Below are 144,179 nucleotides of genomic sequence, written 5' to 3'. Positions count from 1 at the left end.
AGAGTTTAGGCAACCAAAGCAGGTGAGGGTGGGGAGGTTTCAATTAATGATTGCCTTTGTACAAAGAAGCTGCTTTTATTAATATTATCGCTCTTCACTTTACAACAACTTTGGTGCTTTAAAGGGACACGGACAGTCTTAGAAATCCAGCTATGCAAGCTGGGTGCCAAATGGCTCCTTAAACCAAGGTTACAGTTGCCAAAACAAAATATCTAGTTGCTATTTGGGGGCAAGATGGCTCTAAAGTCTCAAAGTTAAATAACAGGGGCCGTCCTGTTAGGCTGCCATAGATTGTAATGGATTGCTTTGAAGTCACTTCTGCACCAGATTGGGGGGGGGGATTTGACCCCCCACCCCACTTTGTCCTGTATTTTGCCAGAACTAAGGTGGCAATCCTAAGCTGGCCTACCCTTGCTGGGAGGTCCAATCCCCCACCCATCCAGAGGCCTGAACCTGCTGACAGTGGCACTGTTCTATGCTGCAACATTTTGCTGCAGGTAGCCACCAAGGACAGCGCAAGAAAGTGCTTCTCTCATTTGCTGCCCTTTCATGACCCTCAAAGGCAGCTGTCTGACGCAGCTGCCTCACTCTACCTAACAAGAGGGCTGGCCCCGGGGCCAACTTTTCACGATCATACAAAAGGCAAAGCACTGTTTCAGATGAAGAAGGAGAAAGAGAAGAAACAGGAAAAAAAAATTGCACTTCCTTGGACATCTCAGAAACAGCTAGGAGTGAAAGAAAGTAACATTTAAGGGCATTCAGGGTGATATGATGGAGTTATCATTATCCACACTATGCAAAAACTCCATTCAATTTTAATGCACGGTTACTTCTGCTGAAACAGGTTTTGCAGGTTTTTGAAGTACTACAAAATCCTGCCAGACCTATTTGAACAGGAATACAACACAACATGAGCACCGACGGAAACTTTTGTCATGTCACATTCAACGCTAGAGGCAGGTGTGTGTGTGTCGTTTTCTGTTTCCATACATAGTTAATATTAATCGAGCTCTTCAAAGGGATTCCCTTGAAGGAGAAATGAGTGTGCCAGAAATACTGAGCAGCTGTGTTTATGTCAGTGATTAAAGTCTTATTCCTATCTGACCCCCGTGCATTGAGATGCCCAACCAGCTGGCTGTGCTTAGAAGCGACTGCTTCAGCCTTTTGCATTAATGCAGCTCGGACTCCCGTTCAAGTTTGCCAGATGTCCCCTTAAATGGAGACACTCTTGAGAATGCCAGATTGATACAGAACCAAATGAACATCCCTCTAACTCCAGACAAACATGTGGACTCTGTAGCAGGAGCAAGCAGGCAGACTTCAGGCTTGTGGGATCCAGTTTGGGGTGGTTGTTTTTTACTAGTGCAGTACCCCAAGTTCCAGTCAAGAGTCAGGTGTAAAACAATGGCCCTAGGAATGGAAGCAGATACAGCACAGCTTTGGCCCAGGAAATGGTGTTTGCACGACAGCTTTCTCCAAATTATCCTGGGAACTGTCTCCCCCCTCCCAGAGCCACAATTCCCAGGACCCTTTACAAACTACAGTTCCCAGGATTCTTTGGGGGGAAACACATGCTTTGAATATGTAGTGTGTATGCAGCCCCAGCTGACAATCCTTTCACACGCAGATCCATTCTTGGTCCCTGCCAGCTAAAAGATCCCAACATCCTAATTTAGGTCCCTCTTTAAAAGCGTTTTTGAAGCTGCTGTTGATAAATAACTGATTATCGAAAAGCTGCTGACTGATCTTACTAGATCCCAATCTTCTGCCCCTCTGACTCTGCAGCACTTTCTGTTTAATCTGACATCTCAGGTGCTAAATCTGACATTTTCACCTAGTATGTCAATTGATCTTCTTGCAGATCATTTAAATGTACTTACTTCAGTGAGCTAGATAGGTACCTGAGTACCAATGATAAAGTATGTACTAGCAAATTATACAGTGGTACCTCGGGTTACAAACACTTCAGGTTACAGGCTCCGCTAACCCGGAAGTAGTACCTCAGGTTAAGAACTTTACCTCAGGATGAGAACAGAAATCGCGCGGTGGCAGTGGGAGGCCCCATTAGCTAAAGTGGTACCTCAGGTTAAGAACAGTTTCAGGTTAAGAACGGACCTCCGGAACAAATTAAGTTCGTAACCAGAGGTACCAATGTATATATATTCATAATATATATATCTTCATAAGGGAGTCCCAGTGAGTTACTCTCAGGTAAGTAGCTGCAATCCTAAACCCACTTATGGGGAAATTAAGCCCCATTGAACTCAACATGGCCTTCCTCTGAGTAAATATGTATTGGATTGCACTGTCAGTTAACCCGCACTTTAAACTTAACTGGGCATATGTTATTCTAAGACCCTCTTTTCCCAACTGACTATCGCAGTGAAGCATTTTAATATCTGTTGCCAAAGGTCAGAATGAAAATCTGCAACAGACCTGAAATGAAGTACAGATTTGCTAAGATGTCAAGTGCCTGGATGGACCACAAGGGAGCTGAGTGAAAATATTGGGTGCCATCCAGAGCCATCAAAATCAAGGGAAGTTTTGCCATTGATTTCAAAGCATAGTTTCCAGTCATTATGTTTGGTACTTCCTGGATTTCTGAGCTTTTGTTTTCATACTTACATTTAGCATTAATAGGGTGATATCCACACATGATATGTACACATTACTGGCTTAAAACTCAATGAGGTCATTCTGTTCCTCAATTTGGATTGAAGCTCATTTTGAGGAAGGAAACACACCAAAAAACAGTACTTCATATGAAACGATAGGATAGATATAGAATGTGGCTAACACTGTGTGCACATTACAAAGTAAATGGGAGTGTGTGCACAGCCTAATTCATGCTCAGAGCAGACCCATTCAAATAAATGGATTTAATTTACTTAAATTGGGTTCAATGTGTATGACTTAATTGGATATTTCCATCGTATTTCAATATTAAAAAAGGCAAAACTCAGGAAGGGTTGAGGAATAAGTGTTTCAGGATCAGTCCATAAAGAATCCAGCAGTACATTTATATATAATCCATAATGATACAATCCTTGCAAAGTTATGTTAGGAGAATCCAGCAGCACATTTTATAATAAAACCATCCTACTGATACTCTTATAGGGCTGCCACATACTTTATGGATCATATTGTAAGACTGCCATGTTTCCACTGCTTTTCTTTAAACTATTTTACAGTTAGTCCAGACATAGTAGGTTTTTGATGGTACAGACACACAATGTTACATTAAATTGTAAAAATCATGTCACACATTCACAGAGAAGTAAACGGAGTATGGAGGCAAGATGTGTTTCCCAAAATGAGGGGTTAAACAAGATGGATGTTCATAATTCCATATAATATCCCATTATTCAGTGCTAATTTAATCCGCCCTCAAAGCTCAGAGAAGATTAGTAGCTTCATGAAGCTTAATGGGCCAACTTGGGACCAGAATGCATCACTAATATTGCGCACACACACACACACACACAGAGAGAGAGAGAGAGAGAGAGAGAAACGGAGAAAGATATAAATAAAATTGAGCAACAAAGAAAGCAACAAAAACTACTAGTTGCACAATTTGATATGGAAGTGCAAAACTTGATAAACACAATACTGAGGTGACAGGTACTGGTTTATGCTGCTTCTTGACAAGATGTTAAATCATGGGAATCAACAAAGAAGCTGTTAACAACGAGGAAAGTAAATGTATGTTGCTTGCAAGACCCCCCCCCCCATACTTAAATGTTAGGTTTTAATGAAAAGCGGTGAAGTGCATTGAGGGAGAAGGGAATTTGGAGATGTGGACACCCAGAGCATTAAGAGGATGACAAGAAGTGAAAAATAAAGAAGGAAAAGGTAACATCCAAGAAAGATGCTTAGGACAGCAGCCTTAAGGCACAAACTAGTATTTCTGGCTTGGCTGAAGGTTATAACATTTGCTGATAATCTAGAGCCTGAATCTATATATGAGCAACACCCACACGTTTCTCACTAGTACAGTGTGGATCAGGACAGGTCAGGTGGTAAGGCCCTAAACTGACAAAAATTGATCAAGTTACAATGTTGGCAAGAGTGGTTGGCTTGGTTTATTGTTCCCAAATGTTTTTAGGCAAGATAAATGTGAAGCCCGCAATGGTTGTGTTCAGCTCTTGCTGAAGGCATGGGTGGAAGAATGGAAGTAACCTCAGGCCCAGGGATGGAGGAATTCACTTTTTCACTCTCCACAATTCACCCTATTAACAAACAAAAGCCAAGTGTCAGAAGGAGAAGGCAGCTCAGCACTGCCCTTTACAAAACATTTGCATAATGAGCTTTTGTTCAGCCTTAAATGGCCACATACAGTGCTTTGTGCACAAGGTACAAAAGGTGTCTGAGGTAAAAGGTTCATACTTTTTTCTTTTTTAAAAAAAACATGGCTCTTACCTTTACCAGAGGCTTCTTCCGTTGGCATGCGGGGGGGGGGGGGAGAGACTTATCAAGGCTGGCTCAATGAAGATTTGAATTTTCAAAGCCACACAAACGATCCCATCCATTGCATTTATATGCTGACCATCCAGCTATGGGCAAAAATGTATTGCATGAAGGAGAAAAGTGTATGTATGTGGCTATTTCCATTCCATGACCGCTCCATTCTGTTTCTACTGTCAGAAGGAGTCTGCCTTTGAATTGCCAGTTCCTGGACTAGTTAAATCTTCTTCTTCTTCTTTTTAAAAAAAGACTTTTTTAGTCACTGTGCACCACCCCACCCCCTCTTATTTTGACTGCTGTATTATGTTGCTTATGTTGTTCTACTGTTTTTTAAAATATGCCACTCAGATCTCTTTGAGGTGGAATACCAGGGTATAAATGCAGATAGATACATTGATAAATAGACATGCCTTCATGGGGGGGGGGAGAGAAGGAAATAAAGAAAACACTAGAGTTCTTCTTCATTTAAGTGCTCATAGATGCTTATCGGGCTGATGAGCTGCTGCAGGGTTAATGCCTAGCCCTTCCCAAGCTTTGATGCAGGACACCCACTGTGACCCAAGCCTTCCTACCTCTTGAGTCTTCCAACAGACCCCGCTGGGAAAACATTACACAGCAGGGAAAGGGACGGGGATGGCATACCCTCCAACATTTCTCCAATGAAAATAGGGACGTCCTATTCCATAATGATAATTTTACTATTTATACCCCACACATCTTACTGGGTTGCCCCAGCCACTCTGGGCAGCTTCCGACATATATAGAAACATAATTAAACATTAAACATTTTAAGAAAACTTCCCTATACAGGATTGCCTTCAGACAGCTCAGGGGTCGGATAATTCCACACCCTCCAACATTTCTCTAAGGAAAAGTGGGCCGTTCTGGGATCAAATAAGAAACCGAGACAGCTTCTCTAAATCAGCGATGTCCTGGGAAAATAGGGACACTTGAAGGGTCTAGGATGGATGGGGAGACTGTTTTAAGGGATTCTAGCTCGAAGCTACCAGCATGAGTTTGACCAAACTGTGGGAGGCAGTGGAAGACAGGAGTTCCTGGCGTGCTCTGGTCCATGGGGTCATGAAGAGTCGGACACGACTAAACGACTAAACAGCAACAAGCTTTTTTAAAATGCTCAATGTGCAACTGCAAGGAGATACATAAATTTTTAGTACGCCTCTTTGAAGCCACTGCTGTGCTGCCCAAAGAATTCAACGGTTCTGCAGCACCATTTGATCTATTTATCATCCTCTGGTTTCTCCACAGAACATTTTTGTTTTGCCAATGATCTTCCTTGAAGTCTGATGCCCAGAATGTACATCGGTTTGTTTCTGCAGTCCTTTTTGGATTCCCACTCAGCTGATTTTTTTTTAAAAAAAAGACACCCCAGAGCTTTCTTCACACAATTTCACGTTATACACGTTGCAAGTCGCTTTGCAGGGTGTGAATAAGAGGATGGTGGCAATTCTGCTCTGCTCTCTATGGGACAAACGTATTGAATAGGCTTTTTGGTTGGTGACTGAGATCTTCATCTGGCTGGCCCCTCCAGTTTTCTTAGGCATGTAAATGGAATAGCTTATTTATGGCATTCAGATCCCATCTTTTTCTCCAAGGAGTGCATGGTTCACCCCTTCCTCAGTTAATCCCTACAATGACCCTGCAAGGTAGATGAAGAGGCTGTGACTGGCCCAAGGTCACCCAGGGAGCATTATGGCTTTTCCTAGAGTACTTCTGCTATAGGGCAGCTATATAAATTAGATAGGTAAATAAATATGAGGAAAGCACAATGTTACGTAGAGAAGGATCTGATTTTTTCCCCCTTGAAGCTTGAATTTGCTTTATTCTGGGTTGTTTCCTTTGATTTTTTAATGTATTGTAAACTGTTTTGAGATTTTTTTCCTTTAAAATATAGATGTGCTCTATGTGGGGCTACCTTTGAAGGTGACCCAGAAACTGCAACGAATCAAGAATGCAGCAGCTAGACTGGTGACTGGGAGTGGCCGCCGACACCATATAGCACTGGTCCTGAGAGACCTACATTGGCTCCCAGTACATTTCCAAGCACAATTCAAAGTGTTGGTGCTGACCTTTAAAGCCCTAAACGGCCTCGGCCCAGTATACCTGAAGGAGCGTCTACACCCCCATCGTTCAGCCCAGACACTGAGGTCCAGCTCCGAGGGCCTTCTGGTGGTTCCCTCACTGCGAACAGTGAAGCTACAGGGAATCAGGCAGAGGGCCTTCTCAGTAGTAGCAACTGCCCTGTGGAATGCCCTCCCATCAGATGTTAAGGAAATAAACAACTACCTGACCTTTAGAAGATATCTGAAGGCAGCCTTGTCAGGAGAAGTTTTTTTATGTCCGGTGTTTTAGTGTGCTTTTAATTCTGTTGGGAGCCGCCCAGAGTGGGCAGCGTATAAATAATAATAATAATAATAACAATAATAATAATAATAATAATTATTATTATTATTATTATTATTATTATTATTATATAATTAAACACATGAAATTGGGGGGATTCACTGGGGGGAAATGATGACGACATCATATATCTGAGTTTCTAACACTGCTCCTTTGTACACCCAAGAACCCTGAACTGATCAAGGGATTTGTCCTGCGATGCTGGAGGCTGTCGTTCTTACGTGGTTTGGACTTGATGTGAACAAAGCTGCAACAATTTCCATTCTACATATGGTCAAGTGATGCTAGGCAGCCACAGTATATTACCTTAGACCACTCAAAAAGTTGAAGACTACACAAAAATATGAAAATAGGGCCTACCTCTAATCTGTCTAGTACAGTGGTTACCAAACTCTCTCCCTGCCCCAGGAACCACTTGCGAGTTGTTGAGGATCTTGTTAAACCACTTAATGGTTTATCTTACTGCAGCAGCAATTGTGCTGTGCTGTGCTAGATGCTGTCTGATTTTAATTGTGCTATAGGGAATGAAAGAAGCAATAACATACAGTTAAAACCAATACGTATATTTAAAGCAATCAGTGTGCTGCTGCCTTCCGTCTTCAGCCCCAAATCCACAGGCCCACCATGGACCACTTGAAAGAAGCTTGTGGAACATTAGTGATCTGCAGACCACGGTTTGGAACCTCCGATCTAGCAGATGCCACTGTTTTTCATCCCTTACTATGTATGCAAATAAAGGTTCTGCTAACTAACCTCAAGGTTTTCAATGCACAAAGCAAAAGCTTGTGGTAATTGTTTGGGTTACACAAGTCATTTTATTAAGTGCTAGGGAAGTAAAAGACATGAATTACCCTGTTGTTTATGGAACATCTTGATATCAAAAATTAATGGTGTCTCCTCCGTTTCCCACAATGCCACCCTGACCCTATCTCAATCGCATTCCCATATATACATATGCGAACATTTTGCTTGGGAGGACGCTGCAAATAACTAAAACATTTGTAACCAGTATGTACATATATTCAAAGACAAAGAGCATTCGGTAATAGCAGCTCTCTCTTTTTCTTTTGTTTGAACCCCTTAATTATTTTAGCCCTAGGGCAAGATAATATAATAATTTCTATCTATTGGTGGCAGCTTTTTTAAAAATAAAATCAAACCAAGAACTTTCTTCCTCTCACCCGTTTCCCTCCCCTCCCGTTTTCTATTCCTTTATTTTGAACAGAGATATGAAATGTTAGCCTAGTTAATTTTTTTCCGTCTGATTGCCAGACCTCTCAAAGCCTTTGTTTTTCCCCAACATGTGTGCAATTTTCACTATTTTTGTCCAGCAGTGACCTTTGGAATTCCAGAATAATTTTCCCTCCCCTTCCTGGTGCCCTCACGTGACCCAGGAAAACAAACATCTGAGAGACCTCTGGGCATCTCCTCACATCTGCTGGGGGATATGATGAAGGCCATTGTGTGATGTGTTTTGAACAGCAGGTGTTGGGCTGGGGAAAGGGTGGGTTGGTTTTGGAGGGGTTGGGCTGGATCTGTACTTAATTCTTAGTTCCCAGGCTATTTAGAAAACGGCTTAAAACACACTTAATCTGTTTGTACAAATTTAACATGGCAAAACCCACAATCAGGAATGGCTGAGCGAATGCCCACCCATATTCAGTTTCCAAGTGGCTAAATTTTGAATTGTTTGTTGTCTGCAAATAGAGTAAAAATGCAACTCCACATTTAAATTTGAACCTTGTCCCCAAGAAATAGCACTGACTGGTTAGTTTAAGACCCTTGATTTTCATTTAAGCATAGTTTTCAACCAGAACAAAAGAGGAATAGTTTTCTTACTTGCCTAGTGACACAATTGTAAGCATGGTTGCTTGCAAGATGAACATTTATTATATAATTACTGTTTGTAAATTTGCTTATACTTCTAACTTTCCAGGGACAGCTCTGATTTTCTGGTACCCATCCTTGATAAATCTCTATCTCCATTTTATCTCCTGCGGAGATTTCTGACTATTTCTTTCAAACTGTTTATTATATATTGTGAATTCCTAGAGGTGCCATTCTTCAGCTTTCAGCCCCCCCACCCCCTCAAAGCACCACATAGTTTGCCACTTATCTTCATGGGACGGAGGCTTGTTGGAAGGAAGGGCCCTAGCTCATTGTAGAGCACTTGCTTTGCATGAAAAGGCCGTATTTTTTAAAGGATTATCTCCCAAACTTCTAGTTTGGTACTAAAAGACTTAGGCAGGAACACAGACATTTCCTGGGCCATGTTGTTACATCTGGGTTGTGGCTATGAATGTGAAAATGGTACAAGAATGGTTACTTCTGGAGGTGCTTCCGGTCAGCCATTGAATGCGCAGGGAGGCTGGCCCTCCTCTTTACCTGACCTTGTTGCAAGGGAGCTTTTCTCCTAGCACCTCCACTTCAGTTCGGGGAGGCCTCAGGGTAGAGGCTCTGCCAGGGAGGACTCCAAGAGGGAGGCCGATGTCTCAGAGCTGCAGCGCCTGGTGGCTGCCAAGCAGCAACAAGCCCGCCTCACCACCCATGTTCACAACTTCATGGAGGTCTGCTGGGGAAAACGTGTTGACAAGCCAGGTTCCAAGCTGGACTCCAGAACAGAAACTTTGGAACAGAAACTTTGCATCAACTGCTTCATAGACACAACATTGTCCATCATCACCAATTGCTTTGCACAGATAGTACAGAAAGGAGGCCATTGATTACCGCATGGAGGAGGTCCGCTTTGGTCAATGGAGTGAACAATACTCAGGTCTCTCACTGGGCCCCTACTCTGTTGGTTGTTCTACCTCAGTGTAGAAATGCTTGAAGAGCCATTTGTGCAAGATTGTTTGGGCCTAAGAAGCATTAGCCTGGGTCATGCAGAACAGAATCTTGGCTACTTATAAGCTTATAAGACAATCAAGACTTGTCTCAAGAAGTTGACTAAAAAATAGAAAGGATGGTTACTTTTCTCTCTCCCGTGTGTGTGTGTGTGTGTGTGTGTGTGTGAAAAAGCATAATACTTTAGAATGGACCTTTATTTTATTTTGCACTAGTAGTAGGTATAAAGCTGCAGTGTTTTTCCATAAATATCATTGAAATCCTATTTCTATAGAATCTTTCTATTTCCTATCAAATTTTGTCAGGCAAGTACAGAGCGTTGCTTGGTGTTCACGCTTATCTGCCAGACATAAATGCTATAAATGGATGATTACTTTAAATACATCTACTTTAAGAAGAGAGTTATGGGACTGCACAAAAGCATCATGCTGTGTCTACTTGCGGCGAAGCACCTGGAAATAAATAAGTTGATGTAATAGTTGTTAGCAAACCCACAAAATACTCATTACCTCTTTAGCCAGATATGTTACCTCTCCTTGAACTGAGTTCAAATTGCATTTCCTTTGGTTGTCACAAGAGGTGGGTCACACTTATGAGAGGCAGAAGGATGCATGAAACGGTGCATTTGGATTGTTGCCATGCGTATCTTTCCTCCAAAACCTCCTCTTGATACACATTTTCTGGAAAACATGCGGGGGGGGGGCACTGACAGTGAATCCCTCAAAAACTTCAGTGATCTGGCAGGGATATAAGGGATTAGGTGGTCCTTATCCTGGACCCAAACTGTTAAGGGCCTCGTAAATTGACTGGCAGTGACTCTCCAAGGTTTCAGACAGGGGACACTCTTCCAGTCGTACCTGGAGATGCTTAAGATTGAAGCTGGGGCCTTTTGGAGGCAAAGCAGATTCTATGGCCCTTCACTTAACAGTTCCACCCAGTATAGATCTGATGGTTTCACACATGTCTAAATTCTTTTGTTCCATAATGTTATGCCTGCCGGCGTGGTTGCTCGAGAGCGAACAGACAAGATCTCCACTGGTCTTTTCAAAGGCGTTATTATTGGTGCAAAAACATTTACAGTGCAGAAAGTCTGAATTCCATGTCTTGCTCAGTCACTAGCAGCATCTGAGAGTGGGGGGTCCTTAAACTTTCCCCAGCAGAGTAGTCTCTTGACCCCCATCCGACACCTCCTCTCTCTGTGCGTCAACCTACTGCGCAGAGAGGGCTTGGCTAAAGGGGGACCTGCCTCCCCCCCCCGGCTTTGCTCATGCCTGGTGTCTTGGCTCTCTCTTGCATCCTCCGAGCCCTGCATACCTTCCCCACTAGAGGCGGGGGCTTCCCTCCTCCGCTGAGGAAGTGCTGCTTCTCACGATCTTGGGAGGTTCCCTGTAACCCAGCTGCCCTTCCATCTCTCACCTCTGAGCTGATGGCAGTTCCCTGACACATAATGTGCCAGTTCTTCCACCTTAAAAGTAATACACACTTTGGGGAAAATGTTAACGCTTGCCAAAAAACAGCACTGGCTTTTTTGTGGGAGACGGAGAACAAAACAAATTCTTGCAGCAGCCGCTAGATCCCTTCTTCTCATCAGACAAAACTCAAGAATATTATTGTTGCGGTTTTCTCAGTACCCACTTGTGGAAACGTCACAGAAGTGGATGGGCTAAATATTCCTACCCACCCATGGATTGTAAATAGAACAGCAGTTGCAAAGAACCTGTTAATAGGTTTCCTATTGCTGAATATTCCCGCTGTCACCTTGAAATGGAAAATTAGAACCTGAAACTGGAACCGGTGCAATGAAAAGACAAGCCAATCCTCCTATTTGCTTTGAACATCTTTGCCACTCTTTATTAGTATAATGAGATCCATTCGGCATATTAACAATCATATGTCTCCTTAATAAAGACCGAGGAGTGTGGGCTCTCTCTTCTTGAGTATCACATTCATTTAAAATCAAGTAGGAAACTCAAAGGTTAAGAGGCTTAATAGTCCCGAACTCTACAATTGAAGCTCTGTATGGTCCACTTTATTGTTATTAATTATTCAGGAGGCTGATGGGCTCCATTAGAAACTTCCAACATAGTTGGAAGAAAATCCCAAACACCTTTTTTTGCCAGCTTCGCAATGCAACTGTTTAATATTGATGCGTGCCACCCAGTCTCCCAAGGGGGAGAGACTTCAGGGAAGCCTGCACCTTTCAACAGCTCAGTTTCCTTGGAATGGAGAGTGTGGGTGTATGGTGGTTGGTTGGTTTTTAAGACATATATACAACCTGAGCACAGGATGGAGGGGCTCATAGCATTAACCCTCCAGCAGATCTTGCTTCCCCATTAGGTTTCCAGGGAAGCTCCAAGACACAACTTTGGGACAAGCACTGAGCAAAAGAAGTCTCTGCATCTTCAGTTTCTAGCATCAGCCCAAACTCTCTCACACACCCAGCCCCCATTGAAGCATTGTTCTCCATCCTAGCATTACATGGCATCCAGCCAGGTGAGATAGTAAAAGATCCACCCATTTGTTTTTATGACAGCCCCACAGTTATCACTCATTTCTACAGTTTCTGTGCAAACCAATATTTTTAGTGTTGCAGCGCCAGTTCTTTGGAACACTGTTCTTTCTGAAATCAGCCAGTTGCCTACCATTTTGATATTTCATCACCTGCTGATATTGTTTCTGTTTCACCAAGCATATTTAGAGAATTAATTTGACACAGTGTTGGTCATTTGTTCAGTGTGTAATTATTTACTCTTGCATCACCTTTTTATTTATTTTTTAATGAGTTGGCGGTTTAAAAATCTTCTTATAAGTAAATACAATAAATACAGTGGTACCTCTGGTTACAAACTTAATTCATTCCAGAGGTCCATTTGTAACCCAAAACTGCTCGTAACATGAGGCACGCTTTCGCTAATGGGGCCTCCCACTGCTGCCGCGCTGCCGGTGCACGACTTCCACTCGCATCCTAGGGCAAAGTTCACAACAAGGGGCATATACTTCCAGGTTGGAGCCAGTGTGGCGTAGTGGTTAAGAGTGGTAGACTCGTAATCTGATGAACCGGGTTCACTTCCTGCTCCTCCTCCACATGCAGCTGCTGGGTGACCTTGGGCTAGTCACACTTCTCTGAAGTCTCTCAGTCCCACTCACCTCACAGAATGTTTGTTGTGGGGGAGGAAGGGAAAGGAGAATGTTAGCCGCTTTGAGACTCCTTTGGGTAGTGATAAAGTGGGATATCCAAACTCTTCAAACTCCTCTTCATAACCTGCAGCATTCGCAAGGAGGACGGTACATAACAAAAGGTTCCACTGTAAATCAGAAGCAAAGAAAATCAGTAGGTACAGACTTAGTCCCTGGAAGTCCTCCAAAGCAAAAAGAAAAAGTGGGAGGAGCTGTAGAAAGAATGTGGTTGGTCAAGGGAGCCATGGACTCAAAAAGGTTGAAAACCTCTACTCTGACTACTCTGTTTGAGATGGGGTCGACACCCACCAAAGAAGGGATGCCAAAGACAATTTTTAAGGATGTTGCTAATACAGACATTAAATACAAATATGCTGCAACTGAAAGCAGGTGCAGAGAATGGGGTAGTGATAATGATTTGGTGAGAAGGATGCTCACAACCCCTTACTATTGTTTTGAGTTATTAATGTTTTGTGGTATCTGATGTACAGAGGATTTTGCCTCAGTTCATAGGTGGCTCTGAAAGAAGATGTTCAAGTCTCTCCAGTCCTCGACATTCTTATGTTTAGAAAGAAAGCCCCAATTAATTGTAGTTAATAATCTCAACTCTCCTGCTGCCACTATAGGACCTAATTGGCTCTTGTGCGTCTCTCTGTGTGTGCTGAGATTACTACAGTAATTCATTTCAAAATGATTCATTAATTCATTATTACAACAGAATTAGTTGACACTCTGAGAATCTAATTAATTTCCAGTTTGAAAGTGCATTATGTGCTCATCTCTGCCTTATTATCTTCCCTTTCTTTCCTTCTCTCTCTCTCTCTCCCCCATCCCCCCAACTCCCCTTTCTTCCAGAAGTATTTTGTTTTACCTCTTCTGGACAGGATTTGAATGTTGCAAGAGGATGTTGGGGGCCAACATTTCAAAACTAAGGGGCATGGCAGAAATGTGGCCTCTTATCTTGTAGCACTCCATGAAGCTGTAATGTTTCCAAACATTACACCAGCCTTTGCCAACTTGGTGCCCACTAGATGTTTTAGACTGCAAATCTGGTTAGCTGCAGCTCAGAGCTGATGGAAGTGGTACTGCTAAACATCTATAGCAGGGGTCAGCAAGGTTTACCTTGTCTGGGCCAGTTCACTCCAGTGGAGATCCCTCTGTAGGCTGGATTTTGAGCGTGTGAGCGTGCGTGCCCACAATTTCCAGCGTCTGTGTCTGCGCAGATGCGATTTCCAGTGTCTGCATCTGTGCAGACGCGATTATCAGCATCTGCGCTTGTGCAGACATGATTTTCGGCACCACAGAAGCGAGTCCCTGCACTGCGCTGCACAGGTTTAGCGCAGCGCACAGGGACTCGCCGAGCGGACGGCTTGGTTTAGGGGCAGCTCGTGGGCCGGTTAAATGACCCCCGTGGGCCACTTGTGGCCCAGGGGCCTTAGGTTGCCTACCTCTGATCTAGAGGGTTCCAGGTTGTCTTAAGCTGCATTACTGCTTCATGGTACATTGGAGTAAGAATCAGTGTGATGTATTTGCCCTCCTGGCTGCATAACCTTCCCACTTGCTGGTTTCAACTCCTCACTAACACCTCAAGTAGCATGCCAAAGACAGCCCTTTCCCCCTGCTGCACCTTCTTCTTGGGCTGTGGCAGCAGCAGTAGCAGCAAGGATGCTTTCCTTCCTTTCATGCCTTCATCCTCCCGGGATGAATTAGTGATGCTGCTCCTGCCCTGGAAAGGGAGGCAGATGTGTGATGCTGAAGGAGAAAGGGTCAAAGTGGACCCATGGCTCCCTGTTGAGGGCTGGCTGAAGAAAAGGACAAAGGAGCAGAAAAATTGGCCCAGCACTAGTCTCCTCCTATACAGTCTGGCTGCCTAGCCATACAATATACACACTGACCTAGGGTGCTTTGCAGTGACTTCCAGAAGGTCCAAGATGGTTTGCTTAATCCAGTCTTAGGAGAACTTCTCTCCTCCATGAAAAAACAAACAAACCACTTTGTGTTTCTCCAAGGTCTCCCATTCTCATGTGAAAAGTACCACAAAGAGGCTACCCAGAGGACACATAGCAATAACATTTTATGCAAAACAGTTTGAGAGAAGCAAGCGGCTGATTGTAATTCGAAATTGAAAGTCAGAAGGGATGTAGCCTTGTTCACGAACTCATTAGAGAGGCCTGAAAGACCACAGGCCTGAGGTTCCAAACCCCTGGCTTTTCTTATCTTCCTATATACATGAAAAGGTAAGGTTGTCATCACTCAGACCCCATTGGAGGATTTGTAGTGCCACGTCACTGGATTTGCATGATGTCGGTGGGGGAGGGGAGCACAAGAGAAGGAAAAGGAGGCTCCACAATAGGAGTGAGAATCAGACATGGAAATGGAGGGTGGTCTGTTTGCAAGGGAGAGATGAGAAAAGTAAGGAGGTAGAGGGGGAAAGGGAGTGAAGGTGAAAATGGGAGTGCAAAGGGGGTTGAGAAAAAGGAGGGAGTAGGAGGCATGGGATTGGGTTTGAAGATGAAAGCAGAGGAATGAAAGGGTTTGAAGAATTGGAGGGGAAAGTGGCTTTGTTACTGGGCAGAAGATGAAAAGGGTGCTTAGTAGAGCCAATGTTGGGGGAGAGGCAAGATTCAGTAAGTTACCATGGGGTGGTTTGTGTGCTAGGGGGCATTCCACCAAAGGAGTGAGAGAGGCAAGGCCATGGGAGTGAAGGTGAAAACAGGGGTCTAAAGACTCTAGTGCCATAATATTTGCATTAGTCTTTAAGGTGCTACAAGCCTCTTCCTTGCTTCTACAATGTAACAAGAGTTGGCTGGAAATTATCACAGATGGCGAGATCCTAAAGCAGGAATACTGGTTTGCTTAAAGCCACCCTGGTATTCAAAAAGTGCAAATACGTAGTTTGTTCTTCAAAAGCAAAATAAAATTTCTTCTCCATCCCTACCAACAGATTGTGCCTTTTAGCTACTATCTAATGCAGGCTTCACCTCTGTACTGTTTTTCTGTGAAACCAGCAGCCGTTCAGCAAAGGGTTAATTATATGCTCCCACTTTTACTTTCCTCTCCTCCATTTCTTACAGTGCCTGGCAACAACCTTCTGCAAAGACGGTGGCTGTGAAAGCCCCACCCATCATCTTCATAGTCCTTTCCCTTTTCTCAGAAGAACAGCCGCACCAGAGTGTCTCCAGAGAGACTGCTGTGTATAACATTGTGCCCCAAAGGAGTAATTTATATAAAGCTCTTGGATCGTTTAGTCAAGTTCCCACAACGTTTTAAGAGCAATTTGGCCTTCATAGATGGTGGCACAGAAGAGGTTAGACTCCAGTCCAAAACACACCAGCCTAACCACTTGGTGAGGCACTCAAAGCAAATGATCATGAGATTAAAATTCTGCTGTGAAATGGCGGGAAGTCGCCAGGATGGTCAAAAGTATAGCGGCAATAGCTAGAAAATATGTACTAGGTATGCCTGTCGGATGCTGTCACCCCCCCCCCGGTTTAAAGACCAGCCTTGACCCTTGACTCCTGCTGTTACTTCAGGCAACCTATTCACTGAGCATTCATTCTGATCTGCTTGCACAACGCTTATGTGGAGATTATATTATGTCCAGGTTTTACTGAACATTTGTTTTAATTTGTTTTCAGGGTGGTTATACAACAACAAGCATTCAACCTACACTCATCCTGATTTGCTTGAAGGATGTTTATATCTCTTCCTATTAATCATCCATTAAGCCCACATTTTTCAGTGCATTTCCCAGTCACTTTCCGAAGGTGTTTTGTTTTTTTTTAAAAAGCCACCCCCATTTCTTCTTAGAATGGATTTGTTGTGCTAGGGTGGCTTTAATCTACTTTGATTTAAAGTTCTGGTTTGCCCTTGAATCCCTCTTGCAAAATAGTCTGAAGGCATCCCTGGCCGAACTCAGCCTTGGTGATAGTCAACAGGTAATGTTATGCATGTCTATATGTTGATTGCTTCAGAAATGGGCAAGGGCTCTTTTCTGGGGGTGGGGGAGGGAAGGGGGTGCAGCCCTCCTCCCATGAATGTAAACATTTAGGCTCTGTAGCCCAATGAGTTCCCATACATGGTTGCTTGTTATATATAGTATTGGGGCGGGGACGACATTGGGGGAGTGAAATTGCGAATGTAAATAGATGTATGTATTCACTCCTAAGAAGCTACCTTGTGTCAGGCAATTTAGCCAGCTGACTCACCATTGCGTACTCTGGCCACAAGGGCCCTGATCAAAAGTCTTCTCCATCGCTAACTGCTTGGTCCTTTAAACTGGATCCACTAAGGGTTGGCCCTGAGGCCTTCTGTCTGCAGAGTTCTCCATCTCTCCTTTATCATCCCTTCGGGAGGAAGGACGAGATATGCATTTAATTAATAAATAACAGTGATGATTTTTGTGAGCTAGTGACTTTTTGGAGCATTTTTAGAAGGCTGAATTCAACGCTTCACCCTTTAATTCTGCTTCACCAACGAAAAATTGAGTCCTATGTATCTGCGCACGCGCGCACACACATATCCAGTCATCGATCTTGAGCAGCAGATGGGCCCTAAGAGACAGATGGGGACATACCCATGTTTGAATCTGACTCCCATCATGATGAAATAGCAAGTGCAGGAAGCCCTCTCCTGCATAACACAGTTGTCGATTGGGTACATAAAGGGTGAGATGAACAGTCTTTAATGAGCTATATACAAGCTAAATGTGCATTACACACTAAGCATTGGCTGGTGTTTGCTTGTTATTTATGGTAAGTTTCATTGTTTTCAGTATGCCTTATTCCCAGGTAAGTGTTCATAGGGCCTCTGTCATCCTGTTTCAAAAAAGCCATCATGATTCATCTTAGTTTAGTCCCTGGGCAAAATTCAGAAGAGCCTACAATTAAATTTATGTACTGAGTTGTGTTGGATACTGATTACATTTATTTATATGTGGTATGTATAACAGATAATAGCATGCTATTATGTCTTTGCTGTATGTATGTTGTGGATTATGCACATTTCATCATGAAGAGAGACTCCAATTTATGTGTAAACAAATGGAGGAACAGTAAAGATTTATAGTTAATATACTTCATCACGCTTTTAACAAGTTACACATTGCTTAGTGCTGCAGCAGATGTGATATTGTGAGGCTTTCCGTCATATGCAGACTGGAGCCGTTTGGGGTTATTCGGCTTCAGTCACCAAAGTGTCTTGCCAAATGGTGAGGCAAATGTGACCTCATCCTCACTCGCCCCACATTTCCGTTTGGTTGCAAAAGCGTGGTATGAATCGCTTTGCTGTATGACTGGATGCTGCAGATTACCAGCTCTTTGAGTCATTACATCTGTCCCACAGTGAGTTTGTAAGCAGCTCCCTTCTGGTAAATTCCCCTTTTATATGTGAGGCCTGGGGCAGCTGCTCCCCTACTTTAAAAGTACTGAATCTTAGTCCATGCCCTTATTTAACTCCCATCCCTTTCAATATGGCTCAAGTACAGTGAGTGCCTGCAAAACTGGGCCCAATATGTCCACTGGCTTTGCTATCAACATAGACAAAGTTTTCTCCAAAACAAACTAAAGAAAATCCCCACAACACTGACAGGTTCACACAGTCCATGCTTAAAGCATGGAAGGGGAAAGTAGGCAAACTATCCCCATCTCCACCAGTCCCCCAGGCCTATCACCCACTATTTCAACACGCAGCACAAAACTTCCCAATAAAAATCTGGCAAGCCAAAGGCCTACACTGCAAAAACAACAAACCCATACCAACACAACAAATGCAAGACAACCAAGGGACACCCAAATACCTTGGCTAACACACCATCAACTACATGCCTTCTTAAACAACCCAGCACTAAAATCAGCAGCCACTAGGCCCTTGACCACCTTCGAAAACCTTCTCCTGACAGCAGAGCGACACGGCAAAGGGATAATATCCACAATATACAAAATACTGCTCCAAAATCCCACAGAGCCCCTTGACACAATCAAAGAACAATGGGAGCATGACATAGGCTATGAAATTAACCCCACCCAATGGACTAGAATGTGGTTTAAACCTCCCTTTAAGTCCATATCTTCCAAAAGAAGGGAACTGACACTGAAACTCATCTACAGGTGGTACTGGCACTGATATGCCCAGGAACCTCACCAAGATGTTAGAGAGGCTGCACCTTCACAGGCACATACCTCCACATGTGGTGGGAATGCTCTAAAATCCAACCCTCTGGACAGCAGTCCTACAAGAGATAGGCAAAATAATTAAACAAGTATTAGAACTCTCCCCAGAACTGGCCCTACTGAACATCTTCCAAGTTCATAATGACCACTCACATTATACAGAGTTTATAACCCACCTACTCTCAGCAGCCAGAAGCTTCATAGCCAGACACTGGAGAGACCTGTAAGGAGTAGACCTGGACCAATGGTATCCAATTGTATGGGAAACGGCCTTACTAGAAAAGCTAACCAATAAACTGAAACGGGGACAAATAGAAGAGGATGCCTTCACCCCAGCATGGCGCCCCTTTATCACATACACAGCCCAACAGGACAACAACAAGAATCCACCGACAGCATACAAATCAATCTGGTTTACCTCACCCAACAAGCTCTCCCCACAACAAATGCAAACAAACCCCACTGCAGCCAACCAACCACACCCTGCCCTCCAATACCTCTCGCTGCCAAGGCAATGTAATAAATGAATAGAAATGGTTGACCTACCCAGTCGACGCTGACACAAAACCCCACACGTACACTATACAAAAGAATATAAGGCTCACCAGCCCAACCCTTCCTTTCCCCTCTCTTCTTCACCAACCCTGTACTGTACTCAACACTAATGTCTCACAACAAATGCAACTGATTTGTAAGGAAGACTGTACAGCCCGAAAAAAGAGACAAGGCATGTACTTTTGTAAATCCAGAAAATTTTTATTTTTTAAAAAACCCATATACCCAGTTTTGCTGAGCTCTGCATTCTGGCCGTGTTCTACCAAATGAGAATTTCCAGAACAGCTCTACCCATCCTGTTCCAACTCCCTTAGGGAATATTACATGCTTGAAGGATGTTCTTAGAGGAAACACCCTTCGAGATTTATAATTATAACATACATTAACTCTTTTTACAAGGCAGAAATATGCAGCAAAGCGGGGAGGGGGGAATAGAGGTGGAGGTATAGAAGTAATGCTGCAATCCATCCATGGAGATATTGTTCTGGATGTCATAAAGCTTAGTAGGAGAGAATAAAATTTACAAATGGACATGGTTGCTGATCCTTGCCTCAGCTGTCCTTGTTAAGGCCGCAAGCAGGTTGCAGCCTGCGAGAACACGTGGGTGCGAACTTCCAAAAAGCTTTAAACAAAGTACCTCACCAAAGACTTCCAAGTAGGCTTAGCAACCAAGAAATAAGAAGAGAGGTCTTCTTGGGAATCAGGAACTGGTTAAATAACAGGAAGCAGAAAGCTGGAATAAATGGGACATTTTCCCAGTTGACAGATTCATCCATCCCAGGTCTTGTCAAGAAGAATTCACAACAGCTTTCCACAGCAAGCATCCACAACATACATCTGGAGGGTATGGATACCATAGACATAGAAGGTCAAAAGATAGTCAAATCTGATCTGTTGAGAACTTACCGTAAATGAGCATCAGATAATCTTTCCCCATGTGGTGGATGAAAACAACAGGGTCTTTTGTAGGGTTTTATTTTTTATTTTTTACCAATTATGGGATCTCTAAGATATTAAGATTGGAATACTTCATCCTTGCCTCAGTAACAGGGACATGAAGACACATTCGCAGAACATTGTATCTTACAAATGCACATTGACAAGTAATGCTAGACTATCCTCAGCCAGGAATAGCTGTAGCGGGTGACTCATATGCAGTGCAAACAACCAACCTATCATTTATTATATGGACATTGACCTGTTAACGCGATGCAACCCTTTCTCATTCATTCGCCTGAGTCTTACTCAAGGGGACGGTGCCAATAACATAATATACACTATTACACATGCATGCAGATAAGATCTACTTTACTATCATCTTGTGAGTTGTTTTAAACTGTTTTCAATATTGTAATATCTATCTTTTCAATATTAAATATGTTTTAATGTTTCATCCCACCCTGGGACCTTTGTGTGAAGGGCAAGCTATAACTAAATAAATAATACCCGTCTGTCTATGGGTGCAGCATTGCAAGTAGAGCTTCCTCGCCTTTCTTCAGGGTAGTTGGGTACATTGCCCTTTCGACTCTAGATAGGGCTGGGAAGGACTCCTGCCTGAAACCGTGCACAGCCACTGCCAGTCAGTGTAGACAATTCAGACCTAGATGGACCAATAGTCTGGTTCTGTTTAAGGCAGCTTCCTATTTTACTTTGGCTTAGTGGTGAAGAAGCTGAGGTCCAGACAGCACTTATGGCCCTCCAGGCCTCTCCCTTGGGACTCTCCAAAGCCCCCTCTTCTCGCCAGGTTACACAAGTCACTGAGCCTTCCTCACTCAAGTGCTTACGCCTCGTTGGAATGTGCCCTAGAACTGGAATAGTGTCGCTTGTATGCCTGGCATGAGGAGGGGGGCATGGGTGTGTAACCCCCCCTGACTGAATTGTGGCCTCTTTACAAAAGTGAGAGGCACTTCCATTGCTTCTCCCACTTTTTTTGCTTCTGGTCCACCATCAGAATGCGCCACACACACACCGGAAAAGTTGTCAATGTGGGAATGTGGTTGGCAAAGGTTTCCCTGCTCCTGCTATAGCTGGAACAAGAGGGGCGAGTGAACATGTGATTTGTGCATCCACATACAGTCATGCAAAACACTTGATGACGCCCTGACTCTTGCTTAGCATAATCAGTTGCGGTCAAAGAAAAGGCATCCTGACTGGTAGTGACATATGCACAGTGGTGTAGCTAGGTGCTTGGGTGCCTGGTGCAGGGGCGTGTCCTGCAGCCGGGGGCGGGGCGATCTGCCCATGGGGGCGTGGCAAGCCTCTACAATGTTTGGAGTTTCTCCACCCCCTCCCCCTCAGCTGTAGGGTGGCTGAGGGAGAGGCAGTAGACAGATGCAAGTCCTACACTGCGGTTTCAGGCAGTGTGGAACCTGTAGGCACCTAAGCCACCACGTCACTCCTAACAAGTTTTGTGAGCCCTTTTTTAAAAAACAAACAAACATTTTGCCAACCCCCCCCCCCTCAGTAATAATACCCAAGGTGGACCGCACCCCCCCACCACTTCCTCTGCCACCACATATGTAGAAGTTCTCAACCATGCTCTTGGACTGAGGGCAGCAACAAACATTTTGCTGAAAGACCACAAACCAGCCCACATTTTGCATCAGTCCCATTCAGCAGACAAAAGGGAGAGAGGCAAGCAAGGAAGTGTGATACCAGCCACACACAAAATGTTCTAGACTTTTAACTGTGCAGTTGGCGCACAAAACAGGCTTGCAACATTTTCACTGCCTGAGTGACTAGAATAGGATTGGCTTGGCTGGGTATCTTGCCTTTGAAGTGCAGTGAAATCCTACGGCTTTTATTTTCTTGGCGAACACATGTAAGGACTCTCCTATTTTTGACCCCATATGGAGTCCTATAATCTAGTCTCGCCTGGGGCACCAGAACCTTTTAGGCCATCACTGCTGAAATTGGTACTGGAAGGGAAAATAACATCTCTTGGAAGAGTCAGAAGAGACTACGAGGAAATTCTCTGAGGGGAATGTTATAAAAGAAAAGGGGAGGCTAGTTTCCTCTCTTTTTTATTCCCTTTCTAAGTTTAACTCTTTCCCATTTATAGTAATGTAATCAGTTTAGTTTTGACTACAATTTTGCCTAAATTGAATCGCTGTCGGTGCTGCATACAGCTACGCGTTCACCGGAAAATAAATTCTAAGTCACTTTTAGAGTGCCTGGAAGAGAAACGAGCTTTTGTACAAAAGTCTGATAGTACTAGGAGAGGCAACTGGTTGGTTTGGGGTGACCTGGAAATTGATGTTCTTGTTTTGTGATCCTTTAAGCGATTTAGTTTTAATTCATTTCTGAATTTAGAGCCTTTAATGAATTTGGCACTGATGGTGCAAGGAATGGCAAGGAGATAGCACAGCGACTTTCATTTATGTACCTCTACTCAATTATCTCTTTACTCCATTCAGATTCTGCTGATAGGAAGCATTAGGAAAATAGTGGCTTCATCAGGGTTTGGGCAATCTTACCTGAAATGGGGATTAACCTGTGATTTCTAACTTACTTTTGTGTTTGCTTTTAGACAAGAGCATTCATGGGCATACATTCCCTAAAATCAGAAAAGCATGCCCTAACTTTATTTCATGTTTAGCATTATACTCTTGCAACATCTGATCTTGCAATGGTAATGTGGGAGTTGACCTTTCTGGGGAAGAGTAATATTTCTGCAATGGGAAATCCATGCTTCTGCTTGCAATTTTTTCTTTCTTTCTTTTAAACAAAATATAGAAAATGGTGAGCGCTCTTTGTTGATTTTGCAGTGATGGAAGATAAGTTACAGAAACCTAGCATTCTTATAGGGTTTTGTGTACTTATCTCTGAGTTGTTACCAAACCTGTAAAGTAGAACAGCATTGTTATTATTCCCATATTGCAGATGGGGATGTTGAGGCTGAAAGAGAGAGTGACTTGCATAAGGATTTCTGGCAAGTTCATCTCTGAGGAGGTGATGTTTGAACCTCCGGGTTCCTAGCTCACATTCTTAGCCATTTACTGGGAGTTATGGATAGGAGGCTTTCAACAATAGAATGGAATACTGTACCTCATAAAGTGGTTGACTTTCCTTCATTGAAGGTTTTTAAACAGATGTTGGATGACCATCTCTCAGGGATTCTTCAGCTGTGATTCCTACATTGTAGGGGGTTGGACTAGGTGAACTTTGGAGTCCCTTACAACTCTGTGATTCTATGACTCAAAAGGTGTAAATTGTCTTATCTATAGCTGTATCTGGAGATTTGTTTGCCCTGTGAAAGAGAAAAATAATGATTACATCTCAGTTTCTCAGTTCTTGTATTTTTAATAATTATGCAAGTCTGCATGCATGCAACACTACCTAAGATACTGTCCCCCGGGAATTTATTCTGCCCGAGAAAAGTGGCACAGTGTTTTTTCATGCAAATGTACAGCTACCATTTATTTCAGTAGCTGGTATATTACAATGATTATTAGGGAAGATTTCAGTTCTAGCCATTGTTGCTCTGATACCCCAAATCCTGTGTAAAACTATGCATGAATTTTAGCGAGAAGACAGAGAGGCAGAAAAGTGGCTTCCTTCAGCATTTTGCTATTTATTCTGGGCCTTTACTGCTTAAAAAAAGGGGTCAGAGTGACCTTTTACTCATCAAAAAGGCATGTACAGTGCTCTCTGAAAAGTTTTTTTCAAAGCCACTGCCTCATTTGACCCAACAGTGTGGTCTGTGAGGGACATACAGAGGCAATCCTGTAGTCTCTGCTATGGTGATCACATTCCCCAAGCTTAGGAGAAGAGACTGAAATTCCACAATTGGATACTCTTCTTTCAAAGAATCACAGTTATCACACACACACCATGGTGAATACATGTACCCCATGATTTAAATTAAGAGTTATCATCTCAGCTTGTTCACACGTTTCCAATATAGCAAAAAATTAGACTTAAGACTGGGGTTCAGTGATATCATCCAGTCCAGCTTCTGCCAATACGACACTTTCCAAAACTACAGTAGAATCTCTGATAAACCAGACACCACTTTAAGTCTCCCTCCCCACTCTGGAACTAGTACCATTGTCTGGTAGACAAAAGCAATGGCAAAGGGTTCCGTCATCATGATCCAGCAATAATCATGGACGATGGGATGTTGTGTGTGATGATCATCACATGAGGAACAGCTACTTGCAGTGACATTAGTCGAAGTATATAGGCACATTTTCTCACCTGTGGGATAAACTCACTGATATCTGTGTCACTGCATTGTACCTGTTGGTGTACATGAAAATGGCCAGTGCATGGTAATCTGCATGTGTATTTACCCCAGTGTATAGGCACCCACATCAGTGCACAGGTGTCTGTTGTCTTATCCTCATATAGCAGCATTCAGGGCTCTCCTACACACATGGGTCTTTGAATGTGGCTTCACTCTGTCTAACGGTAGGGCTGGCCTTGCTTTCATTGTATTGGCTTGCTTAAGAAAGCTTTCTAAAATAAATCAGTGTTTAATATGTTTAATATTGAGCTAAATGACCGGTATAATATAGAAGTACAAATAATCAGAAGCAAAATATAATTGGACAGCCATCTGTAATGGAAGGTTTAAAATTAAGAGCATTGGAACGTAAGAGCTCTTACGGATCAGACCAAAGGCTTGTCTTGTCCAGCATTCCATTCTCACAGAGGCAAGCAGGAGTGCTTCCAAACGCACTGTTTTGAGGGTGAGATTCAGTCACACGCCAGCAAATTAAGTTATTTTTCATTCGGCTAAAAAAAAAAATATGATAGTTTTTCCAGATAACTGAAGATTGTTGGATCCCTTGTGTTAAGTATATTTTCCACTTTCATCTCTGCTAAGCAAATTTTGCAGACTTTCATGTTGTTTCAAAAACTTACAAAGCCTACTTGACCTAAACAGCAAGGTAAATAAAAATGTTAGACTATACAGTACACCGTTAGGTGTGGCTTCTGTCCAACATATTCACCTCTTAAAAAGCAATTGCCTGTCTCTAACCTTCATCTTTGGCACAAATCCACTATCCTGAGGGACTAGTAGCTTGCTTTCGTGAAAGCTGGGAAAGTGAAAGTTGGAATTGCTAGGGCTCTGCTAAGTGACTACGAGTCGCACAGAAGCGGCTCAATACCTTGCTCACCTCAGGACTTCTAAATCACTGCCTCTCTCATTTAGTTCAGTGAGCATTTTGTCTCTGCGAAGGACCGAGTGTCAGTTCCTATATGAGCCCTTAGTAGTCATTTATGTGCAGATTCCCACCAGGAGTACTCAAACGCCTAAGGGTTTGTGAGAGCGAGCCAGAAAAAAGACTTGCAAGATTTAGCCTTCCTGTCGTTTTTCCAATAAAAATATATGTAGAGAAATCTAGAATTATATGTAAGTCCATTTACTTTTTGATATTACCACATCATTTCCACTTCTGGCAAAGGGGACTTTGCTGAGGTTAGTTTTGGGCACGGCCTGCCTGAGCACATTGGCACCCTTCTGCAGTTTCGATAGAGGCCTCATTCACGGGAATCGCCATGGCGACCTCGCTGCCCTCCCGTTCTTCTCACAGAGTTATTTGTTGAGTCTCTCACGCCGCTGTCTGAGGACATAAACATGTTACACAGGCGGCGCATTAGATGGAGGTGAAATACAGATGATGATATTTAAGGGCTTACAATAGTCATTAAGAGCTCTTTAACCACAGGGCCAGGCTGGGAAGAAGCCAGGGCCCTGACTGCATGTTTTGGCTACTTTCTTCTTCAGATTTATCTGCTTCTTTCTACCACTGAAACCTGGCCAATTATGTCAGCCCGGTGGCAACGAGAGCAGGGAGGTGCAGAGGAGGACCCAACGAAAACATCCAACCCCTGTTAATAGGATTATAAGATTTGAGGACTATAATATTGTTGCAGCTGATTTATTTTGAAAGTTGGTTTTGTTTTAGTGAAAAACAAGCCCTGACTGACACCCATGGGAGTTAGAGCCACGTTGCCAAATACAATCATTTCTGGTTTGAAAGATGTGATTGCTTTTTAATGTGGAAATTTCACAAGGTTACGTTGGGGTGGGGGGAAGGTGAGACTAAACGCCTTTTTTATAACAAAGTCACTTTGAGATATGCACTACAACACCCTGACAGTGTCCAGATACTGCCCGGCAACTTTTTTCCTTTCCTTTTTTTTTTTTTTTGGTATCAAAACAGATGGGAAGCACAAACTTCACTACTTCTGAAATGCAACTTCTGTTATGGCTCTTTTTTAAAAGGGGGGAGGGAGAAAGGAGGTGTGTGAAAGAAGGGGGATTAAGCGCGTGATTTAAAAAGAAAGAAGGAAAGAAAAATAAATAGAGACTTCAACTGCAAGCCACACACACAAATACACCCAAAGGGGCAGCGAAAAGGGGATATAGGAGAGAAGAATGCAGTCAATCCAATCAAGCAATCGGGACAAAATAATCTCGCTCATTCTCCTTGATAGCTCCGGCGGCCAAACTTGACAGCCCACAATTTGGCATATTCAAAAGGAGTTTGGTTTTTGAGGCTACAAGACATCCTTCTTCAAATTGGTCAGGAAAATAAGCGATATTAATAATAACCATAATAAAGAGGCCTGTCATTTTAAAAAGCAATCTTCCTAAGGACATAAAGAGGATGCAAGAAAGGGTGGAAAAGCCCTCTTTCATTCTCCTTTTAACAAATGTCTGCTCCCGGCTCGGGGGGGGGGGACGACGCTCCACAGTAGACCTAACTATTATTGGCAGAGAGGGAAAGTTCAGCGTTTGTCAGATTTCTTCATCTTCTTCTTTAGCACGGACCTATTTTTCATGGATGAAATCCGGTACAGTCACAAAACGCTTGTTGCTTAATATGACCTCAAGAGATTGAGTTTTTAAATTTCATTTCTACAAGGGTAAGAGGGACTCACAACTTCCATGGTAATTTTCTCGCCCCCAATATTGCTTGCTTACAGAGGACACCCCCCTGTGTATTATATATATCTGAACTTTTATCTAAGTCTGTAGGAAGCTGTCTCGTATCAGGTCAAAACCATTCACCCATCTACAGCTCCTCAAAGTCTTAGGTAGACGTCTTTCCCATCCTAACCAGAGACCGAAACTTCTGTGTGCAAAGCTCTGCCGCTGACACACTCTATCCAATAAAGAAGCTTTAGTTGGGGCCTTGGGCAAGGATAGGACAGGTTATCACATAGTCTTGGTAGGGTCAGGGTGCCAGGAAGTCTTTGCAGATAGTTAAGAAGTGCATTCTGGCATGACTGCATCTTTGGTATTTCTTCTTGAAAGGAAAAAAAGGGGTGGACTCAGTGCCGGATTTACGTATAAGCTAAACAAGCTATAGCTTAGGGCCCCACTCTCTTGGGGGCCCCCCAAAAAAATAAAAGGAAAAAAACTGGATATACATTTCCCAAATATAAGATAAAAAACAAATAAAATAAAACCTACATACAGCAACAGTGTTTTGTGTTGTGTAGGCTCCTGTGATGTAAGTAATGGGCCCTGCCTGCTAGCCTGCTCCCTAAAATATCACATATAAAGGGCCCCATTGCCTTCAGTAGCTTAGGGCCTCATCAAACCTAAATCCGGCCCTGGGTGGACTAGTTAGACTACTGGGCTGGAGGTTCCCCACCATTGAAAAAGAAAGCAAGACTGGGGAGAAGTCATAGGGTGGCTCTGCAATTGCTAGCCTAGGTGTGTCAAGATGCTGGGCTTCTGTCAAGTACGGGAGTTCCCCTCTCCCTTCAGGTGACTCACCGATAAGGATTAATGCACATTTGGCAGATTTACAGTCCTTTTATTCCAGCATTATGTTACAAGCACACACACAGGCAACTCTCCACAAGGATAGCAGTTGCCTACTCTGACTCCTCCCCACTTCCATAGCCAAGAAGCACACCAACAGGAAGTTCCTCCCCCCTGCGTCTCCTTTGTTTCCTGACATGCCCCCCCCTCTCGAATTATGCATCGCCCAGCTGCTCCCTCCCTTCTGGTTGCCTAGCTATTATCTCATAGCTGAGTAGCTCCCCTCTCAACTGTGCATCTTCTGTTCTGCCCATCTCTCTGCTTCTGGAAATGCTTGACTGGGGTGTGTGTGTGAATATTTCCCCTCCTCTTCTGTTAGGAGCCAATCTCCCTGCAATTGCATTCCCCAATCGTCCGATCCAGACCAGCCCCTGACAGCTGGAGGCAGCCTGGAAACAAAACTAGGTCAACGTCAGAGGTTGGCCTCACCGGGCATTTGCCAAGGCCCACACCTCAGCAGGGGACCCACAATTGCCCACAAGCTGCTGATTCTGCTCCACATGCTCACCCCCTCTTGCCCTTACCAACTGTTTACCATTACTGACTGCTTGATGCTGACCTCAGGTCCTTTTATGGTGCATTCATGTCGATTTGTGCTCATGATGGTATTGGCGTGTTATACATAATTCCACTTTCATGACTGTTTGCTCCTGCAAAAATTTCGGGGCTGGCATGCTGCTTTGTTTCCAATCAGTGCATGTCCTATCCCTTCTTGCTGTAACTTTTTATACCAGGGCATTCTGGTTTATTTATTGTCCCTCTTTTATTGTGCTACAGTGTATGAGCGCCCATCAAGATGGCAATACAGTGGTACTTCTGGTTAAGAACTTAATTCATTCCTGAGGTCCGTTCTTAACCTGAAACTGTTCTTAACATGAGGTACCACTTTAGCTAATGGGGCCACCTGCTGCCGCCGTGCCGCCGCACGATTTCTGTTCTCATCCTGAAGCAAAGTTCTTAACCCAAGATACTATTTCTGGGTTAGCAGAGTCTGTAACCTGAAGCGTATGTAACCTGAAGCATCTGTAACCTGAGGTACCACTGTAATGTGATAGCACTGGGGACGCATCCCAGAATAAAGCGGAATGATATGCGAACGGCCCAGTATAAACCCACCAGAAATGCACTATTATTGTATCAATGGTTTGTTGTGGAATGCGCGCACACACACACACACCAGTCCGGAGGGGTTGCTTGCTTCTCTTTTATCCCTAGTGGCTATTTTCTGGGGCAGAGCACAAGTAGGTGAGCCTGGGGAGGAATGAGGGGGCCCTGAGTGGTAGGGGACCCACCATGGACATCTGGCTTGAGGCCTCACGGAACTGGCACTGTAGGTAGAGAACAGAAGGTACAGAGTTTGCAGGGCATCAGTTGAAGAAGGAGCAAAAAGGGTTTTCTTGTGTGTGTGTGTGTTTCTTTGTGGCTGATTAGCTGTTTTCCCTGTGTAAAGGTCAGAGGGGGCAGGGTTTCTGTTGAGGCAGGGGATTAGCTGTGGGAGGAGCTTATCAGAGTTTGCAGGGCATCAGTTGAAGAAGGAGCAAAAAGGGTTTTCTTGTGTGTGTGTGTTTCTTTGTGGCTGATTAGCTGTTTTCCCTGTGTAAAGGTCAGAGGGGGCAGGGTTTCTGTTGAGGCAGGGGATTAGCTGTGGGAGGAGCTTATCAGAGTTTGCAGGGCAGCGGCGCGCGCCTAGCGCAGTTAGATCCATCTTTTAGATTTAGGGGAGCTAGTCTCAAACGTTTGTTGGGGAGATCTAGGTGTTTTTTTGTGTGGGGGAAGTTATTTGTCCTGTCTTCAAGCTTTTTATGATGGAGGACCTCTGTAGCCAACCCCAACGACACGATCTCAAGATGGAAGGGGAGGGAACAGCTGCAGTCGCCTGCGATGCCTGCGCAATGTTTGCCATCTTGCCAAAGGTTGCAGGCAGCTTTACCTGCAGCAATTGCATGTTGATTGCCCTCTTAAAAGACAAAGTCCAGCAACTGGAGGAACGTGTAGCTACACTCCAAAGAATTAGAGAGCTGGAGCTCTTCTTGGAAGCAACAGAGCACACCGTCTCCACGAAGGAGGAGACAGGGGACTCCCCTGAGAAGGAGTCTAGTTCACCAACACAGGAGCCAGATATATGGAGAAACGTGACTCAAAGAAGTAGGAGGCCCAGGGTTCACTCTGATTGCTTAGAAATACACAATCGCTTTGAGGTCCTCTCCCCTAGCATGGAAGACGAAGAGCAGACTCCATTTGAGGATCTCTCCCTCATTACAGTCGATCAGGTATATGAAGACGAGCAGCAAAGTCAGTCCTCAGGGAATGTGCAGGTGACCTTGGAACGGACAGCTCACGGAAGAACCCCGACCAAACCCAAGAGGAGGCGTGTAGTGGTGATAGGGGATTCCCTACTGAGGGGAACAGAAGCAGTGATCTGTGGGCCTGACAAGATGTCTCGGGAAGTGTGCTGTCTCCCCGGGGCTAAGATCCAAGATGTAACTGAGCGACTGCAAGGAATCATAAAACCCACTGACAAATACCCCTTCCTCTTGGTTCATGTGGGAACCAATGACACTGCAAGCAATAGCCTCCAGAAGATCAAAAGAGACTACGAGGCTCTCGGCAGGAAATTGAAGCAACTAAATGCACAAATTGTCATCTCATCTGTCCTCCCAGTTGAACGACGTGGCCCAGGGAGAGAGGGGAAAATAGTGGAAGTGAACAGCTGGCTTCGCAAATGGTGTAAACAGGAACGGTTTGGATTCTTAGATCACGGACTGCAGTTTCTTGAAGATGGACTTCTGGCAAGTGATGGGCTGCACCTCACAACGGTTGGGAGAAATGTTTTTGCCAAAAATCTCAGAAACCTCATCAGGAGGGCTTTAAACTGACTAATGTGGGGGAGGGAGACAGTGCTCCTGAAGGTAGGAGTCTATCAATTAATGAAGATGATCATCCAAATGTCATAGACCAAATGGAGCAAACAGCACGCGGACCTAGTGGTGGGAGGAAAAAATCCTTAAATAAGAGACACGGGGGAATGATTAATGGACTTCAATGTCTGTACACTAATGCGCAAAGCATGGGAAATAAACAAGATGAGCTTGAGCTCTTGGTACAGCAAACTAAATATGACATAATAGGCATCACTGAAACCTGGTGGGATAAGTCCCACGATTGGAATGTAATAATGGGGGGATACAATCTATTTCAGAGAAACAGACCAGACAAGAAAGGAGGAGGAGTCGCGTTATATGTCAGGGATGTGTATACCTGTGAAGAGATCCAAGATTTAGATCCTCAAAGCCAAAGTGAGAGCATTTGGGTCAAAATTAAGGGAGAGAAGAATAACAGAGACCTCATTGTGGGAGTTTACTATAGATCCCCAAGCCAAACGGAGGACATAGATGATGCCTTCCTGGAACAGTTGGCCAAGCATGCAAAAGGAAGGGAGATAGTAGTAATGGGGGACTTCAATTACCCGGATATTTGTTGGACGTCAAACTCAGCCAAGAGCATAAGGTCAAACAGATTCCTCACTGGCCTTGCAGACAACTTCATTGTCCAGAAAGTGGGAGAAGCAACAAGAGGAACAGCCATTTTAGATCTGGTCCTAACCAATGTTGATGACCTGGTTAGTGGGGTAGAAGTGGAAGGATCATTAGGCGCGAGTGATCATGCTCTTCTGAAGTTTACTATACAGCGGAAAGGAGCAGCCAAGCATACTAGGACTCAATTTCTTGACTTTAAGAAAGCCGACTTCATAAAACTTAGGGAAGTGCTGGGTGAGATCCCATGGACAACAATACTAAAAGGAAAGGGAGTTCATGATGGCTGGGAGTTTGTTAAGAGGGAGATAGTAAAAGCACAACGTCAGGCAATACCAATGAGACGGAAACATGGAAGGTGCCTAAAGAAGCCAGGGTGGCTATCTAAAGAACTTTTAACTGAATTAAGATTAAAAAAGGATGTGTACAAAAAATGGAAAAGGGGGGAAACCACCAAAGAGGAATTCAAACAAATAGCCAGCACGTGTAGACACAAAGTCAGAAAAGCTAAAGCACAGAATGAACTCAGGCTTGCTAGAGAGGTTAAAAGCAACAAAAAAGGCTTTTATGGGTATGTTCGTAGCAAAAGGAAGAACAAAGAAACAATGGGGTCACTCGGAGGAGAAGATGGTGAAATGCAAACAGGGGACACAGAAAGGGCTGAACTACTCAATGCCTTCTTTGCCTCAGTCTTCTCCGATAAAGAAAACAATGCCCGACCTGAAGAATTTGGAGCAAATGATTCAGCAAAGGAAACACAGCCCAGAATAACTAAGGAGATAGTACAAGAATATTTGGCTAGTTTAGATGTATTCAAGTCTCCAGGGCCAGATGAACTGCATCCAAGAGTATTAAAAGAACTGGCAGATGTGATCTCAGAACCACTGGCAGTCATCTTTGAGAATTCCTGGAGAACAGGCGAAGTCCCGGCAGACTGGAGGAGGGCAAATGTTGTCCCTATTTTCAAAAAGGGGAAAAGAGAGGACGCAAATAATTACCGCCCAGTCAGTCTGACATCAATAGCAGGGAAGATTCTGGAGCAGATCATTAAGCAAACAGTCTGTGAGCACCTAGAAAGGAATGCTGTGATCACCAATAGTCAGCATGGATTTCTGAAAAATAAGTCATGTCAGACTAACCTGATCTCGTTTTTTGACAGAATTACAAGCCTGGTAGATGAAGGGAACGCAGTGGATGTAGCCTACCTTGATTTCAGCAAGGCATTTGACAAGGTGCCCCATGATATTCTTGTAAAGAAGCTGGTAAAATGCGGTCTTGACTATGCTACCACTCAGTGGATTTGTAACTGGCTGACTGACCGAACCCAAAGGGTGCTCATCAATGGTTCCTCTTCATCCTGGAGAAGAGTGACTAGTGGGGTGCCACAGGGTTCTGTCTTGGGCCCGGTCTTATTCAACATCTTTATCAATGACTTGGATGATGGACTCAAGGGCATCCTGATCAAATTTGCAGATGACACCAAACTGGGAGGGGTGGCTAACACCCCAGAGGACAGGATCACACTTCAAAACGACCTTGACAGATTAGAGAACTGGGCAAAAATAAACAAGATGAATTTTAACAGGGAGAAATGTAAAGTATTGCACTTGGGCAAAAAAAATGAGAGGCACAAATACAAGATGGGTGACACCTGGCTTGAGAGCAGTACATGTGAAAAGGATCTAGGAGTCTTGGTTGACCACAAACTTGACATGAGCCAACAGTGTGACGCGGCAGCTAAAAAAGCCAATGCAATTCTGGGCTGCATCAATAGGAGTATAGCATCTAGATCAAGGGAAGTAATAGTGCCTCTGTATTCTGCTCTGGTCAGACCACACCTGGAGTACTGTGTCCAGTTCTGGGCACCACAATTCAAGAAGGACACTGACAAACTGGAACGTGTCCAGAGGAGGGCAACCAAAATGGTCAAAGGCCTGGAAACGATGCCTTATGAGGAACGGCTAAGGGAGCTGGGCATGTTTAGCCTGGAGAAGAGGAGGTTAAGGGGTGATATGATAGCCATGTTCAAATATATAAAAGGATGTCACATGGAGGAGGGAGAAAGGTTGTTTTCTGCTGCTCCGGAGAAGCGGACACGGAGCAATGGATCCAAACTACAAGAAAGAAGATTCCACCTAAACATTAGGAAGAACTTCCTGACAGTGAGAGCTGTTCGACAGTGGAATTTGCTGCCAAGGAGTGTGGTGGAGTCTCCTACTTTGGAGGTCTTTAAGCAGAGGCTTGACAACCATATGTCAGGAGTGCTCTGATGGTGTTTCCTGCTTGGCAGGGGGTTGGACTCGATGGCCCTTGTGGTCTCTTCCAACTCTATGATTCTATGATTCCATGATTCTAAGTCCCTGGGACCACGACCAGAGAGGCAGGCAGGGAAAGATGCACCAGGGATAACAGACCCAAGCAAGCTCAAGGCTAACAGCTGCTGAAGCAAAGCTCATTCCTGAGCTGGAATCTTTTATAGTCCTACCAGGTCAAGGGAAGCCAGGTGGCCCTCTGGATAGGTGGATCCACCCTGGAGGCTGGGCTGAGAGAGGCCATCATACTCCTGCAAGCTTTCCCATCCACAGCTGCCCATAATCGCTCCTTATAAGCAGCGTCAGAGTTCAGTTCCACACAGTTCCTGATTCTTGCTGTGTTGGTTCCTGATAACAAGACAGTAGCGCACAAGGAATGTTTGCCAAAGAAGCAAATTCTTGTGACTCCTGGTTTTGTTTTGCCTCTCTATTTTGTTGTGAGATGTTTTATTGCATTGTAAATTTTTTTTAATGTACATTGTCCTGCAACCCTTGGTCTTCTTAATAATTAAATAAGTAACATTGTGTGGACTAGATCTTTATTGTTTATTTACAAATGGGACTGAGAGGGTTTCTTACCTCTGGCTAATTCAGCTACTTGGACTGAAGAATAAGGATGAAACAAAAAATACTGAACCGTCAGGCTTTTACACTGAATGAGGGCTCCCCAGACACAGTCCCAGGTTTGAAACCCTGGCAATAACTATATTGTACTTAAAAACCATCTGTGTGTGTGTGTTTTAAAAATTATTTATATAGTGGAAAGTGTCTTAAAGGTTTGTTTAAAATAATTTGATTGGTAGCATACCTGAATTCCAGGTTCTGTCTTTCATCAGTATACAAACTTAAAGGAATCACACTGTAAAATAATATTTAGAGGGGTTACCTAATACTCTGAGGATTAAAGAGGAAATCCTACATTTACTCAGATGTATGTCCCTTTATGTTTAACGGAGCTTATTCTCAAGCAGGTGTGCATGGGATTGCAGCCTAAGTACCACTCTGGGGAATTGCTGAGGAATACATGGTCAGCTTCGTACATTGATGCATACATGATGGAAGGGATGCCTTAAAATCAAGTCTTGATGAAAAGGTGTGTTGAAAATAAAATATATAACCATCTATCAGCCTTATAAAGATCCCACTGTTTTACACCTAGGTTAACTGTTAGGTTAACTGTAAAGAAAAGGAGTGAATACTATATATTGTTTACCAGTTGTAATCTTGTTTCACTATTTTTACCGTATGCCTGTGGAGGGCTAGATCCTTGCCTTCAGTTACTTTTTGGATCAATAGTGTCAGATTTCTGTGGAACTGATTTCAAACTTTTATCAAACACTGAAGGCATACCGCAAAAGATTAACTTTAAAAAAAGATGGGTGTCTTTTAGTAGATAGTTAAACAACAACAACAAGAAGAAGAAGATTTGTGTTGCCCATTCTGGATATGCTTTTGGAGAAATGGCTTGCCATTCTGTCCATTTTTGCAAAAATCAAGGAAATGATGGTGACTATCCCTCCCCCAATTTAACGAAAACCTAGTTGCTGTATCAATAAATATGAGCTTATTTAAAACACACACACAGAGGACCTTTTGCTTTTTTTGTGTAAGTCAAAAGTGGTCCAATTCCAAATGTGTTTAGGGTTCTTTGCGATTTATGCTATGCCTCGGGCATCTGATTTGCATCCATAAAGGTAAAGGTAAAGGGACCCCTGACCATTGGGTCCAGTTGTAGCCGACTCTGGGGTTGTGGTGCTCATCTCGCTTTATTGGCCGAGGGAGCCAGCGTACAGCTTCCAGGTCATGTGGCCAGCATGACTAAGCCGCTTCTGGTGAACCAGAGCAGCGCACAGAAACGCTGTTTACCTTCCCGCCGGAGCGGTACCTATTTATCTACTTGCACTTTGACGTGCTTTCAAACTGCTAGGTTGGCAGGAATTTGCATCCATTGGAGCTTCAAATAGGGTTGAAGGTGATGGTGCCACTTATAGTGTGAGGTTTCTGTGGCTCATCCTGTGTGACCTATAGCACGTCACCTATATACTACTGTATCTGTAGGTAACAGCCCACAGGGGAGACGTGATCTTATGACCTATTTGCTCATTGTTATTCCACCATAGGCATCAGGGTGGAGCTGGGTTCCCATTACAAACACATCTAGGATGAGCATGAGAACGGCTCTTGAATGACTTCAGAACTGGAAACTCTGGCTTTCAGAAATGCCCCTTCAGTTAGTGGTTGGCAGGCATCCTTTGCATCTAGCACAGTGTCTCTGCACCATGTCATGCTGCTTGCCAAGAATTCCATGAAAGATCAACATGTATGTTGCATACTTTCCAATATCTGGCGGCCCCAAACTGAGATGCTTACTTTTGGGTCTGGGGCTCTGCACGAGCCAGCTGATTCCCACCAGAGCACCGGACCAAAAGATGGGACATTCCAGGATCCAATCAGAAGCTGGGATGGCTTCTTTAATTCCAGAATATCCAACTTAAATAGGGAGAGTTGATATTGCGTGAAGGGCCCTGAGGCTCCTGCCACCTGTTAGGAGCAGATTAAATAAGTTTGACCCAATACAGAGTGACAAGATGACACATTGCATGGTCAGGAAGAAGAGAAGGACAGAGGAATTTGCACCCGTATAATCTTAAGAGACCCTAAGGCCATACACATGTGGTCTCCCATCCAATTTGAAACCATCCCAGACCCTGCTCAGCTTTGCAAATGTGCTAGCAGTTTTATTGCTGCACCGCTAGGAATGGTTCAGAAAGCTATCCATACTTCTCACATTTAATCTGGTAAAAAATAATATTAGCCCTGTGGGTGAAATGTGCATACACAGAATAATTGCACCTGGTACCTGCTTTTCATGTCCTCCCATCAGAGGTTCTCCGACCGACCTGCTGTGCCAAACTGGTCATTTCAAAGGGAGGCACAAGAGGAACACAAATGACGCCGCTCAAACGCTTCCTTGTCAGAGTGGATTGAAATAACACGGATGCCATGGAACCTTTTACTTTCCCGTGTAATCATTGCTATCATTACACTGGTATGGTGCATTCGGAATGCATGTCAGCCTGTTCTCTTTTTAACTCAGAGGAGAGGAGAAGGTGCTGTTATTGCAGGGTGCCTTGTGAAAAGCTCAGCAGACGGTGTTATTATTATATCTGCTGGGCGCAGCACAGAGAGCACACAATAATGCATGCTTATTAAGAGGCAGAGGAAGCATGGAGGAAATGCATTTGGCTGTTGTCAGGGAAGCTGGGGGCCTGGAGGCACCGGAGGAGAGTTTAGTACCATAAAAAAAGAAAGGGGAAAGAGAGGATGGATTCACTTTTTCCAGCTAACACCACCCAGTGGTACCATTGGAAATGGTGCAGTGGGAGGCAGGGAGGCTGGCAGTACATAGAGACAGCGCCAATAGCAGCTGGAGCCAACTAATTCTAGTCTTGTCCCCATTGACCTCCCTGCTGAGTTTAACAAGGGGCAACACTGAGACTAAGAAGGAGGAAGGTGACAGGCAGAGCTACCTCCTGCAATGGATGTAAGGTAAAGTAAAAAGGTAAAGGACCCCTGGACCATTAAGTCCAGTCAAAGGCAACCATGGGGTTTCAGCGTTCATCTCACTTTCAGGCCAAGGGAGCCGGCGTTTGTCCAGAAACAGTTTTCTGGGTAATGTGGCCAGCATGACTAAACCGCTTCAGGCGCAACAGAACACTGTGACAGAAACCAGAGCACACGGAAACACCGTTTACCTTCCCACCGCAGTAGTACCTATTTATCTACTTGCACTATTGTGCTTTTGAACTGCTAGGTTGACAGGAGCTGGGACAGAGCAATGGGAGCTTACCCAATCATGGGGATTCGAACCACCAACCTTCTGATCAGCAAGCCCAAGAGGCTTAGTGGTTTAGACCACAGCTCCACCCACTCCCTATAATGCATGTAAGACGGCAGGCCGGCAGGGGCTGGCTCAGGGTGGACTGAGGTTCGTGAGGCAGTGCCCCATTCATCCTAATGGGTGAGTCTCTACTACTGAAATCCAAGATGTAAACCCTGCTCCCTATACATTGTGGAGGATACTATGAGTACCAGGTGCTTGCTGACTCTGACATCAGTAAGAACGAAGAAGCCTCACTATCAAAACCATTGCTTGGTATGACGGCCTCAGGGGGTAGGCACCTATAATCAGGGAGGAAATGTGGACGTAAGTAAGAGGTAGAGTTTTATAACTAATTCAAATCAGACTTGCACAAATTCTTTCAAAGAGCTTAAAGGCACATTGGGGCAAGTAGCGGCTTCCTAAGGAGCTTTAACATGTCAGAAATGGTGCTCTGGTGGGTTCTGGTGGCTAGGGGAGAGGAAGGCCACTTTTGGCCTCTGGGTCTGCAGTTCCCTACCCCAGTATAGACACACTGCTGAAGGCCCAAATGGTCTGGCTTGGTACAAGCTAGCAGGCTATGCTCCAATTCCCCCGCGAGCCCAGGCCATCTAGGACGGAGTTTGGAAAGGAAGGACAGAATTTGCTGCTCTGTGGTTTGTCATGCTATCCTGAAAGAGAAGTAAGTGTGTGTGTGTGTGTGTGTGTGTGTGTGTGTGTGTGTAATCTTCTGCTCTCCTTCTCTGCTCTCTCCCCTCCTTCCACCCCCTCTCACTTGCTTCTGTGCAGAAGCCCTAACGAGCCTAATGAAAAACGCAGTCTGGAAGGGAGACCGCAGCTCACACAGGTCTCTCTTGGCATGACAGACTATCTCGGAGGCCTAATGTCAGCAAGGGGCTGGACGAGAAGCAGCCTTTCATTGGGTTTGTCTTACTGAGAGGAAAAACAGCTTTGTGTAATAACTTTATGGCAACTGTTGGCAGAGGATTTTGCGCTGCATACTGAAAAGGGAGACATTTCTGACCGCAACCCGACGAACCGCACTTGTTTACTCTGGCTCCCGGCCATTAGTTGTTCATAGGCTTTCTGTCTCTGCTCAACATGTTCCAGTCTTGGGGGCTAAAAGTTATTGCCAGCAGTTTCCAGGACATTCCGCTAGGCTAAGCAAAATTGCCCTGAGCAATAGTCAGAAACCACGGGGGTAGTACTTTTTAAACATAGGCCATTTTCGGAAGAAGGAGGAAGAAGGAAGGAAGGGGGGAGGGCAGTGAAATGAAAGATACTGAACATCCTCCTTGCCTGGCTTGTGGTCTCTCTCTGTGTGTTTTAGAATACCACATAGGAGGAGAGATTAACACCCTCCATCCGAACAATATGCAGATATGTCTATGTCACACAGAGTGGCATCCACTCATGCCACTGCGGAAGCCTTGTGGGCCGAGGCAACAAGGGAGAAGATTGTTCGGTTACTTTCAGCTCCATCATAACAGATGAGTGCCACATGTCTGGCAGCCTTGCCTGTGCGGGGAGAGATGGCTTCATGTGGTGCCTGAAATGCTGTGTATGTACGTGACTCATCCCTGTGTCGGTTGCAGTCGGCTATTTCATCGCAGTAGGCTTGTGTTGCCCTTAGGAACTTCATGCCAGAGATGGGGAAGCCTGAGGCCCTTCTAGATGTTGCTAGGCAACAAGTGCCATCATCCCTGTCTGCTGCGGGCATCTGATGGGAGTTGGAGTCCAACAACTTCTGGAGGACCTGTACACCTCAGAATACCTGTGAGGATGTTGCCTAGTGGAACCTGGGAGGAGTATTAATGAAGGAGAAAGCTATTGGTGGCTACTAGCCACAATGGCTGTGCTCTGTCTTCGCTGTTGGGGGCTTTAAGCCTTGGAGTACCGGATGCCTGGAATTGCAAGGAGGCAGAGTATTGTTGCACTCAGACCCAGACTGCAGGCTTCCCATCTCCATTTGGTTGGTCCCTGTGAGAACAGGGTACTGGATTAAATGGGCCTTTGGTCGATCCAGCAGGGCTCTCCTTATGCTCTTATGATCTGAGGTTCCTTACTTTACTATACAGCTCCCACCTAAATTAGCATATGTTGTCACAGAAAGGGCAGGGTGTGTGTCAGGGATGTGCTGTAGCTCTAAGGGCTTTTTTGTACAATTAGAGGAACATGGGGCCTTAGACCAAGCCGGAATGTTATGTTAATAAAATGTATGCAAATCTGAAAAGAATGACTAAGGCCCCCTCCAGACATCTTTTTTTCTCCCTACATTTATTAGGATCTGTACTTATGACACTTTGGGGGGGGGCAGTTACGTGCAATCCAACTTTCAATACTGTTTGTGTCTGCAAATATTTTGAGGCGGTCACACTCCTTCCTGTCTAATTGGTGCATATCCCATAACTTCCTGCTGAAACCCCATCCCTTTTTATACCGCAGATGTTCAAGTTTCTTTCGGCCCTGCTTTTGTTGTGCTTTAGCCTCTCTGGACAGCAATCCTGTGGTAGCACTGGGGACTCATCAATGAAGTATTATGCACTATTATTGTATCCAGAAAATGTTACAGAATACACCCTTAAAAAAACTCCACCCTGGAAGGGCCTTGTAATTGAAACAGTAGTGTAATACACTGTGGAAGAGAATACAGTGGTACCTCGGGTTAAGTACTTAATTCGTTCCGGAGGTCTGTTCTTAACCTGAAACTGTTCTTAACCTGAAGCACCACTTTAGCTAATGGGGCCTCCTGCTGCCGCCACGCCGCCAGAGCATGATTTCTGTTCTCATCCTGAAGCAAAGTTCTTAACCAGAGGTACTACTTCCGGGTTAGCAGAGTCTGTAACCTGAAGCGTATGTAACCTGAGGTACCACTGTACTGAAGTAATCTGTGTGCTTTCTCAGTCTGCTGACTGTTGGCGGGCAACTTCCAGAGCCCTCCTGCTCTCCTTCAATATGGTTCTTCATCTTCAAACTGGACTTTGGCTGGGCAGCCTTTCAAATAGAGTACTGTCCACTGCATGGTAGGACACTCTAATAGGCAATACAGGACCAGGTGAATAAATGATCTGATTTGGTGTGCTGATAGCTTTTCAGCGGCACCCAGCTGAGGTCTCTCCCCCAAGTGTTAAGAGTGAACAGGCCCCAAGTATGTCTTGTTTATGACTGAACCTCTATGTCAAGGGTCAGCAAACTTTTTCAGCAGGGGGCCAATCCACTGTCCCTCAGACCTTGTGGGGGGCAGGACTATATTTTGGAAAAAAATAATGAACAAATTCCTATGCCCCACAAATAACCCAGAGATGAATTTTAAATAAAAACACACATTCTACTCATGTGAAAACACGCTGATTCCCGGACTGTCCGTGGGCCAGATTTAGAAGGCGATTGGGCCGCATCCAGCCCCCAGGCCTTATTTTGCCTACCCATGCTCTATGTCTTTCAAAACCCACCCCAGCCCTATTCATTTACTGGTCTCTTCCACATTGGTTGCCATCTGCTTAATGCAGCTGTCTTTTGAAGTAAGGAAAAGAGACTTCTCCGGGAAAGGAAAGCCAAGGCAGGCGAAATTCACCAGAAGTTTATACCTTTTTGTGGGCTTCAGAGAAAACTGTGGAGTCTAAGCCAGGTTTCTGCAACCCAGTGCCCTCCAGTATTGTATGACTACAACTTCCATCACCCCTGACCATTCGGACTGGGGCTGGTTGGGGTGGTGGTGGAGATCAAAACATCTGGATCACCAGACCGGAGAAAGCTGACATTTCATTTCTTCCTTTCCTTGAATGTACTGCAATCAACTGATAATAACACACCAATTAAAATGTGTGTGACCCCCTGCCCACTGCCCCTCCTGCAATTTTTATTGACGTTGGGCATTTTAGCTTTCAAAAGGAGACAGCAGCCAAGGAGGAAAGGTAGACAGGTGGGGGGGGGGTTGAGGGAACGCAAGTGGTCACATCAAACTGGAGGCGAGGAGAAACATTTGACACCTCCTCCAGCTCTGCTCTCTGTTTTTCATTTCCCTAAATCACTCCCGGCTGGGGATTGTATATTTTCAGTGGCCTCTCCCAGAGATGTGGAGATGGCAGGGCTCCTAACACCAGCTAAACCCATCTGAGGTGCTGCTACATATTTATAGGACCATATCAAGCTTTGGGGGACTCAGATTTGGAGACTCAAGGTCATCAACCCCTGTCCCCCTCCCCCCGAGATCCTTTCTATTTGTATTCATAATGATTTGTGCTCAATTTTTATTTATTTATTGTGTTCATGTCCCACCTTTTTCTCCAAAGAGCTCAAGGTGGCATACATTGTTCTCCCCCTCCTCATTTAATCCCCACAGCAACACTGTGAGGTAGATTAGACTGAGAGGCACCCAGTGAGCTACATGGCCTTTGGGGGAATTTGAACCCTGGTCTCCCAGGATCTGGCTCTCATAACAAGGTGGTTATATGCTTTCAATTCTCTTTTCACCTGCAAAAGTTTCTGAGTGGACATGTTGCTCCCTATTGCTGTGTGTGCATGCCCCATAGGTAAAGGGACCCCTGACCATTAGGTCCAGTCGTGACCGACTCTGGGGTTGAGGTGCTCATCTTGCTTTATTGGCTGAGGGAGCCGGCATACAGCTTCCGGGTCATGTGGCCAGCATGCCCCATAGCTTCCTGCTAAAATCCTGGGATATTTCATACCACAAATGCTCCACTGGAAGTGTGTGTGTGTGTGTGTGTGTGTTTCTCCTGCTTTTGTTGTGCTATAATGCAATAATATCCCTCTTTGCTATCTGTTTATTTGTTGTTTGTGTGTTGTCTATTAATTGAGGTTTCTTTTATTTTGTTTGGTGGTAATTGTTTTTCTTGTTTGTTGCAAGCTGCTTTCAGAAGCCCAAATTGTAAAAGTGAGATGTAAGCAATAATAATAATAATAATAATAATAATAATAATAATAATAATAATAATAATATCCCCCTCCCTTTTCACATTTAAAGGATTTTAGTTCATACTATGAATTTATGAATACACATTGTTAATCTGGTTTTACAGTAGCTATAATCCAGCACTAATTGCAGTGGCTTCAGTCACAGAATACAACAACTGAGAGCTTGAATGGTGCAACCAAATCTGTCCTTCATTTGCACAAACTGGTGTCTGGATTCCATTTCTCTCTGCTCTGTGTGGGCTTCCCTCTTAATGGAAGAATTATGAATGGGTGTACAACTGTTTGCAGTTACATAAATAAAGCAGACACTGTTCATTACCATTGCTGTCATCCATTTGTTGCCACATTCTCAGCAGATGTCAGTGGGTAGCATGTTTACATTCAAATAAGCAAATAAACAAAATTCCATGTTTTAGCTGGTGAAAATAATTTATTTATTATGAATCGTGCATATTAATTAGCATGGTGCCAATGATGAGCAGGCACCCCACAAGAAAGACACATATTTACACAGAAGCCTGCTGGTTGATATCATGTCATAGAGTATCAGAAGGTTACAGTTGTGATTTGGCATTTCTGCATGATTAATTGCATGTTAATACATACATATTTGTGCATCTCCAACTTGCTTTCAATCGGCGTGAACTTCCCTCATGGCTCTGCCTTGGGAAGAGAGAAGAAGAAAACATGGGTTTTTGTACAAAATGCTGGTACACATTGGACCTGAGGATTTCCCTGAAGTGACCCTGCTCTTCTAATGCCCAATTCTGTGTCCTGTTCTATATATGAAGCCTTTCACTTTGTGGAGCGAAAGGGGGAGAATTATTTGGTGCATGGCTGTTGCAACTTAGGGCAGGAGCTGCCAACCTGGTGCTCATGGTCCCACAGAGGTCTTCCTTGGCACCCACAAAGTCTTCTCCGACTGCTGAAATTAGGCTTGAATGAAGGATTGCATCGCAGGCAACAGAACAGGCTGTGGTGTGTGCCTGACTGTTACATGTGTGTGGTGATCACAGTGCGTACACACACACACACACACACACACACACACACACACTACAACTAATCAACAATGTGGCAGCCAGACTGGTGACTGGGAGTGGCCACTGAGGCCATATAACACCGGTCCTGAAAGACATACATTGGCTCCCTGTATGTTTCCAAGCACAACTCAAAGTGTTGATGCTGTCCTTTAAAGCCCCAAACAACCTTGACCCTGTATACCTGAAGGAGCATCTCCACCCCCATTGTTCAGCCTGGACACTGAGGTCCAGCTCTGAAGGCCTTCTGGCAGTTCCCTCACTGCAAAAAGTGAGGTTACAGGGAACCAGGCAGAGGGCCTTCTTAGTAGTGGCACCCTCTCTGTGGAACGCCCTCCCATCAGATATTAAGGAAATAAACAACTATCTGACTTTCTGAAGACATCTGAAGGCAGCCCTGTTTAGGGAAGTTTTTCATATTGGATGTTTTGTCATGTTTTTAATATTCTATTGGGAGCCACCCGGAGTGGCTGGGGAAACCCAGCCAGATGGGCGGGGTATAAATAAGAAATTATTTATTTTTCTGTGTGTGTGTGTGTGTGTGTGTGTGTGTGTGTGGTGTATATATATGTAAATGTAAATGTAAATTTAGCCCAGTTTTGATTACTCTGGCTGGCTGGGAGTGACTCTCCAAAGATACCTGAGAACCATTGGCAATATTAGTAATGATGGACCAGTGATTTTACTCCAATATAGCGCAGCCACATCTACCGGTATTTAATTCCCATATATATTTTCTGAGGACAGTGTCATAGACACAGCTTAGTAGGAATGCAAACTCTTATTCCAAAAGGTCCATTTTGAGGAAAAGTATATGCATAACCAGTTAGAATATCATTCTCTCTCCCCACCCCGTATGTATTCTGGGATCATCTCCAAATGTCATCCCATAGGTGCCAAGCATTACAGCAGCGTTAATTCTCCCTGCGGTTCTATCACTGTGGGATATGGGATTCAGAAGAATTGGGGATTGGGAATGTTACAGATTTTGGCTACCCACAGATTATTTGGTGTCCAGTGCAGTGTTAGCGGATAGAAGAAAATTTCTGGCATTCAAGCATTAAGACCTTCATCTTGAAAGGACTGAGTGGGGGACATGATGACAGTATATGATGCAGAAAGTTGGTGAATGGAGAAAAAGGCATATTTGTGGTGAAGAAGACAGGGGAAGCTATCAAGAACATGATTATCCTCCCGCCATAGCCTAGTCTAGAATATTGATCGTATAACAGAAAAAGTTTGCCCACCTCTGATCTAGACATGTCACTGCGATACAATGATTGAAGCATTGAACTAGGGCCTGAGGAACCAAGTTTCAAATCCCCACTGTATGCCCTTGGGCCAATCACTATCTTTCAGCCTAACCTACATCCCAGGGTTGGTGTGCAGTTAAAATGGGAGAGTGGAATCATGTATGCTGCCTTGAGGTCCATTTAGGAAAGGTGGGTTATAAATGCCATAAATATGCAGACAAATAAATGGGGATATAAGTGTCCTTAGGGCATAAGAGGTCCTGACTTCTGTGGGGTGTGAGCAGTTAAATACAACATTCCTAGAGGGGACATGTTTAGACATGAAGAGGGATGTTTGTCCAGCCAGTAGATAAACTTTCTGTTTCCTCCTGTGCTGGGGCAAACTTCCTCTACATGTGACCAGAGGTGGGTGTGACTTTACCTGTGCAGATAACAAAAGCACAGGACTGGCCACCACATCTCTCCTCCATTTTGATTTCATCGAAGAAGCATCAGCCTGAGATGTTCTCTTGGACAAAAAGGACAAAGGAACTATCTCCTTATGGGATGGATTCCAAGTGTATATATTTTGTAACTTTAGCCTGCCTTCAGGGATCCTTTTGTGAACTGAATGAAACTGTGAGTAAACTATTTTATACAAGACTGTGTTGCGTCTATCTTTTTAGGAGGGAATAAAAGGGGAATTACCAGGAAACTTATTTTAGAGGCTTAAACAAGTCTGGCAAAAAACGTTATCTGCTGTGTAAGTTTAAAAAGGGGAATGTTACTCTGCTAAATTGTAGAACTTGTTAACACAAATTGGGAAGGATATAATTAAACAATATATCCTCTCCTGCCTCCCTGAACATTCCCACAACTTCAAATTCAGCTGGGGTGGGGGTAGAGTGGCTGTACTTTTGTAGTCGGGGCCCAGAGCTGTGTGGCAGAGCACATACTGTATTTTTCGCTCTATAGGATGCACCTTGTTTTAGAGGGGGAGAACAAGAAAAAAAAATCTCCCCCTCTCTGCGCAGTGCCCCTTCAGCGAAGCGGCAGGATAAATGAAGCCCCTTCCATTTCTCCTCCTGCTTAGCTGAAGGGGCGCTGCGCAGCTCTCCCTCTCCCTCTCCCAGCTGCGCTCCAGAGGCTTCAGGCGGCTATCCTTGAAGCCTGGAGAGCGAGAGGGGTCAGTGCGCACTGACCCCTCTCACTCTCCAGGCTTCAGAGAAAGCAACGCGAAGCCGCCAGAGAGCGGTGGGAGCGCTCCCACTGCGCTTCGGAGGCTTTGTGTTGCTATCGCTGAAGCCAAAGAGCCTGCATTCACTCCATAGGATGCACACACATTTCCCCTTCATTTTTGGAGGGGAAAATGTGCGTCTTATAGAGCGAAAAATATGGTACGTTACATAGAAATCATGCCAACATTCAATCCTTTGGCAAGGAGCAGGAGGTAAGAATGACTTCTACTCTACCTGAGTCTCCGAGGAGACTCTGGATGATAGACAATACAGGGCTAGATGGGCCTGTTGCTCAATTTAGCAGATTCTTATGTCCAGTCTGAACTGAGGACTCCTGGTTGATATGTGACTGAGATAACTCTATCTTATAACCTACATGAATGTAAGTGCCCTGACTCTCCCCACCATCCCAAGAATCCTGTGATCTGTAGTTTGGCAACTCCCTGCTCTTTCATAACTCAAGGGAGAGGTAATGGATATTAAACCAGTCTGGACTGTAGTGTGGTCTCACCACCCAAACCAATCCCAGGTCAAAGTCAAACACTCTGCCTGTTAATAAATCCTGGCTCTGAATCAGCTCCCTGTCACATCTGGGAAAAACTTGGTCCTTTCACAGCTGCTGACAGATGGTTTTGTCCAAAAGAGTTAAACCATAGCAAAGAAGAAGAAGAAACTTCTTCAGCCAGTTAGCTGGGCCCAAGAGTAGAGTTAAACAGACCCAACTCCGAGAACACACAAGATATATAAAGGAATCGCCAGCAGGGAAGGAATGTGTGCACATTCTCTGCCAAAACCAATCCCACCATGGGAAGGAGAACAAACCGATGGCTTCTTTTGCAAAGGCAGATTCTAGAACCTTCTAGACCACAGTGGTCTCTTCAGGCATGGACTTGTGTCAACCCAGCTATGCTGACAGAATGAAAGGGCTCAGTTCCCCCTGCTGAAGGGGAGCATGGGGGATGGTGTTGTCATCAGACAAACATTTTTCCAGGGGTGTTCTCCACATAGATTTATTTATGGTCTGAGTCACTGGAATTGCTTCACATGGATGGCCCAGTTTAAACATTGACTATATGCACACGGTACACTTAAAATACAGTCAAAGCATATGGATTTCCCCCAAAGAACCCTGGGATCTTTAGTTTACCCCTCACACCACTACAGTTCCCAGCACCCTTAACAAACCACAGCTCCCAGGGTTCATTGGTGGGAGCTATGTGCTTTAACTGTGTTTTAAATATATGGTGTGTACACAGCTTAAATGCTGTTATACAAAAAGCAGTTATCTGTATTGGCATCTTATGTAGCCACACCAGGGCCATTGCTAGAAGTGCTTAAAAGGCTTGGGGCACAAGCCCATGATACAAATTTGCATAATATTTGCATATGTTGCTGTCCCCCTGAGGCTCCCCTTAACAATGCCCCTGACCCACACCATGGGTAAAAGGCACTTCTCACATGAAGCAGCCCATGTTATGCAGCATTATTTGCACTTCAAAGATCCGTGGCCCAAAGGAATGCACTGACTGCACACAAATCCTTCCCATGTATATGATACTCCAGCTACCCTGATAAGTGATGTCGCCAAGGCAGCATCAATCATGTCTGAATCAGGACGTAAGATATATTGACATTTCAAATTGCATGGCCCATTTCATTTCAGGTGACTTGCGCAAGCATCAAGGTGGGTATTTTGAAATCAATGCGGTTACCTTGGCCGACACATTAGATGCACAATGAATGAATGCAGCTTTGCTGAAAGAAATGGGAGTCCAACACACTCCTCATTACTTAGAGGACTTTAAAATATCCAAGGAATTGACTTTCCTCTGCTGAGACATTGGGAGCAGCAGATAAAAAGAACGTGACGGAAGGATGCTTGAAGATTAAGGATGTGCTGTCCAGGAACGCCAATTTCTTCTCCAGCAGCTCTAAAATAAAATAATAATATTAATAAAACAAATTTGAGATGAATCTGTTATTGGTGAGTGCAATTCAGAGAGCTTGATACATTTGCAAGCTAATCCACCCATTGTGTTAAATTGTTTTTTTAATTCTTGCTCTGCCCTGATGTTAATGTTTGAAACCCATTGGTTATTACAGGTAGATCAAAATACTTGGTCCGATCAGATTGACTTTCAAAAAAACAATTAATGCTCTTTAATGGATCTTCTGTTTTTCTGTCATCTGACTTGTAGATTTTTAATGGTGCAAGTACAGTGTAATGGTTAGAGCAGGAACCGTGACTCTCCAGGTGTTATCATAGTACAGCTCCAATCATCCCTGGCCCCTGCTCTCATTCAATTCCCAGTTATCTGAAGCGACTTCTGCTGAAGATTGTACCTTTGGTCTGTTGCTTTTGCACACAAGAAGCAGATATCCCTCCCTGGTGGACACACCAATGCCAGCAAAAGGAGCACTGTGGATGACATGGCCTGTCACTCATAGAAGCCTTGTCATGGGGCAGCAGAAGATCAGAGGAGGCTGATACCAGATGACGTGCTATATAAGAGCATTGGTTACTCAAAGTAACTCTGATATAGGCTTCCCCTACAAGGTGCTATCAGTACTTCCAGGTGTATTTCTCAGTCCCCATCCCACTTTACAGGCGCCATGTTTGGTACTGGATTCACCATCCAGAGAATCATTTGCCTGGTCTACATGAGCAGAAGACGAGATGTTGAAAGAGTTTGTGGACATTCGCAGGCTAGAATACATTTCTACATAATATAAAACTACCTGCGTGTATAATGCTAGGTGTCAGGGCAAAGATTCTGATATAGATTTCTCCTGGAGAGGCTAATTTTCTGGCCTGTGTGTGTGATTTTTTGAAAATGAGACTCTACTCCCACCCCACCGCGACATGATGTAATGTGATAAAAGACTTAAGCTGTCACAATTTGTCCTCCTACATGCTGTTTACATAGACCAGGTATAATGAGCCTGAGTTTGTTTGACAAGGCTACTGCCATTTTTCTTGTGATGGGCACTCTGGTACCCTGGAGAGCTATGCCCAACATTTTTAGACAATGCTGTGTTTGAAGGACCAGTGACATGACTCTGTCAAGCTGCACCCTGTCATTCTAAATCTCAGAAGTTAGGGTACAGGAGAGGTTGTTTGGCCTATAGCAAAGGCTCCCTCTGCCAATTAAAATCATTTCTGCAAACCAAGATAACACACACACGCACACTTGCTTTTTTTGCAGAATATATACAGGTTGCAGAATTCATCACAGCATGGGGATCTTTTGTAAGCACAAAGATTCCATTGGTCTGGTTATAGCTGAAATGGGAGGAATATACGAAGCTACCAAGTCAGAGGTTGGGTCCATCTAGCTGAGCCTTGACAACTCTTGGCTGACAGAGGCTCTCCAGAGTTCCAAGCAGAAGTCTTCCCCAACTTCAACCAGAGATAAGAAGAGCCTGTTCAATTGTGATGCCTGTGGGAAACACAATAGCAGGACCTGAGAACAAGAGCACTTTCTCCTTCTGTGGCTTCCAACAACTGGTATTCAAAAGCATTACTGCCTCCGATCATAGAGGCAGAGCATAGCTGTCATGACTAGTAGCCATTGACAAGCTTTTCCTCCATGAATTCATCCAATCCCTTTTAAAGCCATCAGTTTAACCATGTGCTGTGTGAAGATGCCAGGGTCCTGATCTAGGATCTTCTACCTGTGCAGAAAGTGCTCTCCCATTGAGCAAGGACCTGTTCTCTGAATGCCTGTGTTATGTGGACCAGCCCTTTGTCAATAGGAGCTACAGCACAAGGGCACAAGTGTCTTGTGGTGCTGTCTCCATAACTGACCCTAACTGCAGTGTGTGGTTCAAGAGCACAGCAGGAAACTTGTAGTATCTGAGACTTGCTGCTGCTATAGATGCAGCACCAAATGAAGGAGCCTCAGGGGTTTCTTGCTCTTCTTTTTTTGCAAAAGCAGCCTCTCTCTGCTTGGTCTTTTGAAGAATATCCCCCGTCTCACAAATAAAGGAGCACATTACATTGTTGATGTCAACACTGATTGGTGAAGACACCAATAAGAAGGGTGCTGCTAAGGAAAGAGAAATATTAACTGACACAGACTCTGAATCGATGGCATCTCTCTTCCTGCTGGAGGGATTTCACCTCATTTAAAAGCAGCAGGCTTTGATGAAATAATGTATTCCTCCTCACCTCTTCCTCAGCTGTGCACCCAAATGAGAAGCTATCAGCTGCACGATCTTTTCAAAGCAACTCTTAAGTCAAATTACATTCAACTGGCAAAACCTTTCGCTCACAAAGATCCTTCAGATGGCTGATGTCTTCTGACCTCCCCAAGTCAATGTAGGAGCCACTGTGCACATGGTACATCCTTTAATAGCTACCAAGGGATGGAAGTCTCAGACATCTTGGCTATCATGTCAGCAGTGGCGTAGCGTGGGTTGTCAGCACCCGGGGCAAGGCAAGTAATTTGCGCCCCCTAACCTGCTGCCGCTGCCAGCTTCTTCTTGCTGCTGCCTGGTCTGGTCTGGTGTGGTTCTCTCCCGCACTCAGCGCTGTGCTGGGCGGCCGCTGCACTGTCCCTCCCCCAGATAGTCCCTCGCTCTCTCTCTGCACCGCAAGCCTGGCACCCACCCCCTCCACAGTGGGCGGCAACCCAGCGGCTCGGATCGGATTTGCACAGCCAGCACTGCAGTGAGACAGAGTGAGTGAGCCAGGTAGGGGCAGAGAGCTGCGAGTGCGAGCGCGCCCCCCCCAGATGTTGCGCCCGGTGCGGCCGGCCCCCCCTGCACCCCCCACGCTACGCCACTGCATGTCAGAGTTGCATGTGGGCAAGAAAGGCACCATAACTTATGAATATATTTATTTAGCAAGTTTTCCATACTGCCTGACAGCATTTCAGACACAACTGCCTGTGAGTCACTGAGGATTGAACATTGAAAAATTGATGGCTGAGACATGTGCATGTGTGAATCAGTCATTGGGTTTTTAAAAGACAATAAAGTTATTGCTGTAAGCCCCAATAATTTGGCTTAGAAAGAGAAAGTCTCAGGGGAAGCCCTACAAGAGCACACTGAAGTAGTCATATCAGGAAGATTCCCAATGCATGAGTTACAGTGGCCAAGCTATCCATGTCCTGGAAAGGTCAGAGGCAAAGTATCAGTCTATGTTGATCACAGGTGTTCTTCACCACAGAGGCTTCTTAACCCTCCAGTGAAGAGAAGGTTCTAGATAGAAACTTCCCAAAATCATATACCTGATATGCCTGGAGGAGCACAATGATTTTGAGCACTTTCAGTCTGGATTCAGGTCCTGTCTAGGGACAGAACTGGCCTTGGTCACTCCTTTTTCTGGAGAAGGGCGGAAGTGCAACCTTGTTGCTCTTGCTTGATCTCTCAGCAGCTTTCGATACAATGGACCACTATAACCTCCTAGGACTGTTGCCGTGAGGGCACTGTTTTACAGTGGTCCTATTCCTCCTTCTATGGCTGTAACCAGTAATGGCTATGAAACATTATGTGTCTGATTTCCAGATCCAGGAGCTGAGGAGTTTATCAGTTCTGGAAAGAGCTGCATTGAGGAGTGACCAAGGCCAGTTCTGTCCCTAGACAGGACCTGAATCCAGACTTAAATTGCTCAGTCATTGTGCTCCTCCAGGGATTTCTGCAACTGAACCATCACTACTCTTTTTAACACCTTACCCAGAAAATGGAAATATTTGTGTTCAGGTGCCAGCTGTCAAATACCTCAGAGTCTAGAAAGGCTTATTTTAGGAGTGTCTGTATTATTGCCTCCTTCAATGTGGCCACACTGCTCCCTCATGCAGAGATGTGTTGACCTCTCCCTGGACCCACCCAGCCAAACCCATCAGCTAGCTTGAAGAAGCCGTGATGGGCAAAAGATAAGAGAGCATGTCATGAATTCAGCTGCTATAAGCACCTCATCCACATCCTCAGACCTCATCAGCTGAAACTGGTTCCTCAAAATCAGGTTAGATGTTATACAAGACATCTCACCTGACTCCCTAATAACAGCAGCATTCAAGTCAGCATGGAGAAAAGCAATTTTGCCCTCAAATAAGGCATCCACTTACACCAAAAAAGTAGGCACATATATGCATACACTTTGCACAATTTATATGTACGGATGCAAATTTAGAAGTAATTAATTTTAATAGAAATGCAGTATGTCTCATCATAGTGGAGAAAACTGGGATTACTGGGATCAGGTGACCCATGCCTGCTCAATCCAGCTTCTAATTGTTGGTGGTCAACTTCAAACTCTCCTGCTCTCCCTTCTTGCAATTTTTATTATTATCTTAAACCAGACTTGAACCACAGCTTTCTTCAAATAGAGGACTGTATTCTGACAATCCCTTGAAAGAGAGAACTGTTCTTTGTAAAATAAGAAACATGGCCACCCTATCCTCAAATTGCCTGGCAAATTATTTGCAGCAAAGCTCTAATAGTTCCAACACCCCATTGTTTTATCTGCCTAGATATATGCTGTCAGAGAAGATCATGTGTAGCTGGCATTGCTGTGTTGTAGATGACCTGGAAGCACATGCAGTACCTTGGCACCTGAGATAAACAAGCTGTTTTGTGTGGACTCAAACCCTACTCACATGTAGGTTCTGCCTTTAAGGTGTGTGTGACACAACCTCTGCCCCTAGACCCTACCCAGATACCAAGATTTTCATTCCAAGAGTTGGCAACTTTTCCACATCACCACATGAACCCCTTGCCTTCCATTCTTTGCTTAACATCAGGCAGAGGAACCTGATGTTTTTGGACTCCTACTTCCCATCAGTCCCAGCTGGCCTGACCAATGGTCAGGGCTGATGGGGGTTGTAGTTTAACAACAGTTGGAGGGTCACAGGAAGTGCTGACCCAATACATTTTGCTGCCTGAGGCAAAGGACAAAATGGTGCCCACCTTCCATGTCCAGAAGGTGGTTGGATTGAGAGCTGACTCAAATTTCAAAGCTGGCAACAGAATAGCAGAATCCCCCAGCACACCTGAGGGCTGTGGTCAAGTTTAGGAGGTGCAGGACACTCCTGCTTCTGCCCTCCAACATAGGGGAACAGCCAAGGAGGTAGTGCTTACCTTCTGCCACCTGAGGCAGTTGCCTCTCTTTGCCCAATAGTTGCACCAAGCCTAGTCAAAGGTTCACCACTCCTGCTCAACAATATGGAACAATAATGGCCAAATGTCCAGCATGAAGATGTCAGATTACCAGATACGTTCTACTACATGAAGCCACTATAAATGTCTACAAATGTGAGGTCGCTGTCAGTCCCTCATGCCATCATTTCTTCACTGTGTGCTCTCTTTCAAAGTAGTAACCAAAACTATTGTACCTGATCAGTGGTAGGTAATCACTGCTAAATTATAGTCTGTTAATAGAGATTCTTCACATTACAAGAATGCGTAACAAGTACTTAAAAGAATAATTTAATCTTAGAAATGATTAATGATAAGATATTTTCCTCTCTTGTCAAAACAAATGACTTGCTGAAAGTGAGATGGTGGTTCATCAACTTTTTTCGCAGGATAGTCGCAGATTTAGCCTACACATTTGGTTCTACACAATCACTCACTCAAATCTGCTTTCAAGCAGGAGGAGGGTTTTCTCAGTATAATCTCACCCGGAGGGGGTCAGTGGAAATAAGCAGGTTTTTCAGGCGCTTAAAAAGGCAACAACGGTATACAGTATAAAAGAGCGAGAAGCGTCTAATTCATTTTCATCTTCGAAACTATAGATATATAATTTAAGTGGAAGGAATCAATATTAATTTAGAAAATAATGAATATGCTCTCTTTCTAGCCTGTTCCACCCCCTCCTCCTCCGCTTTTTTCTGGCTGTGTGTCTGTTGCCATGGCAATGGGGTTTGCTCACTAAGGGGAGCAGCGCTGGGGTTAATTCTGCCAGTACTTGCCACTTGTCTTTGCTTACCCCGGTTTGCTTCCCTTGTGTTTTGGCTGGGTCCACCAGGGTCAGTGGTCGTTGGGTAATTTAAGACTCTGGGCCTGGCATTCTCAAAGAGAGAAGTACCTCTTTAGATGGCATTGTGCATTCTGCATGACATTCTCCAGGCAAATGCATCTCTGGGGATGATCAGAAAGCTTCCTGCACACAGTGGTGGCTGGTGCCCATTGGGGATGGTGATACCAGTGGTGGACTTTGGGCGCTCAAATTTCAGAGGTGCTCTGGGTGATGCTCAAGTTCAGCACCCCCCCCCCCCACTGCTCATGGTCCATTCTACAGCATTGATTGATTGATTGATTGATTGATTGATTGATTGATTTTATATACTGCCCTAAAGCCACCTGGACTGGATGTAAGAAGACAGACAGGTGGAACTGACTGAGGACAGAAGGAAGTTAAGAACATAAGAATAGCCCATCTAGTCCAGCATCCAGTTCTCACTGGCTAACCAGATGCCTATGGGAAGCCAGCGAGCAGAACATTAGCCCAAGAGCCCTCTCTCCTCCTCTGGTTTCCAGTAACTGGTATCCAGAAGCATTGCTGTGGAGGTAGAGCATAGCCATCAGAGTTAGTAGCCACTGAGCAGGGCAGTGTCCCTTTCATCCTAATGAATGATCCTCTACTACACCTCAGATAAATTCAGAACATAAACTAGGCCTTGAAGGCCTACCTTAGAGCATCATAGCTCTGGACAATCAGTGATGATGACCTTGAAACTCAGCAAGGTGTTGGGTACAACCAGTGCTTTTTTCTAGGGGGATTCAGGAGTACGCACCCCCCTAAACATTTTGTGACTCTTTGTACTTTTGTCCATTTATTGTATTTATTTTTCCCAATTTGAGCTATAAAATGGTGATTTTTCTTGAATCAAAATGAGAGTGCCCCTAAACATTTTTTTAAAGGAAAAAAGCACTGGGTACAACATCAGGCCAGCCTGGAGGGCGAAGGGGACCTGTGTGGTACCATTGTCCATGCTGCTACCATCTCCGTTTCCAGGAAGCCTCTTAATTTAGGATGGGCATAGAGGATTTGCATTTGGTATTGGACCACAGAGACAGATTGGGGACACTGCTGGACAGGCACAGGGTTGGGCATATCTATATGTGCTTCTGTGTGCACCTTTTTTAAACAAAAAGACAGTACAATTGCACAATAGAAAGATTAAAATATCACACCCAAATTCCATGGCAATTCCTCTTGCAATCCTTGCACATTGCCTCTGTTGCTGAAATTCTATATCAAGGTATTGCTAGCTGTACTCTATTCAACAATAATGCCTATCTGTTTGAGTCTTCATAGGGCATTTACATGGCTGGTGAAAACTATTATCCACCTCTCTTGTGTAGTTTGGGGGGTTCTGTTTACTTCCAAACAGATAGCTGCAATTTTCCTCTTGGTCATACTGGCTGGTGACTGAGAGAGGGTCAAGAGGAGCTGGTCTGCCACTGAGAGGTAAGTTGTATACTGTAGATATCGAGGTTCCCCCATAATCCTTCCAGAAAAAAAACATTTCAGATTTCACTCGGAGAGTATGGAAACTCGCATAGATTCATTGAAGCCCTAAGGCCAACTATGGAAACATTTGAGACTGCAAAAGCGAAGTAGTCTTAGAACAATTATTGTGGTTGTTTCTTGTTGGTTTTAACATAGGGCATATATGCTACCTTTTATTCTTCTTCTTCTTTTATTAAAGGAAAGGATCTATATCTTTGAAAATCATACTATAAATACAAACTCCTTAAAACTGTGCACCAGCCAGATCTATAGCATGCCTCTGGCAGAAACCCACTTCTAAATCTCCAGCTTGCTATGGGAGAGGAAGACCTCTATCATGTGACTTTGCTGAACATAGAGATCTCCCCAAGCTAGATAACTTCTACATTCCATTCTGGAACTACAGCCTTGTTGTTTTATGAATGGACACAACACACATTTGATGACTGTCCTCCAGAAGCAAACGGGTGCTATGAGTGAGAATAAGGTTGGGGCCCTAAGCACACTTGCTAGGGAGAAAGCCCTGTTGAACAAAGTGGGAATTACTTCTGAGTAAACATGCACAATTGTGCTGTAACTCAGTGCCCTGGTTATACCTCAGTCTATCAGCAAATCAAGAGATGTGTTCAGAGAAGAATTGAATCACTAACAATCCAGGAAGTTTGCTTTTATCTCACAGCATCTTAGGCCTAGAACACATATGGCAACATTATTTTGAGATAATGAAATTAAATAGCAATTTCTGATCTTCTTGGGCTGCCGCAGTTTTAGCTCCCAGAGTTTCCCCTTCCTTTTGCCTTTGTCGATTGCATATGAAAGGGGGTGTTTAGTCTCCTTCAAACGTACAGCCACAGAATTGTGTGATCTCCTCTTCCCTTGGAAATACAAAAGGGTGGGCATCTTGACGTGACATTTAAAAAACCTGTCCGTGGCTCTTAGCATGTTACGTTCCCTCTCCCAAGTCAAGCTTGTCACGGAGAATGTAGAACAGCAGCTAAATGATAATGATTATTTTGAAGTGTCAGATTCTGATCTTTCCCACATTGTGCCCCATGTAGGATAAGATTTTCCTAATGCATAAACAATAACTATGATTATGATTTTTGACAATGAAGGTGTTGGGGAAATGCTATTCTTGTGTAAAACCTGCCATTTTGGGGAGGGAGAGAGAGAGAGAGAGAGTATCACCCAGGACTATATGTTTTTCATCTCTCCCCCCCCCCCAAAAAATAGAAGTCTGTAGCATCTCTAGCATCAAATGAAAAGACTTACGGTATATTTTAATAGTCCAACACTGCATTATGATTATGATGATGACTAGCAAACCTAAGTCCCACCAGGGGTGGGGGGAGTTGCCCATAGTGGTCTCCCCCAGCAGCATGCTGTCCCCCCCTTGCCAGATTCTAGTTGATAGGATGGGCTACATCACCAAGTGGAGTTTCAGGCTCACTTTACATGTGTATAGGCAGACCCTCCAAGTGTCCCTATTTTCCAGGGACAGTCCTGGATTTACAGAAAACATCTCACTTTCTGATTTGATCACAGAATGTCCCGCTTTTCCTTCGGACATCCCTATTTTCATCAAAGAAATGTTGGAGGGTGTGGAGTTATGTTACCCCTGATGCAAAGAGATATGTGACTATACAACCTTTGAAAGACATCTGAAGGCAGCCCTTTATAGGGAAGTTTTAAAATGTCTAATGTTTTGTTATGTTTTTATATGTGTTGGAAGCGGCCCAGAATGGCTGGGGCAACCTCACTGTGAGAAGTGAAGTTACAGAGAACCAAGCAGAGGGCCTTCTCGATAGTGGCGCCCACCCTGTAGAAACCCTCCCATCAAATGTCAAGGAGATAAAGAGCTACACAACTTTTAGAAGACAGGCAGCCCTGTATCGGGAAGGTTTTAAGGTTTGATGTTTTATTATGTTTTTATACATGCTGGAAGCCAGCCAGAGTGACTGGGGCAATCCAGCCAGATTGGGGGGGGGGTGTAAATGGTAAAATTATTATTATTATAACCCAGTCAGATGGGCAGGGAATAGTAGTAGTGGTAGCAGTAGTGGAATAGGATGTCCCTATTTTCACCAGAGAAATGTTGGAGGGTATGTATATGGGCAAGTGCACACCAGTATTGGTTCAGACCCTGACCTAGGTATGCATTATGTTGTAGTGAAGTTGGCATTCTCCAAAGGGTAGTGTCTGCCAGAGCACATGCATTGGGATGGGACCTCCAGGGCCACTTGGAAAACATTTAATGGCCAGCACTACCCTGTTCATGATGCTGTCCCTGCCGCCAATGTATGCATGTTGGGGGCAGGGCCGGCATGATTAACAGGATGATGCTAGTCACTACACACATGCCAAGTGGGCTTTGAGCTCCATGCAGTGCAGCTGCCACTCAGCTGAGCCACATCAGCTGTAGTGGCAGCCTTGGCAGTGGAGACATGGGGTCCTGCTGGGGACTTGGCATTTGCCCCACCCTGCAGGGTGCTGGCACCAGTCTGATTGCTGTAGATGCTTTTCAGGGATCAGATAACCCGACTGAATGCAACTGCTCCTCTCATACTAATAATTCCTCTGCGGATGTGTCCTGGGACTCTGTACCCTGAGCTGCATCACATAATCTACATGTTATGTTATTGGGGAATTAACCACGATAAGGAACACAGATAGACAGGGTATATCTTGATTTCCATCTGAAGGTAACAGGCAGTTCTGATTGCTGTATCATCTCACCCAGGATGTCTGGAACAGAGTGGAGAGAACTCATTGGGTGCCAGGGAATTTGTAGCTTAGAGTTCTTCTGATACTGCATAAGCTCTTGACTGCTATAAAATTACATGGAAAATGAAAACCAGGTGCATTGAGAAATAAAGGGAGAAATGAGCAAGGGTTGTGTCACATTAAGGAGCATCCTAGCCAGCAAAGATGGTCCACTTGTGGCAGGACATCAATTTCACAAGCCAAGATCCTTTGTCCTTCCCTGCAGGCACAGTACAAATAAATGCGTTTCCTTTTCTCCCTGGAATGTTGGTGCTAAGCAATACATAGCTTTTATTACCGCACCACTCTAGTGCTTTGAAAAGAGGGCAGGGGCTCATGGAAGAAATATAAAAATGAAATAGTGGAGCAATGGGATCTAAAAGTTAAGGAAATTGCTTTCTGCAAGCTGTGTAAACTTCAATTAGGAGACAAAGAGCTCTGTTCTCTTCTCAACGCTGTGCATGCTTAGCTTGCAGTGCAGGAACAAGGGAAGGGCCAGAGCTCAGAGGTAGAGCATCTGATAGATAGATAGATAGATAGATGATAGATAGATAGATAGATAGATAGATAGATAGATAGATAGATAGATAGACAGAGATAGATGATAGATAGATAGATAGATAGATAGATAGATAGATAGATAGATGATAGATAGATAGATAGATAGATAGATGATAGAGATGATAGAGATGATAGATGATAGATAGATAGATAGATAGATAGATAGATAGATAGATGATAGATGATAGATGATAGATGATAGATGATAGATGATAGATGATAGATAGATAGATGATAGATAGATAGATGATAGATAGATAGATAGATAGATAGATAGATAGATATAGATATAGATAGATGATAGATAGATAGATAGATAGATGATAGATAGATAGATAGATAGATAGATAGATAGATAGATGATAGATAGATAGATAGATGATAGATGATAGATAGATAGATGATAGATAGATAGATAGATAGATGATAGATAGATAGATAGATAGATAGATAGATAGATAGATAGATGATAGATAGATAGATATAGATAGATGATAGATAGATAGATGATAGATAGATAGATAGATAGATAGATAGATAGATAGATAGATAGATATAGATAGTTGTTGTTGTTTAGTTGTTTAGTCGTGTCCGACTCTTCGTGACCCCATGGACCAGAGCACGCCAGGCACTTCTGTCATCCACTGCCTCCCACAGTTTGGTCAGACTCATGTTTGTAGCTTCGAGAACACTGTCCAACAATCTCGTCCTCAGTCGTCCCCTTCTCCTTGTGCCCTCCATCTTTCCCAACATCAGGGTCTTTTCCAGGGAGTCTTCTCTTCTCATGAGGTGACCAAAGTATTGGAGCCTCAGCTTCATGATCAGTCCTTCCAGTGAGCACTCAGGGCTGATTTCCTTCAGAATGGATGCATTTGATCTTCTTGCAGTCCATGGGACTCTCAAGAGTCTCCTCCAGCACCATAATTCAAAAGCATCAATTCTTCGGCGATCAGCCTTCTTTATGGTCCAGCTCTCACTTCCATACATCACTACTGGGAAAACCATAGCTTTTACTATACGGACCTTTGTTGGCAAGGTGATGTCTTTACTGATAGATAGGCTCAAAACCCTGGAAAGCCATTGTCTGTCAGCATACATCATGGGTAGCCAACTGCATGCTCTGCCAGTGTCATTAGACTCCAATTCCCATCAGCCCCAGTCAGCATGGCTAATGGTCAGGGGTGATGGGAGTTGGAGTCCAGGAACATATGAAGTGTTGCCTGCTCCTGCTGTAAACGATATATAGCTTGATCAATCAAATGGTCTGACTTGGTATAAGGCATCTTCCTATGTGTTTGACCACCTACTAGGGATGTGCACAGCCCCCCACCCACCAATGATGATGATGATGATGATGATCTTATTTGTAGCCCGTGTCTCTGACTGGTTTGCCCCAGCCACTCAGGGCAGCTTCCAACAGATATAAAAGCAAAATAAAACATCAAACATTTAAAACTTCCCAATACGGGGCTGCCTTCAGATGTCTTCTAAAAGTTGTATAGTTATTTATCTCATTGACACCTGATGGGACGGCGTTCCACAGGGCGGGCGCCATGACCGAGAAGGCCCTCTGCCTGGTTCCCTGTAACTTCACTTTTTGCCTTGAGGCAACCTCCAGAAGGCCCTCAGAACTGGATCTCAGCATCTAGGCTTCACAACGGGGGTGGAGATGCTCCTTCAGGTATACTGAGCCGAGGCCACTTAGGGCTTTAAATGTCAGCACCAACCCTTTGAATTGTGCTCAGCATTTGGTTTTATGGTAACATGTTATTGTTTCGTTTCGTTGCCCTGCTTTCTTTGGATTGTTTTTATGTATGTGAATAATCAACAGTATGGAAATGTCTTGAATCACATTAAAATAAACAAAGTAAACACCAGGAACAAAGGATGCAGAGGCTAGGTGGGACTGACAAATGAATCTGAAATTAAATCCCAGTGATTTTGCATGGGCCCCTTTGGTAGGTTTGCACTCTAATTACTGGTTCAGACAATGCCTGTAGTTGTACAACTCTGTTTATAACAAGGCATGGTGGTAACCTGGCTAGGATCCTGTTCCCTCTTGAATCCTTGTCTTTCCCCAAGCACAGTCAACTTCCCCTCTTCTGCTCATGAAGCCTGTCACTAAAAATTAAGCTCAGTGATTTTGCCAGTCTAAAGAGGGAAATATTGGTTGGTCATCAAGTGAGCTTCATTCTCTTCTCTAAGAATGATAAAATGGATCATCCAGGCAGTGGCAGAGGAAGGGGGTGGGGGATGTGGTATGCCCCAGGTGCCATCACTGAGCGGGGGTTGACAAAATGAGTTTTTTTAAAAAAAAATTGGGCTCACAAAACTTTTTAGGAGTGACGTGGTGGCTTAGGCACCTGCAGGTTCTGCGCTGCCTGAAACAGCAGCATGGGACTTGTGTCTGCCTGCTGCTTCTTCCTCAGCCGCCCTACAGCTGAAGGGGAGGCAGCAGAGAGGCTCCAAGCATCGGAGAGGCTCGCCCCGCCCCTGGCTGCAGGACACGCCCTCGTACCAGGCACCCGAGCGACCAGCTACATTGCTGCATCCAGGTGTGGTGCATAAATATCGGCTCCAAGCAAGCCTCAAGGTTTTTATAGAGAACTTGACTGGGGGACAACTGATTAGTCCAAGGGAAATACCAGAAGAACCCATAATGAACCCGTTCCCCTGAAGCAAACTCTGTCAACTGGAGCATTCATCAAAGTGTGTTTTAGGTTATATCATTGCCTTGAAATGTATGCTCATAATGGAAATGCCATTTGATCTTTCCAAGTAAAACATGACAATTAAAGTCAGCGCCCAACTCTCGCCACATGATTAAACTCGAGGTTCCATAAAACCCACCTTCTCCTACTCCCTGTTTTAGATGGTATGGGGTTGTATTTCATGACCATTTCTCTCTGGCGTCCATGTTGGTTCCGAGTACAGTGGTACCTCGGGTTAAGTACTTAATTCGTTCTGGAGGTCCGTTCTTAACCTGAAACTGTTCTTAACCTGAAGCACCACTTTAGCTAATGGGGCCTCCAGCTGCTGCCGCACCGCCGGAGCACAATTTCTGTTCTCATCCTGAAGCAAAGTTCTTAACCGAGGTACTATTTCTGGGTTAGCAGAGTCTGTAACCTGAAGCGTATGTAACCTGAGGTACCACTATATTGACTACACAGAAAACAATAGCAGCAAACCTACCTCTTTCTTTCACAATTCCACGATAAATTATTTGAGATTTTGTAACAGACTCCGCTGACTGTCTCTATCACCATTGCACTGAAATTTAAATTGTGTACCTGTTAATAATATTTGAGGAAAGTGCATGCATTATTTTCAGGAATAAAAGCAAACTGTGCTTAATAAAAAATAATGCGTGTGACAGATATCATCTGGCTTTATTGCATGTCTAAATAATTTGCCCTCTGGTGGCTACTGGAAATGGAGGGGGAGATATATAGGGTCCATCTCTACTTCACTGCATACAGGTATTAACTGGAAGTGATATGTTACAATGCTTCACAGGAATAAATATGTCACTATTATATGTCCCTATTAAAATCCTACCCTTTCCCATTACATACTGCTAAATGTTCTAATCCTCCTGCTGTACCTAGTACAGGTACATAGTACCTGTACTACATAGTAACCTATGCAACACTATTTTTTTAAAAAACACAAAAACAAATAGCTGCTTATCTTTAAGTTAAAGCAGGGATGGGGAACCTGTGGCTCCAAGTGTTATTAGACTACAGTTCACATCATCCCTGACCACTGGCCATGCTGGCTGGAGCTGATGGGAACTGGAGTCCAGAAGGCCACAGATTTCCCATCCCTGGGCTGAAGATATGCTGGTGAAAGACAACAGTCCTGCAGTTTGTTATTAACTGCTGAAAATGAGCTTGACTGGTGTGTGACTTGGCAGGCTGTGCGTTACATGGTGCATTAGTAGTCATTCATCTGCATTTTGCATGTACCATAGCTAAAGAATGGGACGTGGGTGGCACTGTGGTCTAAACCACAGAGCCTAGGGCTTGCCAATCAGAAGGTCAGCGGTTTGAATCCCCACGACGGGGTGAGCTCCCGTTGCTCAGTCCCTGCTCCTACCAACCTAGCAGTTCAAAAGCACAACAGTGCAAGTAGATAAATAGGTATGGCTGCGGTGGGAAGGTAAACGGCGTTTCCGTGCGCTGCTCTGGTTCGCCAGAAATGGCTTAGTCATGCTGGCCACATGACCCAGAAGCTGTACGCCGGCTCCCTTGGCCAATAAAGCGAGATGAGTGCCGCAACCCCAGAGTCGTCCACGATTGGACCTGACGGTCAGGGGTCCCTTTACCTTTACCTAGATAAAGAATATTTATCTCCCCTCCTCCACAGCTTTAACTTCTGTAAAACTAGGTAAGGGTAAAACTAGGTAACGTGAAGAATAGTAAATCTAGCAACAAAATAAAAGCAAGCTGTCAGAGCTGCTTCCAGATCCTAGCTCACAGAGGATCACGCTAGCCAGCAATCACTTTGTAAAAGTCTTTATTGAGTTACAGTTTCCATTCTCCAGCTGCTGCGTGCAACTCTACGTCTTATGGGTTAGACCGGCGAAGCTCCGTCTGAGTCTCCGCCCCTTGTACACCAACTTAATATCCTAGCCTTACTCCACCTTTTCCGCCTGACTGTTCTTCTCTGGGTCCCTCTGCCCCCCTGGGTCTCTTCCTTCCTGGATTCTTCTGACGCCGACCCCCCGGACCCTCCTGCCTCCTTGCGCCGGGCTTTAGGACCTGGCTCCCTTTCCGGGCTGCTTACTGCGCCACCTTCCTGTGCATTTGAACTTGGCGCGCGCGCCCAACCTTCCACTTTCCGTCTGACCGTTTCTTCGCTCCCCGATGGAGGTGTGGCCACTCCTGACTCGTGCCCTCCCTCCTGTTGTGAGCTGCCAGCGCTTGATACCTGACGCCCTTCCTCTCCCCTGCTCTCTGTTGGTGACGCTGGTCCCGATTTCCAACTGCTCCCCTCTGAGCCCCCTCTGGCCCTTTCCTCCTGGGGTGTCCCCCTAGGCTCCCCCCTTGCCCTGGCCACTGGTGCTCCTTTCTGTGAATCTTCTGATTCACTGGAAAGACTCGGAGATCTCGGGTCGTCGTCATCACTCATCCTTTCTTCTGCCTCCTCCCCCTCGCTCTCTGTTTCCTCCCTTGCCCTTGCCTCTGCTCCTGAACCCCTGACACAAGCCATTCTCAATGGCCAAAACAGGGAGAGTTAGAGTATTTACAATGAGAATTTAATTCTAGTCCTGTTTTTTCACCTTCTGGACACTTCACCTCAGTTCTGTATACCTGAAGGAGCTTCTCCACCTCCACCGTTCAGCCCAGACACCGAGATCCAGCACCAAGGGCCTTCTGCCGGTTCCCTCACCAGGGGCAGAGGAAGGGGGGTGCTGCGGGTGTGGGCCACCCCGGGTGTCACCAAAGGGGGGAGTGACAAAATGCAGAGAATATTTATAATAAAAAACATAGAATCGTAGAGTTGGAAGGGACCTAAGGGTCATCTAGTCCAGCCCCCTGCAATGCAGGGATCTCAGCTGAAGCCTCCATGACAGATGGCCATCCATGAAGGGAGAAACTTCCATAAACAGCCCAGTGGGAACCGAGCATGTTCAGTGAGGACAGAATGCTGACTGTCACCAGGAGGGATAAGAACAGAAAGAGGAGAAATGGAAGCACGTAGCACCCCCACGCTGCAACATTTTATTGCAGCTCCCCCTGCTTTGTCCTAATTTCTATGCAATTCCACATCAGTTTGCCAGTTTTGTGCATTGCTTCACGGGCAGTTTATAAAACAAAACTTGTTATGTTAATATTTCTGTTGTTTGTTTGTTTCATTGATGAATCACTTCCCAGGAGGCATTCTGAAGTGATTTACAGTGTAATAACATATATATTCGAGAGTTACTTATATAAAAACAGACCTACGGTTCCCAGAGTGGATTAACAATCAATCCCACAGGGAGCTCTGGGAACTGTAGCTCTGGGAGGAGACTAGGGGTCTTTTAATTACTCTCAGAACCCTTAACAAGCTACAGCTATAGCTCCCAGAATTTTGGTAACAAGCCGTGACTGTTTTAAATGGCATCATGGTGCTTTAAGTGAATGTGGTCTACATTTCTAACATATTATAGAGTATATTAAGGAGGGGTACATTTTAAAATGTCCTGAGGAGCCCATGCACAAATGTAGGATGCTAACATTGCATTTAATGTGTAGATACACACATGCGTATGCACACACACACACACAGGGGGATCTAGTAAACCTATTTCATGTTGGGTGAGTGCAAGGTGCAGTCACAATGCCCTTCATCCATAGGCTAATAGCCTATGCTTTGACCATGGTCCGCTTTAATCTCTCATTGCAAATGACCAGTTATTCCTCGTATGCTGACATTTCCCCAGTTACCACCTGGCAATGGAGGCCCCGGAAACCAAGGGTTAGAGCTCACCAAAAGCTTATTTCCCTGCAGCGTGGTGACCGGATTACTGCTGTGATCACCCTCTGCAGATCAAAGAAGGACTGGGGTAATTTGTGTGTGTGTTTCCCTGGTGCACTGCAAACCTCTAGAAACAGAATGGAAATGAAGAGCAGCACACACACACAAAAATACATCTCTGGGAGCCTTTGCTGAGAACAGACAAAGAATACATGTTGAAATATATCTCCCGTCAGCAGAATAATTTCCAGCGATGTTTAGAAATGCATATAGCTTAATTTGTTTTAGACAAACTGACTAACAAAGCAATATTCTTGAAGCCAATTTGGGGCGGGTGATATGTTAAAATAGCCTTAAGCTTGTCGTCCAGCCACCAGGACTGGGATAATATGGCACAGCTTGCTTCTAGTGACGCTTTGCCTAATGTGCCACCTAAAATTATTTCCCAGGATTGCTAATGAAAAGACTCTCATCCTTTCCATCACTTCGACTCTCCAGCTTATGAAAGAGCAGGATTTCAATGAGCCCTGAAGATGGATCTTAAATAATGGCTTTTATATTTTCAAAGGGAGAGCAGGCATTGCTTCCTTGACCAACTTTGGATATCTTCTTGCACCAGCACAAACTTGGCACCAATCTCATTCACACTAAGCCCCACTGAACACAGTGAGGCTTACTTCTGAGTAAACATGCATAGAGTCCTGCTGTTTGGCTGAAATCCTATGAACATTTACCTGGGAGGAAGCCCTACTTACTTCCAAGCAAATTTGTGTGCAGCAAGTCTAAGTGACCTTTCTCCTTCACTCCGTATGGATAACTCAGCTGGTTAGAGCAGGAGGCTGATAAAGCCAAGGTTTCAGGTCTGATCCCCAAATGGGACAGCTGCATATTCCTACACTGCAGGGGTTGGACTAGATGATCCTCAGGGTCCCTTCCAACTCTATGATTCTGTGACCATGACATGTAGCAGTTTAGTTTAGTGGAACTTTTTAATCATGCCACCTTTCCCAATAGGGAAGACTACATTTCCAACAAGTGTGTGCCCTGCAGCTTCCTGAATAAATCTTTTTATACCACAAATGTTCTGTTTGGGGGGCTTTTTTGTCCCACTTGTGTTTTGCTCTAATGCGAGAGTGTCTCTTCAAAGCAAAACAATCCACTTTGTTGTTCTGGCGCCACATTGCATCCCACTAACTCCCTCTGCCCTGGTGTCGTAGGGAAATGCCTTATAGTATTTCTAACACCAGCCTATCCCATGGCAAGAAAGGGGAGGAGGTTGCTTGAACAGTCATAAGAGTGGGAGGCAAAATCTCCCATTAAAGCCCCCCAAATCCAATGGTTGGGATTTTCCAGTCTCCCACATAAGAGACCTCAAGCAAATGTCAACAATACAACTTTTACTTTCTTCCAGCAAAAGGAGAACAGCTGTTTGTTTTACCAAGGTGGAAGATTTTCAGGCTGCAGCTCCCATACCCATTTACTGGGGAAGATGAGGAGCAAAGCCCATTGACACTGATGAACTTCTGGCACCAACTGAAAACAATTCTATTAGGCCTTTGAATGGGGGGGGGGAGAGAGAGAGAGACAAGGGGAGTGGCTGACCTGGCCTAGAGATGGTGGAAGGAGGGAGGCATGCATCTGCTCCAAAATGGAACCAAACGAAAGACAGGTTTTGTTATGTACTGAAGTTCTCACCCTGGGCCAGCAGGGGGATACTGTAGATAGTTATGCAAATGAAGGATCGAAAGTGACGTTCAGTGATTGGATAGTTTTAGAAAATGGCAATAGTTACATTGTTCTGGAGCTCTATATAAGCAGGCTGACTGAGCTCCTCAGCTTAGTTCTGTTCCAGCTTACAAAATAAAGAGATGCTTTGGAGAAATCGCTGTGTCGTCTGCTATGTCAACCCACAGCTTAACAGGTTTCTTCTTCTAAGTGCAATGAAAAAGATGTTGATTCCAAAAGTGTGTGTGTGTGTGTGTGTGTGTGTGTGTGTGTGAAGTGCCTTTCCCCTTTTCATCTCTCCACCGCAGTAAGAGGAGCTGGGGGGAAATTATTGTGGGACACGCTCCACCTAAAACTGTGGTTGCTGTAGTCAGTTTCACTGAGCTGTGGGTGAAAACCACATCCTGCTGCAATCCATGGCTCATCTCCCGCTGAGGTTGGAAGCTTCTGCAGCATTATCACCTCATTGTGATATTTCAAGATGGGTCACCTCTCACCTAAGAGAGTATTCTGCATGGTCTGGAGGAAGTGGGCAGAGGGAAGTTGTTCTACCTCTCTTATAACCCTAGAACGCATGGATATCCAATGAAGCTGAATATTTGAAAATTCAGGACAGGTAAAAGAACATACTACTTCACATAGGGCTCATCCATACTTCCTTTTGTGCTATGTTTCTAGACACAGGTCTTGCTCCGATTCAAATGTGGGTTTTCCTGGGGGAAGCAGCAGGACCAAAAAAAGAAAAGGAAAACTCAACCAGATCTTGAAAGCCTAGAGCAGGCATGTTCAACAGGTAGATCATGATCTACTGGTAGATTGCGGGGTGTTCCTGGTAGATCCTGGTTGACCTCTGGCCCCTCAGTGATCTCCTTACAAAAAAGCAAAAAAAGCACACACACACACACAAAACAACCCAACTTTGGCTTCCTAAAAAAAGCTCCACAGCTTTGGGTAGATCACTGCCATTCTTTTTACGACAATGGGTAGATCACTGCCAGTTTTTTTTTATACTGTGAGTAGATCACAGTTTATTGAGAGTTGGGCGTCCCTGGCCTAGAGGAAAAGTGTGACTGAGCCCTTAGTTAAGCTATAGAACAGGCATGTCCAACTCCCAGCCAAACTCTTGTTGAGCTTTTTTGGGGGAGCCAAAGTTCTTGAGCATTTATTTATTTATTTATTAGCACTCAATCAGGATCACACAATCAACAGGGGAGGCATCATGCTAGGAATAGCAGCTGCTGGGAATCACAGGTGGGCAGAGTGCTTTTGTGCTCAGGTCCAGCTTGCAGGCTTCCCACAGGAATCTGGTTGGTCACTGTGAGAACAGGAGGCTGGACTGGACGGGCCATTGGCCTGATCCAGCAAGCTCATATTATGTTCAATTCTAGCAGGGGCAAACAGCATCGGCAGTGGAGTAGCCTGTAACCACCTGGATGCCATCATGATCACAAATCACCAAAAATGCACAATTTAAAAGGATGTAAGGGGGGAGGGTCTTACAGTTACTAGTTGGTCCTTATGTTTCTTATACAAGATAAGAGCCTCAAGAGCAGCACAAGCTGCTGTACCTCTGCATCCTAAACTTTGAATCACCCCAAATCCTACATCCCCATGACCAGGAGTCTAACCCCCTTCAGATGCCCCAGCAGTGACTCTGGTTGAAAGCATTGGTTTCACCCAACACACTTTAATATATTATTCCCACAGCCACACAGGAATGAAGTCCTGGTGTTCGCACCCACAAATAAGCTTTTGGCTACCCTAGATCATACACCCCTCCCCACTACTCCAAAATTTGCCCCACATTAGATCACCTAAACTGGCATCTTAAAAAAGTATTGGTGGGCACACAAGTGCATTTCTTGGGTGGAAGAGTCCCATCATGTCAAATTTCTGAAAAAGAAAAAAATTATATACTCCTCTAGAATGCTCCTATCCAAAACTTGTCTTCCTTAAAAAGAATTCCTCTTGATTTTGACTTTGAGCTAACTTTCAAGAGACTATGTTTAGGACTGCTGCTGTCTTTTACTTTCCTTTTTATTATTCAGTTCTAATTTCCAGGAGCTGACAGGTGTGGGTGGTTGTTGTTGATGTTCTGGTTAGGATTTGCAAATCCCCTGTTCCTCATTCCCACTATTACACACAGGTGCATTCAGCACCCAGAACATGCTCAGAGTCATTCTGGCCTCATGGCACAAATTCCAAATCCCCCTGCAGGTTCTTTGAGCCCAAGCTCTCACCATAGTGCATGCACTTTTGGAATAAAGTCTTTGGTTACTTAAATATTGTACTACTTCTCCATTTCCCTACCAATTGCTCAAAACAGGTAACAAAAACCCTAAATCAAAAAAGCAGCAATGAAGTATCAATAGAGAACTCCTTGGGTATTTTTTTTTTTTGTAATAATCAAATAAACCAGAATAAAAATGAATAAATCTATAGCAAGATGTTCCAGCTTTAAAGGAAGGGCCTGGGATTAAAGGGTCCAGCTCAATTCATGAACTGATGAACAGAAGGGGTCCCCAAAATACAGCAGGACTAGCTTATCACATTTTGAAGTAAGGTAGCCCCCCCATAAAGACTAGAGTCTACAATTGCCTACTGGGGAAGGGCCTGTGCAAAAAAATGGGCCAAGCCACGCTTCTGCCTCTCTGCCGCCCGGCCCCCTTCTCTCTCTCTCTCTCTCTCTCTCTCTCTCTCTCTCTCTCTCTCTCTCTCACACACACACACACACACACACACACACACTTTACTAGGGGACAGGGCTCCAACTTGAAAAAAATATGGGGGGGGCAGGTAAGCCCCGCCCGGCAGAATCGATCACATGACACTGTACATGAACACCATTTGAATGGCAATGCCCATCAACTTGGGGGGGGCACTCTCAAATATTTTATTGGGGGGAGAAGACACACACCCCCGCTGCCCGTGAGTAAACATGCATAGAACTGCGCTCTAAGGTTGAGATTTTGCGCAGGCTTACTTTCTTGGACTCTAAACGTGCAGTCGATGAAGCTTACCTCCAAGCAAAGCTGCCTTGATTGGGTCAGAGCCATTCACACGTTATGCGCAGGACGCCCGGCCGGGTGCGGGGCGGGGAGAGAGGCGAGTTTCACAATTATCAACCAACAGGACCCTTTTGGGGTGCGGGGTGCGCTTTGTGTGTTGCTGGAAGCCTAGAGTCCCGTGCTAATGTGGAGATAGTGAGAAGGCAATATTTGGTCCATTTTCCTTCCGTGCCACTGACGGAAAACAACCTCCCTTATGTGTTTATCGGGGTTTACTCTTGGGCGGTGTTTTTTTTCTGGGGGGACGCGTACCCCTAAATATTTTGTGAATCTTTGTACTTTTGTCAATTTACTGCATTTATTTTTCCCGATTTGAACTGTAAAATGGTGGTTTTCTTGAGCCAAAATGAGAGTACCCCTAAACATTTTTTTTGGGGGGGAGCGCTGCTCTTGGGTAAGTGCGCGTAGAATTGCAGCCTTCTGCAGGCATCCACAACCCACGTAAGCCGGGAGGCTTCAGAGCTGCTGATTCACACGTCGATCTATGGGGATCACTGGGTCAATTAGCTTTTGGAAGCCCTTTAGGGTACAGAGCCAGAATCAATTCTGCAAGCTTAGTTGCGCCCGAATTTCCAACACGATCCACACAGCTCAGTTAAGCCTAAACAACGTTAAAGAGACCCTCTCCGCACGCGAACACACGCATCGTTTTCAAACCCCTGCGTATGCAAGAACCTGTTTCCTCGGAAGTAAATCCCACTGATTTTTAGGGGACTGGGGAGCAGGTAAGGCTGCAATCCTAACCCACATTGGGGGACCTGACTCAAACCAAAAGGGTCTTTATTCTCACCATTTCAAAAATCCCAAAGCGGTGGGCCAAGCAGTCCAAAACTTAAATTTAACTGGATTGCAGATATTTCCAACATCTACAAGAAAGTGTTCTGCGCAATTGATTTATAAACCAAGTATACTTCCCCTTCCTTCGGTCACAACGCGTGTTAAACTGATTTCTACAATGAAACTGACTAAAGAAAGAAGGACCGTAGCCTGAATATGGTATTACTGTATACGTGTATGGAACAAATTGGGGAAAACTGAGTGTCGGCACAAGCATACCCCAATCGTGTATTTTATTTTTATTTGTTAAGCTTGGAAGCCCCTCCTCCTTGAAGAATTTCACCCCTGATGTATATGGGATATCCTCCTATTTTTCCAACGCGGGTGACAAAAACCCTCTACGTGCATAAGGAGACAATGCAAACCGCCGCCCCCATAAGACACACACACGTAGGGTGGGGGAACCAAATTTAAAAATGGAAGTGGAGAGAGAGAGAGGAGAGGGGACCTCGATTTTTCTCCTCCTCTCATTTGTTTATCTCTGGATTTCCAAACCAGCGACCCCCCCCTTTCTTCTTCTCCTTCTTTTTCTTTTCCTAGGAATTCATTTGAATAGCTTTCAAGCTGCAAAATGGAAATGTAGCGCCTGCCCTCTATTTCAGCAGCAGCAGCAGCGTCCTGGCAACAGAGCAATTTTCTATCATCAAGGATAAATGGCATCGAACAGAACATTCTGATAAAAAAAGAGAGGGGGGGAGAGGAGGGGAGAGCGAGCGGGGAGGAGGGGGAGCTTTAGCCCGAGAAGACCATGATTGCTGCCCTTCCTGTCCGTCATCCCTTTACAAAACCCTCTCCTCCAAACCTGAGCCGCATGCTGTCAGAGCTAATAATGTCTTCGAAAGAAGGGGGGCGGTGGGGGAGAGCGAGAGAGAAATAGCATTCAGGCACAATGTTCCCATTTATGACATAGAGCTCCTTCCCACCCCCACCCCCTCCCCAGCTCCCTTCCCCTTTCAAAAGAAAGGGACACAAATTTTGCAAATATATATACGTACTGTATACAGTATAGCCTTCTTTGGTTGGCTTGGAATTAAAAACAAAAACGAAGGAAGTTGCAAGATGCGCCCACCCACAGCAAAACATCAAGCCCTCCACAACGGACTTTCAAGCTCAGGCTGTAATAAAATAAAATAAAATAAAAATCTATAGGATAATAGTAATAATAATAATAATAATAATAATAATAATAATAATAATAATAATAATAATAATGGTGGTGGCTGTTTAAATGCATCAGGGAAATGCATGGGGAAATAAATGTAGAGAGAAAAGGTTGCGATTGCCTTTAGGATCAGATGATCCTCTGCCCCGGTTTTTGCTGGTGCGCAATTGGTCGGGGCCTCTCACAGCGCGCAAGGTGAGCGTCCATAAGGATAGTCCAGGATTCCATACTAGACGGTAATGGACTGTTTCAATGCCCCTAAAGCAGATTCTCCGCAGTTCCTGGGCCCTGAACCCCATTGGACTGATGTATATACTTAGAAAGTCGTGCTTGAGACGCATTCGCCAAGCGTTTAGTCCGGGATGCGTTCTAGGATGAAACATAACTCGATTGCGTGGAGTGCAAGTGGAAAGGCGGAAACCAGTCTTAGTTGGATTCTTGCTCGCGAGTAAAGTGTAGGATTCCAGGCAAGCGCCTCCAGGCAAGTTATTGGCAAGTTCCTGAGGAATCAGTCGAGCTTAGCACTTCCTCGCTGGATGGGATCCGGGTATTAATGAAAAAGTCTCGGCCCAAATAACAGTTCTGTAGACCAGGCTGCTAGTCTCATTCATTTCACGTGACTCTAACTACATTCCCCCATGGATGGGATGCTGATGTTTTTTCCCAATGGGGCGCATTCTCAAAAATGCATAGTAAGGCAGTTCAGGGTTGTTATGCAAGTTCCATTGAAATTAATGTTCGCTGGTAATTTTATGCTGGGGAGGGAGTCTCCATCCAACTGGACTTCAAATTTAAACAATAAAGAGCTCTCCATAAATGGGGAGTGAGGGGACATAGGAACCCATCAAAATGACACAAAAGTGTGTCCAGCTGCCAAGTTATCAACACAAAAAGTTGTGGCTGGAGCACAAATTTGGTGATGGGTAGTCTACAGATTGTTGAGATAAAATATGTCACGGGTTATGCTGCTTTGGCTCTCCAGCCCAAACAATGGCTGCAAACAAATGGCCCAAAGATGCAAGGAGAATCTAGGACTGCATTCTTAATAACCCATAGAGGTGAATGGAGGGGGGGGATTTCCAGTGTCTTCACACAAGCCAGGACTAAGCATGTTACAAATTAAGCATGTTGCAACTTTGAATAAAAGATTCAACTTGTTTAACTTCACTGGCCTCTATGACTTTCATTAAAGTGGAGAAGCGGTATTAGCCTATTGCAGAAGCAAAAACAATGCACACACGCACACACCGTGTGTGGCCAGATGAGCATGAAATACCACTGAATTTTCTTTTCAGGGCTCCTATGTATACAAAGCAAGCACAGACTCCTTGGCAGATAACACATTCTCCCCAGCTTTGCTATGCTAATGCAACACCTAGGGTGCAAGAGTTTAAGTTGCATGGAATCCTTTTGTTTCCATTTGTTTAGGGCGCCTGCTGTAGCTGACATAAGAGCAACCTTCTGGAGTTAAGGTTTCCAAGTGAGGTAGCTGAGCTAGTCTATTGCAAGGAGAACAATAGAGAGTCTTTTGGAACCTTAAGCTAAAGTCCACTTCATCCAATGCAGTTGGCGCTGGAGACATGAGCAAGTTGGAGTTCAATGGCAGTGAAATGCAAATCCTACCATCTGTGGCAATTCAATTAGCGCTTAAATGCATGCAGAACAATCAATTCAACTAGAGCTTCAGTGAATGCAAAATAAGGACAGTGGCCTCTCACAAAAGCCGTGGTTGACACAGTCACCTTAGCATTGCTCTGTCTGGGCCTCAAATAATAATTTATTAAATTTGTATATCACCCTTCATCACAGCATAAAACTACAAGATCAAAACACAAAATACTTAATACAGTGGTACCTCAGGTTACATATGCTTCAGGTTACATACGCTTCAGGTTACAGATTATGCTAACCCAGAAATAGTGCTTCAGGTTAAGAACTTTGCTTCAGGATGAGAACAGAAATTGGGCTCTGGCGGCGAGGCAGCAGCAGGAGGCCCCATTAGCTAAAGTGGTGCTTCAGGTTAAGAACAGTTTCAGGTTAAGTACGGACCTCCGGAACGAATTAAGTACTTAACCTGAGGTACCACTGTATAGCAAGAACAAGAACAAACCAATAACACACCCCAACACATTTAAAGGGATATAGGGTGCTAATCAGCCACAGGCCTGGTTGGAGAGAAACTTTTTTCCCCGCCTGGTGCCTAAAGATATTTAATGGAGGTGCCAGGGAAGTCTCCCTGGAGAGCATTCCACAAACAGGGAGCCACTGCAGAAATGGCCTGTTTTGGTGTTGCCACCCTCCGGACCTCCCATGGATGAGGCACACGAAGAAGGGCCTCCAGCGATGATCACAAGTTCCAGCTCAGATCCTATGGGGAAATAAACGAACTAAACTTATTGATAAGGAGTTTTGTTCAGCTGTTGGAATGGAAGGTGGTTTATTGGTTTGTTGGGGGGGCTGTTCTTGTTTTAATTATGTATTTTGTGTTTTTATATTGTATTTTTCTGTTGTGAACAGCCCTGAGGTCTACAGATGAAGGGAGGTGTACAAATTTAATAAATAAACAAAATTTAAAAACGATGCTTATGACTGTGAAACCTGAATACTTAGTCTTGGCTCTCAATTTAATTCACTTGATAAACCAGAAATACAGTTGACTGTCTTAATGCCTCTAACTCTTGAAAAGTAAAAAAATTGCTTTCTGGGAATGGATTATTACCTAATATAGCTAACTAGGATCTCCAGTTCTATGAAAAACACATATATATGTATACATTTATTTCACACCCTTTTCCCTAAGAAGGAATCAAGGTAGATTACACGCACAAAGAATAACACATAATAAACAATCAACAAGCCAGCAACTGAATAAAACAACAATTATGCAGTAAACAAACACTGCGATAATCCCATCATTATTTCAACTGCGCAAATGCAAGTTCAGTTTATTTCAGCAGGACTCCCAAGTAAATAGGAATCCTGTAGTCCCATCACATCTATGTGTGAGCAAATGCCAATGAAATCAATGGAATCTACTTTTGAGATAACACATACAATCTAGCTGCTAGTCCCTTTGAAGTCAATAGGACACTGTTCAGCTTCAACCAAATCCACAGAATTTGTGACCTGTCAATTCAAACACACCCTCCCAGAGACCCAATAAGTATGTGTTTTCGTTACCTGCTTGGGATTACAGGGAAAAAAAGGGAGGACCAGGGTGCATGGCTAGTGAGCTGTGTGGAACAAGTTATGCAAGCCTTAGTTGCAGACCATGTCTGTGAACTGGAAGATTTCTAGTCCTTACATTTCACCCTGCTGTTCTGCAGAGGAGCTTGGGACATCCATGTCTCCCCCTTTGTGCTCATAACAGCTCTGTGAAGTAGGATAGGTGGACAGCTAGTGATTGGCCCAATAACACATAGGAACAGCTGTGCACAAATAGAGATTTGAACCTAGGTTTTCCCAGACACTCTGGAAGCTATACCACACTGGCTCTCAGAGGCTTGCTGTGAGGACCAGTGAAGTGGGAGTTACAGGGCATTTTGAAGGCTAGCTCCATTAAACTTCACCAAAAATCAAAACACCAGCATCTGAAGCACATTTTCTAAGGCAGAGTTTGTCCCCACCCGATCTTAGTGAGAATTTGCTTTGCTAGTTTTCCAAGTGAGAAAAGCTGCATGGAAACAAGGGGTTATTGTTTTTTAATGTGTATATGATTGCTCCAACTTTTATGATTTATTAGAATGAGGAAATCTATATATGAAGTATGGTAATTCTTCACACTTCATGTGAGGAAACCCACCAAAAGTGTGCAATATTTCAGCATGCGTATTCTTAAATGCCATTTGCCAAGATTCTGAGACTATAGAAGTGATGGGAGGTTTCATTTTATATTATTCCCCCAAAGAATGTTCAGAAGTCACGTGGTACACCTATGTTCCTCAAGCTAAGCAAGGGTAGCCTTGGTTATTCCTGAATGGGGAGACTACCTGGGAGCCACACACATACACAATGCTCTGAGCTCCTTGGATGATGAAGAATATGGTACCAATGTAGCAACAAGAAGTACTATTCTTTATTATATTGATATACTGCCCTTTGCCCAAGGATCACAGGGCGGTTCACCATATAAAAACAGAAAACTGCACAACAGTGTGCTTTGTTGTGGTTTTAAAGGCATTTTTGAAGTCCACCCAGATCTTACCACCACCAAGATACTCAGAGGCCAATTAACAGTGCGATCCTATGCATGTGTCCCATAGAGTTTATTCCCAAGTCTCAGTGCTCCCCAGGATGGAGGATGGAGGGACTTAGGGACTATCTGTGAAGGAAGTCTGCTGGTGGGACGACACATGGAAAACTGCTGGGGGGAGCTAAGCATGAAGCAAAGGGCTCAGTGCCAGAGCACATGCTTTGCCTGGAAAGGTCCCATGTTCAATTCCTGGTATCTCCAGGTGGGTCTGGGAGAGACTCATGCCTGCAACCCTGGAGAGCTATAGCCAGTCTGTATTGCCAATGGTGAGCTATAGGTGGACCAAAGGTCTCACTCAGTATATGGCAACTTTCTATGTCAACAGTGAATTGGAAGCATGCCAGGGTGTAGGCATGGTTGCACCAGGTTCAAAGCTCCCCCCGCCCCCATACACTCCCTGAAGAAGAAGAAGAGTTTGGATTTGATATCCCGCCTTTCACTCCCTTTAAGGAGTCTCAAAGCGGCTCACATTCTCCTTTCCCTTCCTCCCCCACAACAAACACTCTGTGAGGTGAGTGGGGCTGAGAGACTTCAGAGAAGTGTGACTGGCCCAAGGTCACCCAGCAGCTGCATGTGGACAAGCCCAATGGATCAGCAGAACGGTATGACAAAATGGCAGGGCAATGGATACAGCAATAAAAAAATAAGGTTGGGTTGCTCTCCCCTAGCACTATTGCCTATTGCGGTAAGCAGAATTACTTGCCTGGTCTGTCTTTGGTAGTGGCTCAGCAGCGACAATGCTGAGTGATTTGCTCCGACAGAATAGATGCTTTTTCAAAGAGCCACCAATCTGGACATTTGTAGTCACACTGCATTCCCTCTCTGTTTGTTCATGGAGCTCTACCTATTTCTCTTCCTTTACCCTAACCCTTATGCTTGAGAAACAAAGACCACCCTGTTATGCTATTCTATATTAAAGGTGAAAAGATACTCCCACTTCCAAAATAATATACAACCCTCAGCCCTGGGGAAAGGTTGTAGCTTAATAGCAGAGCACATGCAGAATATACCAAATTCAGTTCCTGGCATCTCCAGGAATGGCTGAGAAATATTTCCTGTCGAAAGAGCAATGGTCTGTCGGTGTAGACCACCTTTTCAGACTCAGGACCCACTTTTCATGCAAACATGCACCCTTTTCTCAACCTTTTACCATATATTTGCATGGTGGTAGAGCTCCTGTTGCGACCCACCTTGGATCAGGCAGAGACCCACCAGTTGAAGACCAATGATGTGGACAATACGGAGCTTAGATGGATGGATGGTCTGAATCAGCATAAGGCTATGTTTCTGGGTGTCATCTAGGTCCAGAGATCAAATGAATGACACAATGCCATCCACAAAGTGTTCAGGGCAATCCTTGATGGGTTGCAACCCCAACCTATTTTCAAGTAAGGGCTTAGCATCACAGCTTTAATTTATTGACAGTTTCTGCTAGGCAGCTGCTGTTCTTCAAAAGCACGAAGATGACTGCTTTGGATTCTTTTGTTTTGTTTCCTAAAACAAAGTTACCTCTTGAATGTTCAAGTGCTATTGCCCTGGTCTACGCATTTGTAGCAGAACAAGATGGCACCATGCTGGGGTGGTAGGATGGAGAGCTTGACATAAGGAAGTATGCAGAAACCGGACCCCTCCCCCCCCCCGCCACACAAACACACCTGCAGTCTGAAATAGTGGTACAGCCCACTCTACCATCTCAGCATTCTTTCCCTGTTCTCCTGCATGTTACCGCACTGAGTTAAACATTGCCTCCTGTGATGAGCTCACCTATGGGGTCATAGAATTGTAGAGTTGGGAGGGACCACAAGGGTCTTCTTAGTCCAACCCTCTGCAGCACAGAAATGTTTTGCCCAATGTTGGGCTAAAACCCATGACCCTGAGATTAAAAGTCTCGTGCTCTACTGACTGAGCTATAGATCTTAGTGAATTGCCCATGAATGCCTCACCAAACGCGCGCGCGCACACACACACACACACAAAAACACACAATCAATCAATGAGGAACATATTGCTACTAACCTGACAGGAAATAATTCCTATTTCAGGGATGGCGAACCTTGGACTCAGAGGCCAGATGTGCCCCCCCCCCCCCAGTTCTTTCTCTCTGGCCCTTGGGACATTTCCCACGCTTTCACCTGGCTGAAATATATCTTTGAACTCTAATCATGCCTCTGGCTTGTCTGGATGGAGCCTAGGGAGAGCTGTGTGAGTGTCTACCATGCAGACAACTTTGCATTTATTACTCCTTCTGCTTTTGCGTATGGGGCCATCATAGGAGCCAACTCCTAGGGGGTGGAGCCGAGAGGTCTTCACACACACCTATAAAATATTTGAGGGGTCTCCCCCCCCCAGTTCATGGGCATTGCCATTCAAATGGTGTCTGTGCACTGTGTCATGTGATTGATTAAGTAGGGCAGGGCTTACTCAGGCCCACCCCAATATTTTATTCAAGTTGGCACCTCTGGGTGCCATCCACTACTGGCACATGGACCCCAGAAGAGGAAGTGTCCCCACTCTGGTCCTCTTTGCTTGCCTTGACCCACCCCAGGACTCATCTGCTCCCTTTTCTCACTTTCTCTGAGCTGCTGCAGCAGGCAGGTACAAACGTGTGGAAGCTATGGCTGCTTTCTAGAGATGAAGTGGTTGTTGTTTTGGTCCCTGCTGCTTTTTGAATGCATTTTTGTTGTTGTTGTTAAAGTATATCTAGACCCCAGAGGGGTTCCCCCTGAAATTACTGATTGTACTGCTGAGATCAGGGGTCAGCAAACTTTTTCAGCAGGGGGCCGGTCCACTGTCCCTCAGACCTTGTGGGGGGCCAGACTATATTTTGGGAAAATAATAATGAATGAATTCCTATGCCCCACAAATAACCAAGAGATGCATTTTAAATAAAAGCACACATTCTACTAATGTAAAAATATGCTGATTCCCGGACAGTCCATGGGCCAGATTTAGAAGGCGATTGGGCCAGATCCGGCCCCCAGGCCTTAGTTTGCCTACCCATGGCTGAGATGTTCAAATTGTGGGGTGCTCTCATATGGTAAGGATGCTGGTCAACTGCAGGAGGACTGGGGAGGGTCAAGAGTATTGGGATTCTATGAGAAGCGACCCTGTGCTAGTGGGAGACAAATAGGAAAGAGGTGGAAGGAATACTCCTGGGAGTGTCTCTGTCTCTCTTGCATAACTTTGCAATGTATTGTTTGGAGCAGTGCCTGCAGAAGCCAGGCCCTTGCCTCTTTCTCAATGGGGGAAGCACCATAAGGTCAGTGGCAGAGCATCTGCTATGCATGCAGAAGGTCCCAGGCTCAATCCCCAGCATCTCTTGATAGGACTGGAAGAGAGTCCTAGCCTGAGGCCCTGGAGAGTCACCACCAGTCAGTTTACTGTAGACAATACTAAGCCAGATCGGCCAATGATCTTAGTTGGAAAAAGGCAACTTCCTATGCACCTGTGTACTCACCTTGCCCTCCTCCTCCTCCTCCTTCTTCCAGCCCTGCCATTTTTCTCTTAGCTGGCTGGACTTGAGGAACTCTTAACTTTCCACACAGCAGTCCCTCTTGAACAACAGACATTGCTAAGTGACTCCATACATATCCCCTGACTCCCCTTCCTGTTCACAAGTTGTTCTAAGGAATGGGTTCTATCCTTTGGATCAGACACCTTGCTACCCACTTTATAAGGCTTGTCTTCTAGTATCTGAAGGGTCCTCATGCAAAAGATGGCGCTGGTTTGCTCCTTGCTGCTTCCGAGGGCAGGAACGGAATCAGTGGGTGAGGAAGTGCAGGGAGGCAGATTTTGCCTACACATTAGGAGAAACTTCCCTAAGGTTAGGTTAGAGCTGTTCGACAGTGGAACAGGCTGTGGAGGAGACTCTCCTTTACTAGACTCTCCTTTTTAAGCACCTGCCAGGGGTGCTGTCATGCCAGCCCTAGATCACTGCTTGAGTTACGGGGAAGGGGATCAGAACCTTGATCCGTCTAGCTCAAAGTTTCCTGCACTGACTGCCAGCGGATCTCCAGAGCCTGAGACCAAAATGAACTTGGGCTCTTTACACGCTGAGCTACAAGTCCTTCCCCAAAGGAACAGCTTGGGAGAGCAATTTTGCTATTCTCTGTTGTTACTGACTTATTTGCCTGGTTGGAAATCCCTCGCCAAGTTCGCTCACTCGCTGGTCTTCTCTCCTCCCCATCCAACCTCTGCGCTTGGAAGATTGATAGGCCTTTTCCAGCGTGGCTTCCCTCCCTCCCCCCCTCTCTCTCTTTTCCCCCTGAAGCTGTCGACATCGGCAAATTAATACTACTAATTACCCCTCAGTGGAGACTAACCAGATCCTTCTTGATTGGATTTTGACTGCTGTAATTTGGAACTGCGGCGGTAAGGCCGGAGCCCGCGCAACATAAACCCGCTGGTGGTGACGACTGCCTGCTTTTCACGCTTTTTAAAAGAACAGGGTGTGGAGAAGGAGATTTATCAATTTTCGTGCAACCTCGCTCGAGCAGCGCTGCTGGGTTAGGGCGGTTTGCGGAAATCAGGCGAAAGGCGGCTTAAACCCGCGATCACCGTTGCTCTTTCTAGCCCACGGAAAGGCTTGGAAGATGCTTTCTACACAACTCAACGGGGGGGGGTGAACCCTACAGAAGGAGGGAGAGATGAAGATACAGGACTTGGGGCTGTGGTTCTTGCATTCTCCTGAGTACTGTCCTTGGACTAAATCCCATAGGAGCCAGTGGGGTGGACTTAAAAACGTTGTATAGGAGCCAACTCCTAGGGCCCCAGGTTCCTTCGGTCCCACCAATAAAATATTTGAGGGGTCCAGCCCTCCCCCCAAGTTGATGGGCATTGTCATTCAAATGGTGTGTGCCGTGTCTTGCGATAGATTTTGAGGAGCGGGGCTTAACCCCCCCCCCCAATATTTTATTCAAGTTGGCACCCTTGCAACGTGGTGCCCTCCATATGCTGTTGGATTAAAACTCCTATCAGCCCCGACCAGCCGCCAGGACTGCTGGGAATCGCAGTTCAACAACAACATGACTATCTCCACTTTCATGACTCATAGGATCGGGACACAAGAGGATGCTTTAGATTAGAAAAGGCAGGTCATTGGTCTGCCTAGTTCTGTATTGTGGGTCCTGGCTGGAAAATGGCTCTTAATTAAGAGTTTCAGGCAGGAGCCTGGCGACTGAACCCGGGGACCCTTTTGGCACTCAGAGCACGTGCTCTGCCCTTTTCCCTTGGACTGCACATCGGGGCGTCGTCACGGCCACGTGGGCTTGCGTACAGAGGCCATGCTCGGCTATGCATTTCTATCTGGTGGCAAGGGTTCCAACTTGAATAAAATATAAGGGGGGGGCAGATAAGCCCCACCCCGCATAATCGATCACACGACGCGGTGCATGCACACAATGTAAACAGCAATGCCAATCAAGTTTGGGGTGGTTCGGCCTCCACAAATATTTTATGGAGTTGGCTCCTATGTCTGATGTCAAGTCCCACGGGGAATATTAGGTAGGATCACTCTGCACAAATTCGCGGTAGAATTGAGCGGCTCCCTTTCCAGAGAATCGCAAGGAAACAGTGCTATAAATAAATTCGCTTCGAAATGGGACAGATCACAGTCTTGAGCTAGATTTCCTCTATTGCCCTTTAAAGCACAAACTTCCTCCCCGAACCAATCCCTTGGCAGGTTCAACTTTCTTTCTTTCTTTCTTTCTTTCTTTCTTTCTTTCTTTCTTTGGGGGAGAACCGCACTGACACAGGAATGTCACATAAAACAGACCTCCCCACCTAAGGACCTCATGAGTCGGATTTACAACGCTAGCTGAGATTATAATCTCGACAGATCAGCCGTTTCTAAATGCTTGCGTCCAGTCAGATGTCGATGCATTTGGGTCTTGAGAAAGAGACAGGGAGCCTCGACTAAGGAATAAAATAATTAAGGCTGCAACCCCAACCCCTCTTGCTTGGAGTAAGCCTCACTGACTGCAGTAGGACTTACTTCCGAGGAGACATGGGACTAACGAGGGGATAGAATATGAGATCTTTAACAGGGTCCGCCACGTCTTCTGCGGTTTGGGAAGAAGAGTGCTGTGTAAGTCGCAAGTCTACGCAGCTGTACATATTTACACCAATCCCTACCTACCTGGACCAAAGGATAATTCTCAGTTGTCTACGTTTATCCGGCAGATCCATGTCTTCTATTATTATTATTATTATTATTATTATTATTATTATTATTATTATTATTATTATTATTATTAGATGGAGCATAGATCAATGACTGAACAACATTGACCAGGCACTTTCTTAAGTTCATTACACCCTTCCTTACCTCCCGGGAACTCGAGCTGACTTACACAGACTTCTAGAGCTGCCTCCCACCCCGCGCTGACCAGACCCAAGCTCAGAATTCCTCCAGGAAGTGACCGGAAGTTCGAAACCAATCGCTCTCAGAGTGGCTGCAAAAGGGCCGGCAGGCAGATCTGCGGAGGGAAACGGGGCGCAGGGGCAGACCTTGACTGTCGCCGTCCGTAACGTGTGGCTTTAATTACATGCCTTCCGGCTTAGCACAGTTACAGAAGAGGACGTAGCGCAAAATGTATTCCCGCGTAGTACACATGGAAAGCTACTCCTTTCTTCTTTGCATTTGTGGGGGGGAAAGGGGGGCGATTTCATCACCATCGACCGCTCTATGTGTCACCCCAATTCTGCGATTGGCTTCATGCGGTCTAGGGGTGGGGTTGGAGCTATTCATTAACAATACGTAAAAGGATAACCCCTCGCTCATTGCACGTGTCAGACACGACTGTCTATGTGACCTTGGAGGCGTTACTACGCTTGGGCCTCAGTTTCCTATTCATTTGCCATAAAAGAAGGAAGAATCAATAGATGGACGGACGGACGGGACAATCAGACCAGGAATAAATTATTCTGGCCTCAAAATGAAATAGTTCCCTAGAAGAAGAATTAAACACATCAGTGTAACTAAAGCCAACGCGATAGGTTGAGCCCTGTTGAAGTCATGGGAGGCGGAATGGTCTTTCATTGAATTATGGAGCGGTTCTATTAATTTGCAATTTTTTAATTAAATGTGCGTGACAGAAAGATGCTACTTTCAACATAGTGGTAGGCCTCCCTCCCTCCCGCCTCCCTCCCTCTCTCTGTGTGTGTCTGTCTGTGTCTTACGTCTCTCCCCAGAGTTAATAGATAATGGATCTCTCAATGGATCGCTTATACGTAATTAATTTTCACTTATGTTTCGTTGTCTACCGAGAACTTGATGAAGAAGCCGCTCGGTTTATAGGGACGGAAGCCGCCAGGGAGGGGAAAGCCAGCGAGTTTTGTCCAGTATAGTTAGATAATTAGAATTTCCTGAGTAAAGAAATGCAGGGGCGAAAGTGGGGAGGGGGGGGGGAGAAGCCAGGGCAACTGCATTAATTAAATCAACTCCAACAGAAACATGAAAACTTCTGCCTCTGTCTCTGTCTCCTGTGTTTACTACCAGCCCATGCCACGCTTGGTAAATGTATTCTTTGAAGGTAAGAGTAAATAATTGCCTTTAGCGCAACAAGGGGAAGCGACGCGGAGGCTTTTTGAAGCTCGCTAAAAATAAGCTACAAGAGAAAGCGAAAAAGCTGAAGGTGGAGGAGAAAGAGGGAAGGAGGCCATCGCGATAATTTGATGCAATTAAAGTGTCTGCCTTCATTTGCCGAGGCGATCCTCGCTCTCTCTGGCTCTCGGCGATGCTCTTGGAGATGTGACGAGAAAGAGAGAGAGAGAAGATCCGGCCGGTGGGTAGGTTCCTTGCAGCGAGAAGGAGTTCGCTGCTGGACCGTCTGAAATATTGATGGACGGGGCTGCAACTCGATCGGAGATGCAGGCAGGAGAGCGCCGCGTCTATGCTTAAGGAGCCAGCTCTGTGAAATTGCAGCCTTCGCTCGCCGCGCCGCTTTAGAAGGGATTAGAAAACGAAAGACGGAAGAAAAGTCCATGGATGCTGGTTGTTGCGCTTTTGCGCGCGGACGCAATTCTCTGGCTAGAGCCGGGGCGCTCGATCCAAGGTCTTTTCCCCCCTCAGAAGTAAACCCCACAGGTTCCGATGGGGTTGTAGGTTGAATCGACCCCGCCGCCCCCACTCCACTTCCTCCTCTCCTCTTTCCCTTTCTCATTTCAGCAAAGCCAAAGCAAACTTGTGGGCAGACAGGAATCCACCCAAGCGCCTGATCCCCCTGGCACATTCCGAACTTGGAGGCGGGCCGACCTTCTCCCATAGAAAATAAGAGGAATAAGACAAGATTTGTAAAAGCACATCAAGAAGGGAGAATAGTGCGACACAGCCAGAATAATGGGGCCAATAAATCATCGTGGAAAACGTCTCGTTGGTGAATTGGCCTCTGAACTGCTGCTGCGGCCCTGATTTTAATTTCCACGGAGACCTGAGTTCCAACGTGGGCTCAGAGGGAGGCTTTGGTCCAGACGCTCCCTCTGGATTCCAACCCGCCTCACAGGGATGTTGTGAGGGCATAATGGAGGAATGCCAGGCACACAATCCCAGCGGTTAAAGGCAGGATTAAAATATAGATATAGTTGGTGGTAGTGATTTATTAGTAGCAGTATTTAATATTTAGTTGCAGTATTTAATACTATCAACAGAAGAGCAGCAGCAGCAGCCATCGCCCTTGGAGCGATCCGTAACTTGGAGAAGCTAAAATGTTTGGAATGAAACTGATGTGGAGGAGAGCAGCAGCCGAAAAACTGATCCGTGGAGGGAAGAAGGGGTGCTGTGTGACTGCACTGGATTTGAACCACATCCTGAGCACGCTCCTAAAAAGTCAGCCCTCATAAGTAGGAGGAGGAGAAGGAGGAGTTGTGGATCCCGGCCAGAGACTATTGAGGTTTGGACTAAAGGTTGGAAGGTACAAAACAGTCCCCAGTTAAGGAATCGCTCGGCTTTTAAGGCGTTTGCCCCTGAAGCCAGAAGAAACCGTTCTGAAACAGTATCTTGAATTAAGACAAGGTGGTGGTGGTTTACATAGAAGCAAGGAAAGCGAGGGTCTTAGCAGGCTGTTATCCTAAGCAGCAGTGCAACGGGGGGAATAAGGCCAATTGATTTCTTAGTAAGAATGCTGAGGATTGGGGGCGGCCTTAGGTGCCTTCAGGATCCAGATGAAGGGTCACCGTGCGTGGCAGATGTTGTGAGGACAGGACGCGTTCACACGGGGAAGCTGCTGCCTCGGATTCCACCAGAACATGCGCATCAAAACAATGCACCACCTACTGCTAAACTCCCGAGACTCTGCACCCTGATCATCCCACATCCCCAGTTTAGTTCCTCACCCACCGGCTTTTACACCCCCATCCCAGGGAAAGTCATTGTTCCTAACCCCGCCCCCCTCTCCCGCAGGGCTTTGAAAGCACTCTATCGCCTCCCCAGCAGCACACATTGAACCCATCTGGAAGAAGGATCCGGTTTAAATTACAGGACAAATCTGTACAAGAGACAGTGGCTGGGTCTCTGTGGATCGTTCCCGTCTGCCTTCCATTATTTTGACCCAGGGTGCTGTGCAGCAAACGCTGCGTGTGTGATCCATCTGTGTAGGCTTTCCTCCCTCCCTCCCTCCCCCTCCCTTTCCCTTCTTCGCTTGCTCCCCCCCCCCCCGCACGCTCTCCGCCACTTCCTTCACACTAGCGGTATGGAAAGCCCTTGACGCCTGCCAGTCTGTTATAATGCTCGTGGGTTTACAATCCAGAAAGCGAGGAAGGAGGAGGAAGGGGAGGAGGAGAAAAGAAAGTGTGTGTGCAGGGGGGTGCGCGCGGTGGAGAGCGTCTTCTCCCCTCCATCCATTCTCGGACTGGCAGCGTTTAACTCCCTGGCTTCTCCTTAAAATAGCTCGCTTTCATCTAGAGGAGGTGACCTCTTTTTGTGGGATCCTTTGCTTCCCACTCGCTCGCTATTAAGGAGATGACAATATGACATCCCGGCAGAAGACGAAGAGCAAATGTGTTTGGGGGTAAACAGGGTTGGGGGAAGCGCTGGAAATGTGATCAGCAGATGGAGAGGGGGGTTTGGGGGGCGGGAGGTTAGCCTGAGAGGGAGGGAAGGAAGGAAGGAAGGAAGGAAGGAAGGAAGGAAGGAAGGAAGGAGAAAAACTTTTAAGCAAATGCTTATATTTGAGAATAGTGTCAAATTTTAGGAGGTGGGTAAAATAATAATAATAACAATAACAATAATAATAATAATGATGATGACGACGACGACGAAGGATTGAGGCAGGTGCCTTTTCATTCAGCTCGCACTTCTCATTCACTCCTAATTAGCTCTCTCCTACTGATGTCAAGAAAGTGGCTTGCTCGGATGGATATTAAAGGTTGGTAGAGGCAGCGCTGCCTTTCTAGACCATCGCGCCAGAAGGACTCGCGATTCCAGCGCTTTTTCTCCGCAGGACAGAGAGATGTCTCTGAGGCATCTCAGAAGCTGGGCGCGAGCTTAGAAAGACATACACGTTTCAGGGATCTTGCTCCTAACAAGTGAGCTGTACACGTGCACTGCGATCCTATAGAAGTCTGCTGAGATGGAAGTCCCGTTGGGATCAATGGGGCTTATTCCCAAATTTTGCTGTATAATCCCAAGCACTGAGAAGTGTGTCTCCTGGTAAAGCACTCTTACTATGAAGTAAGCTCCACTGAGTACTGTACTACAGGAATTACTTCTGAGTAATTCCTTCCTTAGGATGGCGGAGCAAATACACAATGCATACGGTAATAGCTCCAGAAGTATCCATCCTTCCATCCATCCATCCTTATCTCTCTATCAACATACCTACAGAGTGGGCTATGTCCCAGGAATCGCGTCTTTGTGTGTGGATTGACTTATTTTATCCGTTCCCCACAAACCTGTCTCCAGCTCAGACTGGGACTCTTCCAGATTCAGTGGATTCTGAAGATATTTAGGTGATGCCCATTTCGTTATTTTCCTGCGTTTTAGGTCTGACTCTTTAGGGGGGTTTTTCCTTGAGAACAAGACACTGTGTCACAATCTTATCTGCTCTGAGCCTGTGGCATAGGGCGAGCTGGAAATCAAACGAAGGAAGGGAGAAAACAGATATCAGTTATCTGTGTACACACAAGCCAAACTTTAGGGGTCAGCTTAAATGGATCAGTTTCATGTATTCGCGCGCGCGCGCTCTCGCTCTCTCTCACGCATATAACGGATTACATCAGAGTAAGATCAGAAAGCAGAGAGTTCCTCACTCCCCCTCTCTCATTATTTTAAAGGAAAACAAAAGAAACATTTTCTCTTTTTGAGCCCATTTTAACATGGTGCGCGCGCGTGTGTGCTCTATATATTCTACATCCCTAAATACAAATATATATATATATAAACAATCCTGCACATGTCTTAATCAGAAGTAAGTTCCAGTGAGTTCATAGAGGACAGCAGTTTAAGCCTCTTTTCTCTCTTTCTTCCAGACACTGGGGCTGCCAGCCTGTTACCTGGAAGTAACCTCAGGGGACTTACATATGAGTAAGAGTGCAAAGGACTGGTGTCTCACAGCCCAATCCTATCCGTATTTATTGCGAGTCCCGTTCAACATAAGCCATGTTTAATTCCGATCAAATATGACCGGGCTCAGTTTACAAAGCGCTCAAATACTCAAGTAAACTGTTTGCTTGTTCATGTCGAGATTTTTTTTTGGGGGGGGGGCTGTCACGAGGGGCTGGATAGATCCACTGTAGACAGTGCCAGCTGTTCTAGAAATTCGTGAACAAGACTTTGGTAGCAGCCCTGCAACCCCTACTTTCCCGGTGCATATATATATATATTATACACACACACACACACAACCTTGAAATGTTTTCAAACATATTTTGCTTGGTTTTAAATTGACACGCACACACCCAGAACTAAAAAGTTAAATACAGAACTAAATTGCACACATGGGTTTCTGAAAAGCCTCCACCATCACCAGGAATCTGGTGGAACCCTTAAGGAGGAACAAATGATTTCTATATTGAAAACGCTCTTTCTAACCCCCTCTCAGGGCGCATTGCCTTGCAAGGCGGTGTACAAAACTGTGTTAACAAACCAGAACGCTGTCGCAGTGAAAGCCATATCACAGGCCCTCAGAAAAGGCCATGACTGAAAAAACCCTATACCATGTATCTTCTGGTAGGACCTACTGTGTAAGCTTCCGTGAACCAATGTCCACATTCTAGCCCATGAAGCTTTTATCCTAATACAATTTGGGATATTTGAAGCCTTGCAAGACTCCATTGTTTTTGCAGTACCCTGTTACTTTTTAAAGAATATATGCATAGATGCCCTCAAAGAATGCAGAGCGCCATCCGCGCTGCGAATTTATTTATTTGCTTATTTCACCTTTCCACAATCGGTCCCCAGGGCGGCTAACAACAATTCAACATAAAATAATGCCATCAAGTTGCGTGCAAGGGGAGCTGCTTCCATTCATTTCAGGACGAACGTTTTGGTGGGTTTCTCATCCTCCACCACACCATGCCCCAAAAAACCTTGTATGAGATAAGCTCAAGCGTCCCCCTCCCCCAAAACTCTGGTCTATAAACCCTTTAAGCAAAGGAATAAAATATACTGTGTAAGATGTCGCGTTTGACAGTGGAATGAATTATATGAGCGACCCAGTGGATGCTACCAGGCGTTTTGGAAGTGTGTCTGATTGACTTTCTACCGACTCCGCATAAATCACTCTAAAAATAGGACCCCCGTTTCCTGTTGTTCTCAGAATGTATCTATTAACAAAAACTCGGGAAGGGGAGGAGGCGGAGAAAAGGGAACACAGACCGTCCCTACTACTGAGTGTTCACACGCGACAGTATGTGCGCAAGTGGTTTCGGTGCTGCGCCTACTTTTCCTAAGTACAAAGAGGTCTTTCCGGGGTTAGGAAAATGCGTTCGGGTCCGAGTTGCATAAGGAGCTAGGCTGGTTTGGAAAGGTCCTTCCATTGGCATCAGTAGGACCCATTAAATAGAGCTTTGTGGTCGGCGGCTGCCAGGCAGATTCTGTTCAAAGACGCTCTCATTTCCCTGGGTTGCAGATCGGGACATCTATTTACTTCCAAATTTCGCGGCCATCGAGGTCGATTTCTTCGTCATCAAATACTTCCAACCCTCTCTCTTTCTCACATTCAGGATCCACCGGGTCTTAAGCTCCCGGTATGAAATATGCTATGCGCAGGAGAAATAAATAACTTAAAAGACCCACTGATTGCATCTGTCAATATCCTGCGTGCATCTGGCGGGGGATGAGGGGACGGGCGGAAATATATTGTTTCTCTTCCAACAAATTCACTCTTAGGTGTTTGGGAAGAAGCCTTTTCTCGGTAGCTCCTTGCAGTATCAGGAGCGAGCGGAATATGTGCGCGAGAGTGTCTCTCTGAGTGTGCTTTAATACACCCTTGGTGAAAAATTCATGGCGAACGTTTGCGTGGAAGGGAGGCCCATCACTGGCTTCAAAGCGCGCAGTGTGCGTGGATCACAACAGTTTTACACTCTCGATCTGACGCACATCATGTAGACCTTTCCCATTTTTCACTGGCGTGTGTGTGTGTCTGTGTGCAGTCCCACTCTCTGAAAGCGACTGTTGCTCCCAAGATAAATGCGTTCGCGATGTACTGGACCCGCTGCGAAAGTTCCATCCGGACCCACGAGGAGAGCCGCGCAGCGCGATCCTAACCACTTTTAATCCAAAATAAGTCCTAAGAGAGTTACTTACCACGAGGAGAGGAAGCGTGCTTTGGATTGCGGCCCTAAGAAACCCTTTGCTGCATCCAGCACCGGGAAGCTTAAATATAAAGGAGGATTTGGCTGCAGTAGGAGGTCCGTAACCCAAAGCAAACACAGTTCGGCCTTGATTCCGGATTTTCTGCAAGGGAAAGGGGGACAACTCTCTTAGTTACAGAGAGACGAGAGGAAGAAACCACGGCTGACTTTGTGGGCATGTGCTTTAAGCGGGGTTCTACTGGTTTGAGACTACTCCTACGAAACGGCCTCTCCCGCTTCATTATCTTAATTCTAGAGGAATCTCATTTGAAGCAATTTGGGGAGGGGGGAGCCACCGAGATGTTGAATCAATTTCCACAAAACAAGAAAGGCCTGTAGAAGTAACTTTGCCGCACCATTTTATTAGATGGTTTCCCGTAGAGCCTGCCAGCTTAGACTATGAGGAGCTCAATGGACTATGAGGAGCTCAATGGCCTCTCTCCAATTTAAGGAATATTCTTGCGTCCTTAAAGCCAGAAAGACCTTCCAAGCAAATGTGCAAGGGTGTGTGTGTGTGTGTGTGTGTGTGTAGATCTTATATTTGACAGGTTTGAGGGCCTCGCTTTTGACAGTTTATGTTCAGTTCCTTACAGCCACTACACCTCAAAAAAATAAAATAAAAAATCCACGGGAGAGAAAGTTGCCGGCTTTCTCACACGGTGCGATTTATTTCGAGACCCGTGTAAACGAACACCAAGTTATTCCTGCGGATTCAAAGGCTACTTATACAGGTCTAATTTCCTTAGAATGAACCTTGTAACTGAGCTCGTCTTAGCAACCAAACACCCTCCCCAATTCAGGCTTTTCCTTGCAATGAGGCCTGAGGAAAGCCGCTGAGGAAACCAAGGGCATGAGCTTTTCGTAGTGATGGGATGAGCGGAGAAGGAAAGAAAATGGTTTAGAATAGTATCTCTGTGCTTATTCTGTGTGCAATTTCGCTTAATGGCTTTATCTCTACAACTTTGTTGAACTAAAGAGTGGTTCGCAACTAAGTTTTACTCAGCATAGACCCAGCGAGGTGAGTGAACATGCCTAAGCTGTGTCCAGGAATTTTTGTAGGTCTAGTAAGGTAAAGGGACCCCTGACCATTAGGTCCAGTTGTGACGGACTCTGGGGTTGCGGCGCTCATCTGGCTCTATGGGCCGAGGGAGCCGGCGTATAGCTTCCGGGTCATGTGGCTAGCATGACTATGCTGCTTCTGGCGAACCAGAGCAGCGCACGGAAACGCCGTTTACCTTCCCGCCGGAGCGGTTCCTATTTATCTACTTGCACTTTGACGTGCTTTCCAACTGCTAGGTTGGCAGGAGCAGGGACCGAGCAACGGGAGGTCACCCTGTCGCGGGGATTCGAACAGCTGACCTTCTGATCGGCAAGTCCTAGGCTCTGTGGTTTAACCCACAGCGCCACCTGCGTCCCTCTGTAGGTCTACTCTGAAGTAAAAACTTAGTTGAATGCCATCCAGCTGGTCTGAATGTAACAGAGCCACAGGCCAATCTCACCCAGTGAAAGTGCAGTGCTTGTGGGCGCCATATCCTGAACAAGTACAGGATCTGAAATAAGTCCCCGCCGCGGTGGGGGCTCTCCCCCAGTAACCGGGCTTTAAAGGGTCATAGCCTCGATTGGGAAACAAACCCTTATTTATTTAGGAAGAGCTTACTTCCAGTGCAGCTTGAGTATCTCATACTAAATCCTTGATTTCAGGTGGGGAATTTCTCGGCTTCGGATTATCCTTCTGGGCCCTTTACATTCTGGCCTGCTAAACCGAAACGTTTCCCTTCGGATCTGACTAGAACAGAAAGACGGAAATTAAGGAACTGGGTGGGGGGGAGGAGATAAGAAGTAACAGGGAAACGTTGCTTTCTGTATAGGCCATAAATGCACAGCGTGCGTCTTTTGTGAAAAAATCGCGGTTTTCCATGTCGGTAAAGAAGGAGGGGAGGGGGGGAAACCACCCACCCACCCCCCGCGGTCACTACTTCACACCCCCCCCCACGGCTAGGCCCGGGGTTCCTCAACTTCGGGACCAGCGAGGACAGCTCCACCTACCGCCACTTCTCCCCGAGAACGACCTCGCCTTCAGATTCCCCAGGGGCTTCCTCCGCACCCTCCCTGGAAGGGAACGAGAGGTTGAACCAGGCATCCCTCCGGAATAGGCCTCGCCCTTCCTTCTCCGCTGGAGAACTGGCACCCTGTGGGAAGCGGGGACTAAGGGATCGATCCGAGGGTGGCTGGGGAGATCAGCAGCAGGAGATCTCCCACACAGGCTAGGGGAATTGAGGTTCGAAAGGGGCAGGAGGCACATTTTAGCTGCGTCCCCCCAAGCGCCGCTCCCTAAAGGTGTGAGAGGCTCTTTCCCAACAGGATCCTGAAAACAATAAATATTTACGAGCAGCAGCGAGGCTCCTCGAAGTCAAGAGCCATTCGCACCAGCCAATGGGAGCCTCGGAAAGTTAACGCCAGCCTGGTGGATTTGGATAATGGAGCAATTGCCAGGATAAGACCCGGGGAGTTCAACCAGTTAGGGGTGGCGAGAGGAAAACCCGGGTGAGAAAAATCGTTCGGGGAGTTTGTCCATCCATCCTAGACACATGAAAGAGAGGTCGGCGCCACCTGTGCGGATGTATTAAAAATCGCCATGCAGATTTTGCCAAGAGTTGTGTTTGTCTATAGGTAGAGCGGCGTATGTTAGCAAGAGAACCGAAAGCATCAACAGAGCCAAAATAATAGCAACTGGTCTGCTTTGAGGTAAGAGACTCGTGATCACAACCATGCTAGGTACGCCTCGACACCTTGATGCTGTAGTGGGGGGGGGCAAAGAAGCTCAGAACAGGGATGGCAACGTAGGTAGAATGATATCTTGTATTTGGGGCAATCACACCGCAGGTGGGTGGGTATGCAAGCCTTCGAGCTGCACCGAGTTCTTCCGCCTCGTGTGTAGCTTAGAAGTTGGCGTATTTCTATATCAACAGAGTTGGACCAATAAAAGAGATCACCTTACTATGTGTATGTGTGTGCATAGCGCGTGTATGTGTCTGTTACGTCAGTGATGGAACAGAACAGATAAAGGATATACATCTCGCCGAGCATTTTAGAACAAATACAGAAAGGTCCCCATTCAAAAGAGGCGAATGAATAGATTGATACAAACGATAATTCTATACACATTTCTATATAGGGATTCGTTCCCTTGGATATCACAAACTCTCAAAGAAAGGGGGGGCATTTTACCCACCAACATATTTGCCTGGTGAGCTGCTTATGGATCTCGCAGCCTCTTCCCCCGCCCCGCTTCACGCGCGCGCGTTTCTCTCCTGATTTTATATCCTTGAAAATAAAACCGCTTGACGATTTCGCTCTCATATCATCTGCTTTAGCAGAGGTTCGTGTGGCAGGACACAAACACATATATAGCCACAGATGGATCCTGTGCGAGTTCACTCCGAATTCATTGCCAGTGAGTTCAAATGCGGACTTACCCTCAGGTAAGCGTGCATAGGAATTGCAATCCTAGAAAAGCACCGGGCAGAGCTTTTCAGAGAGAGAGAGAGAGAGAGAAAGAAAAATAAATAACACCGACAACAGAAACTCTCCCTAACCCAGTCCTCTCTCCACTCCCCAGTGTTTTCCGAAAAGCAAATGAGAAACGCGACTGTTCTTGGCACCTGCAGAAAACCGCTTCCCCGACGGTTGTTAACAAGAAGCTGGAGGGTATAAAGCAATAAACCTGCCAAATCTACCTGCGCGTTAGTTACACCCTAGGAAGAAAGTCTCTCAGGAAACTGGCAGCAGAACGCTAGTTGGACCTTCGCTCAGCTTTCTTAAATACAGTATTAAAAATCGCGCCACTCCATAACCACCTCTCTCTCTCTCTCCCCACCACCACCCCAGTTCTTCCATAGGACTAGGAACATTTTTTATTTTTTAAAAAAAGGGCATTGGAGATTTGTAAATGCCCGTCTCGGGTTACCCTATTCGAGTGTCGGAGTATGACTCTTGTTAAGAACTCCGCGAACAAGGCAAGACACTTAGAGCTGCATTCAGAGTTACTGAACCGACTCCAGAGGCTCCAGGAGTTAAACGCCGAGAAAGAGGGGGGGAGGGGGGAAACAGCCCATCATCTCTGAAAGAGGTACACACTCCCCCCCCCCACACACACTCCCTGTCCCGTGAACAAGTTACCCAACAACAGAGCGGTGATCTCTCTGCCTTACCCATCTCAAAGCGCAACCAAACCTTTTGAACGCAAAGCGTAACGCGAAAAATGGCAAGATCCGTGGGATTCTTAAGAGCCAACTATTTGTTTAAGGTTTGTCATGACCTGGCGAGAAGGAGGGCGGGAGAGAGAGAGAGAGAGAGAGAGAGAGAGAGAGAGAGAGAGAGAGAGAGAGAGAGAACCTCTTCTTGATCCTTCTCAATTCCAGGCCTTATTTTTTTAAAAAATAAATACTTGCCAGATCTGCAACAAACAAATCTCGTAGCAATGTCATATCACACGTCCCCTTGGTCTGGATAAATTTCCCCCCACCTCCAGGAGAAAAGTTGCCGATGTAGGGAAAGCCGGCAGGTTTATCAGCCTCTCCAACTTTCTCTAGCTTCTTCTCTCCCCCACCCTTGAAAGCGGTCTGGTCCCCCCCCCCTACCTGACTCCTTTTCCGTAAATCTCCAAGGATCCTAATGTTTCCCTGCTCAGTGGACGACAGATTCTTTTTTGTCTAAAAAAAGAAAGCACAAGCTGATTTGTCCCCCAGAACGAGAACGCGATAGATCCGCTGGCGTGTTGGTTCCAACTTAATGTCTTTCCCCAGTCCATCTTTGCGAGAGATGTGGCGATACCACCTGGATGTTCTGTTATAAATCCCCTAGCAAATAATAAATGGATTAATAATAACAAGGTATGAGGTTCTTTTTATAGAAAAAAATGGGAGAGAATTGAAACTAAATGCGGCAGTTAGACAACCATTTTGATAAGAGGATAATTGAGGCGACACTGGTGTATAATTAGAGGATAATTTATGCTATATCCACTTTTATTCCACCTCCCAAAATAAACCCAGTCCATAATCATTACAGGCAAATTGTTCTGAATTTTATAGCTGCAATTTGAACAAAGTAGTGCAGTTAATCATGGGAGATTTTTCTCTCTCTCCTTTTTGTGTATTCCTGATTAGAAGTCTAATTGCCTCCTTTCGGAAAGTAAAAATAACTGCGAAGCGACTCTATTTTTATCATTAACAATGTTGACAATAAAATAAAATCAACTGGAATTGTAATCGAAAGGCAAATTTAGGGTGAAGGCACTTTTCCTCGGGTAGTTTATATTGCAATCAAGATTTGCCAAACCACTAACCGCATGTCTCATTTGCATATATTTGAAAGCATTACAGGAGCTTCTGTTTTCAATAGGGGGGGAAATGTATTACTGACAGATCTCTGAGGATTCGCCCTCGGAGCAGGATGCTGAAAAAGCAGACACTATTGTACTGATCCAAGGACAGCGCTCCGAAAAACGAGTTCGCGCGCGCGCGCGTAGTAGGTGTTTGTGTGTTTTAAATGAATCCTTCCCCTGGGCACATTGCATCATCAGGAAAATACCTCAGGAAGGAACCCTGCTAATTTTGTCCAGAAGAACTCTGAGTTACCATCCAGGATTCTAGACCATAATTTACAGTTCTTTACTGGGCACCGCTTTGGCTCTGAACGCCAAGGCTGGACAGTGTTGTTGTGAATCCTAACGGACACGTGCGAGGCAGCGATAGCCTGCGATGCAACGACAGTAGGGAAAATAAATGCACATTCTTCTTTTTAATTGGAAAGAAAACACCCATAGCTCATTGGAAGGGACCTTGGCTTTGCAAAAGCGAGGGTGCTACTTCGGAGCGCAGCTTTGTTGTGGTTGTGTGCGGCGCAAAATACACGCGCGCGTGCCCGCGCGCGCACACACACATGCACCCCAAGCGCCTGCCTAGCTAGCTGGCTTGCTGGCTGGCTGCTTCTCGCTCGCTGCGAGCTCTGAAGTTGTGCAGAAGGTGGGCTCGCGCTGACGCCAGTAGAAGTGCCCGGGCTGGGTGACGTCACGGGCGGAATGACCAATGGGGAGGCGCTGCCCTTTGGGGACCAACCATTCGACTTGTGGCGTATTCTCTCTTTCCACCTCACCCCCCCTCTTCCCGCTCCCGCTGTTGTTGTGTGTTGTCGTGCGCCTCCCCCTCCCCCTGCTGCCTCAAGTCGAAAAGCAGAAGCACAACTTTATGAAAGAGAATCCACCTTAAAGAGAAAGGGGGTTATCTCTCTCTCTCTCTCTCTCTCTCTCTCTCTCTCTCTCTCTCTCTCTGCTTTTGCCTTAAACTCCCTCAAGGTTCCCCCCCCTTAATGAGGGGGAAAGAAATTACCAAACCAAAAACCTAATAACAAACCCCAACCGGAGAGAGGGAGAGAGAAGGGGAGGGTGCGAGAGAGGGAACGTGTGTGTCTGAGGTATTAAAAAAAAAAGGCCCCCAAATGGAGGGAAAGAAGAAGCGTGAGGGGAAAAGCCCCGGGAAGGACTAAGTCTGCCGTTCTCTTTCTCTCTCTCTCTCTCTTTCTGGCCCCCCCTCCTCCTCCTTCCTTTTCCCTCTCTCTCTTTCCCTCCCCAGCGCCTCTCACACTCCTCCCCTCCACCCCTCCCTCAGTTAACAAGGCCCCTCTCCCCCTATTGCTCCCTCTCTCTCTCTCTTTCTCTCTCTCTCTCTCTTTCTCCCCCTCTCTCTTTTCCCCCTCTCCCACCTCTCTCTCTCTCTCTCTTTCTCTCCCCCCTCCTCAGCTTTCGCTAAAGAAGAAGAAGAAGGGGGGGAAAGCGCGCCCGGGGGGGGGGGAATAGCGCGCGAGCCCCGTCGCTAATTCCCGCCCGGCGCAGGCTAATAGGCTCCCTCGAAGGTGGCGGGAGCGCGAGGGGGGCGACGACGACGACGACGACGACGCCGAGTAGCCGGGCTGAGGCGCTCGTCGCTGGCTGCCCAACTTGGATGATGACCATGACTACGATGGCTGACGGGCTGGAGGCGCCGGACTCGTCCAAATCCGCCTTCATGGAGTTCGGGCAGCAGCAGCAGCAGCAGCCGCCTCCGCCGCCGGCGCCTCAGCAGCCGCCTCAGCCGCCGCCGCCTCAGCCGCCGCCTCCTCCAGGGGCTCAGGCGCCCGGCGGCGGCGGCGGCTCTTCGCACTCGGCGCAGCAGCAGCAGCAGCAACAGCAGCAGCAGCAGCAGAGCTCGCCGGCGGCGGCCATGGCGGGCGCGCACTACCCGCTGCACTGCCTGCACTCGGCGGCGCCCGCCTCGCACTCGCATCCGCACCACCAGCACCCGCACCACCATCACCACCACCACCACCACGCCGCGCCCTACCCGGCCGGCCCCGCCGCCGCCAACTCGTACAGCCACCGCTCGCTGGCCGCCGCCGCCGCCGCCGCCGCCGCCTACCCCTACGTGAGCCACGCGCAGCACAGCCCCTACCTGCAGCCCTACCACGCCGGCGGCGGCGGAGGAGGAGGCGGAGGAGGAGGAGGAGGAGGCGCGGGCGGGACGGCGAGGCCGGACGACGCAGGTGGGTGACACGGGAGGCAACGCGTGACGGAGCGTTCCCACGAGACGGGCGCGGAGATGCCCGGGCCGAGCCCCCGCGGCCGGCCCGCTGGCTCCCGGCTTCCTTTGTCTCTCTTTCCCGCATGCCCTTCCTCTCCCTTTGTCTCCTTTTCCTGCTGCACTTCCCTCGCTTTCCCTCCATCGCCTGCCTCTTCTTCCTCCTTCTCTCGCCACTTTTAACCTTCCCTCGGAAGTAAGTTTACAAATCAATACGCAGGATTTCTTGGGCGAAGGGGGGGGGTGTTGCTACTTTGCATGGGGATCCCTTGGCTCTCTTCCGCTCCGATCTCTGTTTGAAATGACATCTCCTCACCCCGATCCCGTGCAGGTTTCATTGGGAGGGTAACACCCCCCCCCGCAAAAAAAAAAAAACAACAACAATTCGCTTCCAGAGGACTTGCTTTCCTGTAAGCGTGGCTCGGATTTCGGCAACTCTTTCCTGGCTTCCCTTTGCGTGCTCCGGATCCTGAGTTTGCCTCTGGGATCCATCCACACGCGTGCCTGGACGCAGGCCGCCGGCCGACGCGCGTGGGGATGCTCAGGCACGTGTGTCGTGTTTCGGGGACTCCGAGGCGCTGCCCTCCACTTGGAAGCTGCCCATGGACTGTGTGGATTGAAAACCTTAAGCGAAGACCGTGCTGGCTTTCTTCTGCGATAATGTAGCCGTCCAGAGGAACAGGAGTGATTTTGCTTTTTCCTAGGATGTTTGCCTAGCCCGCGGATGCCCTCTCCAAGACGGTGGTCTGTGCAGGACGAAGAAATGCGCTTAGAAAGAGCGCCCGGGCCGTAGCCCATCTCCTGATACGGCGGGCTACTGCCATAGCACTGCAGGCTTCTTTGGGGAAGGAATTGCTCTGCCACGATTATTCCCTCTTTGTTGCTTTTGACGCAGGGTGATCAGAGAGAGAAAAAAGAGAATCTAAAGCAGGGATAGCGCCCGAGAGAGCCAGGTCAGACGCTGGTGACTCCTGTGTCTTGTTGTGTTGGGCATATACTGCAGAGAAGAGGTGTGTGGTGTGTTGTTTTTTTGCTTGCGCGATTTTATCACATTTTTAGCCCCCCGCCACTGTGCCTAGAAAATGACATTATAAATCCCGTCCGTGCACCCATCGGATGGCTAATCTACAGTAAACGTCTCGAGAAACAAATGGCAAGTCGCCGAGGGAAGACGCAGCTCCGCGTCCCTTCCTAAAATCATTTGCACCTGTACGTTGGCTGTGGAGATACGTCTACAGATCCGAAGCAGAAATGCTACTCTGCTTGTTTGCTTATTCCTTGGGAAAATGCTAAGTTTGGAGATAGATTCATATTTAGGAGATACAAATTGTGTGTGCAGTTCAAACACATTCCAATATTAAATGAGACGCTCAGGTAGCATGAACTCTGCGCGCGTGTCTTTGTGTGTATAGGGAGTAAAAAAACGACGACAGGTTTTGGTAAGAGAGATCAATGCAGTAGTCACAAACTAGGCAACAGGGTGCATTTCAGGTTCTCGGTTAAAAGGAAGCAGTTTTGCCATGGACCAGGGATTTCTGGAAATAGCAGTAGTTTTTGTTTGAGCGAAGTACTGCTTGTATTAAGAGTGTATCATGAATTTCCTAGCACGCCTGGGTAGCAAAGCTGTCAGGAAAGCGGGTAGATCTTGCAGGTCAAAGTGAATCATCCGCCGCAGAAGGTTGCCTGGAGGATTTGTCGGCGGCCTGACCTTCTTATGTGCATTTTCTACTCTGTTGGCATGGAAATGGCTTTGTCTCTGATTTCCTACCCCACCCCCACCTCCCCAACATGAAAAGCACCCAAAACAAAATCCGGGGTGTCTCTCATAGAAGGGCTTCGCTGTGCTGGACGTCCCCCTTCAAATGTACTTTCTTTTTATTGCAGATCAACAGAAAACCACAGTTATCGAAAACGGGGAGATAAGATTTAATGGGAAAGGGAAGAAGATCCGGAAGCCCCGAACCATTTACTCGAGTCTCCAGCTGCAGGCTTTAAACCACCGCTTCCAGCAGACCCAGTACCTGGCGCTTCCCGAGAGAGCAGAGCTGGCAGCTTCATTAGGACTAACTCAGACACAGGTAATTCCCGGGGAAGTCCAGAGAGATCCCTGGGATCCTGGGCTCCGAGAGAAGGCCAGGCCAGGCCAAAATAAAGCAGACAAATCACTAATTCCATTGGCCAAAGGCTAGGAATAAAAGCGAAGCTCAGCTGCCCAGGTCGGTGGACTGCAAAAAACATGGCCAAGTATGCGTTGGTGAAATATCATTCTCTCTATGATTATTATTTTTCAAATTCAGTCTGTTTTGATGGTGCATTGAGAAAGGTTTGAGTTCACCACTCCAGAATCTGGGCATGCATCTACTTAGTTACAGCCCAAATCTGAAGGTGATAATAAGCACTGAGGTGGAAATGAATTTATACGTAAAACAAAAAGGTTGTTGGGGGCCCGAGAAACCTCCTCCCCATCCTTTGCTGGTAGAAATGGAAATCTATTTCATACGGTGAAATGGAAATCTATTTCATACGGTGCACAGCCTCTAGGCCCGAAGAAAGCGCACCTTCCCTAGTAATATTCAATAGTAAATTATCCTGGATGAGTAACTGAAATTCAGTGCTTGCCCTTAGGCGAAATGTACAAAAGGTGATGATAGAGCTGACGATCAAAGGGAAGCGTGTACAAAATTAGAGCGAGTTAAGCCACAGTTAAATGTGGTTGGTGTGTTCTGGCTTTCCCAGCAGATTTAAACCTGAATGACACACGAGGTAAGAAGGAAAACGATTAATTTGAATTCATGAATGCAGAAAGGAAGAATAATAATAAAAAAACCTTTTTGTGGCAGTTTGTAATCTTTCGGACAGAAAAAAACAAAAACAACAGGGATAAACCATGTTCATTGGATCCGCTGGTGGTTGCCAGGAATGTAGGCAAAGAGGGGCATTTGGGATTTGGTGCCTTATTGTGATATAGGGGCGACCTTGAAGGCAAAAGAAGACAGGAGGTGTCTTTAAAAAGCAGCATATCACCACCACACATATTTAATGACAATCCGAGCACCTAAACTGTGGTACAGAGACAGGACACTGTCACCTTCCCAGCTGGGATGTTTGCAAAAAGCTCTTATTTGAAGGACACCTAGCTCTCTTACATTGCTGCAGAAGGCTGGTTGTTGTTGTTGTTGTTGTTGTTGTTGATGCTACTTCTTTTTTTGTTTTGTTTTTTTAAACTTCCATCTACTGTTTTTGTTTTATTAAATTTTCAATGTATGTAAGGCTCAGTTTTGTTGGTTTTACGCCACTGGGATGATTTCCGCGATAAGCTACAGATCACCATCTTGCTCAGGGAAGTAGATCAATTCTCCTGGCCCTCTCCTCTCCCCCCCCCCTCACTCTACGAAATGGGCTGCTCTCTCTCTCTTCCTTTTTCTTTTGACTCACGTATTACTTCTTTGTAGGCCAAGCTGGAATCCAACAAAACTGACGCGTTTTGGGATTTAAGCCAATTTAGACCCCCCTTGAAGGTGCAGCTGCAGACGGTTTTAGAGCCTGATCTTAAAACTCGTAAAAGTGGAAGTGGCACCCCTTCCTAAGCACATTTACTTGGAAGTAAGTCCAGCTGATTTCGGTGAAAAACTTCTGAGTATGTGTGGTTAGGATCTCGCCTCGGTCCCATCAAGATCAATGGCGCCGGTGATGGCTCAGGGCTTTAGCGTTGTGTCCCTCTCCAAAAGGACGGAGGGTTAAAGTGGGGGTGGAGGTGGGGTTTCATAATACAGAGGGAGGCTGGTGGGTAGGATAGATCAGCATTTCCCAACCTTGGGCCTCCAGCTGTTTTTGGACTACAACTCCCATAATCCTCAGCTAGCAAGACCAGTGGTCAGGGGTGATGGGAATTGTAGTTCGAAAACAGCTGGAGGCCCAAGGTTGGGAAACACTGGGATAGATTGCCTCCTCTGCCCTGGTTCCCCTCCCCACTCGGGTCCTAAAACGGTAGCCGTGTCTTGACGTTTATGCAGTAATACGTTATATAGGCCGACGATGGGTATCATATCCATACACGCACGCAGGTTCTCAGTCTGCGTAGGTTGCCTTCAATGGACGCGTGAAGAAGAAAAAAATGAACGGGACTCACGCATTGTAACTGTCCCCCCAGAAGGAAATAGCCTTTCCAAACAGTCTCAGCGCAGTTTACTTAAGCAAGTCCTAATTGCGGGCGATTCAAACAATGGCCATGGAAGCGGGGAGGGGAGATCATGAAGTTCATGCCACGGAGGGAGAAGAAGGAAGGAAGATTGGATAGACAGACAGATATAGCTACATGGATGGATTTGAAACTGTCTATTTGCCTTAAGTCCCCCACCTCACCCCACCCCTCCTCCCCTAGCAGACCTCTCATGCCTTCTGCCTTTCGGTTGCAGGTGAAGATCTGGTTCCAGAACAAGCGCTCCAAGTTCAAGAAACTGCTCAAGCAAGGCGGCAACCCTCACGAGAGCGACCCCCTGCCGGGCTCTGCCACCCTGTCTCCGCGGTCTCCAGGTTTGCCTCCTGTCTGGGACGTTTCAGCCTCTGCCAAAGGAGTCAACATGCCTCCCAATAGCTACATGCCTGGTTATTCTCACTGGTACTCTTCTCCACATCAAGACACAATGCAGAGACCACAAATGATGTGAACGGGGCCAAGAGAAACAGCTCGCCGGAGGAGCCGCTGTCTCCAGCGCTGCCTTGCCAAGCTGGGCGGGGGTGGGGGGGAGCAGCGCAGCTCGCGGGGCTCTGGGTGAATCTGGAGTGTGTGGCAAAGGAAGACAGACTTGGGGCGGCTTCGCCTTCGCCTTCTCTTTAAACCTCAGCGATTGATCTTGAGCAGAAAGAGACCATTTGCGTCCTGCCCCACGTCAGATGCTCCTCTTTGGGATATTTCCTTTGGGACTCGGAGGCACCAAACCTCTCTGGGAGTACAAGTCGAAAAGCAAAAAATTTTTACAGACTTTTCCCACCAAGTCCACGCAGCAACTTTAAAACAACAGCACACGACAGAAATAACAAAACTTATTCAATGAAAAAGAAGCGATCCTATTTTTATTCACTAAACCGAGATTGACAACAACAACAAAAAGATTGGAAAGGGAGGGGCGGAGAAAGGGATTTATTTTTTTTTTAAGGGAGAAGAAAATACCGTTTGGGGCGGGGGCGGGCGGGCGGAAAAACTTTTTTTCTAGTTTAATTAGGACACTTCCACGAAGTAAAATCTGCATGCTTTCTCGGAGTGGAACCGGCAGCTGTGAGGGCGAATCCACTATATTCTCTCCCACATCCATAAGTCACTTGAAACTAAGGAAGCACCTGAAAACTGACCAGAAGTTCTCCTGCGCATGCCCCGCTGTAATGAATTGGAGCTGTGCCCTCATTCATTTCGGTGGAGCTTGCAGAAGAAAACTCCCCACCCCCTATGTATTATTGCCGCAGGAGAAAGAGAATTTGAGGGGCGGGGAGTAACATACATACAAAAAAACCCCCAAAACAAAACAAAACCGCACCCCATCCTAAGGCTAAAATCTCTTTCACCCACCTGCCCTCCCTCCCTGGCTGGCTGGCAGCTCTCTCTTTCTCTCTCTCTCGGTCTCTCAGCTGCCTACCCAGCAACCTTGTTGTACATATTGTTGAATTTTAGTTGTATATATACTTTGTATGTTTTGTCTCCTTTCATATATAGAGTAAAAGCCACAAAATGTCAAAAGAGTCCTGCGTTACTCTACAGCTTTGGAAAGGTTATTTTCCCGCGCCTTTCCAGGAACCACCCATGTTTTAAATCCTAAATGCAGTCACGTGAAATTTATTACTCGGCGGAACTGTCCTCCTCAGTAACCGTGCTTAGGATGGCAGCTTCGTATAGTTCACATACAGAGTACCACAGGGCTGCTCTAGAGTAGACGTGCTCTGCATGGCCTGCCTGCCTAAGATTTATACAGACAGAATATAATATAATATAGTAATGGTCAGAGATGTATGCCCATGTAGTTATCTATGCCATAGATGTATCACGTCAGTAGCTAGATAGATGCTTATGACATAACACACACGCGTGCACCAGTCCTAACATCGCATCTGTTTTGCGACCTACCTATCTGCCCGGCTAACCAGTAAAAATTATTTTGTGCAAAGGAGACTTGCTTTGGATCTGCAAGCCAATTTGCACCCTCTGAAACCAACAGCATCAAAGTGGCTTGCTCTTAATCGACTTGGGTCCCCTCCGGATTCTCTGCCTCGCAGAGAAAATTCGTGGATTTCCAGAATCCCGCGGAATTTTCTTTTCCGTTTTCAACCCTGGCGGCGCGAAAGCTGCCCTCGAACTGCCTTTTGGAAGATTTGGCAAAAAGTCGAGAGGTTGCCTGCTTTTGTAGGTGGCAGAGGGTGATGGTCTCTCACCCCCCCCCCCGCAACCCCACCAGCTCTCTCACACACTCCTCCGCCAAACAGACTAGCTAACGCTGCGTAATAATGTTCCCCAGGTCTCTCTCTCTCTCTCTCTCAGCGCTCCCTGGTCCCCATTGCCGAGTCCAGGACGAATCATATCCTTCTTAGGGTGGTGCAAAGGCGAGAAATCATGCACCACGAAAAGCCCCTTTCGTCACACAAGCAGGATGCCCCATACTGCGAGAATTAATGGCTAGAGCCCTGGGCATCCTTCAAATTATGAACCTTGAAACCACTGAGCCATTTATCAGAAGTCAATGGAGATCCTCAGAGTGCTCCGTATAATGACAGCTACATACAGTCGTGCAAAAGGACAGTCACTATAATTAGACACAAAAGCCAAGACTACTTACCAATATACCAGCGCCGGTTTTTTGTTGAGCAACTTCCACGCTCAGTCAGTCTTCAGAATGGCTTAAAACCGATCAAGTCTTGTCATTTTCTACCATTCGCATTGTTACATTAGGAGGAAAAAATGTTTTCTTTTCTTCCCCCCCTCCTCGTTCCCACTGTGAAACTTTGGGTTCAGCTCTCCCCAGGATCAATTGTGAACAAAGCCCCCAGCTGCAGTGCCATCCAATTTGAGGCAGACATTGGGGACAATTTAAGGTTTTTATCCATAAGAAGGTTTTTCCCCCCATTCTCTTAAATGCAGCCATAATTAGAGTAATTTTTCATGTAGCCCGCTGATTACAGCGTTTTTACCGTCAAAGATAATTACCTGTAATTTTCTTCCACTTTTAATACTAAAAAGCCATCTTTATTTAGATTCAGGAACAGGAAAGGCGAAACAAAAGAGGGAAATTATTCTGTTATTCATACACAAATTGCAGAGACGTAGGACCTAAAATTGAAAATTAACCAAAATTATAATGCTATGAAGAATGGAAGAGGCTTCTGAGGTACAGCTGGTTGTGGGGTTCACTGAATTATTCAGATTCGTGTTAGGGAGTGAGAAAGCTATCATACATTTAAACCGAGGGGTAGCCCCTTCCCTTTGTAGGAAGAGCCCCCAAGACTTTCTGATGAAGGATAATCCTCCCCAAACCAATGGAACCACAGGAAAAATGGGGATGCTGCGAGCGAAGCCACAAAGCCCGTCAGATTGGATGCAGATCCCAGTTCTCAGCAACGCTTCCTGGGAAGTGAGTACCATTGAGCTGAATGCGGCCTTCAGTGCCAAAGGAGTAAAGTAAATACGTTCAGGATCAGGGCAGAGTTAGAGGATGGTAGGGCTCACGCTGATGAAATCAGGGACAGAGCTGTCGTGATTTTGAGGATCTTGGACGGGAGATTGAAATCCGCTGAATTTCTAGTATGTTGGCTTAACTGGAGGGGCTTGTTTTATTTATCCGGCCTTACGCATTGCCTCTACCCCTGCACAACACACATACATCTCTCAAACTCCCCCCCCCCCAATACACACGAGCAGTGCATCCAGGATGACATGTTAACCTTTCACTGGTTAGTTCCTCCCATTTTACTAGATCTCGAGGGCTTGGTCCACTTTTAGTCTACCATCAAAATCCGGTTCTTGGTGGGAGTTGATGAGAAGGGTCCTCGTCTTCCCCCTCCCCATTCTTATGTCTGTTGTGTAGCAGCACAATCCTCTAGCGGGCTCTACTCAGAAGTCAGTTCCATCGCTTTCAAATGGGACTGACTTTCAGGATTGGGACAATCGGTTCTCTCCGACTTCCTCTGAGCAATGTATAAGGAATCGCGCTCGCCCTGTCTGTGTTAAGAGCCGGAAGGACGATTTGCTCGTTTTTCAATGGACGTTTAGATGAAGCAGGGATCGTGGAAGGTGCTTGCAGGAAGGGCCTCGGTGGCGGCGAGCTGGGGAGCCAGAAAGGTTTACCTGTCTGCTTCTGAGGGTGAGGGTCGCCGACGCCGAGGCGCTCGAGAAACAGCGTCATCTATAGATAAGAGTGGGACAATTGTGCCAGAATTGAGCAGGCTTCTCAAAAAGGGGTTCCTTTTAGGGCTTCACCAGAAAACTCTTTGCAGCTAAACAGAGGACACCCCCAGACCCGTAAAGTCCCTCAAATTAATCACATATCTAATAGTACTGATCCCACTTCCAGATAAACAGGAAGGGGTACCTGGGGAGGTAATATGGGGGGCGCGCACTGGCTTGTGCGTGTGGATAATCCCTCTTCCATTGAAATCCAAGCCGAAAGGCCATGTAGATCCGGATTGTTCCTGAGGAATCGGAGCCTCAAAAGCAATAAACAACCCACGCAGAACTGGAGTGTTTGTTTGTGTGTGTAAATGTTCTGAAGTAGAACAGGGAAAGAAACTGGCGAACTCAGCCAGGCCAAATTTATAACCCCTTTAAACCGAGAAGAGGTTCTCCAGTCTGTTCAAGCAACCTGGATTTTAACACCCTCACTCCCCCCCCCCCCGCAACGGGTTGCTTTGCGAGATGAGACCGTGAAAAGGCTCGTGAAAGGGCATAAGTAGAAGCAGGGCGGTGCGCCATTGAAATACATGGGATTTCTTTCCCAGTTTGGTGTGTCTCGCATAAAGTAGGAGCGGGAAGTAGAATCGGTATTTCGGCAGCCTGATTGCTGGGCTGGGTGTCTAGCTGAGCTGTAATCGACATACCCCTCTTAAAAACAAAAGGAAAAAAACCACACACTTGCTTTTAAGAACATTTACCTAGGGGAAATCCCGAAGGGGGTTTCACAGCCCTATTCTTTACTTGTCTACTCCGAAACGTCCCACGAATGGGATTTACTTGTAAGTAAGCGTGCAATATCCTTCCAGACTTAGAGAAGATGAAGCACACACACACACACGCACACCAGCTAACACAGTGGATCAGACCACTTTCAAGCAATGGGACGACTCTGCATTAAACATGGAAACCCAGATTTCGAAGGGAAAACACCGTGGAGTATTTCTTTGTCATTCTCAACCGGGAGTTCCCAAATGGCACTTCACTGATGTTGACAACATAGCGAGTCCAACCCCCCCGCCTGCCCGCCCGCCTCGCAACACACATTCACCGGTTCGTTTTCGAGACAACACCCCCTTCCCATATACACCCCCCTTATTTCTGAACCTCTACGTGAGTCACTGAAAATGTGGGAATCCTGAGCCGCCCACCCAAACCGCAGAGCGCCCCCCAATAAAAGCTACAATAAAAGCAGGCAAACAAACAAACAAGTAAATAAATAAATGTGCGTCCGTGTAACTCGCTTATCGAAAGGTCTAAGTAAGGAAAATCGAGAAATTAGAATGATCAGGGTTTCCTTTTTCTTTTCTTTTTCTTTCTTTCTTTTTGCAATAATAAAATAATAATAATAAAAGTAACCATCATTAAAACGTGAAGAGGTACAGCTGATGGGATATGCGGCAGCAGTCGAGGAGGTTTAAAACCGAACAAAAAAAACTTACCCCCGTGCAAAACCTGTTAAGCAGAGATGAGGGTCTAAGGAAATCTATAGTGGAGAGAAGCAGAGGAGAATATTTTTCTGAGTCTCAGGGCAGAAGCTCTTTCTCTATATTCTTGGTTGACTGAGCATATCCAGGTGTGAAATTGTTTGCACACCCCAGCACCTCTTATATTGCCAGCAAAATTAGCTGTTATTACTGTCACTGTTTAGTGATGGTTAGCTTGATAAAAAAAAAACACCGCTGTAATCAAGACCTGGCGCATCTTTGCAAATTACAGATAATTGTAAACGTCCAGATTATGATAATAGCATCCTAATCCAGCCTGCAATATAATTATTACAGAGTGTTACATCTGAAACTGTCCAGTAGGGCTAATTCGGCCATTATTTAGACCTCTCTCTCTCTCTTTTTTTCTCTCTCTCCTCCTTCTCTCCTCCACTACAAATGGGTTGCTGAGCTGAAAATGTACGATTGTAATTTCACGGGGCACTCAATGAGTAATGATAGAGGAAGAGGGGGGGAGAAATACAAAAGTGAAATGTGAACGGGAGCGATCAAATCAAAATCGGGAGGGGGAGGGGGGTAAAGAGCGAGAAAGAGAGAGAGAGAGAGCCGGGGTTGATTCTGTTGGAGGGAGGGAAGGGGGGGAAGGAGGAATAAGAAGAGCGGGAATTAAGAACAGAGCAAATCAGGGGACTGAGGCGAGCCAGAGGAGGCTTCGTTGTGTATTCAAGGGCTGCTGGTCCACCCCCCCCCCCGTTTGTGTGTTTGTGTGTAAGCGCGCGCGCGTGTGCATGAAATCCTCCTCCCCACACCCTCTCACCTCTCTCTGTTTCGCTGCACCGCCCCCCCCCCTTTCTCTCCCCCGGACCCTACGCTGGTTAGCTAGAAGGAAAGGGAAGAGGGCGTACAAGTCCCATGCTGGAAGTGGCACAGATTGAACCATACGTGGAGCCAAATGTCACTGGTTCCGGTTTTTGTTTAAAGAGAGAAAGATCCCTGCAGGATCAGACCAAGCGCTCATCAAGGCCACTATCCTGTTTCCAACAGCGGACGGCCAGACATGCCTCCGGGAAGCGCAGGAGCAGGCCATGGAAGTATTCGCTTACCACGGCTGTTTGGCCTTCAAGACTTTGATTTCCAGAGGTATAGCTCTCTTTTTCCGGTTAGGCATCAGGGTTTGCTACAGACTACAAGGGAATTCCCTCAACCCACTGATTTTTATTTATTTATAACCAGATCCCAAGCACACTGGATTGTGGACCCATTTATTTGAAAAGGGACCTTTGCTTCCAAGAGTATATCCCTACGGAGATCGCAGGTTTACTCCAAGGATAGTGGCTAGGATCCGGCTGTGAACCTCTGAGGTTATGCTCTTTGTTTAAAAATAAAATAGAGCAGTAGTAGCCGTCGTTGTTCTTAGAAGACCAAATTCGATTTCATTGCGCGCTGTCTCCACATAGGGAATGAATATTTTCCTCGTTCGCATTTACTCATTGGACAAGCCCTTGGGAACCCCAAAGGCAATTAGCCGGGCAGGTTTTTAATTGCAATTAATTAAACCAAGCAGCCTGTCGCAGATTAATGCTCTCGTCTATTGTCTCTGGTGTCTGATAAATGCACAATGCAAACAGAGTTTGCTTTGGCTGTTGCGTATTGGAAGCATCAAAGGAGGTACTTGATACACGCGCTCTTATGCATATTCACACATACACAGCGATCCTAAGCCACTTAGACGTGGAAACGGTTGGAGAGAAATAAACTGGGGCGGGGGGCGGGGAGGGCTTATTTAGAAATTTCTAATCGGGGCTGTAGACTCGCTTAGTGTTCCTGAACAGTTTCCTAGCAAGTAAACGCAATTCGTATCTTATTTACTGAGGAAGCACAACACGGTTGAAATCAATAGGCCCCTTTCCAAGCAAATTTACCATCCTATCTATGCTCATCTCCCTGGGAGTAAGCCCCACTGAATCCAACGGGACCTCCTCTGAGTAGACATGAGTGGGATTCCACTACAGTTATAAGCTGATAGACGCAGGCGTGGCAGTAAAACGGGCAGAAGAAAGTGGATATATCACAGCATCCATCGCGAGTCGTGGAACTGATTTGTGGAAAGGTCAAAAGGCTAGGTTTGGGGGAACGGGCAGAGGGTTCTGCCAGAGAATCGGTATCCCTCCCCTCAAACTGGTTTTTGGGTTTGAACGTGAGCGATCGGTAGCCCGGGAGGTGAGGAACAAAACTGGCAATGGGTACTAGGCCCTCCTTTGTGCTTCGTGGACTCCAGATTCCCGGATCCGAGGAGTTTCCTTATGTCCTTTCCCCCAACTGGCCCGCTCTTTGAGCTGCCTTCATTCTCGGATGTCGGAGAGAAGGTTGCTCGGGATGCTGGAGTGTTTGGGGTAGAGAGAAGCGGGCCCGCAATCGTGCGGAAGAAGAAGAAGCCTTGCAGCTGCGGGAGATGGAGAAGCAGCGAGCCAACCTGTCCTTGTCTCCTCAGGAGGAAGACCCGCTGAGTTCAGCCAGGACTTGCTCCCCAACAAAGCGAGCGTGTACAGGATCACTGCCACAGAGAAGTCTCGGGGAGGCCAGAAAAATGAAACGCGCTTCTACTGCATTGATTTTCAAAAATCCCAGAGCGGGTGTGTTTCTTCTCCTCCCACCATTAAAAAAAACCACACCACCCAGTGATGTCCCCCCTAGAGCACAATTTTGTCTCGCTTTTCCACCCCACCCACTCTTCCTGCGATCAGGTTCGGGGAAATGAAGGGTTAAAAAGAAAACCCGCCGCCCGCCAGAGAACCCACATATATTGCAGACCACGGAAGCTGGAGGAAGCTGGCAAGGGGTTGTGTGTGTGCAGAATGAGCCTCTCAGCACAGCAAAAGCATTAAAAGGCTCCGAGCTTGTTAAAGGTGTTTTCATTTGGTTAAAGGTCGTAATATCTGGCATTTGGCGGCTGGCAATAAAAAACGCGCCTCGGGATTGGGGATTGGACCCCGAAGGCTCGCAGAGCTGGGAAAGATGTTTTAGGCCCCAATAAACAAGCAAATAAATGCAAAATGATGATGATCTGCGGCGACAGTGGATTTTTCAAAATACGCGCACACGATCCATCCACCTCTCCAGGAATGACCTATAAAAGCAGGTTGTTGCATTCATACGGCTTGGCCCTTTTTACACACGCACACGTGTACTGCTGCTCTGTGGAAATGTACTTTCGTGCTCTAATAGCACTCCTTCCATTTAAGGCACCACCACTGCAACGTGATAGAGGGTTGTGCCAGATATTTACTTCTATTTTGAGGGGCCCAATTGCCCACGCCAGAAAAAAAGGAGCAGAAGTGAAGCGGTGTGCGGGTCTATTCCAAAGACACAGAGCTCCGCGTTAGAGGTGAAGAAGGCAGGAGGAAGTTCCCGAGTCAAGCATCGCATCCAAACCGCAATTAAAAAGCTCTCACTTGAAGCTCAACCGATTTTTAAAATCCCAACCGAAGCAAATCCAGGGGTAACTCAACTGCTGCCAGCTTTCACCCGAAAACCTTTGGTTCAGTTGCGCTCCTGGGAGGAAACGGCTCGCGTTGGTCTGGCTGGGCTTTGCGCGGAGCTCTTTGGTCTAAATTAAAAGCGATGTTCGACGGAGACTACGCTCTCGCTGCGGGGTTATAGATGGGGTTTAATTAAGGTCTCCCGCGGAGGAGGTGGAGGGGGAAAGAAACAAACTGCAGCAGCAACAACAACAAAAAAGCCAAAAAAGAGTTTCTAAAGGAGAGTCACAGGTCCGGAAACTCATTCCTGCCATGCCAACCTGAAAGCGCGCTAGGGTGGGAGACGTGATCGAGGGCGGAGGGTGGCAGAGAGAAATCGCAAAGCAAGCGCGCGCGCCCAGGTCTCAGAGGAAGAGGCAGAAGGACAAACAGCTTCTGCAGACCCGAGGGGGGGGGGAAATTCTGTGTCTTGAGCTCCAAAGAGGTTCTCAAACTCCCATCGCCTCGGTCTTGCCCAGCTGCGCGGTGGGTCGCGCTGGTGGAGCGCGCCTGACCTTCCCTTGCCCAGAGAAAGGGAGGGAGAGAGCGAGCGAGGGTGGGTGCTCCTGTGGGTGGTTTGGTGGGTGAACCCCTGGGTGGAGCTGGAGCCCAGAGGAACCAGATCAAGGCAGGCGAAGTTTGCGGGCTGCTCTCTCTCTCCGGTCTGTGTCCCTCTCGTAGGCCCTTGCGGCGGAGCCCTGGAGCCATCCGGCACCCACAGGAATGCGTCTCCTTCTCGGCTCCCTCTCCCTCTCCGCCCGCCCCGCTGTGGCTCCCCAGCTCCACTTGGAAGCGAGGGAGAGAAAGGAGAAGGGAAGAAAAACTTCTTCAAAGGTTAAAAACTACCGAGGACACTTGATTATATCCTTGCCTTAGGGTGGGAAGGCACGACGGAGCGATTCCTACTCTCCAAAAAAGTATATGTGTATATGGTGCGCACACACACACGTATATACAAGCCCACATATGCACGCCTGAGTGCAGCGCCGTACATGATTACGTTTGTGCCCACAACAACAATAGATTATGGGGAGTCGACTTCCCCAGAGCTTGACCTTGGGGACTGGGAAGAGTTCAGTTTGTTCTAGATAGTCTCCACATCATGACACCACTGTCTGCCCCAAGGAAAGAGGGGGAGAGAGATCATGAGGACTAGCGCCATTTTTAGACGGGAGGCGATAATGAAATCCCAGCCGCGGATACTATTGAAACCGAGCGGCGTAATGTCCACGAGCATCGAGGGCAAGATGGACCGGACCATAAAGAAAGAGAGAAAAGAGGTGTCCGTTATATCACGCTGTTAAAACCTCACACTCACACACACCCAAACTAGGAGACACAGCCATATTTGTCTATAAAAATCCTTCTGTCCCCAACCAGGGCTTAACGCATAGCAGGTTAATGAGCCAGGCACGTTGAGAGCAAAGGCAAACTCTGAGAGGAGAAGGTGATATTTGTAAGGGGGTGGTTCTGTTGCAAAGGAAAGAAAAAGACTGCCGAGCCGTAGGAAGGGTTATTTTAATGGAAAGTAGGCCACAGAACAGGCCAGAGTTGAACAGTGGGAGAAACAGGGAAATCCCACACTGAATGCTGAACAGATCAAACGGCGCAGGAGATGTATATATATATATACCTGTTCTGCTAAAATAATACTCATGAAAAGCACTGCAAGAGTGCGTGAGTGCATATTGAAAGAGATCTTTTTATGGGGGAGGGGAGGGTGATCTGGAACAAGCTCTCTTCTTCTCTCCCCCTCCCCACCCCATCAAGAAAGGGAAGGTTCGGCCGCTGAGGGGGGAGAACAATGGGGCAAGGCGCGTGTGGCTTGGAGCTCCGTTTACACGCGCACACACACCGAGTCGCGCGCGTTCCAAACGAATATCTTATTCTAATATATATGTGCACAAGATAATGTTCCACCAAACTTATTACTGCACCCCCTCCAAAAAAAATGGCTTAGCTCTCTCTCTCTCTCTGTGTGTGTCTCCAAATTAAATTAGAAGGGGAGACCAAAACCGAAAGAGGAGAAAGAAAGGTGGGGGATGGGAGAGAAAGGCAGAGACTACCAGAGACAGGTAAATTCGCCCGAGGCTACAAAGCGTGCCTTTTCAGGTTTTTGTCTCCAAACCCTGGAACATCTCTTACTGAAATCAGCAGATGACAGGATGTAATTTTTATGGTGGTGTTTTGTTTTTTTTAAAAGTTCTAACCCTCTTTCTTTTTTAACAACAACATTAAAAAAATATACAAGCCAACTGTTATTCTTCGCTGCTGTATCTCCTGAAGTATTACTTCCTACTTACAGACGGGGTCAGGGTTCCCAATGCATTTTAAAATAATTTTAAAAACCCAAAGGTGCTTTTTCCAAGCCTGCTCTGAACCCTTTTCTCAATTTGCTCCCGGGCCAAGCGGAGATCCGGAAAGGCAAAATAATTTTTGGGTGGGGAAACAGGGGGTTCGTTTTGTTTTCCAGTCCGTACGGGGGTTGGGGAGAGAAGGCAGCTACCCGGTATCTGGCCTCTCCCTTCGAGCATTTTGCTTCCATCCCGCAACGCCGGGACACAGAGGACTGCGATGCCACGTGTGGATGGCCACACGGGGTCCCTCTTCCTTTCCCTCCCCATTCTCCGGTCGCCCTCGGGTGGCTCGCCCGGGATTTAATTTCGGGATTCGGTTGGAGGAGGGTGCAGAGTTTCGGCGAAGAGGAGGAGGACGTCAGGAGCGAAGGAAAAGATAATGATCGCCTTCGCCTTTGAAAGGGCTCCTCGGCTAACAACCACCCAGGCCCCGTTTTGCAGATCGCCTTTGTGTTCCCAACCCGGGGGGAAAGAGAGAAGGAATCGAGATGGGAGGGGATGGTCCACATTTTAGTCTTCTGCCCTGTTTAGCAGCTTAAAAAAAAGCAAATGTAATTTGTATAATTAGACGATGGGATGCTGGCTTTCTCCCAGATAATTGCTTTTATAGTAGAGAGAAGCACACAGAGCGATTTGCAACCCCCCCGCCGCCACTTCCCAGCGCTTCTTTTCATCTCCAGATCATTTTCGTTCGAGGGTTAGTCGCTTTTTGTATAGCTGGGGTGGGGGAGGGGGAGCTTATGATGGAGGCTTTAAAATAGGGATGTTATGGGGGGGAGTTATTTTGTACGTGCCGGGTTCTATAAGCCCAGTCCAGCATTTTAAACGACTACCCAGCCTTACAGGTATATAGGTGAGCAGAGGATCGGGCCATACGGGGCAATCTTTCCCCCTCCCCACAAATAAAATGAATCTAAAAGATGGAGCAAGGAGTCTGAGATAACACACAACATGCCCCCCCCCAGCTAGTCCCTTTCGACAAACGGAGAGAGGGGAAACGCGTCATATTTTTCCTCTTTCTCTTCTCCTGTTCTCATGGTGGAAATAATTTTATTTATTCAGAATATACAGTTTAATTCCTTCTATCTACACTTATGTACAGGGTTAAAATGACATTGTTGGGAGGGGAAAATGAAAGTCTCTGGGGGGAAAAGGTTGAGGTCATCAGATTTCTCAAGGCACCTTTGAAAGTGTCCACAGTTGAGGAAGTAAAAAATAAGCCACCATTCATTTCCCCCTCCCTCCCCCAAAAAACAACCCCAAAGTCCGTCCGTGTCTCTCTTTTTTTTTGGTTAAAAAATAAAAATAAAAAAGAGGGCGGGAGAAAACTTCCTTTGAAATGCAATAAGTTACATGCAGGAGCTGTACACATTTCATCCTGTATAGTGTTTTTTCCCCCTTTCCCTGAAAAAAAGGAAAACCCGAAACAAAAAAACAAAACAAAAAAGAGAGTCAACCATATGCATTTTTTCCTTTTATCAACAAAACGCCAAGTGTCCAAAAAAAAAGGTAAAGAGTTTTAAAACGAGGAAAGAGGGTTTTTTTGTTTTGTTTTTTTTAAAAAAGAATCCTATTCTAGTAGATTGTCCCAGAAGCCAGAGCTAAGGGGTGCTGTAGAGAGCCGTGGGGCTGCAGGTGACCACTGAGAGCGTTACCGCTGGAATACCAGGACGAGGAGTTCTCCAGGTAAGTGGCGGCGGGCGACGGGTTGGAGTTGGCCCCGTGGGCGTGGGGATGGTGGCTCAGAGACCTGGCGCTGCCCTGCGGTTCCCACACGGCGGGAGACTGCGGGGAGTTGCAAGCCATGGGGTCGCTGGCGCTAGGGCTGTGCTCCGGGGGCATCTCGCCATTCTTCATGATCTTTTTGATCTTCGATCTTTTGTTCTGAAACCAGATTTTCACCTGAAGGAAGAGGGAGGGGGGGAGAAGAGGGAAGTGAATGAAAGAAAGAAAAAGAGGGAAAGGAAATAAGTAAATGGGTGACAAGAAATTAGGAAATAAACCCTTTTTAAAAAACAACAACCCACGGACGTTTATTTGGACGCCTTGATTTCATTCTCGTTTTTGCTTCAGAAGCACAGGGTCTCACTCTAAATCTATGCATGCCCTGTGCGCGCAGGTCAGTCCGGGGGGGCTGCTATGTGTTGGACTCCCAAGGAAACGATTTCCATGGAAACGGCAGGGACGGTGAAACAGGCCCCGAGGATTCAAATGGCACTTGCAAGGCGATCCTAGAGGGGAGCCGCCAGCAATGGAATCAAGGAAGATCCCAGAGTCTAGTTGCCCCATCTACTTTAATATTTACAGTAGGGATTATCATGCGCTCACGTGCTAGATCGGGCCTCTCTCGGGCCATCAGAAAAGCAGGATCTGGACTCTGAGGATGCTAAAACCCAGACACTCTTTGGCCTCTGATTTTTTGGACACCAGGCCTGCCTCCCCCCCGCCCCCTGCGGCAGCTGCCTAAGGGATTTCTTTTTAAAAAAATTAATATTATTCTCAATTAAAGAAAAGCAAAAGGAACAAAGGCTAAAGCGGGGCGGGGAGCCTCGAGGACACGATGGCTGTCTTGATTATGGTCTGCCAAGGACCAGCAGCAGATCCTAACTCCTACATTACTCAGTGGGTGAGTGCGCGCACGAGTGCTTTTGTTCTCGCTGCAGTCGGTTTTGTGTTCCCAACGCAGCAGCCTCCCCACATCCGCCCCAGCGCAACAATACCAGCCCAATCCCGAGATAACCTGCTTTCGCACAAAAGACTCTTTCCCCCCTTTGCACCGAAATGGTCTGACAAGCAGCCCCTCCCGGGTCCAGCTGCACTTTGCAAGCTCCTAACGCAGGAGATCCACCCACGTGCGGTTTCTCCCCCCCCCCATCCCCCTCCGGTCCAATCTTTTGTGCAACAAGATCGAGAGAGAGAGAGAGAGAGAGAGAGAGAGAGAGAGAGAGAGCGAAAGCCTGCAGCTACAGTTAAAAGAGACACAAAACAAAAATACTGCGCGTCGTCAACAGGGCGAGATGGAAGTCAGGCTCACGGTCTTCTCTGCCGCAAGCCGGTGCGCTTTTGCAATCCGCGGGGCTGGTGCGCACTTGGAAGATCTCTCTCCCCCGATCCTCACCAAAACAACTGACCCCGCCACCCCAACCCGCCCAACTGGATTCAATCTCATTAACTTTTCTAAAAAAGTAAGCAAATGCTTGCGTGGAAGTTAAAGGCCACTGCAATCTTGCAAGCAAGATTTGGGGAGAGAGCTGAAGAGAAAGGCACCGCAGAGCAACAAGGGAAGGGAGCAGCAGCAAAAAACGCCTGCGCGGTGCGCCCTCTTGGCCTTACCCCAAGGTACAAAAGGAGAAATAACCCGAATTTGAGTGTGTATATCTCTACATTCTGTATACATGACCAGGGAAATAAGGCCCCTCAGAAACATACTTCAGACCCTTCCAGCAGGAATTCTTGCAAAAAATTTACATAGTATTTATGTCCAGGGAACGGGTGGGTCCCGCTCAAGTAGGAATTATTGCGAAGGATCTGGATAGCTTTTTTATGTTCAGGGTCGCCTTTCCTTCCCACCTGGCCTTACCTGTGTCTGCGTCAGGCCTAAAGACGCGGCCAGCTCGGCTCTTTCCGGCAGGGCTAAGTACTGGGTTTTCTGGAACCTCCTCTGCAAGGCCGCCAGCTGAAAACTGGAGTAGATAGTCCTTGGTTTGCGCACTTTCTTTGGTTTGCCGTTCACCATCCTCACCTCCGGCTCAGCCACCTCTTTTTCTAAACAATCGGAGCGGGGAGGAAATCAGAAAGGAAGCTTAGAACTGGGGCAGAGGACGCCAGCGGCAGAATACAGGAAGGAGCCCGCACCTAGGTGGACAGGCCAGGATCGCAGCCCTGACCCCGACGTGGCGGCCGCGAAGTTGACAAACAAGCGCGAGAGACCCCTGGAAAATTGGGACGTGGGAGGGCGGGGGGAGAAGGAAACTGACATGGTAGAAACAGCCGTCGTGACTATTTCTTGCAAAGGGAAGATTGTTTGGAGTGCTTCTATGTATTTGGGAGTGAGTGAATTTGAGAGAGGATATAAACAGCACCCAGGTTTCCACCGGAATATTATTTCATATTTTATTTCCCCATGGGGTATGTGGCTCATTGGTTTTCGTAAAAGAGAGAGGAAGGGACCCAGGTTAGATTTTACCATTTTGTTTTCCCGTAATTAAAAAACCTAACAAGCAGCAAAGTTCCCGGGCGTTTTTAGGTCACAATCCAGTGTCTATTGATTTTTCATGCATGGAAACAAGCAGACAGTCTCCCTCTTCCTCTCTCCATTTGAATGGAAGCCTCATGAATTCAGCCCAGCCCAAGCTCTGCAGACTAGGGACACGCAATTTTGAGGTCTAGGGAGTTCAAAGGCCGCGTCGCCACAAGAAAACGGTTCTCCTCCGTTTCAGCCGAAAGTAGCCAAATCCGGCCCAGACAGAGAGCCGATTATTCAGAATAATTTCGCCGCCGATCGGGGGTTGGTGGGAGAGAGCGAGAGAGAGAAGCGGCACAGATGCGTCTGGTTCCTTTTACAAATACTTAACGCGCCACTGGCATTTCCCCTCGCCTTTGATGGGAGCAACAAACAACGTATCTCAAGAAATGTACGCTCGCGCGCAAGTTGGAGAGGCAATAGGGCGAGGGGGTGGAAGCAAAAAATATTTCTCATTCATATATATTCAGACAATATATATATATAGTCTGAAAAATTAGAGAGTTTGAAGCACAGCAAAACATGAATTTGAGAGGCTTCGTGCATTCAGCTGAAATTGTTCCGGGATCGCATTGGATAAGCCTGTTCCACAACGGTTTTTTTGTTTTGTTTTTTAAATGGGGGGGCATGGAGGAGAGACGAGGATTTGAGCTGTTCCTGCCTAGCCCTGGATTTCCCTGAGTTTGCTTCTTGTGGAACCCACACGGAAACAGTCTAACCGCGCGTCTCCGTGTGTGGGATTAATCCCTCATTCCATTTTGGAAGCTAATATTAGCAAGACTCTTCGGGCGCGAGGGCTGTTTTGGTGGGGGAGGGGATGGGGAGAAAGAAAGAAGGCACGAGATCAGATCCTTCCCCTTCCCTCTCCCCACACGTCTGCTGTGTGTCCCCCCCCCCCAAAAAAAAACACCACCTCGGCCTGTCTTCGCGTAAGGACGGCGGGGTGCCGCCGACGTCGTCCTGTCCTTTGCAATAAAAACTTGTGTGCGGGAGGGTAGAAATCTTGCCAGTACCTACCCCCTCCCCGCCACAGCTACTTACCGTGGCTTTCTATTACCTCAGCGTCGGGAAGGGACACACACACACACACCACAATGTCGGAGCCCCTGTTCCCATTCCCCTCAATGTATTGCTTCCCATTCCGGAGTTGGAGACAACAAAGAATCCAGATTGAATGGTTTCTCTTTCCGCCTCTCTCTGGCTTTTCAACCGGGAATTTTTTTGCACGGCGGTGGAAGGAGAGGCTGTGAACCTCCTTCGTCGCCCCCCAGCCCAGACTGGGGAGAAAAAAATCGGGTGGGTTGGGGTCAAACTGTCCCCGTCACCAGAAGGGTCCTCGGTGACCCCCAGATCGCGAGGAGGAGCCCCCTCCTCCGGCATCTTCCTAGCCCTCCGCCCCCGCCTCCAGCCCTCTCCCCGCCGGCGCCTCTCACCTGGCTGGCTGGCTGCGCTCTGCGCCCGGTTATACGCGCCGCCGTACTGGTGGTAAGGGCTGGCGTAGCTATAGTCTGCATAGGCTTTGGCTGGGTAGCTGGCGGCGGTTCCGTTCATGCCCTGGTACTGGTACTGGTAAGGATGGAGCGCTTTGCCGTAGGAAGCCGACGAAGGCGAGCAATAGCCGTGCGGGGCTCCTCCGGGGGAATTGTAATAGTCGGGGTCCGTGGCGGACGACTCGGGCAAAGTGGGAGACTCCTGCGGCGGGTGCCCGTGCATGGTGGCTGCAGCCGTCTGAAAAGGACCTTGGAAGTCTCCGGATCGGATGGCTGGCACTCTTCTGTCAAACACTCCGGTCATAGTAGTTGGCGAGGCAGCGAGCAGGCGGGCGGGCGGCTGGGTCTTCTAGGCAGCCATGGCAGGGGGGAGGGACCGAGGGAGGAGGCGGAGGCGGCGGCGGCGGCGGCTGGGAGCTCTCTGGGGCTGGCTCTGGCTCTGGCAGACTGCTCGCAGGGAGCGGAGAGGCTTGGTTAAATCCTTAATTGCGCTCTTACGCACAGCGGGGTGGATTGGGTTCCATTGGCCAGAGCACTCCGGAGCAGCAGCGACACCCTAACTCGTCCAACTAGTTTAGCACAACAAAGCGCTCTGCTTTTTTCATTCTTTCCCTTTTTTTAAGTTCCATTCAAGCTCCTTAAAAAAAAAAAAAAAGCAATACGAGCAGCACCATTATCTCGGGGTTCTCTTCTCCTAGCCAGCAAGGATGGGAATTTTGGGCGTTAGGGAAAAACAAAAGAACCGTCGAAGTTTGTGCAATAGGAAGACGGTGGTGCATCAAGCGTCTATATGTGTGAACGCGTGACACTCGTGTTTCAAGATGCAGATGCAGAGGAAGGCAGACAAAAGGGGGCTTACTCCAGGGGTGGAAAGATGTTGGATGTTCTAGGAAAGTCCCATACTTCTCAAACAACCAGCGTTCCCTGATCAGGGAATTTATGAGCAATTGTTAAATAGGAAGGTTGCAGCTTTTCAATAACGCATGTGCCAGGATATAATGGCTGTAGAATGCAAATAGGACTGAATCCGGGTTTGTACTCGGCCATGGATAACACAGGAGAAAGCTTTTGAACTTGTCCCTCAGTTTTCCCGTCTGCAAAATGGGGATAAGAAACCTGGCAGATCTCTCCCAGATCAAGGAGCTCTGTAGCCTACAAATGCTCAACAGACGACAGTTAGTGACAAATAATCATGACAACATACTGGGGATTCAGACCCCACTGGAGTCTTTGGGACGAGTGCTCCGGATTTCCACTCCTTAATCCGGAGTGATCTTCGTAAATACAGGGAAACTTCTGAAATAAAATCAAGGCTAGATGGAGACCGTGTTCTGAACAGAATGCTCTGCTATACTAGTCTGTGGCTTAGAATGCAACACGCGCTGTCTTGGAAGTAAGCACCATTTACTTAGGTGGGACTTATTTCTGAAGGAAGCACGCATGGAACCTAGCAATATGCGATGTAATGTACTTCGGGATCCCTCCTCCGAATATACAAGCCCCGAGTAGCTTACAGTGTTGGGGAAAAGTGTGTGTATTGGCAGGCCAATCGATAACAGCATGGGGCCTGTGGAGAAGTGGCTAAAAGCGACCAATATATGAAATACCCCCTTACAGTCATTCAATCGCCCACTTTGACACAGTAATCGAACACCGGGAGAGGAAGGGAACCATTCAGGACCTTAACAACCCTCTTCCAACAAGTGAAATGCACAAGACGACCCACAACATAACCATCCTTTCGCTATGGTTTGAGCAAGACTGCTGAACTACGAGGTGTGTCCCCCAGGAAATGTTCCATTGAGCAATATGTTGAACCGGGACTTCGGGCTAATTATCCCAGTATTCTTTTTCTCCTCCAGCCCAAACCCCTCAGATTCATACTTTTTTACTGCCTCTGGCGCATCACAGCGTGAGCTGAATATCCCAGCAGGGCTGGATGTATCTCTGAAGAATACTTGTTAAACCCAGTGATGGGGAAATTGTGACCTTCCAAACGTCGTTGGAGCCCCAACCAGCACGGCCAATGGTCAGGGAGGATGGGAGTTGGAGTCCATCAACATCTGGAGAGCCTCAGGGTCCGCCACCTCCAATTCATGTTCATAGTCTCATTCATTCGTTTAGGACAGGGATGGCACGCTCAGGCCATTTGTTCGGCTCGGAGGGCCACATTCCCTCCTGGGCAACCCTTTGGGGGGCCGGATTCCAGTGTGGCCAAGGTGGGCGTGGCCATACACACAGCACTCTCCACCTGCTATATAGGCTAGCTAGAGGGATCGTCATAGGCCAGCCAGGTAGGGTGCAGAGCAGATCCAGTGAGGCTGAGTCCCAGGGCCGGATGGTGAGGTCTGGAGGGCCGCATCATGCTTCTCCCCGGGTTTCTCATCTCTGGAGGGGACAAACTCAAGGAGCATCTCTTTCCCCCAGAAATAACCCCGAACGCCTTTCAGAGTCTCTTGCGGAGGGGTGGGGGACAGGAGGGATGAAGGTAGGAAGGGGTGAGGGTTTTTCTTTTTTTCACTAGGCATCAGGCAGGCAGACAAATCCAAGGCTGTTTTTCAGTGGCCTGGAGTTGTCGCTTTTCCTCCAGGCTGTTTACCCTCCAGATTTAGACTGTTTGCTCACTCAAGATCTCGTAGCCAGCTGGGTAACTCTTGCGACTCTACCGTGTGTGTGTGAGTGTGTTGGCTTCCAGCGTGTCTGTTTGCTTTGGAAATGGCCGCAGCTCTTATAAAATCACATTAAGCAAATCCCTTACAGTTTAATTATAGGAATCACTTTACCCAAATCAATGGCAAATAACTTTTTTTTATAACACGCACACACTGATGGGTGGAAGCGGGGTCCATTCACGACTGGTTTGGTGGCGACGGTGTTGTGTGAAAATGCCCACTTGACAGTCGTTGAGTAGGAACGATGGTCTTTTGAAAGGGGGCGTGTAGGCAGGAGAAGGGTCAGGGAAATCGCCAAGGCCATAAATCAAGGCCGAGGAGGCTCCTTGCTAGACTCCAGCTTCCTCCATTCCTGTCACCTCTCCAAGTGATGTGTATTTGAAGAGGCCTGGAGGAGAGCTGCCATGGGAAGGGTGAGACACGAGAGACAGATCGAAGAGACACCCACCCCAAGAATCTACAGTTCCCAGGACCCTTAACAAACTACAATTCCCAGGATCATTGGGGTGGGATCGGACGTGCTTTAAATGCATAGTGCGGGATAACAGCCTACATGGACCTGGGAAAAGTTACTGTTCTACCCGAGCTATAGGGCGTCTGCTGCGTTCGCCGTCTTTGCAAGATGTGCCTCGTTTAATCCAGTCGATTCAAAGCACAGCATCTCTGGCTACTTCGCTTCGGTCCTGTCGATCGTTTCAATGCACCCCACCTTCAGACACATCTGCTTGGAGATAAGCCCCACCGATTTATTGTTTTAGCATGCCAGTCCCAAATCAATTTCAGATTAAACCTGTAACCTTACTGGAGCAGTAAACCCCAGTTGATAAAAGAGGACTTCCTTCCACGTGAAACGTTGTATTGAATCGTGCACCGATTCAGAATAGCGTGGTGCTTTGGTTACGCCGTAGGCTGCAATCCTGCACACACTTTCTTGGAAAGTAAACCCAGTTGAACTCGGTGGGGCTGAATTTTCGGCGAGAAGGAGCACGATCTGGGAGTTTCATTAGGAGCTACTCCGGATTAAGTGTATTTGCAATAAATTAAGTATTTGCAATAAATTACTTGGACGGGGATTCCTGTGTAAGGATTAGAAGTTTGATTTGGTTTTTAGATTGAATGAAAGCGGGGGAGCCCATCAAGCGAAGATGATGAGATGCTTGATTTGACACGTGTAAGCCACCCTTTCCCTGTCCCAGCCTTTCTCCATCCTCCCCACCCGATTTCTGGACTCTCTCCTTCGCTGGTTTATATTTGGCACATCCGGAGCGGAGAGTCCAGGGAGCGTTCAGCAAGAAAGCCGGAGCCGGTTTGGTCCGTGCACAATCTGCTCATTGTTTAGGGCTCGGGGATCCGGGACCAGGGAGGTGGGGGGTGGGGGCGGTCGGCTGGCTGGCTGGCTGAAGTGGTCACGGCAGGAGCCTGTGGCGGCGGCACTTGGGTTGGAAAAAGCCTTCAGCTCAACCCCAACCTCAACCTCGTGTTCTGCTGAGTTTGGAGTTTCTTGCAGCAGCCGCCTCTCCTTGCTACAAATAAGGATGCCGCGCGGGGCAGGAAGGAACCTCGGTGCCATCCCAGCGGCATGACACGTAGGAAGAATGGGAGTCATTCTTTTCCTTGGTCTTCTTTTTTTTGGAGAACTTCTGATTTCCAGCATCACCAAAGGCAGCGAGGAGCGGCTGAAGTCTTTACTAGGAGTGCCATCTTGTGGCTCCGAGGCGCGCTGCTCCGCGAAGGAGTCTGGAGAAGAGGCCGGAAGTTGGGGACTCAATCCGAGCGCAGGTTTAAAGTAGCCCAAGGAGACCCTCGCAGCCGTGCTCTGCGCGCAAGTGTTGCAGGTCGGATCCGCAGGACCCGGTGACGGCCTGGTCAGGTTAAACAGAACCTCGCGCAATTGCACGGACCAGCAGAGCCACAGGAAAGGCCGCTTCAGCTTATCCTTCTTCCCCAGAAAGGCAGGACGCAAACCATCAACTCCCAGAAACAACAACAATATATGGGACACCAGAGAAGATGCTGTAACGTGGAGTGAGGTCTCAGCCACTCCATTATGCCCGCTCTCTGTGTAGCTGCCTCCCCCCAGCTCTCACCCACCCGCACCAGTCAGACAGGTTTCTGTGGTCTCTGAGCCTGCTCATTCTTCAGGAAGCTGCTCCTGGTTTCAGGTCCCATCCTGGCAACACACACACACACACACACACACACACCCCTCTACCTGCAAACCATGGGCATTTCCAAGGCTGCTGCTGCCTGCCCGCAGTTGTGGGTGGGTGGTGCTATTTTGGCTACAGAAGCAACATCAGAGGTGCCAGCAGGGCCGGATTTAGGTCTGATGAGGCCCTAAGCGACTGAAGGTAATGGGGCCCTTTATATGTCCAGCTGTCCTTTGTCAACAACAAATTGTCACTGTTTTTTGTGTTGAATATGTGCTATATGGTAATTTATGGCCCTAATAGGTATCTAAAGCCATTTTCACATAACAAAATATATATTTTATCAAAGTAATTGTTGAACTGAAATACAATTAAGAAGAAGTATATTAATAAAGGTAAAGGTAAAGGGATCCCTGACCATTAGGTCCAGTCGTGACTGACTCTGGGGTTGCGGCGCTCATCTTGCTTTATTGGCTGAGGGAGCCGGCGTATAGCTTCCGGGTCATGTGGCCAGCATAACTATGCTGCTTCTGGCGAACCAGAGCAGCGCACGGAAACACCATTTACCTTCCCGCCGGAGCAGTACCTATTTATCTACTTGCACTTTGATGTGATTTCAAACTGCTAGGTTGGCAGGAGCAGGGACCGAGCAACGGGAGCTCACCCTGTCGCGGGGATTCGAATCGCCGACCTTCTGATCAGCAAGCCCTAGGCTCTGTGGTTTAACCCACAGCGCCACCCACGTCCCATCAAGTATATTAATAGTGAAATACAATAAAGAAGTATATATATATATATTTGATTTTTTTATTTTCAATGCAGAATCATAACAAAAATTACAAACATTGAATCCAAAATAATACTATACAAACAAAAAAACCCCCGGAACATACCAAAAAAAAGGAAAAAAAAGGAAAGGAAACAAAACTAAACTAAACAAAAACGAAAAAGCACACATCTACAGAAAAAAACATATCATTACGTACATAAACACAAATTGACTACCTTCCTTTGTTCTAAGACCTCAAAAAATTTACTCTTACTGTATTGTTGTGTCTAAGTAGAAGTATATTAATAGTGAAATAATTATTAAGCTCTAACTGTATGTAGGTTTTATTTTATTTGTTTTTTATCTTATATTTTGGAAATGTACATCCAGTTTTCCCCCCTTTAATTTTTTTGGGGATCCCCAAGAAAGTGGGGCCCTAAGCTATAACTTGTTTAGCTTATGCGTAAATCCAGCAATGGGTGCCAGCTTGAATAAAATATGGGGGGGCAGGGGTAGGTAAGATCCACCCCACATTACCACATGGCATGGCATATTCACCCCATTTGAATGGCAATGCCCATCAACTTTGGGAGGCCCCAGGCCCCTCAAATATTTTATTGGGGGGAGGCCAAAGGGACCTTGGTCCCTCAGAGTTGGCTCCTATGGCAATGGCACTCGCCTGGACAGCTGGACGTGGCACTTTTCCGGCACCCATCCTGTTGGCAGACCAATTCTGCATGTCAAAGATGTCTGTAACCGTGACGTGAAGGCTGGCAACATCAACCCTATCATGTGGGAATCCCTTGCAGATGACCACAGAGCTTGGAGACAGGATCCATATCAGCGACCAGAGGAGGAATGACTGCTGGGAGGAGGGCAGAGAGAAGAAACTGCTGCCACAAAACATGTCTCTCCCGTATCGGTCTTGACAGCCACAGCAGGCACTGTAACCTTCCAACAGTTTGACTTCACCCCCAAAGGCGCAATCCTCCATTGTCTCCAGGGCACACAGATGCCAACAGACCAAGTTACATACTGGCCCAAAGTGGGCAGGTCCCTGTCTCCATGGAGCTTACCATTTAAACTAGACAATGGGTGGGGGAAATGAGGGAAGGCAGGGAGGGGATACTGAGAAAGTTACATATGTACAGTTAAAGCACACTGTTGCCCTTCTGCAACAAAACTGCCTTTTTGTGGCAGGAAATGCATTGAATGGATGATGAATGTGAAGATGTATAAGCACCCTGCCAGCAAAATCAGGGTGTGAATGCTCACCTAACCTCTCCACAAATGAACTGAAACACATGCTCAATAACGACCAGACCTAGAGGGCCTTCTTGGTGGTGGTGCCTGCCCTGTGGAACGCCCTCCCATCAGATGTCAAGGAAATAAACAACTACCTGACTTTTATAAAACATCTGAAGGCAGCCCTGTTTAGGGAAGTTTTTAATGTTTGATCTCTTTGTTATTATGTTAGGAGCTACCCAGAGTGGCTGGGAAAACCCAGCCAGATGGGCGGAGTATAAATAACAACAACAACAACAACAACAACAACAACAACAACAACAACAACAATTATTTATGGTTATTATATGGTTATTATTTCTTACATTGGTTTGAGACACCCAAATTAGGCAATTTCTTGTTAAAATGCAAGCAGAAATGAATCTCTCTCCCATCCCCAGGAGCCAGTGAAGGTATAAACCAAAGGGAAGGGAAGAGAGCCTGGTCACTGAGCAACTGGCTTCAGATGACAGCTGGAGATACTGAGGCATAGCAGGTGCTGTAGTGGAGACAAGCATAAAAGCAGTAAAAGGCAAATGACCCTTGAAGGAGCCCTCCCTTTGCTTAGCAATATTTAATTGGTAAAGAATGGGCACCCCTGGAAGTCACTTCTTTTTGAATTTGGTAGCCCTCCACATTCTAATGTGACAGACTATGGCTTTTAGGACAAGGATGGGTAGAAAAGGTAGAAATGGATCTCCTGGTTGATCTGTTTTTAATATTCAGTTGGAAGCCACCCAGAGTGGCTGGGGAAACCCAGCCTGATGGGCGGGGTATAAATAATAAATTATTATTATTATTATTATTATTATTATTATTATTATTATTATTATTATTGTCAGGGGTTCAGGAGCAGAGGCGAGGGCAAGGGAGGAAACAGAGAGCGAGGGGGAGGAGGCAGAAGAAAGGATGAGTGACGACGACGACCCGAGATCTCCGAGTCTGTCCAGTGAATCAGAAGATTCACAAAGAGGAGCACCAGTGGCAAGGGCAAGGGGGGAGACTAGGGGGACACCCCAGGAAGAAAGAGCCAGAGGGGACTCAGAGGGGAGCAGTTGGAGATCGGGACCTACGTCACCGCCAGAGAGTAGGGAAGAGGAAGAGTGCCTGGGAACTAGCGCTGGCAGCTCACAACAGGAGGGAGGGCACGAGTCAGGAGTGGCCACACCTTCATCGGGGAGCGAAGTGACGGTTAGACGGAAAGTGGAAGGTTGGGCGCGCGCGCCAAGTTCAAATGCACAGGAAGGTGGCGCAGTAGGCAGCCCGGAAAGAGAGCCAGGTCCTAAAGCCCGGCGCAAGGAGACAGGGGAGTCAGGGGGGTCAGCGTCAGAAGAATCCCGGAAGGGAGAGACCCAGGGGGGCAGAGGGACCCAGAGGAGAACTGTCAGGCGGAAAAGGTGGAGCAGGGCTAGGATATTAAGTTGGTGCGCAAGGGGCGGAGACTCAGAAGGAGCTTCGCCGACCTAAGCATAAGGCGTAGGGTTGCACGCAGCAGCTCAAGAATGGAGACTGTAACTCAATAAAGACTTTTAATCAACAACCGCTGGCTAGCGTGATCCTCTGTGAGCTAGGATCTGGAAGTAACCCTGACAATTATTATTATTATTATTATCATCTCTGGGTGATTTGCACTAGATCCCCAAGGATTTCTGACTCCTGGTAGTTTTAACAATTGCAAAAATGATTCCCCCTTTCACACTAACTTACCTTGCTGAAATGATGAAAACTTGGCAGTGGTTTGCCAGGTGACAGAACAAAGAGCTTTGTTCAATTTTGGTAAGGTAAAGGTAAAGGTACCCTTGACCATTAGGTCCAGTCGTGGATGACTCTGGGGTTGTGGTGCTCATCTTGCTCTATAGGCCGATGGAGCTGGTGTTTGTCCGCAGACAGCTTCCGGGTCATGTGGCCAGCATGACTAAGCAGCTTCTGGCGAAACCAGAGCAGCGCACGGAAATGCTGTTTACCTTCCCACCAGAGTGGTACCTATTTTTCTACTTGCACTTTGATGTGCTTTCGAACTGCTAGGTGGGCAGGAGCTGGGACCGAGCAATGGGAGCTCACCCCATTGTGGGGATTCGAACCGCCGACCTTCTAAATTTCTAGGCTCACAATTCTCTAATTCTAAGCCTATGTACTTCACACCAGGCTCCAATTGGTAGATATTGGAGATGTAGGGGGGGAAACCGAAAGCAGATCCCACAAACCTAATGTCTGCCCACCTCTTTTTAAAGAATAGTATCAGGTTCTGGGGTAAATCCTTAGTGCAAATTAAGGAACTCCCCCAGTCAGTGAGTTATGTGTTGTCCTCTTGCGTCTTTTGAAACCTGATTTGTGGGGATTTCTTATTCTGTTAGAGGGCAATATTTTTAAAGAGAAAAAACACACAAAAGGGGGAAAAGCTGAATAAAAACAAAATTAAAAAGCTCACATTTACAATACAGTACCCAATTTACACATGTAGTTGGATATATGCAATTCAAATGTACAAATAGGATCCAAACTTAATAGATGGTGAGTACCTTTCCAGGCTTGAAGTGTAAGTCTCTTAGTGACCATAAGTAAAACCCATTTTGTTGCCCAGCTGTTAGTCCCCACATGGGGACACGGGTGGCGCTGTGGGTTAAACCACAGAGCCTAGGGCTTGCCAATCAGAAGGTCACGGTTCGAATCCCCACGACGGGGTGAGCTCCCGTTGCTCGGTCTCTGCTCCTGCCAACCTAGCAGTTTGAAAGCACATCAAAGTGCAAGTAGATAAATAGGTACCGCTCCAGTGGGACGGTAAACAGTGTTTATGTGCACTGCTCTAGTTCACCAGAACTGTCTTAGTCATGCTGGCCACATGACCCGGAAGCTGTACGCTGGCTCCCTTGGCCAATAAAGCGAGATGAGCGTTGCAACCCCAGAGTCGTCCATGACTGGACCTAACGGTCAGGGGTGCCTTTACCTTTTACCTGTTAGTCCCCACACTACTGTACATCAACACCCACAAATACCAAATATTCCACTAAATCAAGATTAACACATACAACAACTTCAGACCAAAAAGGAGATATCACTAGACTCAAATGATATACAAGGTGGAGAATTACCCCAAATAAACTTCTGAAAATAACACACAAATCTTTTGAAAATATGCTCAGGGAATGTGTAGTCAAATACCATTCAGTACATATATTATTTCTCGCAGTACATTAATCTTAAGTGTGTTGACCTTAATACTAAGCTTAAGGAGGACACACCTTTCCACATCAATGGAGATTTCTTTTATTAACTTATTTACTGTATATCTAATTTAATCATATGAGAAGTATTTGTGGGAACCAAAAACCCTGGACATATTATAACCTTTGGGTACCAGTAAAAATGCCAATTAACATATACAAAGCAGGTGATTTACACTTGCCCACTGGCATTCTAACCCCTTCTGTATTGTAATTAAACCAAGTCCTGCTCTGGTGAACACATTTCAAAAGGTGATTTCTCCAGAGGGCTTTCCACCAGCAGGGAACCAGCACTAAGAAGGCCCTGTCACCAGTAACTGGTTAGTAGCTAGAGATGGTACTAACAGGACCTCCTCTGCTGATTGTAGGGGCTGAGATGCTTGATATTGGGGGAGCTGCTCCTTTAGGCACCCGGGTCCCAAGCCACTTAGGACATTGTATGCTACCACTAACATCTTGAATTAGGCTCAGTAGCTCACTAGCATTCAGTACAGAGCTTCAGGACTGGTGACACATGGTTGCATCAGGCTGACCCACTTTTCCAACCTTGCAGCTGCACTAGCTGCAGCCCCCAGTCCATCTTCAAGGGCGGCCCCATGTAGAGCCTAAGTGGGAGGTCACCAGAGCATGTACAACCGAGGCCAGGCTACTTTGATCCAGAAATGGCTATAGCAGGGCATAATAAGTACTCCTGACCACAGGAGTCACTTGGGATGTCAGCGACAAGTTGGAACGCAGATATACTACCTGTCACTGCACACCAGTCCAAAGGAAAACTTGGGAAATGTATGGTGACTATGATAGGTTTTGAACATTATTTTTTTTACGAAGTAATAATAATAAATAAATAAGAATAAAAATGTGCACCCCACCACTGAGACCATTCCATTGTAACTATCCAATCTCCCAAAATTTCAACATCTCTTGCAATGGTTTGACCCCTTTCCGTTTTAACAGTACAAATTCTACAAACATCTTCCGTATCTCCTCGAAATCATTTCTCCTGCATATTCCCCGTCTTACCATAATGGCACATGTCAATTTATCATTCATAGCTATATCCCACACCTCTTTAAACCATTCTTCCATTTTATATTCTGCTTGCCCCCTCCACATCTGTAGCTATCATAATTCATGCAACTGTCAATAAATCTGTGAGCAAGTCCTTCATAGCCTGCGAACCTTCCACCCCATCGTAAATTAATACAGTGGTACCTCAGGTAAAGTACTTAATTCGTTCCAGAGGTCCGTTCTTAACCTGAAACTGTTCTTAACCTGAAGCACCACTTTACCTAATGGGGCCTCCTGCTGCCGTGGCGTCGCCGGAGCACGATTTCTGCTCTCATCCTGAAGCAAAGTTCTTAACCCAAGGTACTATTTCTGGGTTAGCGGAGTCTGTAACCTGAAGCGTATGTAACCCAAGGTACCACTGTAATGCTACCTCTGGACTTTCGGTCAGCTTTAACCCAGTGATTTCTGTTATCTCCTTAATCACCCTTTGCCAGAAAAATTGAACATATTTACACCCCCAGCGCATGTGAACATAATTTCTGGTTTCCTGGCATCCCCTCTAACATAACACCAAATATTCCTTCTTTATTTGATTTAATCTGACTGGTGTTAAATACCATCTCCAAACTAATTTATAATAATTTTCTTTTATTCTTATAGAGGTTTTGAACTTTTTAACGTTCTCCACCAAACTGCTTCCTTCTAGGTCTCTATCACAGCACCCTTTTTATTTTCCTGACCTCATTCCTACATGGTATTTAGACATCATTAGAATACCATAAGGCTCCATGAGGGCTCTGGGAAGCTTAACTATTTGGCTAAAAGAGTACCGGCATATTTTTATTCATGCCTACTCTGAAACCAGTCCTTTGATTCCAGCAGAACTTGTAGAGGATTACGGGCCTACATTTGACTATTGGAAGTTGCTCTGTGTGTGTAGAAATGATCAGACCCTGTCTGGCTTGTGAAAAGAATAAGGAACATTCAATATGAATACAACAGCAGCCTTATTTGGGTGTTCTTTTTCTTCACATGAAGGAGAGTGGGGCATGCTGGCAAGCCCCAACACTTTTGGCACGTCGCTTTCCCCTTGTTTACATCACTCCATGAGTTGAAGGACCAGCTCCTTCAGCACAGAGCCTTCGGTACTCACGGCAGCTCTCCAGGCAATTTCAAATCCTGATTTTCCAGGATTCTATATCACCCACAGAAGCTACATGAGTAGGCCGGGCTTTCTGCTTCAGAAGCTATCCTCCAACTCATGGAGGGCTTTCGGGACAGGGGAGGAGAGCTAGTATGCTCATCCCCACTTTTCCTCATCACATAATGGGGGAACCTCAGGGCTGGGAACAAATGTGTCCTTTGGGATTTTCCACAGGCCCCAGCCCTCACCAGCCCATATTTGGCACCTTGAATGTTTTTGGTCTGTGATGCATCACTGAGCAATGTTTCTTGCTTGCTCTGTTGGATGGAGGACACAGAGGGGTGTGTACAACCAGCCATCTGTACAATTTCATTCATTACTCTGCTCACTTTTGTCTCCGACCAAGACCACCGCTGGCCTGTCTGTGTGTCCCTCAGAAGATAGCCCAGAAAGGAATTTGTCCCTCAGCCTGTAAATGGTTCCACACTCCTGATGCAAGGGATTTGGAACACCTGAGTAGGGCTGTAGAGTCTTCAAAATAGAAGGAAATATAAACATGAAGTGCAACATTATAATTATAAGAGAGCTCTTTCCATATTTTCTTTCACATTTTTGTTACATTATATAATTTGTTAAAGTGTGTGTGTGTGTGTGTGTGGTTTATTTTGACAAATCATTTTCCTCATTTTATGATGTGGCCTTTGCATAACTTACATGAGTTTGCCAGGCTTGATAGAGCATATTAGAATTTATTTGCAGTTTACTTTGCTTTCATAAAAGCATTTGGGTTGAGAATGTGATTTCTTTTCTCCTTAAAGTGACTTTATTTTTATTATTATTATTTATTATTATTATTAATATGGATTATAACAAGTTCTTTTTTGGGGAGGAGAGAATAGATCATATTTTGTTTAAAAAATAATAGTGCAGAGAATAATTTGTCAGTTAAATCAATCACTGTGTGTTGCGAAAGATGTTCTCCCAGAATGAAATAGAGGAACAAATGCTGTCAAAAGAACAAGGGAATTGTTTAGCAGGTAGGATATATAATCTGAAATTAAATAAAAAGAATCTCTCTCTTCTCTCTTTTTCACACACACACACACACACACACACACACACGAGTCTGGCAGCAGCACACTGCAATATGTATTGCGGCCAGAAGCTGAGGCTATAGTCATTTTACATTAACTTTAAAACATCCACAAAGAGAGTGACAGTGAGCTCAGCCACTCAGGTGCCATTTACCCCTTCTCCATGAAGACATGCTCATTGGCGCCACAAACTGAAAGCCTGCATCTGAGTGGCTGAGCTTGCTGCCACTCTTATTAGGCAACCTGCCACCCACAATCAGATTGGTACAGTGGTGGCTGATGCCCATTGGGGCAGGTAGGGTGGAGAGCAGGGAGCCCAACAGTAGGTGGAGTCAGAGACAATGTCAGACACAGCCAACTAATTCTAGTTCTGTCCCTGTCCTCAGTTTTATAAGGGCAACACCAAGACTAAGGAGAAGAAAGCTGACAGCTAGGGTCACCTCCAGGTTTGCCATAAGTAAGAAGACAGCCAGGTGGGGGTTGACTGAAGTTGGTTGGGCAGCACACCATTTGCTCCCCTCAGTTGGTACATTCCTCATCCTGGTTGCCTTGCCTCAATCTGAAGTTGGCCAGGTACAAAAGAAAGCCATTAATAGTTGTGTGTCAAGGAGGGAATTCTAGCCGGTATAGCTTGGCATGCAAATCCTCTCTGCTAAAAAAGGTAAAAGATAAAGGACCCCATGACAGTTAAGTCCAGTCAAAGGTGACTATGGGGTTGTGGCACTCATCCTACTTTCAGGCTGAGGGAGCCGGCGTTTGTCCACAGACAGCTTTCCAGGTCATGTGGCCAGTATGACTAAACCCCTTCTGACGCAATGGGACAGAAAGTACGGAAACACTGTTTACCTTCCCACCACAGCGGTACCTATTTATCTACTTGCACTGGTGTGCTTTCTCATTGCTAGGTTGGCAGGAGCTGGGACAGAGCAACGGGAGCTCACCCCGTCGTGGGGATTCGAACCTCTCTGCTATACAACTATTAAAGGTACAGGAGTGCCTACTTCTGAGTAGACATGTGTGGGCTACAATGGCAGAACCTACACAGGGGTCAGCCCCACTGGCTTCAGCATAGAATTGCAGCCATAAAAAAAAAACAATTTCAACTTCTGAATTGGCCACTAAAACAAGTGGGCAATATGCGACTCTCCAGATGTTGTTGGACTCCAACGCTCATTAGCCGCACCTAGTGTGGCCAACGGTTAGGGATGATGGGAGTTGTAGTCCAACAAAACCCTGAAAGGCCACATGTTCCCCAAATCTGTTAGATGGGACTTACTGGGTGATATCCATCTATTGCCATACTTAGACCAAACCCTTTGAAATTAATAGATGCAAGTTACTTAAGTCCACTGATTTCGTTGGACCCACTATGAGTGTGCCTACAATTGGATATCAGCTTTTGTCAGAGTCTATATATAAGAATGTGTTTTGCATCTAGGGAATCTTCACCAGCCCTCCATTTATATTATTTTTGGAGCATGGAAATGAAATGACAACAACAAATTCTTCTGCAGCTGTGTTTACTACCTTCCATGTGCCTGTTTCTGAGCAGGGCAACCAGACTTTGATAAGAGGCATCCCTGCTGTGTAACACAGAATAATCAGTTGTGCAGGCAGGAATCACCTGGTGTATTCTTAAGCCCTGCAGAACGCAGAAGCAGCAGAATGGAAAAGTCAATAGTTTTTCCAAGAAGGGCCAACTAACAGGGCGACAGACACGCTTGTTTCTTTAAAGATATAAATGCACGAAAGACCTTGAAGTGTCAGTTTTCTGTGGGAGTCTTGATTATACAGGAAATAAAGAAATGGGTGATCAACTCTCTAAAGAAATCACATCTGTTTCTTAATACATCTGTGACCTGAATAATAACGTCAGGCTTTGTTGTTACTTTGTATGAGAATTTGGCATTTGCAAAGTGGATGACTCAAGGCACCATATAATTCAACCTGGGAAATATGTTGTCATAACATTGACATTTTGAATATTTTGTGTTTTTTAAACATACCTTTTCTGTGCACAAGAAAAATGCTCAGCTACTTTTCTTGATGGAGGAGGGAGGAGGAAAATAAGATTTTTAAAAACCAGTTTCAATAAATACAGAGGTTAATGAACTAGTTTTAATGAGTTCCACACTGTGGACCTTTTTGACATTACTGATGTTTGGATCGTAAGGTGAAAGCAGAACACATTTCCCAGAAAGGGACCCCCCCTATTTTATTTTATTTTAAAACCTGGTCTTTAACTCTCTTCTTTTCGTCCAAAAATCCTTATTCCCAGCTTGTTTTTATTCCTTAGTGGTTCAGGCTAAAATTTTCAGAAGCCTCCAAAAAATTACATACTCATCCTTCACTGAAATCCTAGATGGGTTAGGAGCAAAACTTAACTTAAATTCTTTCTTTCTTTCTTTCTTTCTTTCTTTCTTTCTTTCTTTCTTTCTTTCTTAAAACCGTACTTAAATAATATTTCTTCTTGATTTAAATCTGACCCCTTTGGAAGAGAAATGGCTTGGAGCACAATAAGGGATTGCTTGTTCCAGAAAGCAGAAGTTCCAGAGATGAGCTTGGGAGTTGCAGGATCTGCTCTGGAGATGACAAAAGTGATGAAAGGTGGGATATAAAGCTAAATAATAATAAAAAGCCTGATGGGCTTCAGAGGAACAAGCTGCAATCTTACATTCGCGTTTCTGGAACTCAGTCCCATTGAACTTAATTGCCCTTACTTCTGAGTAGGGAGGGGATAGAAGGTCAATCCTGTTCACATTAAAAGTGAATTTCCTTACTTCATGCTTTCTGAAACAATGCGGGAACCAGAACATCGCCGACGTTCAAAATTCTCAACTCTCTGAATTTTGCAATGCAGTTCTCCAGCCATGTAATGTGGTTATTTAAATTAAGGTTTGAGTTCATTGGGAAGCATAGCTGTCAACTTACAGATTTGAAAATAAGGGACCATCAGCCTTGAAAATAAGGGACCAGCAGCCAAAATAAGGGACCTGCAGCCTCACCTGTTCCAGGCACTCCAGTCTTCCTGTCCTCCTGCAGTCTGGTCAAACTCATGCTCGTAGCTTCGAGAACACTGTCCAACCAACTTTGTAACCAGAGGTTCAACTGAATAGAATCTGAATCACATGCACCACAAGGCCTATGCAGCCTCAACTTAAGATGGCTCCCCGGCCTGGCTTTGCACTGCAAAGTTTGCAGCAGCACGTGCAACAAAATGGCGTCCAGCATTCAAAAAACCCCTCAGCTTGCATTAACTAGCCACACACAAGGCATGCAAGCTCCACCCCCCAGTCGTTCTTAGACTTCTTATTGGGTGAGCAACACAGCCAAGCAACACAGTTGGAGCCTCCCTCCTCCCTGGCCAGCAGGGAGGGAGGGAGAGGAGCTGCTTCCTCTGAAATTTAAGGGACAACATTTAAGGGACATTCAAGGGACATCCATCAATAAGGGACAGCAGTGGGACATGGCGCTGGAATAAGGGACTGTCCCTTCAAATAAGGGACACTTGACAGCTATGTTGGGAAGGGAAGTTGGGAAAAGGCTCTATTGTGTTAGCTTGTTAGTGCCAGCTTCTGTGTTGTACCCATCTCTGCTATTTCTCCTTGTTTTGTTTTTTATATATAAATATTTTTATTAAGCAATTTCAACATAACAAATTATCAAACAATATAATCACATACATTATTCCCCCCCTTTTCCCCCTCCCACCCTCCCTCCCACCAGGGACTTCCTTCAGCTCCTCTCTCTGATTCCTCTACACATATTATTCTCTGCATGTTATAAAGTTATACATATCTTTACCTTATCTATCTATCTATCTATCATCTATCTATCTATCTATCTATCTATCTATCTATCTATCTATCATCTATCTATCATCTATCTATCTATATCTATCTATCTATCTATCATCTATCTATCTATCTATCTATCATCTATCTACCTATCTATCTATCTATCTATCTATCATCTATCTATCTATCATCTATCTCTATCTATCATCTATCTATCTATCTATCTATCTATCTATCTATCTATATCTATCTATCTATATCTATCATATCTCTCTCTCTCTCTCTCTCTCTCTCTCTCTCTATATATATATATATATATATATCATCTATCTATCATCTATCTATCTATCTATCTATCTATCTATCATCTATCTATCTATCATCTATCATCTATCTATCATCTATCTATCATCTATCTATCATCTATCTATCATCTATCTCTATCTATATCTATCTATCTATCTATCATCTATCTGTCATCTATCTATCTATCATCTATCTATCTATCTATCTATCTATCTAATCTATCTATATCATCTATCTATCTATCTATCTATCATCTATCATCTATCATCTATCTATCTATCTATCTATCATCTATCTATCTATCTATCTATCATCTATCTATCAATCAATCAATCAATCAATCATCTATCTATCATCTATCATAATCTATCTATCTATCATGTTATCAACCAATAAATTTGTTGTCTTTTTAGATAATTTGTAAAAAGCTCCCATTCTGCGATTTCTCCTTGTTAAAACAGTTTTTGTTTTACAAACCAGCGTTCCTCCATCCCTGTTTTACTCAAACCTCTGTTGTTGTTTTTAAACCACAATTTTCACCTCCATGTTGCTCTCACCCCAGATTTAAGTCAACATCCACTGTTGTTTGAGTACAGCAAGAAGGGAGCAGCACTGAAAGAAACTTCATTTTCTTCTGTTCCTCAGTTGCCTTGTGTAAGATAAAGGATGCAGGGTCTCAAATATCCCATACTACCTTTCTACAGTGTATTTCACTCCTGGTACCACCTGCTGTATTCAACATGATGTTCCAGATTCAGTGTTGTAATTTAGAAGAAATATTTTATTAACAAGCAAACACCCATATATGCTCAGCACCCATCAACTGAACTTTACCTTCTCTCATTGAACAAGCTGACAGGCTTGCTCTTAAGATCCCGTTCATCTTACAGGTACGTCAGTGGGGCTGCAGAATAGACGAGAGAAGTGACTTTAGAAATGGAGTTGAGAAATGGGAACAGTTGTGGAATATGGATATAAAATTTACAGCATGTTATGGTTTAAGGGGAAATTATATGAAAATGATATATCGATGGTATCTAACACCGAGAAAATTGGCAAAAATGTATAAATCTAAGTCAAATAAGTGTTGGAAATGTAAAGAGAAAGAAGGTTATTTTTATCGTATGTGGTGGTCTTGTAGTAAGGTTAAAGCTTATTGGAAAATGATATATAATGAAATGAAAAGGATGTTTAAAATAACCTTTGTAACAAACAAACCCAGAAGCTTTTCTTTTGGGAATTATAGGTTCAGAACTACCTAAACTGTACAGAAACGTATTTATGTATGCTACTACAGTGGCAAGAATTTTACTTGCCCCCAAATGGAAAGAAGTAGAAGTCCCAGCAAAGGAAAAATGGATACAAAAACATACAGAATATGCAGAAATGGCAAAACTTACTGGAAGAATAAGAAATCAAGATAACAAATTTTTCATAAAAGAATGGAAATGGTTTATTGAATATTTTTTACAGATAAATTGTAAACAGATAAAAACATTGGCAGGATTATTGTAATAACCTGCAGTTTCATAAGAGTATATATTTAAAGAAGATGACTAAATGAGCAAATTACGTTAATTTGGATATGCAGAAGACATTAAAAATAATTTTAAGGAACAGTAGAAAGAGGGGGAAGGAAGTCAAGTTTTGAAATGTCAAAATGATTGTAAAATTAGTGAAATGTATAAACTTGAAAAGTATATAAATATTTAAAAAAATTAATTATGCCCCCCCAAATGAAAAAAAGAAATGGAGTTGGGAAGCAGAAAAATGAGCTCAGTTGGTGCATGGAGAAAGGGGGTTAAAGTGGGGGAATGGTCGTATGGTTGCTGAGCAGAGGTGCTGCCCCTAGTATTAGAATATCCCCAGTAGACACTGTCTGAATAAACTGCCTTATTTCTGGTTGACCTGGGTAGTGTACTTCTTTGGTCAAGGTAACAAAACTAAATGAACTCCCCTATTTCTCCCTTATCTGAATATAATTGAATATGGTTAGTCACAATTGACTAATTTGTAGAAAAGAGATTTAAATCACCCCCGAATCATTACATTACCTCCTAATGGGGAGAGAATCTTTCTAACACACCGTTCTCCATTCTCCTATGATGAGAACTCAGAAGGCTGAATTTCCAATTAGCAATGAAAGGGTCAACTCACGCTATTGTATATATAATGGCTGGAAATGGAAATAATTCAAGTGTGAAGTGAAGAGTCATATTTCAACAGAAAGTATCTTTCATCTGCAATCCACTCTCCCATTTCCTCCAGAGCAGCTTGTCTCTTCAACGGCTTTAATAAAACTATTCAGCAACAAATGGGTTGTGAATTGCAGATCATTTAGTGAAACACATTGCTAATCAATGTAAGAGAGTCTCGGACTGTTTGAACTGATCTCCTTGAGTGACACCAGGGGAGGCGGGTCCATTAGGGCAAATGGGGCAGTGCTCTGCCAGCCTCAGTCTGACTTCAGCTAGCCCCATCTGCTTGCCTTCTGAAGGGTTCCAGGGGTGACGTTGCCTGGCAACTTCCTCCACCTTAGCCTCGATGTCGCCCTTGTAGAACTCAACAGGAGGGAGAACGGGACAGAATTCGAATTACCTGGCTTTCCCTGTCATTGGCCTCTGGCGCCACCTACTGTCGGGCTCCCTGCCTTCTACCCTACCAGCACAGAGTAACATCCTAGGTGACCAGCAGTCAGAACCTTTTTTGTTTCTCAGTCCCTTGATCATAGGTTCGGTTCTGAGTGGAACTGCTGGGTGGGGGAATGTGGGAACGGGATGCAGACAGTCTATAGCAGGGATCAGCAAACTTTTTCAGCAGGGGGCCGGTCTACTGTCCCTCAGACCTTGTGGGGGGGGGCGGACTATGTTTTGGAAAAAAATAATGAACGAATTCCTATGCCCCACAAATAACTCAGAGATGCATTTTAAATAAAAGGACACATTCTACTCATGTAAAAACATGCTGATTCCCGGACCGTCTATGGGCTGGATTTAGAAGGTGATTGGGCCAGATCCGGCCCCCGGTCCTTATTTGCCTACCCATGGTCTATAGCTTAGGAACAAAACGCTGCATGCTGTACATATAGAAGTGTTAATAATAACAACCCCATGGCAGGTTACCAGGACCAGATAAGCACTGGCGGAGGAATGGGGTGAAGTGGGTGCGGCCTGCCCTGGGTGTCATCCCTGAGGGGGGTGACATTGTTGCCCCACCCCCCTGGGACACTAGTCCTGCCCCCGGGTGCACAGCATGTGCGTCACTCTGGGTGCCAGAGCGGCCAACTCTGCCTCTGTGGATAAGTCAAGGAAAAGTCCTTACCATCTGCTTTTTATTCACTATTTAGAGAGAGAGAGGCTTGGAATGTAACCTCTTGGAATAATGGCGTTGTCCTGAGTGACTCTCCACCCCCTCCCACTTTCTCCTTCGTTACCTTCTCCCCTATGGGTGGCGCTGAGGGCCCTTTGCTTCTGAGCCCTTTGTCCGGGTTCTGGGAGGGGGGGGGTCTTGAATGTTTTCTGAAGACACTGTGTCCATCAGCTGTCGTCCTCCTGGTGCTTCTTCTTCTTCCTCTGCCTCCTTTCCCATTATTTCCCAGCTTCCCCCCTCATCTGCCTCTGAGCTGTGATCTCCCTCAAATCCCTGTTGTAATTCTGAACTGTCTTCTTCTCCGGAAGGGTCAGGTTGGGGAGACAGTCTCCACCATTCCTCCTCTGACATCCAACCACTCTGGGCGGCTTCCAACAGAGTACAGTGGTACCTCAGGTTACATATGCTTCAGGTTACATACGCTTCAGGTGACAGACTCCGCTAACCCAGAAATAGTACCTCAGGTTAAGAACTTTGCTTCAGGATGAGAACAGAAATCATGCTTTGGCGGTGTGGCGGCAGCAGGAGGCCCCATTAGCTAAAGTGGTGCTTCAGGTTAAGAACAGTTTCAGGTTAAGAACAGACCTCCGGAACGAATTAAGTACTTAACCCGAAGTACCACTGTATACAAAAACACAACAGCAGTAAGAGGAAAATAGAAAAAAATAAGGATAAGATAATAATAATAATAATAATAATAATAATAATAATAATAATAATTTATACCCCACCCATCTGGCTGAGTTGCATTAAATATTAAAACATGCATTAAATATTAAAACATGCATTAAATATGTTAAGTTTTTTTAATGTAATTTGGAAATGTGTGTAATATTGAGCTGGGTAGTAAAGCATTGTGGCAGTAGGGTGGGAAGTCAACTGTAAAATTTATACTAAATTCAAATTAATTTGATGTTAATTCATTTTATAAAAATGGAAAAAAGCAATAAAAAATAATTGGCAAAACAACACAACAGCATATATTAGGTACAAGCTCCCCAACCTCCTTTGCATCTAATCACCCCCAGGACTGCCTTCCAGATGTCAGACTACAACTCCCATCATCCTTAACCATTGGCCAAGCTGGCTGGTGGAAATGGGATTTGTAGTCCAGCAGCATCCAAAAGGCACCACGTTGGCTACCCTTGGTTTAGTGGAACATCTGGATGTGGCCAGTGTAATCCAAGGGCAGCCAGCCTGGTACCCTCAACTACCCACCCTCCCTGATCACCAGCAGTTATGGATGAGGATGAAGAGAGCTGCAAATCCACCTGGAGGACCACACCTGGAGGTCCTCAGCCTTGCTTTAGTGGGGATAGAACCCTTTCCAGAACAGACTGGACACCTCCTCTTGACCTTATCCCTCCATCTTGTTGGAATTGAGCTCCAGTGTTTTGGGCCTTCACCCACCTTTCCTAGATACAAGCATATAAGCAACACGTCGTACTTAAACAACATTTTGTAAATGTTCATACTTTATAAAGGGAGTCAGCAGAATCGCATACGTGCGGCAAATAAAGTTGAACGATCCTATTGATTCTGATCTATTCAGCATGGTTTGGGAAAATTCTTGAAAGCAGATAGTTCTTCAAAAACTGAAGGCTACAACCCAACCTCCCCCCCCCTTTAAACGATTTTGCAAGAGACACATAATTTTTATTCATTTTAGCATGTTTCCAAGGAGTTAGACCATTTAAATACACTGGGGAGGTTGAGGCCTCCATATTTATAAATCATCCTGTCAGAATTCTTTTCTGCCGCTGAACAATACTGATCATCCATGATGTTCGGTATTGTGCTGAAATCTATAATTGGGTGATTGAAGCACACTGAGATTCCCCACCCCCCACCCCTCCGAGGGTGTCAGTTTTTCTAAGTATTTGTGAACACCGGTAAGGAGAACACTAGAGGAATGACAGGCGGAGATTGATCCTGCCAACAATGCCAATATCGTCTTTCGCTAAGGATAGAGTGTCATTTTATCTCTGTGAAAGGCAACTTCCGCGCCTTTCACAGAAGAAACTGAATGTGGCGGGGCTTTTGCTTTATGCATCTTTTCATCTAGCCCCAAAGGAAAGGTGACCATTATCTTTAAAATGAATCACAGACCTTAAAAGGACATCTTGAGGAAGAAACGAAAAGGCATGAACAGGCTGAAAATTGGGTGAGATATTCTTTAAGAAAATTTAAAAATGCACTCTACTGACCTGTGCCAAAAAGTATATCCATTTGAGATATGATTATTTTTTTTATGGATCTATTTGCAAGGGGTGGGAAAGAGAACTATTTGGCTGCTGGAAAATGGCATTCTCTCTCTCTCTCTCTCTCTCTCTCTTTAAAGATGTTTGAGCATGTCTGTCATAACAAAGCAGTGCCCTAAATTGTGGAGCCTTTCCTATTTTTACAATTTGTTGAGTGGCTGTACAACACACATTGATATAATTCCCTTTCATTTCTGACACCCTTATGTCATCTTTATAGCTAGGCACTGACAGCGTTTCATCTTGACATCATTATATTACCTCGATGAGGTTTTTTTGTGCACTGAGAATCCCAGGAGTGTGTTGTGATAGTAATACAGAAAGCACCAGTTGAAAACATGGGCAATCATGATTACAGAACAAAATCTTGCAGAAATTAATGGTTCCCACATACTCAGTTTTCTGGAGTAGTTCAGACAACTTCTGAAACAACAACAATTACTATTGACCACTGGCAGTCAGGGTCACACTGGAAACATAACGTTGCATGCTACCCCAGTCTCTGAGCGGTGCAACGTTTTGGAGGTCTGTGTTTCCTTTGGGAATGGTGCAGAGGAGACTGTGGTGTCTTTATAATATATAGTTTATTTACACATATATACAACCTGAGCCTATGATGGAGGGGTTCACAGCATTAACACCTCAAGAAGTGTTAGAAGTGTTATGTTAACACCCCCATAGCAGCAGCCTTGGAGTCAATCAGAAATTAAACATCTCTCTCTCTCTCTCTCTCTCTCTCTCTCTCTCTCTCTCTCTTTCTTCCTGGCTTGGTGCTTTGCTTCTAGCCATAGGAGCCAGAAAGTTGAATCATTTTATAAAACCTAAATCTGGGATTACTGCCAGGTGTTTGCTCTTGAGTCATCATACATTATGACCTTCACCGAAATGGGTTAGATATATTATAAATACAATTATATACTGTATATTGGGAAAGCTATAACATTCTTTGAGATATGATCATGGGGAAAAATAATAATAAGAAACCCCTTCGACTTTCAAGCGTTCAGTTAAATTGCTTTAAAAACACACTTTAAATCATAACTTCTCAATAATCTTGATTAAAATGATGGCCATAAATTATTTTTCAAGGAAGTCTCATGGCAGTTCTATGACAGAGAGCTTTCCCCTTGACATTTCTTTTGGTTGTAATTGTTACTAATGGCAGTTTCTGGGTCATTATATTATATGATAGGTGGCTCAGTATTTGTTAAAATGAAGGACCATTTCAATTATTTGCGTCACTCTCATATGAGTCACTTGGGACGTTTCCTGGTGACTAGGAAAAAACCCCACATGCTCTATTTTGACTAAAGGGTGCCTCTGCCGGTGTTTTG

General features: G+C 45.8%; 2 protein-coding genes and 1 long non-coding RNA gene across 5 annotated transcripts; 1 reads left to right on the top strand and 2 right to left on the bottom strand.

Annotated features, from left to right (window-relative positions):
- Positions 1-43,123: 43,123 nt before the first annotated feature.
- On the bottom strand, positions 43,124-105,300 carry LOC309515821. Of its 2 annotated transcripts, none has more exons than XR_014212673.1 (3): positions 105,105-105,300; positions 48,302-48,520; positions 43,124-43,742 (listed from the first exon to the last, which is right to left on the bottom strand). It is a non-coding gene; the product is annotated as an uncharacterized lncRNA (long non-coding RNA). The 2 variants fall into 2 exon arrangements; XR_014212674.1 differs by lacking the exon at positions 105,105-105,300 and adding an exon at positions 95,311-95,521.
- Positions 97,155-103,450, top strand: DLX6 (distal-less homeobox 6). 2 transcript variants are annotated; one of them, XM_082193994.1, is made up of 4 exons: positions 97,155-98,248; positions 100,168-100,361; positions 101,736-101,886; positions 102,699-102,796. In XM_082193994.1, exons 1-3 carry the CDS (start codon positions 97,672-97,674, stop codon positions 101,868-101,870), a joined length of 906 nt encoding a protein of 301 aa, XP_082050120.1. In that variant the 5' UTR covers positions 97,155-97,671; the 3' UTR covers positions 101,871-101,886; positions 102,699-102,796. The 2 variants fall into 2 exon arrangements, with proteins under 2 accessions (XP_082050120.1, XP_082050119.1); XM_082193993.1 differs by lacking the exon at positions 101,736-101,886 and having other exon boundaries at positions 97,161-98,248; positions 102,699-103,450.
- A 9,739-nt stretch (positions 105,301-115,039) lies between the features above and the next one.
- On the bottom strand, positions 115,040-120,203 carry DLX5 (distal-less homeobox 5). Its single transcript, XM_082193837.1, has 3 exons — positions 119,711-120,203; positions 117,615-117,799; positions 115,040-115,936 (listed from the first exon to the last, which is right to left on the bottom strand). Exons 1-3 carry the CDS (start codon positions 120,069-120,071, stop codon positions 115,610-115,612), a joined length of 873 nt encoding a protein of 290 aa, XP_082049963.1. The 5' UTR covers positions 120,072-120,203; the 3' UTR covers positions 115,040-115,609.
- Positions 120,204-144,179: the final 23,976 nt, after the last annotated feature.

The sequence above is a fragment of the Podarcis vaucheri genome, assembly GCF_965113315.1.
Source record: "Podarcis vaucheri genome assembly, chromosome: 12".
Lineage (NCBI taxonomy): Eukaryota > Metazoa > Chordata > Lepidosauria > Squamata > Lacertidae > Podarcis > Podarcis vaucheri.
Note: the sequence above shows the minus strand (reverse complement) of the source record. Positions and strands in the feature narration are given on the sequence as shown.

Excerpts from the sequence above, each read along its gene's own strand:
- DLX6 (XM_082193993.1), top strand. The coding sequence starts at position 97,672 with ATGATGACCATGACTACGATGGCTGACGGGCTGGAGGCGCCGGACTCG. Across the intron at positions 98,249-100,167 it reads GGCGAGGCCGGACGACGCAG|ATCAACAGAAAACCACAGTT; the intron begins GTGGGTGACACG and ends TTTTTATTGCAG. Across the intron at positions 100,362-102,698 it reads TAGGACTAACTCAGACACAG|GTGAAGATCTGGTTCCAGAA; the intron begins GTAATTCCCGGG and ends TTTCGGTTGCAG.
- DLX5 (XM_082193837.1), bottom strand. The coding sequence starts at position 120,071 with ATGACCGGAGTGTTTGACAGAAGAGTGCCAGCCATCCGATCCGGAGAC. Across the intron at positions 117,800-119,710 it reads GAGCGCAGCCAGCCAGCCAG|AAAAAGAGGTGGCTGAGCCG; the intron begins GTGAGAGGCGCC and ends CCGATTGTTTAG. Across the intron at positions 115,937-117,614 it reads TAGGCCTGACGCAGACACAG|GTGAAAATCTGGTTTCAGAA; the intron begins GTAAGGCCAGGT and ends CTCTTCCTTCAG.